This window comes from Arvicola amphibius, chromosome 10, assembly GCF_903992535.2.
Source record: "Arvicola amphibius chromosome 10, mArvAmp1.2, whole genome shotgun sequence".
NCBI classification, from domain to species: domain Eukaryota; kingdom Metazoa; phylum Chordata; class Mammalia; order Rodentia; family Cricetidae; genus Arvicola; species Arvicola amphibius.
Genome location: NC_052056.1, coordinates 75,377,950 through 75,503,534, shown reverse-complemented (window position 1 = coordinate 75,503,534; position 125,585 = coordinate 75,377,950). Strand labels below are relative to the sequence as shown.

The window sequence follows — 125,585 nt, the reverse complement described above, 5'->3', positions numbered from 1 at the left end:
CTGTCTGTTGTTTCTATGTGTCTGTCCCTAACAAAGGGTTTTGCTGTTACTGAACCACACAGAAACCATCACATGGGGAAGAAATGAGGGATACTTTACAGAAATATTTAAGAGTTTTACAAGGGATTAAGTGACTGACTCCATCTGAACAAGATACCAACACTACAAAAGTCACCACCACCCGGATATTCATTTTGTAAGATTGTTCTCAACTTCTATTTACTGGCTTCAGCAAAGGACACACAAGCACTACTCTGGCCAAGGGCATGGAAGAGTTGCTAATTTAAGATAACAGAAGTGACAGGTGTAGGTACACGCCTTTAATCCCAGCACTTGGGAGGTGGAGGCAGGCAGCTCTCAGTGAGTTCAAGGCCAGCCTGGTCTACAAGGCCAGTTTCAGGACAGCCAGGACTGTGACAAACCCTGTCTCAGCCGGGCGGGTGGCGCACGCCTTTAATCCCAGCACTCGGAAGGCAGAGGCAGGAGGATCTCTGTGAGTTCGAGTCCAGCTCTGGTCTATAAGAGCTAGTTCTAGGACAGGCTCCAAAGCCACAGAGAACCCTGTCTCGAAAAACAAAACAAAAAACCAACAAAGGTTACAGCTGGGCATTAGTTTAGGTTGTAAAAGTTGATTACTTGGGAAATGTAAGGCAAGTAAAGTTGTTACCTTGTTCTCTTAAAGGCAGGTTACCCCATTAGGTTAAGCACACAGTCGGACCGCAGTCTTAAATCTTAGTAATCTCGGGGTGAATTAACTCTGGATGCGAAGTCCAGAAAAAGTTCCAGTCTCTGAGGAAGTAAGAGTCTTGGCATCACGGCCGTCTCTCTTTCTCATTTTATTGAAGAAGCATGACCACGGAAGCGGTCACTGATGAAGGTGGAAGTCACACACAACCGAGCTGTGGTGTCCTGTGGGGCAGCCTCCTGACAAGGGCACGATAGAACTTTGAGGAGGAGGCAGACAAACAGAATGGCTAGTCCTGTAAAAGACCACGTATTGAGATTTAATCCTGAAAACCAACTCCCAGTGTTTAGCCATTAGTTATCAAACATTATTTTATGTTTATTTGAAGATGGGAATAACAGTTGCTATGGTTTGGGTTAAGGCTCCTGCTGCCATAGCTGTGATAACCGTGGCAACTATCATAGCTGCCAGAACCATCCAATTAATCTTTTTTTAAGAATATACGTTCCAAGGCATAACTAAGTTATCTAAAAACAGAGATTGCCCGTGCCGTGGATGAGTCAGGGTAACAAGAGTCCAGGCAGGAATCAGTCCAAGAATTAAGGCCAGGAGACAAAATTGCAGTGTAGTGAGAGGAAGCGCAGTACATGGAGAAGAATTGGCAGTGACTGGCAACTTGCATGGGGTTGGAATTATGGACAGTTTATGGGATGGCTTTGCCAATCCTGCTGGAATCCAGAGGAAGCCTGTGTGAGGAAGCATAGTGTAGAGCCTCAACTCCAAGTGAGGAAGGAAATGAGAGCCGAATGTTAGCAGTCCTTGAGGGAATTTAGATAAAACCTTAGTTTTGGATAAAATTTGTTTTTTTTCTTTGTTTTGTTTTTTGGGCTTTTTATTTATTTGTTTCTTGGGTTTTTTGTTTGTTTGTTTTTGTTGTTTTGCTTTTTTGAGGCAGATTTTCTTTTCTTTCTTTTCTTTCTTTCTTTGTTCCTTCCTTCCTTCCTTCCTTTTTTTTTTTTTTTTTTTTTTTTTTTTTTTTTTTTTTTTTTTTATAAACCTGGCTGTCCTGGAACTCACTATGCATACCAGGCTGCCCCTGTCTCCTGAGTACCGGGATTAAAAGCATGTGCCACTACCACCTGGCTATTTTTAACTAAAGTGTAGCTGAGTCTGATGGCACACACCTTTAATACCAGCACTGAAGAGGGAGAGGCAGGTGGATCTCTGAGTTCAAGGCCAGTCTGGTCTACAGAGTGAGTTCCAGAACAGTCAGGGCTACATAGAAAAACCCTGTCTCAAAACAATGACAGCAAAATTAAAATGTAACTTGGTCCTGGGAAGTTACTACCTAGTCCCTCTTTTTTTGTTTATGTATTTAAGTAATGAATGAATTTTTTCAATTATGATTTGTCCTTGGCGGTTAAAGGATAGTTGAGACATGAATCATGTGTGCTGAAATCCTTGTTATAGAGAAAGCAGTCAGTGTCTCCAAACAGCCCAGGACACTCGTGTGTGAGTTGTAGCAAAAATAAAGCCTGAAACGGCATCAATATAAACATAAAGAAGTTTCAAATGCCCAAGGGAGATTTAATTTTGAGGCTGTGTCTGATCATTGTAATTGTTTTTGTAAAACTTTGGTGGCTGGTCAGTTCTTACAGTGGTTACTAAGTGCAGGTTGATTTCTGAGAACTCTACTAATTTAAGTAGAGGTTTAACACTGATATGTGAGATTTTGAATTTAACATTGTGTGTAGCATCTTCCAAGTGTCTTCTTTCACATACCTTCAGCCACTTCTAACCTTCACAAGCTATAAAACCCTCCTTTTCCTTTCCATTCTGGAAGCATCCAGTCAGCTTACCTGGTTTCACAAAGTGCATACATTTTTTACCTTTCTTTTATCTGGACATATCCATTCATGCCTACATCTTTCTTTACTAGAATTTTTCCATCTTTCTATCCACTTAAACTTTGAAAGACTTACTGTTTTCCCTTCTTATTACCATGAGGCATAGGTGCTTAATTTTGAGATTAGTCATTGAAAGACAAGTCCCCCCCTTTAAAAATCATTAGAGCATAAAAAATAATAAATAAAAGTCATTTTTAAAAATCAGCAGCAGCAGCCTGTAATCTCACCTTTAATTTCAGCACCCAACAGGGAATCTCTGAGTTCAAGGTCAGCCTGGTCTGCAAAGCCAGTTCCAGTTCAGCTAGTGCTATAAAGAGAAACCTTGTCTCAAAAAAAAAAAAAAAAAAAAAACAGTAACAACAAAAAAGAAAGGAAGGAAGAAAGAAAAGAAAGTCAGTAGCAACTGTATGGTGGTTGAGTTTGTTTGTCTGCACCAAAGCTTCTCCATGAGCTTTCCAGTCTCAGGAGGAAGACTGTTAGAAGAAAGGCAAGGCCTGATTGTTATATAAACATGAGATGCCTAGTCAGGACTGTCTTTTTAAAAGTCAGTAAAAGAAACAGGATGGAAGCAATCTCTTTACTGTCTGTCATTTTGTAGCTTGTGGCAGAACATTTAAGAAGTTTGTAAAGGTGGCTGGAGAGATGGCTCAGAGGTTAAGAACACTGACTACTCTTCTAGAGGACCTGAGTTCAATTCCCAGCAACCACATGGTGGCTCACAACCTCTTCTGGTGTACAAGCATACACCCAGACAAAACACTGTATACATAATAAATAAATTAATTAATTTTAAAAAAGTTTGTAAAGGTCTTGACAAGTGTTTGTTAATGGAAGAATATTCTGAGTATGTCTTAAGATCGGGGATATTTATTTATTTATTTGCTTATTTATTTACTTTAAGCCCTTGTGGCAGAGTCTGAGCCTGCTGGGAGGCTCCATTGATTGTCTATTATTAACCAACTGAGGGATGGCAGGTAACTGAAGCTCAGGTTTGAAATTTTCTTGTTTAAGAGACCCAGGTATTAAACTTTCCTTGACAGCTCTCAGATTTGTATCATCAAGTAATCTGTCCCTACTTTGCATCCAAAGCCAGAATGTTTTTAAGGTGAAAGGAGACGTTTTGCTGAGGATGGACTGGCCAGGCATCCTCAGTTGAGAAGCGTCTGCTGTCGCAGCGGGGTGGCAGGGCTGCTGAAGTGTCTGATGAAGATGTGGCCTGGAACAAGGAGGCTCCACAGGAACATTCATGGTGTGCCCAGAAATGAAAGTCTTTTCTTTCTTCCTTTTTTTTTTTTTTTTTTTTTTTGGTTTTCAAGACAGGGTTTCTCTGTGTAGCTTGGTGCCCGTCCTGAGCGCTTAGCTCTTGTAGATCAGGCTGGCCTCGAACTCACAGAGATCTAACTGCCTTTGCCTCCCGAGTGCTGGAATTCAAGGTATGTGCCACCACCACCCGGCATACAAGCTTGTTTCAATGATGTCTTAGTTCCAACTGGTTTAGGTAAGGTGCTTATTAATAGTCCTGCATGCTGATGAGATATAGGAGAGAAAGAATTCCGCATGGTGATAGAGAAGGCAAATAAATGGAAAACTGTACCCTTTCCTTGTGACAGAAGTTGAAGTAAAAATCAAACTGGACTTGATGAAAAGATTCCTACTCACCTTTCTGTGGTGGTTTGAATAAGAATGGACCCACAGGCTCATATATTTGAATGCTTAGTCATCAGAAGGTGGTACTACTTGGAAGAGATTTGGAGGTGTGGCCTTGGAGGAAATGCATCACTGAGGGTGGGTTTTGAGGTTTCAAAAGGTCAAGCCAGGCCCAGGATCTTTCTCTGCTGCTACCTTCGGATTCATATGGAGAACTCTCTCATATGTAGAATTCATATGTAGCTGCTGTCCAGCATCATGTCTGTCTGTGTGCTACCATGCTCCCACCATGACAGTAATGGACTAAACTTCTGAAACTGTAAGCCAGTCCTAAATAAACATTTTCTTTTATAAGAGTTGCAGTGGTCATAGTCTCCTTAGAACAACAGAACACTAACAAGACAAGGGTGTAGACTTCTCTGTTTCCGAGCTGGCAGAAGATAATGTACATGGGGCAGCAGTGAGTCCTTAGAGGAGGGTCCATGTAGCTAATGGACCATGATAAAAAACAGATGGCAAAGATCCAGAATGTGAGACGCCATATGAGGACAGCAGGCACCTGTGGAGTGTGTTATGTGAGGTAGCATCTGTGACATCGAAAAAGACTTTTAGTACTGTTACAATTCTTACTGAGATTGCAGTTAAGAAAACAATTTGGGAAATTTTGCCCTTATTAGAAGAAGATAATAGACAAGAGAATAATTTTAAAAATAGCAGCAGGTCTGGAGAGATGGCTCAGTGGTTAAAAGCATTGCCTGCTCTTCCAAAGGTCCTGAGTTCAATTCCCGGAAACCACATGGTGGCTCACAACCATCTGTAATGAGGTCTGGTGCCTGCTTTTGGCCTGCAGACATACACACAGACAGAATACTGTATACATAACAAACAAACAAACAAACAAATAAATAAATAATAAATATTAAAAAAATAGCAGCAGGTTTTGTCATAGGTGATGATTTTACCATCATCCATTACCATAAAGCCAATCGTTTGGTGAAGGAGAATTTGGCATTTCTCTTTGACCAGCATAAATTCAGAGTTGGTCATTGGATCTCCTCTATTACAACTTTGTGGGAAATGCTGAGACAAAGTTAATGAGGAAAGTCTTAACATCATGGTTAACGTCAGTTTTGTTTAGTAAGGTGAAATGTAATAGAACAGCTGGCTGGACCATGTACTGTAGTTCTGTAGAAGGATAAGGTAACCGTGTAGCCAGCTGTTTGTTGCATCAGAAGGAGAAAGGTGTGTACTTCTAAGTCCTTCTGCTGAAGAGGGGGTCCTCTGGTCACTTAGCTGACAGAGAGGTCTACCTTGATTGGATCATGCTATTGACGCATGAATTCCTAGAGAGACTTTTGAAACATAGAGGGCTGTAAGCAGATTGTCTTGGTTAGGTTACCATTGCTGTGATAAAGCACTAGGCCAAAAACAAGTTGGATAGGAAAGGGTTTATTTGGCTTACACTTCCATATGGCTGTTCATCATTGAAGGAAGTCAGGACAGGAACTCAAACAAGGCTGGAACCTGGAAGCAGGAGCTGACGCAGAGGCCACACAGGAAAACTACTTATTGACTTACTCCCGTGACTTGCTCAACCTGCTTTCTTAAAGAGCCCAGGACTGGTCCAGGACTGCACCTCCCATAATGGGAGTTAAGAAAATGCCCTAGAGGCTTGTCTACATTACAGTCTTATACAGGCACTTTTTAAATTGAAGGTCCTCTCTGTCTAATGACTTTAGTTGGTGTCAAGCTGACAGAAGCTATCCAGCACAGGGATGATCTGGTCAGAGTAAATCAGAGGTTGCTGAGGCAGGTGGAGGTAAGGGGAGGAGAAGAGAGAAGTGAGTATAGAGTTGATTGTGGTGATGGTGACTAGTCCCACTGTCAAAGAGAACTGGAAGAAGCAGCAGGGAGGTACAGAGCATCGAAGGGAGGGAGCAGCAGAACATATAGGACTAGTGTAAAGAATTGTATCTAGCCTGGGTGAAAGGAATGCAGGTCCCTTGCTGGTGGAGTTTCTCCCCAGCATAAAAAAGTCCCTTTGTAGGTATATCAGGAGCAAATGGAGTTGTGGAGTTGGAGCTATTGGGAGAACTTACGTGGAACATTTTGTTTGGGTATAGGGGAAGTTCAGTAAATAAACATAAGTATGGGAATAATAAGGAAGAAAGAAATGATGAAGGGGAGGAGCCAGAGCATGAGGGAACCAGAAGCTCGTACATAGGAGATTTGTGGCTGAGTATTTTCTTGTCCCTGGGTTTTTGGGCCACGTCTCAAACCAGTCAGTTTATTGGTGTGGAAGCAGTATTGTTCCTGGAGGAGCACACAGGTCCAATAATTAGCAGGTTAGAGCTATCTTAGAGTAGCAGGAGTCAGTCGAGTTGGTCCTGAAGGATGTTAAGCTGATCCAAAATTTTGCTAAGGTTTTTTTTTTTTTTTTTTTTGGTTTTTTGAGACAGGGTTTCCCTGTAGTTTCTAGAGCCTGTCCTGGAACTAGCTCTTGTAGACCAGGCTGGCCTCGAACTCAGAGATCTGCCTGCCTCTGCCTCCCGAGTGCTGGGATTAAAGGTGTGCACCACCACCACCCGGCTTTGCTAAGATTTTTGAGCACTAGTGAGACAGGTTAACTGATGCAAAGAAGGCTCCAGTTCAGCTGTTTTGAGTCCTGAAAACAATGCAAGAGAAGGGATGAGTTCAATGGCCTATGGCCTGTTAATCCCCTTTCCAGAGGTCAGCCAAACTGCTTTCAGGGATTTAAGGGGGCACCAGTCTCTCCTTAATGGTTTTAAGCTGACAAAATGTAGGAGGGGCAACAGTGTGCCTCAGAGGAGGGTCCATCTAATGGGATACAATGAAACTTAACAGATGGCAAAATTCCATAATGTAAGTCAGGAAGTAATAACTGTACAACCTTGTGGGGGACATTAAGCAACACAATTAATGAGGTAAATTCTATACCAAGATTTGCATGAGTTAATAAAGTCTATTGATAAAGTTAACATAAGGTTAAATGCTATTGTACAACTGGCCTTCTCTAATTGGGAACATTGGTGGTTGGGGCACAGGATGCTATTCTTACAAAACTGTGAGAAGTGCTTTTCTAGAACAAATATTGTTACCAGGAAGAGAATCATTAGTGAGAGATAGTTGTTCAAATAATGCCTTATATGGTTGAGTAATGTCTGGGTTTTCTGTCCTGCCGGTTCCCACAGTCGTTAAGTCCCAAAGAAATCACACAGAGGTCACATTAGTTATAAACTGATTGGCCCATTAGCTCAGGCTTCTTATTAACTCTTATAACTTATATAGCCCATTATTCTAGTCTATGCTAGCCACATGGCTCAGTACCTTTTTCAGCGGGGTAGTCACATCTTGCTTCTTCTGTGGTGGGCTTACAGCTGTAGAAAGAGCTTCCTCCTTCCCAGAATTCTCCTCTGTTCTCATTGACCCGCCTCTTCTTCCTATCTGGTTGTCCCACCTATACTTTTCTGCCTGGCTACTGCTATCAGCGTTAATTTAAAATATAATTGACAGCCGGGTGGTAGTGGTGCACGCCTTTAATCCCAGCACTCAGGAGGCAGAGGCAGGCGGATCTCTGTGAGTTTGAGACCAGCCTGGTCTACAAGAGCTAGCTCCAGGACAGGCTCTAAAGCCACAGAGAAACCCTGTTTCGAAAAACCAATATATATATTTGACAGAATGCAGACCATTCTTCCACACCAGTTGAGTAATGTCTGAGGGCTCTTAAAGAAACATACATTGATTCATCTTAATCCTGGGTCATACTTTCCTTCTGTGTGTTTAAGTCCATGTAGGTGGACAAATCAATTACTTTCTTTTCTGTCAGGGCCAGTTGAAGATGGGTCCTTAGAGGTCACATGGATGGATTTGGGAGGAGTCTCTAGGTCTTCTAGTCTCTTCTTTTGCTAGTGAGTCCATCTGTGTGAGGATAAGTCGGGCCTCACTTGGTCAATGTCTCATTTGTAAGTGTGGAGGAATTTTCTTCTTTATTAACTCTTCTCTTTACAGACTGAACACTGGCTAGAGTCCACTCAGTGGTGTCTCTGAGAGAAAATGTGGCTTTCCATAGTGACAGACTTCTGAGAGTGCCTCACAGTTTGCTGGGACTTAGTCGACCTTGGGAGACAAGGAAAATATTCTCTTTTAATTCCTCTGAACGCATCAGGGTATGTATGTGAGCATGTGAGCTGTAAGTATGTATATATGTAAGTATGGTTATTGAACACCCAGTGGGTCACTTGTACCAGTTTGGAAGTGTTTTTTTGAACTGATATACAGCGTTTAGGTAAAGCTCGAGGAGAAGCTGTAACCACTCTTAAACTAAACCTTGATTAGCCACACTTAAGTCTACTACAGCTCACCTCTGTGGGGCACGCATGCTGATTTTCTTTCTATTAAAAGAGGAAGTACTATCTAAATTATGATGTCCTTTTCATGATCATGCTTACACTGGGTTTAAGTTCCTGTAATCTAGAGGGTAGTAAACTTAGAAAACAAAACAGGGGGCTGGAGTGATGACTCAGAGGTTAAGAGCATTGACTGCTTTTCCAGAGGTCCTGAGTAATGGGGTATATATGGGGTTCTGCAAAGCAATTATCAATGCCGTGATGGTATGCCACTTGGGAGCTTGGGAGGTGGAAGGAAGAGGAACAGGAACTCAAGGTCTATGTAGTGTGCTTTTAAAAAAAAGTAAAATGAATAGAATTAACATACAAACAGCCATTCCCTTTCTGGGGGTAAACCCAAAAGAATTAGAGCAAGAGAGCTGGAGGCATAGTTAAGTGGTAGAACACTTTCCTGGCATGCTCATGCTCAAAACTATCCTTCCTTCCTTCCTTCCTTCCTTCCTTGCTTCCTCCCTCCCTCCCCCCCCCCTCCCTCCCTCTCTCTTTCCTTTCTTCCTTCCTTTCTAGCATGCTCAAAGCCATTATCTCCTTCCTTCCTTCATTTCTTTCCTGAGACAGGCTTTGTGTTGTCCTGTCCTGGAATTTGCTTTGTAGGCCAGGCTGGTCTTGAACTCAAAGAGATCTGTCCGGCTGTGCTTCCTGAATGCTGGGACTAAAGGCATGCACTACTACAGCTCCATCAAAGCCATTATTTTCATCTCCAGCACTTTTTCCTCAGAAAGGAATTTAAAGCAAGGTCTTTTTTTTTTGTTTTGTTTTTTTGGTTTTTCGAGACAAGGTTTCTCTGTGGCTTTGGAGCCTGTCCTGGAACTAGCTCTTGTAGACCAGGCTGGTCTCAAACTCACAGAGATCCGCCTGCCTCTGCCTCCCGAGTGCTGGGATTAAAGGCGTGCGCCACCACCGCCCGGCTGTAAAGCAAGGTCTTGAAGAGATCTGTACACCTGTGGTGGGAGCAGCTGCGTTCCTGACAGCTAAACCACGGAAGGGACAAGATGAATGGATGAACAGAATCACCCTACAGAAAAACGAAACAAGTGAAGGATCAAGGCCAGCCTGAGTTACAACAGTGAAACTTGGTCTCAATCACACACTACCCTGAAAAAAATCTAGCAGTGTGTGTGTATGTGGTGGCAAACGTAAAGAGGCAGTTACTTGGAGGCTGAGGCAGGAGGATTAGTTGAACCTACTTTGGGAAGTCTTTTAAAAAGAAACTGAAAAAAATAGAGGCAATATGCTTACAGAAGTGAGGTCAGGCAGAGAGCAACAAGGATTTCACTTAAGTGAAGCGCATGAGTTTGAGGAGTCAGCATCATGACAGGAGGAATGGCAGGGGTTGGGCTGGGAGAATAGAGGAATGGCTAAGTTTCATGATATAGCCCAGGTTAGCCCTAAATTTGAGCTCCCTTTGCCTCACTCTCCCAAGGAGCTGGAACTATTGTCATGTGCCATAGTTGGTTGGAGTTCTTTAATAGGTAGTTTTCCATTTCATAATGAAAGTCCTGGAAGTACACAGATAGCATTATAAATATACTGTCAATAGATTGTAAACTATAAATACACAAATACACACTAAATTAGCTAGAACCAGTCAAGAAAGTAAATTTTGCAAAAAAACTTTTTTTTTTTTTGTATGTGATGCTGGGAGTGAAAGCCAGAGCCTCGCATGTACTGACAAACCACTGCTCGTTATCTCCAGCCCTCACTAATCTAAGCTCATACTCAAACAAAACTTTCCCCTGGCTTATTTGCAATCCAGCACTTAAGCCAAAGCCTTTCTGCAGTTGCACTGAGTCACTAGGAAAAATGGCACTATACTGTCACAGGGCTTGTACAAGGCCAAAACCTTCTCACTAAAATTCACAAGTTGAAGCCCTAGCCCCTGGCACCTCGGGGTGTCATGACCATTAGGTTTGCTGTATGACCACATGAATAGTGCCTTAATAAGATGATAAAACGAGGATTGAAAGACACCTGTGAAGACAAGGAGGCCGCCCGCAAACCAAAGGGGCGGCCTCAGGAGAGACTGCAGTGTGGGGAGCTCCAGAAAACGTTTCCACTGTGGAAGCTGCCCACGCCCTGGTATCGTTATGGCAGCTGGAACAGAAGACTACATTCACTAGTTCTGTGCTTTGGTTTTGTTTAGCAGACAGGGTCTCAGACTATACCTTAGGCTAGCTTCTTAATCTCCTGCAGTCTTCCCAGTGCTGGATTCCAGGAATAATCCGGATGAATTACAGTAACTGCAACAGTCTCGGCCAGGTCTCCTTCTCTTCTGGAGGCCAGAGCAGCTGTCCCTAACATGTTTCTGGAGTGTTCCACTCTTGAAAGTCCACCTCCTCACATTAAAACCCAGAGAAACTCTGTAGCTATCCTATAGCAAGGCCCAGCTTCTGGCACACCTGCCCAACAGGCACAACCCTGTGTAATTTTTACCTCTGGTTCTTTGGGTTATTTTGTGCCTTCTGCAAATAGTTCAGAACACAACCAAAGTTTTTATTTATTTTTAAGCCATATTTTCCCCACTGGAGGGCAATGTTGTCTTTCTGTCATTGTTTTACCACCATTTGAAAACCCCACCCAAACTTAGGCAAATTCATTTAGATTGAAACAAAAGACAGAGGTGCTTTTGATTACATTTTATTTGGTATCATGATGTATCATCTGTGGAAAATAGACTTCAGCTCGGTCACTTTGACTCCCAGGGCCAGCATCTTCTGAAGATAGCAGTTTTCAGTTTTATTTTTTGTTTTTTTTTTTTTTTATATTTATTTATTATGTATACAATATTATGTCTGTGTGTATGCCTGAAGGCCAGAAGAGGGCACCAGACCCCATTACAGATGGTTGTGAGCCACCATGTGGTTGCTGGGAATTGAACTCAGGACCTTTGGAAGAGCGGGCAATGCTCTTAACCTCTGAGCCATCTCTCCAGCCCCCATCAGTTTTATTTTTTGAATTCTACTTGTGTGTATACCTTGGTGATGTCATTGTACCTGCCTTCAGGGGCCTGGTAGTTAGATATTGTGGCGTGTGATGTGGCCCTTCTTTCTCAAAGGGGAATAGGTTGCAGTCCCGCTTCATGGCCTCAGCATAGAGCTCTGGAGACTCAAGCTTCAGTTCCTGAAGCGCTTCCTGCTGGGCTTCCAGCATGGCTCTGATAGCGTCCCTCTCTGCCTCATGCTCCTGCTTCTTGTATAGTGTCCACCTCTTCAGCAGAAGAGCTCTCTGCTCACTCTCCTCAGAAGAATGCTCCTCCTGAAGTCGCTGTCTGTGAAAACACAAGTCCAAAGTCGTGAGGCTGAGCAGTACTGACCCTGCAACAGAGGGACCCTTGTGACCACAACGACTTACTGATTCTGCAGCAGAGGGACCCTTGTGACCACACATGACTTCATTGCCTTACTAGCAGATACTGCCTCGGCACAACCAGGGCTCAGGAAAATAGTAAATTTGGGGGTAAATTAAGAATGTAAAGACTGGAGAGATGACTCAGAAGAGCATTTTCTGTTCTTAGAGACCAGAATTTCTTTCGCAACACCAGAATTAAGTAGCTTACAGCTGCTTTTAACTCCATTTCTAGAGGATCTGCTGCCCTCTTTTGGCTACTAAGGCACCTGCAGTCACATGAACATAAAACATACATAAGTACACATAAATAAAAATATATCTTTTTTTTTTTTTTTTTTTTTTTTTTTTGGTTTTTCGAGACAGAGTTTCTCTGTGGCTTTGGAGCCTGTCCTGGAACTAGCTCTTGTAGACCAGACTGGCCTCGAACTCACAGAGATCCGTCTGCCTCTGCCTCCCAAGTGCTGGGATTAAAGGCGTGCGCCACCACCGCCCAGCAATAAAAATATATCTTAAAAAAAGAAAGAAGAACACAGCGTAGGACATGGAAGCAGCTGTTGTCCACCAGCAGAAAAAGCGCACTCTGAGAGAACTGTGATGCCACTGTTTCTGCCCCCAGGCAAAGCCTCCTTTTGGTGAAACAAAAACCAAAATCCCAGAGACAAGTGCCCATTTGGTCCTAGAAGCCCACAAAGCAGCAGCACTTCCCAACCTTTTCAGGAAAGCGTGAGCTAGCTGCTAAACTTGCAACACACACCAACTGTGAACATTGTAGGTGAGGCTCAAGAGTTTTCTACAGTGCAGGCAGGTTGAGAGTGAGGGAGCCACAACAGCCTATGGTTCATAAGTCACAGTCAACATCATGGACATGAACAACAGGACCACCCTGGAGCAAAGGCTGATCCAAACTCCCGTGAGTGTGTGGTCTCCAAATCCAAAAACACAAGACAGACGAAAAGGACTACCGACCTGGGCCAAGTCAGCCCTACTCACCTGTTCCCAGCAGATCAGAACTCCAGTCAGAACTACTTGAGGGAATTCCTTCGCATTAAGGATGTCAACCCAGGGGCTGGAGAGATGGCTCAGAGGTTAAGAGGAGAGATGGCTCAGAGGCTAAGAGCATTGAATATACTTCCAAAGGTCCTGAGTTCAATTCCCAGCAACCACATGGTGGCTCACAACCATCTGTAATGAGATATTGCCCTCTTCTAGTCTGCAGGGACATATTCAGGCAGACCACTTTATACTTAATAAATAAATAAATCTTTAAAAAAAAAAAAAAAAAAAAAAGAGCATTGCCTGCTCTTCCAAAGGTCCTGAGTTCAATTCCCAGCAACCACATGGTGGCTCACAACCATCTGTAATGAGGTCTGGTGCCCTCTTCTGGCTTGCGGGCATACATACAGACAGAATATTGTATACATAATAAATAAATAAAAAAAAAAAAAAAAAAAAAAGGATGTCAACCCAGATAAGAACCTTTACCTTGATTTATCCAAGAATCTCACAGGGGTGATAAAATCTTCAATGGGAATTAGTTCTTGGGTGGCTTTTTCCAGTTTTCGAATCCTCCTTTTCAAGCGATCCTTTGCTGCTTGGTCCTTTTTAGGGTCTACCTTCTTCTTCTTCCGTAGTGGTTCTGCTCTAGTGGATGAGAAACATTCAGTGCTTCCACTTCAACCTCAGGATGGACATGATGCTGAATAAAGTGCCTCACACGTGTACCAGATGCCACGAGAAGGAGGTGTCCACAGTCCTGATTCCATGAGCCTAGTGATGGGTTTTAGCCCACTAGTTTTGTGAGGACTGTAGGGATCCTATCAACTCTAGGAAGCAGCACAAAACTACAGGTATTTATTAAGGGGAAGTGTTAATTTTTCTTTTAAAGACACATTCCCACATGGCCCTGACTTGCCTTGAACTAGCTATGTCCTCGACTCTGATCCTACTGTCTCTATCTCCTGACTGCCAGGCCCGTCATTTTCTACCACTCCTGATATTATGGTGCTCAAGATTAAACTGAAGGCTTTATGCACGCGAGGCAAGGAACTGGGCTACATTCTTAGCTTGGAAGTGTCAGTCTGTGATTCAGGGATACCTTGAAACCACCTGAGAAGTGAACTTACTGAACTAAAATCTACTTACTGAAATTGATTAAAAGCTCATTCACATTTAAAATTAATTTGTGTTCTAAAATATGCTCTAAGAATTAAAGAGAGCTGGATGGTGGTGGTGCACACCTTTAATCCCAGCACTCAGGCAGAGGCAGGTGGATCTCTGTGAGTTCAAGGACAGCCTGGTCTACTGTTACATAGAGAAACCCTGTCTCGGAAAACCAAAAGGAAAAAAAAAAAAAGAATAAAAGAGGATAGTAAAAGTGACTGGCCATGTTTTTATTCACTTTCAGAATTTGTTACCTATTTCTGGGGTGTTAAGATGACTTAATCACTTAAGTGATTAAGAATACTTGCTGCTCACTCTTGGTTCCTAGCACTCATTTGGTGGCTTATAACCACCATTAGTTCTAGCTCCAAGGGGTCTGGCACCTTCTTCTGGCCTTTGTGGGCATCAGACATGCAATGCACACCCATACATGCAGACATAACACATTAAAAAAATTCCATGCCCTAAAGCTTTGGCGATTATTAGGAACACATCTCTAAGACATAATTTGCCACTAGGAATAAACAAATCTGGGGTTGGAGAGATGGCTCAGCAGTTAAGAGTGCTTGCTGCTTTTGAAGACTGGAGTTTGGTTCCCAGCACCCACATCAGGGGCTCACAGACGCCTGTAACTCTAGGGTATATGTAACCCTGAAAACATGTGTGTATACATATAACTGGTAACACATAAAAGGAAACTTAAAAAAAATCAACAAACCCTTTAGCATTAAAATCAACTAAATCAAGTCCCAAGAAAGCATCCAAAGTACCCAGAAGAACTATTTTTAGTCTTTGAACCTTCCGCCCACTCAGAATCAGAATGAGCAGGAAAAAGCAAGGAAAGAAATACAGACGTTAAGATGTGTCCTTTAACATACACAAGACTCCTCAAAGTTAACTGCTATTATTTAAACTACTTTGCTACACGAAGCAATAAATATATGCTACTACAGTACAGCGTGTTGAAAGGAAACAGGCATCTAACTATATTAACTATAGACAGATCTTCTAACCAAAGATTGGGCAGTCTTACTTACTTTGTTTTGGTCATATGCATACATGTGTTTCTCACACCCCAAGAGTTAAGGGTCATGTTGAATTTTACCTCATGGGGATGAGTTCCCAGAAGGACAGCAAGGAAGCTCTTTGGTGGGTGTGTCTGGTCTGTGTCGGGCAGATTCCAGGGATCCTGAAGGAAAGAAGGCTATCTATAAAGATCTGACGGGGTTCAGAGAAGGCACATACACATAACTACAGGGCTCTCCAAAACCTGGAAGGCATTTGTAAGTATTTTTTTTTCCAGACAAAAGTCTCCGTAATTCTGGCTATCCTGTAACTTGAGACAACTCTCTTGCCTAGGCTAATCCACCATATCTAGCTTACTTGTATTAGGCCAGCAAGATCAATGTGAGGACTTTTCAAAACTCCGTTTCGCCCCTACTTGCTCCAGGAGGATTTTTTTTTTTTAAAAATAGGGTGTAATATAGCCAGAGTTTTACACGTGCTTCGCGGCTGTTGATGACCTTGAATTTCTGATCAAGCTCTACCTTCACAGTCCTGGAATTGCAGGCGTGTGCCGCCACGCCCAAGTTTTTTGTGGCGCTAGGACGGAGCTTTAAGGATCCAGTCTCGGTAGGCAAGTAGTCTGTCTACTGAGCTACATTCCCAGCTCGGATTTTCATTCGCAACAGACGCGATCAGCTCAGCCCTGAAATAATCTGCGAGCGCCAGAGCAGCGCCAGTGCAGAGCCCGCGCACGCGCCCTGGGCGCTTCGCCACCCGTGTTGGCACTCACCAGCTCCGCGGCCGAAGAGCTCGCGCAGCACACAGCATCGCAGCGGTAGCCATAGCTTTTCACGCCACCCGCCGGCGGGCAGCTTCCGGCAGCTCGCCCCTGGGCGGTCCGAACTGTGTACCGAGTAGGGTCAGACAGGCCGCGGCCCGGAACTCGTCGGTCTGCGATTCGGAGAGGCGGGCCCACCTTGGCCCCGCCCCGACGCAGCCCCGCCCCTGGCAAGCGCGCCTCTCTTCGCAGCGCCCTGCGGCTGCCGTTCCGCCTCCTGCTGGTGCTGCTGTACAGCCTGCAGTCTTGCCCAAGAGTCTCTCGTGCCTATGTGGCTGCTTTCTGCTCCGCCTGCCCTATGTGTTCACGTCTATGCAAACGCCCCAATAAACGCGCCCGTCTCGTCCCCTGTATCCCTCCACCAGGCTAGCTCATTTCTGCATCCATTCGAGCCCAGGACCGCTGCTGTCTGCCGCTAGCTGCATGCTGGCGTCGGCCCGGATGCAGCTCATGAGATGCCCAATAGCGCGTGTTGATGGATGACGGAAGCTAGTTACTAAAGTGGACTCGGAGCGGCGGAGGTAGAGTTAGAGACCTGGCACTACCCTGACCCCGCATCGTCGGGCGGCATCTCGAACCTCTGCCCAGCCCGTCCACACCGAGCCTCACCAGCGACCGCGCCCGTGCCAGACCCAAAGCGGAGTAGCCCAGCACTCCCCTGCCTGCCAAGAGCGAGGCGGGCCCGTCCGCGTAGGGAGCGGTTTCCCGCCGGGGCGATTTGGCAGGTGCGCGCCGTGACTTCCGGCGTTGCCCCGGAGCCGCCGGAGGAGGAGCGGCGCAGGGGATGCGGCGCTGTGGCGGCAGCGCGGCGGCCAAGCGCAGGAGGCGGGCTGTGGCGGCGGCTGGGGGCCGCGGGCCGGCAATGGCGCGGCGGCGCTGAGGGCAAGGGTGGGCGGCGGCCGGAGGGCGGGCGGCGCGGGAGGAAGCGGCGGCGGCTCCATGGCCCAGGCGCGCTGAGGGATACGGTTCTGGCCTCAGCCCGGCGGCGGCCGAACAATGAAGCTCTTGAAGCCAACCTGGGTCAACCACAATGGTGAGTGCGCGCAGGAGTCGTGGGCGGCCGAGCCTGCATCGGGGTGGGGTCTGGAGTTGGCTTGCAGCGCGCGCAAGCCCTGCCTGCCTTGCCCGGACGCCGGTGCCGGGTGCTGGAGCTGCAGAGCGGGCAGGAGCAGACTTTGTCCTCGGCTCCGGGATACCGGCGAGCCCGGGCACGTGCTTCGGGCTGGTTGCGGCCAAGTCCGCCTTCGCCCCAGGCATGGCGCTGAGTCCTGCGCCGCCCACCCCTAGTCTGGAGTGCCTGGCGCCTGGCTTCTGTGAGCCAGCCTGGGTACCGGCCTGGTGCTGCCACCCGGTTTCACCGTCCAATATGTGCTCAGATGGTTGTAGTGAGTATGAAACTAGGGCGACATCCCCCTTGTGGCCTTTCGGTGGCTTTTTGGAGATATAGACTCTGCATGAGAGACTGACTGCACTACCGCTTTCTGAGGCCTGGAGCTGGTGACAGTACCCCCACTCGGGCTCTTGTGGTCCTGGGAAGAGCCTCGGTACAGGGTCCTTTGGAGGGCCACGAAGGAACCACATTTAATGCAGGGTCGGGGCTTCAGCGTGACCAAGATCGGGGCCAATAGTGCACAGGTTGTTCTAGGAGACGAGCGACTTTGATGTGTGGTAGTGACTTTAAAGAACGGGCTCACACATCCTGGTCTAGGTGGCTGATGCATCCAGCTTTGTACTTGCCCTGCCTAGCGAAGAAGAGCTAGAGCCCTCCGCCAGCTGTTAGTACTTAGTCTCTGGAAGCACCCGAAGGACGCAGTGGGAAGCGGCCACTCTACCCAAAGCGAGAAGAGTCTCCCCGATACTGTCTTGTTCCTCGTTTCTACTTTGTAGTACATCTAGAGGGAGCTACAGTTTTTTTTTTCTTTTTTCTTTTTGTGAAGCAAGAGGAGTAGATGCATATTTCTTTTTTTAAAATCCACGTGGTCTTTTCATTTTGTATTTGGTTCGGGAAGCTTTTCACTCCTACAGCTAAACATCTGTTTTTTTGGGTCACAAGCAAGCAGAGTGGTGCTCTCTGCACTTCACAGTATCATTGTGAAGTTCAGCTAAGAACAGAGACATTAAAGTTCTCAGCTTAGAAAGCGCATTAGAGATCTAAGTGATGGGGAGTGGAAAGAATATTACCAAAATACAGTGTGATTTTTTTAATTAAAAATATTGAAGCGATAATGTTCATTAATGATACAAAATGTTGAGACTTAAGCAAATTTCTGTTCTTTTAAAATCCCTCTCTCAGTCGCCTCTGTCTTGGAGAAGATGCTGTTGTGAGTCACAACTAAGCCGGCCTTTAAAGATGGCAGTAGTAGTGGAAGCTGCTTGCTAGCCAGACCCTGAATGGTAGTAGATAGTAAAGCCAGTTTCCTTTGAACGAAGGACCCCACTGCATTGGAGGTGATGCATGCTTGTACTTCCTGTCTTTCTTATTCAGCAGTCTAGTTTCCTGCCTCTCTATGCAGCATGAACATACTTTTCTCTGGGATCTGAGAGTTCAGAGAGGGCAGGAAAAGAGAGCTGAGGTTTTCCAAAAGATGGCAGGGTATCCATTTAGACAAGGTAGCTTGAAGAGGTTAAAGGCAGAGAGAGAAGTGTTTGTTGGTCTTCATTTTTGTGGTCCAGTACTAGAGAAACCTCTCACATAGGATTTCTCAGCCCCAGCACGATTGATGTTTTCGTCACACAACTGTCTTAAGGGCTATCCTATGTATTGTGTGATCCTTAGATGTCAGCATCGTCCACCACCATAACTGCCCTTAACCAAAAATATCTGAAATTCCTGATGTCCACTTGTTAGCCCAGATCACGTCCACTTGAGATGTTCTGGCCTATTGTTATTGGCATGTTAGTAAATCTTGACATTGTCCTTTTGCAGTGAAATTTGCCTTGGATATGGATTTAGACACAATTCAAGATAACATCGTTTAGTAGATAAAGATTCTTTAAATTTACTAATTCTAGGCCTTGGTAAAATCATGTAAAAAAGGCATATTTCTTCAGCTTGTACTCAATATAAATGATTACCCCTAAAGTATGATGTAAAATAACAGTATCTGTTGTTTATATTGATGTTATATGCAGTACACTTTCCATGAATACAGTTTTGAGATGTAATCCTATTGACTATATTTTATTTATCTATTTATTTTTGAGACAAGGTAGCCCTGACTATCCTAGAACTCACAGAGATACTCCTGCCTCTGTCTTTCAAGTGCTGAGATTAAAGGCATGCACTATCATATTTGGCCATATAGTTTACTTTAGTCATGGCCAAAATAAGCTTCAATTCTGAGTAAGATTAAGATTACGTATTGGGCTGGGTGGTGGTGGCACACGCCTTTAATCTGGGAGACAGAGGCAGGTAGATCTCTGAGTTCGAGGCCAGCCTCGTCTACAAGAGCTAGTTCCAGTGAAACCTGTCGTGAAAATCCCCCCACCCCCCAAAAAGAATTATGTATTGGTGGCACTTAGCTATAATTATAGTTTTTTGGGGAGGCTGAGACAGACAGAGTGAGTTAAAGAAGGGATTATCTCCTCGTGTGTGTACACTATGTAGATGAGTTGTTCTTGGACAGTCAGGATCAAAGTCCCAAGCATCTAGGAGACACAGAGGCTACTGAAGAAGGTAAACTGAGGAGGGAAAGAAGATGTGCCTGGGGAATGGGTGGAGCTGTGACTTTGTTTTTTGGGTTTGAGGAGGGGAGTGTTGAAGTTTGAGGGATTTGGACATCTAGCCTGTGTCTTATGAAGTCCTTGTAGGACTTAGAAGGTGATCTCCAGATCTTGGTAAGATGTGCTGAGAGAGGGACGAAAGGTCAGGGGTGACGAGATGAGAAAGATGGTGAGGCACTGTAGATACCTCAGTGTAGGAAGAATTATGGGATTTAGCCATTACATGCATGTAATGTAGATTCATATCATCTTTTGAGCTCATTTCCTAAGTGTTCTGGAGAAAGACTCCAGATAAGAGATGGGCAGTGGGCAGTGGTGTCTTTTGTGTGTTTGTGTGGTGCACAGGTGTGTGCAGTGCATGTGCTGGCACACATTTGGAGGCTGGAGGATGTCAAGCTTGCTGCTTTATCACCGCTCTGTTGCGTCCATCCCTGAGCAACTCTGAGTTGCTCTGAGTCTAGAGCTACTTTGTCAGCCAGGAAGTCTCAGTTAGTACCCTTCTTGCCCATCACTCCCAAGCTGGAGTTACAGGTGGATGATTGGACGTTTTGGGTTTTTAAATGGGTGCTGGGGATTTGAACTTAGGTCCTCATGTTTGTGTAGCAAACTCTTTTTACTCACTGAGCCATTTCCTGAGACCCCCCAGTGGAATTCTCTCAGAAATTTATATATTTGTTTATTTGCTTATTATTTGTATGTTTGTGAGCATGTGCTGCTTATTATTTGTATGTTTGAGCGTGTGCATGCACATGTATGTTGGAGGTCAGTGTTGAGTTTCTTCTGCTGCCCTCTCCCTTTTTGAGACAGTGTTTCTTACTGAACTGGAGCTCATCCTTTAGGCTTAGACTGACTGGCCAGTGACTCCCCAAGACACTCCTGTCTTTGCCTCCCAAGTGCTGGGTTTACTGATGTGGTGTGACACCTGACTTTTTATGTAGGTACCAGTGACAGAAGGTATCAGGTATTTAATGTAGGTATCAGGCCCTTGTGCTGTCATGGCAAGTACCTTACTAACTGAGCCCCTGCTTCCACCCTTAAAACATTATTGAAATAACTGTATATATGGTTTTTGACTCTAAACCCAGCACCAAGGAGGCAGGAGGATTGCAATGAGTTTGAGGCCAGCCTTGGTTTAAGATTGAGATCTTTTCTCGTGTGTGTGTGTGTGTGTGTGTGTGGTGTTTATTTTTCATTTTAGAATTCTAATCTAATAAGTGGCTGAAAATATACTTTAAACTTAATAAGGAGATTCATAGTTTACAGCTGGGAGGCACACCTGGGTAGTCAATGACCTGGTGTTATTGTCCCAATCTTGGGTCTTGTGGGTGTCCATAGAAATGATGCATACTGTGTCTGCCTAGACCCTGCAAGTTACCCAAATGTTGCTAGTGTAGCCTAATTACTTTCAGTATTTGCATATAGACTTGGAGTGGCCTAGCAAATGACACAGAGCTGGACTAAGCCCTGGGGACTAAAAATGGATGCATGTACATTTTATGTTTCGATAAGATCAGCAACATCACCCAGAGGACTGGGTGGGGCGTGGGGCTGTTAAATAGTAGGAAGGGGATACTCCTGATCCCCTGGCCTGTTCTCTTCTTTGCTAACAGAACCCCAGGATTCCTTTGTTTTCTGCCCTACTTTTTTTGCAGGGCAATCTCTAGGTAGAGGCATGTGTGCTAATGCTCCTGACCTGGTATACCCGTGAGTGCCAAGGACTTTTAAAATTACTACTATGTAATACTTCTAGCTAGCAAGATATTTGCTGGGGGCTTTTGGATCCAACTTCTTCTGCATGACTTCATTGGGTCTGAATGTGGCAGCTAGATTGTAGCCAAAAGGACAGGCTTAAACTGAGGATGACGAGAGGAAGCTGGAGGGACTTAACTCTTTAAGTTGATAAATTACATTAATAAACTCAGAAGTAGACCTATTCCAGGACTTGTCATGTGAGCTAATGAAACACTCTTAAGATTTGGAGTAACTTGCATCAGACAGAAAACATGTAGCAGGACAAACTGGCTGAGTTCTGCAGCCTTCTCCAAGATGATAGCAGAGATGAAGGAAATGCGTTGGTAATCCTACCTAGACCAGATCAGAATTCTTCTTTCTGCCTTGCCAAGTAATGGTCTTGTGCTGATTCTGACCACCTCTGTCTTCCTGGAGAGCTTGGAAACCATTTTCTTCTTCAGAAGGACAGCTTTCAGACACTAAGTGGCACTTGGTACAAGGAATATTATGCTTGGAGGACATTGTTCGGTGGCTATTTTTGTAGTCGCTTGGTACCTTGGTACTTCCGATCTAGATTTCCATTTGAGTTGCTTGGAGAAACTTCTCTAGCATTTGGTTTTTGAGAATTCTCTAGTCATGGAGAAATCAAAGCTGTTTTCTGGGAGAAGGAGAAGGGAGGACTGTAGTGATATTTCACTTGTATTTTAATAAATAAAGCTTGCCTGAAGATCAGAGAGTAAAACAGCACTGGTCAGCCTTATAGACCAGGCAGTGCTGATACACACCTTTAATTTAATCCCAGGAGCCACACGAGTTTGCCGTGGAAACTGGATGGTAGTGGTACACGCCTTTAATCCCAGCACTAGAGAGGAATATAAGATGGGAGAAGACAGCTCTCACACACAGTCGAATTCTGAGATTCCTGGAGGAAGAATAGCCATTTCGAACTGAGGTAGGGGTAAGAGCCAGTGGCTGGCAGCTTTGCTTTTCTGACCTTCAGGTTGAACCCCAGTTTTTTGTTTCTGGGTTTTTATTAATCATGCTACAGAGAACCTGTGTTCCAGCTTTGGCCCTGAGTCTTCCCTGTTAGTCTGATTGGAACTTCTAGGTTATATGACTTCTTTTGCCTCGGTTACTATTGACTACTGATTTATATGGGTAGAGATAGATACTTGAGTAAAATAAAATTGAAACTCATTGGAGACTGCCTACAGAGAGTTAGCTCCTGGAAGGCAGACACTTTGTTTTGGCTCGTGCTTTATTGCCAAAGCTGAAAGCGGTTCCTGGCATACACTATAGTACTCACCTAATCTATTAGTAAACACTTATGTGTGCTGGATCCTGAAAGAGGGGGATGAAAGGTACCTGGTGAGCGGGTGGCCACTCCCCTTGACTTGCCTCTTGTTTGTTCTAGCTGCGTCTTTTTTTTTTTTTTTTTTTTTTCCGAGACAGGGTTTCTCTGTGTATCTCTGGCTGTCCTGGAACTCGCTTTGTCAACCAGTCTGGCCTCAAATTTACAGAGATCCGCCTGCCTCTGCTTCCCTGAGTGCTGGGATTAAAGGCATGTACCACCACTGCCTGGACTAGCTGTGTTCTTATAGATCAGATTTTATAGATCTTAAAGATCTATAGATCAGTGGAGTCTGCTGGGGCTTCCAGTGATAAGGAAACATTTTGTCTAAGCTTCTACCTAAGGAATTCATTTATGTCAGGACTTCTTAAATTTTGTTTGTTTCTGTATCTGTTTTTGTGTGGGGGAAAGAGAGAAAGCAAGAGCTTACAGGCACATTGTGGGTGTGGAAGTCAAGGAGAACTCTTCAGAGTCAATTCTCTTCTGCCACCTTGTGGGAGCGAAGGATCAAACTCAGGCCTGTGTCTTTGCCCTCTGAGCCGTGGGCCATCTCACCATCCCTGTTAGGGTTTAAACTATTCCACTTTTTTTGGTTTGATTTGATTTTGTTTTTCAAGATAGGGTTTCATAATGAAATCCTGGCTGTTTTGGAACTTGATTTGTAGACCAGACTGGCCCTGAACTCAAATTTGCCTATCTCTGGAGTTAAAGGTGTGCGCCACCACACTTGTCAGCTTTTCCACTCTTGACCACTTCTCACCCAAATTTCTTTTTGGCTATGTAAGTATATAAAAGAGGCATACAAGTCAATCATGATTAAAAATAAATTTTACTTTAAAACAATTTTTTGATATATAATTTTATCATTTATTGGAGATGAGCAAATCTACATGCTGTTGAGATGGGTGTTTGCCTATTTTTAAATGAAGAATTGAATCAGCTCAGCAGTTGATCCTGTGTGATGTAAAGAATCTTTGACCTCTTTCAGAATTGATAGTTTGATTTTATAATTTTCAGTGCTGAAAACCACCTCCTATATACACATAATGCAAAATGGCAGAAGTTTCTTTAGGGACATTTTAGGAATTGTTCTAATTCTAAGCCCAAACTCATTAAATGGTTTCTTATGAAACTGAAATCAGTAATTCAAATAGCAACTTTAAAGTCAAACATTCTAATACAACAGTCCAAACTAGTATTTTTCTATAAGTCAAAAACATTGTCTGTACAGTAAAAGAATGGTTCCTAACAGAATAATCTTGAATCTGAGCTGTTTCAAGGGGTACTGCTTTGTGATTGCATGCGTAGTGGGAAGTGTGCATGTTGTATGTTTAGAACCGAGACTGCAGTGATGTTGTGCAGGGGAACATAGGCAAGAACTGCCGGAAATACTCAGAACCCTACAGGTTTGATCTTGAGTTTTGATCATTGTGCTATTGGAAACCTTTTGTTGCTAAATTTTTTGTGGCTCTCACATATGGGGTTCTGATCTATAGTATAAGAACCCTAAAGCTGGGTCATGTTCTATTTTAAGAAGGGAAATGAGTAAATAGAACAGATAGCAAACGACTGACAGTAGTCACCTCTCCCCTGGCAAAAAGAAGACCCATTTAGGTCAAAACTTGTTCCTAAAACTAACATCTGCTTGATGTATTAACCAACATAAGACAAAGTTTATAGGGATACTGCTCTGGGAAGCAGCACACTTAGTGAAGAATAGACAAAAGGGACAGTAAGTCTCCTTTAAGGACCAAACATAGACATTGTTGGAGCAGACGTCAGGTCTATGGCACTTTCCAAAGATCATCCTGCAGAGAATATAATAAATCTACCCATTTGACAAATACCAAGGGCTAACTGTGTGTCAGGGAGTGGGCTAAGAGGTAGAAACAGTAGGAAACTAAACAGCATCCCAGACTGCTGCCATCCAGAGAGCCTGGGGTGGGTATCTTGTTCACAGGAAAGAGATGGTATAGGTAGAAGACTTCCAGAGTAGTCGCTTAGCAAGTGATGACTACTGTGTACTAAAAGAAGGGTGGAAAACCATCAATGTTTGCCTGAGAAATTTGATGATAACAAGTATGTTGTCTTGTGAAAAATGGCAAGGACAACAGCATGCAGGTAAGGCCAGAGAGCAGAGACATCCTGAGCAAGAGCCATCATCGGGGAGTAGGTAGGTCAGTGTGGAGAGGAACAACAGATAGAGAGATAAAAGCAACACTAGGGAGAGTTGTGCATAGGAGAATTCCACCTTTAAATTCAAGAGATCCTCCTCCTGCCTCCCACATTTCTGGGACTACATATATGTGTTACTGTTACCACCTCGAGTAGGAAGATTATAAATAAAAACATGCTTTGAGAAGAGACTGAGTAAGAAGCCAATATTTGGGCAAATACTTTGCTACAAAAGTTGCCTCCCTGAGAGTTTTGTACATGGGAGAATTATTGGGGAACACTCTTGGGAATCACACAAGTGTGAATTTGAAAGGTGTTACGAATAGATGGTGACTTGGAATGGAGGCAGAGCGAGAGCCACAGGTGGCCTTGTGGGGAGGAAGTAGCTATACCACAACAGGAGGAAGTGGGAGCTGAGAGACTCTTAGGAAGCTCTTCTGGTGATCCAGGCAAGAGATGTTTATGTTTGATTGAGTTGGTAATGATTCTGATAGTCACAGGTTGTTTTATGTGGGTACAAATGGAGCTGAATTCTCCTAAGTCAGACTATGAAGGGTCGGCCTTTGTACTCTTATGTGCACAGTTGCTGAGTGGAGTGGACCTTGCTGAGGACAGCACCTAGCCAAATAAGTATTGCTGGAAGCTATCTTGGTGCTAGCACCATACTTTATCTTGTACCCAGTTCTGTAGTCAGGAGGCTGCCGCCACAACATGCTTGAGAGAGATGTGGCAAGTGCCCTATGAGGGAAGCACAGTTTAGTTTAGATCTACCAGAACTGCCTGGTGTTTTGAAAAGAGCTGATGGCATTGTGGTGTGAGCGATGTCAAGGCTAAGAACCCCAGAGGTGAGGCCAGAAAAGAAATAGTGGGTGCATAGGGGGTGATTTGGAAAGGAGGTACTGAGGGTAAACTGGAAGTGTGTGTGGATTTCTAGGAAGACACTAAGACATCCATCCATCTGTTTACCACAGATAGGGGCACTGATAGACCAGAGAAACAATTTTATACAAGTCCAGGTTGATGAAACAATGCATTTATTGAGGTCGGTTATAGGAGCACAGGGACGAGCATGAGAACTGCACTGTTGTTCGATCCTCAGTCAGCTTGCTACTTCCTGTATGCTCAAGTACCTTCCACACAACTGTGAGACAGGAAGGAATTCAAGGGGAATCTCAGGGTAGGATCCTGTGACTTTACCCTTCTTTTTTTGTGAGAGAATTGTAATAGCTCCATTGCTGTTAACCATAGACCTCATCGCTGACCTTGCCATCACTGACCTGGCCATCACTGCATATTTTTGCTTATTTCTTTGCTGTGACTTTAGGGGCAAGGTATTCTCTAGGTTACCACTGAACTCTCTGCTTCCTGATGGTCACGGTCATGCTATGCCCATAGGGAATAACTATACTACAACAGGAGGAGGAAGGAGCTGGAGACTCTTAGAAAGATGTATGGTGATTTAGGCAAGAGATGATTATATCTGAATGAGTTGATAATCTTGTAGTCACAGAGTAGTTCATGTAGGCATGTGTGCATATATAGAGGTTGAGTGTCCCTAATCCTAAATCCAGGGTGCCTCAAATTCAAAGTTTTTTCAGTGCCACTGTGATGCCACAATGTAGAAATTCCATACCATGGGATATGATTTAAGATACTGTGTATATGAAGTAGAAATGAATCTCCTATTGTGACTTGGATCCAATTCCCCAAAGAACTTATTATACATATAAAGTTAGACTCTAGTGGGGCACGCAGGAGGCAATCAGATAACTATGATTTTGTAGCCAGCCTGGCCTGGATAGTGAGTTCTTAGAATCTGAACAGTCACAAGTGTTTCAGATAAGGAATACTGCATCTGTATTATACATCATTCATTTTATATAATGTGTTTGCATCTGAATAGTATATAGAGTATTATATAACTGAGAGGCAGTATAATAAATCATATATAGTTTATCTGTACTTTTAAGGCAAAACCACAGCTTTCAAGAGACTAAGAGAGTTTATTCTGGAGCCACATGAATGACCACAGCCTGGGAAGTGGATTGAGGTTACCCCAAATACCATGTTCCAATTGGGCAAAAGTTTAAGTTCTCATAGTAACAGCAAAGAAAGTTACAAATCAAGACATTTTTCAAATACATTGGTGGAAACATTAAGGAGGTAGTTATAGCAAAGTGTGGGAAGTCTCTGTTGTAAGCCTCAGATGTTTGAGTTGGTGGAAACTGGGGGACTGTTTGTATAGTTTAAAATTCTTTAAACTGTTAAGGGTAAATATAATACAAGATAACTTTGGCTCCCAACTTGTTATACTCTAGCTCTTTAACAGTCAGTTGGCCTTGTAGAATGCTTAACACAGGTGAGACTTTTCCCTAAGAGTTCTAATTCTCAATACATATGTACATACATACATACATACATACATACATACATACACCTTCCCTCCAATCCTGGCTGTTGAACCAGGACTTCATGCATGCTAGGCAAGTACTTTACCACAGATAATATTCTTTTTGTTTGTCTTTTTAAGAATGTGCATAGTTATATTTTTTGTTTTAAATAAAGTTTTAAAATTATTATATTTTATATGTATGGGTATTTTTGCCTGATTGTATATCTACACCATCTATGTGCCTGATAGTCTCAGAAGCTAGTGGAGGGCATTGGATCCCTTAGGAAGGAATTATAGATGGCTATGAGCCTCCATGTGGGTGATGGGAACTGAACCCAGGAAACCTGGAAGAGCAGCCAGTCCTTCCAACTGTTGAGCCATCTTTCCAGCACTCTCTTTTGTTTGTATTTTGAGCCAGTCTTGCTTTATAATATAACTCACGCTGATTTTTTCTTAAGACACAGATTTAGCTTATTTTGGTAAGTATTTAAAAGTAGAATTGTTGGATCATCATGGTTATTCTGTTTCTAATTAGTTCTCAAACTTTCATGTGGTGATGCCATGTTTAACATTTTTGAAATCCCAACAAAGTTTCCATTTCCTCCACATCCTTGCCAATATTTGTCATTTTATAGCTTGCTGAATAGTAACCTTTGTTATGACTGAAGTGACATGATTTGGATTTCAGGATTGCTGAGAATGAGCATCTTTTCATTCACTGCTTCCTGGCAGTTCATGTTTTCATGAAAAATGTGTATTTAAGTCCCATGTTTATTATTTTTTAAAAGTTGCTTTTATTATTTTTAAATTATGTGTAGGTATTTGTCTGTGCATGAGCGCAGCTATGTATGGATGAAGATCTCCTGCAGTGGATGATTATGAGTTGCCACAGTTGTCATAGATGTTAGGAGTTGCCTGACGGCTGCTGGGAACTGAATTTAGGTCCTCACAAAGAACAGCAAGTGCTCTTAGCCACCAAACCATCTCTTTAGGCCTCTGTTCGGTTTTTGTTTTAAATGTTTAATTTTTATTTTTATGTGTATACGTGTTTTGCCTGCATGTATGTCTGTGCACCACATGTGCCTGCTGCCCACAGAAACTAGAAAGTGTCAGATACCTAAAACTAGAGTTGTAGACAGCTGTGAGCTGCCTTGTGGATGCTGAGAATTGAACCTGGGTCCTCTGGAAGAGCAGCCAGTGCTCTTAACTGCTGAGTTACCTTTCTAACATTCCTATGTCCACATTTTTGAGGTTGTTGTTTGTTTGTTTTCAATCTCTTACCAGATGTCATTTGCAAATGCTTTCTCCCATGCCTTTTCATGCTATTGGTAATAAGTACCCCTTGATGTACATACACTAATTTTTAATGAGGCCCAATTTGTTGTTTTTGTGTATTAGTTTTATTTTTGTTACATTTTTGTGTGTAGGGTGTGTATGTATGTTTACTGCAGAGTGCATTGAAGGCCAGAGAACAGCTTACAAGATTCATTTCTCTTCTACCATGTGCTCTGTGTGGCTATATCCCTGGGGAGATGTGAAGAAATATCTGTCCAACTTAGCTAAGGAATCAACAACAGACCAAAGTGGAGATGCCATCAGAGTTCATCTTGGTAAAGCAATTAATTTATTGGTGCTTTTTAAAAGCCCATGATAAAGGTTTCCTTCCAGAAGCAGAGATGACTGAAAGAGCAAATTTCCAAAAGCCTGTGCTAGTGAGAGCAACAGCTCCTGAAAGCTGGAATCCAGGGTTAACTCACTGTAGGACTGTAGATAGCTCAGTGTAGCTCACTGCAGCCAATGGTCTGAGAGTCTTGTGTTTAATCATCAGTCCTTAGCTGGTCAGTTTCTGGACTTTCTGAAACTTACAAGTTTTTTACTTCCTGAGTTTCAAGGACATACAGTCCTCTCCCCATTAAATGGTCTCCTTGTCAGGACTACAGGTTCACATCATACCTAGCTCTCTTGGCTTTCATGGTCTAACAGCTCACTGGGAAGATTAGCCTAAAACATGCTGTGAATGTCCTGGGAATTGGAGTTTGGGTAAGTTTAAGGCTTTCCTTTCACTCATTGCATTCTGCCTTAGCAAGTGCCCAATAAAGCTTGGCTCAAAAAAATACTGATAAATTCAGAACTAAGCCAGGAGTGGTGGTGCACACCTGTAATTCTAGCACTCTAGATTTATTTATTTGTTGTGTATACAACATTTCATGTATGCCTGCACACCAGAAGAAGACACCAGATCTCATTTTGGATGCTTGCAAGCCTCCATGTGGTTGCTGGGAATTGAACTCAGGACCTCTGGAAGAGCAGTAAGTGCTCTTAACCTCTGAGCCATCTCTTCAGCCCCATCTAAGGATTTCTTAATAAGCAAATAACCTTAAAAGAATGAAGTTGGAGATCTCATACTTTGTGATGGAAATAAAGCGAAGCTATAGCAATGAACACCATATGAGACTGGTGTAAGGACAGACACCAAGAACAATGGAATAAACTAGGGAGCCTAGGAGGAGATGGTTAATTGATTTATTAAAATTTATTTTGTTGTTGACAGTAGAGTCTGAACCCAGAGCATCACAACCTGAGCTACTGACTGCTGACCAGCTGGCCTCAGACTCACTCCATCTTCCTCTGCCTCCCAAGTTCAGGCATTAGAGGCATGTGACTCTCTGCCTGTCTATTTAGTAGGGTCTTGTGTGGGCTGAAGAGGGGTGATCTGGAAGCAAATCCTTGGAGAAGAAATGGCTTGTGATGGGTATGCAGGAGTGTTCTAGTTCAGGTTGACTTGAGAAAAGATAGTGCTGTCTTGGGGTTTCTATTGCAGTGAAGAGACCATGACTATGGCAACTCTTTTTTTGTTAAGGTTTATTTATTTATTTTGTATACAGTATTCTGCTGGCATATGCCTGCTGGCCAGAAGAGGGCACCAGATCTCATTATAGATGGTTGTGAGCCACCATGTGGGTGCTGGGAATTGATCTTGAACTCAGGACCTCTGGGAAGAGCAGCCAGTGCTTTTAACCTCTGAGCCATCTCTTCAGCCTCTCCCCACTCCCTACATGGCAACTCTTACAAAGGAAAAATATTTAATTGGAGTGACTTACATCTTCAGAGGTTTAGTCCATTATCATCATGGTGTGACATGGTGGTATAAAGGCAGACATAGTACTGGAGAAGTAGCTGAGAATTATACATCTTGATTTGTAGGCAACAGGAGTGAACTGACACTGGGCGTGGCTTGAGTTTATATGAGACCTGAAAGCCCACCCCCACAGTGACATACTCCAACAAGGCCACACCTCCTAATAGTGCAACTCCTATGAGTTTATGGGGCCAGTTACATTCAGACTACCTCACTGCCCAACATTGCTAGAGTTAAGGGTTTTTGCTAATTTATCTGTTGTCTCTGCCTTTAGGCAAAGAAAGGCCTGAAGTTGGAGGTAGTTGGGAATTTATCTTTTTTTTTTTTAAGAGGGAACAGATAATAGATTTTATTTTATTTTTTTTATTTTTATTTTTTTTAAATTTTTTTTCTCATTTTTTTATTAAAAATTTCCATCTTCTCCCCTCCTCCTCCCCCTTCCCTCCCCTCCCTTCCACCCATACTCCCACTCCACCCCTCTCCAAGACAAAGAGCCATCAGGGTTCCCTTCACTATGTTAAGTCCAAGGTCCTCCCAGCTCCCATAGCTTCCTGGACTATGTTAAGTCCAGGAAGGTGAGCAACCAAAACTGACAAGGCTCACAGTGAGGGAATTTATCTTTATCTTGCTGTGCCAAAGGAAAAGTTCTTTAGCCCGCCAAACTGATAAGATCCATTCCCATAGCCCAAAGAGCCCTTCATTAAGGTCCTTCCCATTGAGAAGGAGTAGTGGCTGCTTTCCCAGGCCTGAGAAGTCTAGGTTCTGTGGAGTTGGGAGCCAGCACTTCAGGCAATGCTGTGTGGGTCCACCTCTATACTTCCTTTAACCTACAGTGAGGAGGAAAAGAATGGGGTCAGGAAAACCAGTCATACTTTTCACTAAAGTGTACCCTGGTCTGGCAAATGTTAATTACAAAGTAGAATTCATCTTAGAAGCATTGTGATATAGTATCTTGATTTGTCTGTCTACAAAGAGCAAGTGTGTGTAAGCTGAAGCATGTCCTCACCACTTGTACAAGATTAGAAGCTGATGTTGGGAAAAATTAAAACATTAATCAAAGTTGTATAACAGATTAGGAGGCAGAACAAAAGAGTCAGTCAAGAGAGGGCCAACATTAAAGTCTAAACCGGTTCCTAGTTTTATTTCATCGTCCGCTGGAGCGCCTTGAACCTCCCCCCCCCCCCCTGTTTTTCCACATAACATTTGTTTGAGAGCCAGGATGTGACCTTGGCATGGCTTCTTTGAAGGTGAACTTTGGGAAATAATGTGCTAAGTTCCTGAATGTGTACCTCATCCAACTGTTGCTTTCCGCATGAACTCTGCTTCTTGATTCAGCAATGCTATGTGTCCTCTGGCTGATCCCGCCCTTCTGATTGACTTGGCCTTCAACTGTTGGGATTTAATTGATACTTCTGAAGTAAGCCCCAGGTTAAGTGAAGGTGGTTTTTTTGTTTTGTGTGTGTGTGTGGTGTTTGCTTTTTTGGTTTTTGAATTAGTTTTCTGTCATTGTATATCTTTCCACTTAGGTTTGTAGGAATTATCTTTAATTCTGGGAGCTTCCATAGGTAAGGGACTATCATGCTATGTGTGTTTTATATAAGGCACACTGTGGATATTTATAATGATTTGGGTGAGAAAGCATCTAGGTGATGCTTTAATATATGTGTTCTAAAGGACATAGGCTATAACTGGTATCTGTGTCGTCGACTTCTTGGGTAACAAGAATGGTTTGTAGAATGCAAGTATGTGTTCTGACAAGTTTCCTAAGAGGGCTAACTTGTAATATGATATTTCACAGACTTACAGGACAGAAAACCATTCTTCCCTGATGCTGTCACAAGATATAGAGGGTTTTTCCCCTATCTTAAGTTGTACCGAAAGGTAGATTGGCATTTTGGATTATCTATCCCTTGACATACTTCTCTCTAGCCTTACTGACTTAAAACAGCCACTTTTATGATTTGCTTAGGATTTCACAAGTTGACAAGGCTCATTAGGTTTCATTCCCTCACATTTACTGTCTGCTGGAATGGATGCTTCAGCAGCTTGTGGCTAGAATGCCTCAGCTTGTTTGTGCTCAGGGTCTTGATGCTCACTGTTGTGTGGTCCTCATCTATCCACTCTCTTTGGACAATGGAGGGCCTCTTCGAAGCATGGTAGTTGAACTGGGAAACTGAATTTCTCCAGACAGCAAAAGCTGAGATACTAGACCTTTCTAAGGTTCAGCTTAGCACCAGACCAGTCCCAACCCTAGGTGAAGGGGGCACAGAGGAGCAGGAGTCCAGGGAGTTGGTGTTTTACTAGGGACCTGCAGAAGGAGTCAAGGGCCTGAAGGGCTATGTCCAGCACAGCAGGTCTAAAGCTCACATTGTGTCATGAGGACACTTTCATGCTCTGGCTCACTCTTGCATCCTTCTTCTTTTTTTTTTTCTTTTTCTTTTTTTTTGGTTTTTTCGAGACAGGGTTTCTCTGCAGCTTTTTTAGAGCCTGTCCTGGAACTAGCTCTTGTAGACCAGGCTGGCCTCGAACTCACAGAGATTCGCCTGCCTCTGCCTCCCGAGTGCTGGGATTAAAGGCGTGTACCACCACCGCCCGGCTTCTTGCATCTTTCTTTGCTTCCTTCCTGTTCACAGCAGTGGTAGATTATGTTGCTTAGCTAGGTACTATATCACAGTATTTGAAGCATCAGGCTTTAGAGCTGGATACTGTATGGCTTGGGAAAATTATTCCTTTGTAGTGTAAAATGACAGTGTTAGAGTATTTCTTTCTTTTTTTTTAAAACATTTATTTATTATGTACACAGTATTCAGCCTCCATGTATGCCTGCAGGCCAGAAGAGGGCACCAGATCTCATTACAGGTGGTTTTGAGCCACCATATGGTGGCTGGGAATTGAATTCAGGTCCTCTGGAAGAGCAGTCAGTGCTCTTAACCTCTGAGCCATCTCTCCAGCCAGTGTTAGAGTATTTATCCCAGGAAATGGTATAAAATTTAGGAAATGCCTGGACTGAGTCCCCTATAGAATTTTAGGGGCAGATCAGATGTGCAAAAGCATGTTCTGCTAGTGAGGATTGATCCAGCTTTGGAGAGACAGCATTCCCCAGGTGTGTCCAGCATGGCCCTAGCTCTTCATGCCCAGGAAGCACCCAGTAGTTGCTGTCCTTATCATACTTGGAGAAGTCGTCTGTCCTGAATGCCTCAGGACTTCTTGGTGCTGATTTGCTACTCTACCTTGACATTTGGCAGGACTCACTGCCTTGGCTTAGTGGCTGAGTGCCACAGCCCCTGGACAAAAGTACCTGGCATGACTTGAGGTTAGGCCCACAGCTCCAGATGTCTTTCTGGTTTCTTAAGCCTTGAGGGTCTCTTCTTAAGAAGATTAGGTAAGCAAGAAAACCACTGACTTGGAGTCCCTTCCTTCCTGTCCTTTAGCCTTTGGGTAAGTGTGATGCCAAAGAAGAGCATGGGCATGCCAGTGTGGCCCTGGGTGGAGTGCATTGACAAGGCACCCAGTGTAGCCCTTCTGTTCTTCCTCACCTTGTTTCAGGATGTACCTCCTTTGTGCCACTGTGTAGTTTTCTGCATCCTTTTCTTTTTCTTATTTTTTTAAAACTTGTGTGTATGTGTATTTGTGTATATATTATGTATGATTGTATGTATGTATATATCTATGTTCTGTGCTCTTATGTACCACAGTGTGTGTGTGAAGGTCAGAGGACAGCTTTCCCATGTTGGTTCTCCCACTATGTGAGTTCTAGGGATTGAACTCAGGTTGTCAGGCTTGGTGGAAAACACTTTTACCTGAGCTATCTTGCCTGTCCATGGGTTCATTTCTTGAAGAATAAGACAAAACTAATTAAGATCTGCCGTGTATGGAATCTGGGGGAAGACTGACTTGCAAGTCCTCTCACCTCGGACCTCTAAGTGCACCCACTGTCAGGTCTGCTCCTTCAGAGTTATTGAGAGTGTGAGCTGTTGGGGCTTATCTCATGAAGTCCAGAAATAAAAGGATAACCCATGTCAGAGAAAACAAGGACCAAGGCTGCTGTGTACCCAGTTTCCAAGATAATTTTAACATTTTATGTGTGTGTATGTGTGTACATGTGCGTGTGCGTGTGCATGTGTGCTCCAGAAAGGCATCAAGCAGTCTAGACTTGGCCAATTTGGGTAGAGTTCTGGCTCTCAATTAGCCTGGAGATCACTGAAGGTACTTGGGGGCCAGGCAAGGGCTGTCAGTATGATGGTGAGGGGTCTGTTGTGTTAGCTTTTGTTGATTTGGAATTCAGCATTGAAGACCATGGAGCACGTAGTGTGATTTCCAAACTCTCCAAAGGTTTCTGTTCATATTTGGTACACCTGTTCTGTAGTGGTCTTGCACAGCTGTTTCTTCCACTACCACTTAGTAACCAGTAAAAATAAAAATGTATTTCACTGTGTTGGGGGACTTCATGCTAGATTTGATGGCATGGATAAGACTCTGGAAGATGATGCCAAAGGGCATGACCAAGGTCCCATATTGGTTACTGCCTTTGGGTACCACATTGTATTTTCCACACTGGCATGGGGTCCCTGACAGGGTTTACAGCTCTCCCTCAGGTGAACACCATGGACTCCCACTTTACTTGAGAAGTCGTATAGAGTTGATGACTTTCATCCCTTGTCTATAACAGCAATTACTGATGCAGAGTTGACTGTCACACTTCTAACCTGTCATTCACAGGCTGAGTATGTAGTATGAACTCAGTAGCAACTACTATGTCTCATGCAGCTTTTGTACTTTTGACCTTGGAAGCAGACCAGGGAGATGGACAAATACCCACTAGGCACAAGGTCCTTAGATTACCTTTCACAGACTACCTGGTTTTGATTTCTTTGCCTGACTTGGTCCACCCTGCAAGCCATAAACTTCCTCAGTCAGGCTTGAGTTCAGAGGGGCCCTTTGTGGTCTCTGAGGACCTGCTTTAACTCTTTACCCTCAGGAGCTGAACATCCAGTTTAACAGAGTATACACTTTTTAACAGAGGTCTAGATGGAAATGCTGAGAAGGTGGACTCTCTGTGTTGTAGGACACTACTTCTGGTGGGATGTGAGCAAATGTCTACTTACCCATATGACCATCCAAAGTAAGGATACCATCAAAGTCCAACTTGGTGAACCAGTGAGTTTTTTTGGGTTATGTACAGGAGTATGGATGAGGGGTTGTGTACAAGATCATGGAAGACTCAAAGACAGCTGCATCTCCAAAAGCCCACCCCTGCATGGATGACAGCTATTGAAAGCTGGAAACCTGGAGTGCACCACACAGCCTGCAGGCAGCTCGACATGGGGGCGGGGAGTCTTTCTTCCAGCTTCCTCAGTTGGTCTGAGCCTCCTCTAGGCAGTTCAGCTAGTCTGAAAGTCTTAGTAGGCCTTACTGCTTATAAAAAGTTGGGGAGGAAGGAAGACATTGTGTCTGTTAGGAGTTTCCTAAAGCTTTTGTTATTTACTTTCTAAGTTTTAAGAAACTTCACTGCAGTATAGAATGTTTCATCTCTCTTCAGAATATTCTGAGTCTTTAGAGCTTCCTTCTAAGATTGAGTGCTCTATCTCAGAGGGAATTGCTACGCACCATGTGTAGTATAGACTTAGAGGACCACTTTGAGGAACCAAAAGGGAAGGGAGGGCCCTAGGCTGTAATGAGCCTTTTGGAAGGGATGGAGAGTGCCCTTCTTTCCAAGCTGTTGCCAAGTAGAGACCCACATTACAGGGAGATGTCCTTAGGTCATAGAAACTTGTGACTTGAGCTCTTACTGCAGACAGTTTGTAGCCATTATATATTTAGGTCCCTCAGTGATGGCGTGCTTAGTCTCTGTTGGGTTTCAGCTGCCTAATGTTGCTTAGTGAGTCCTTAGCAGTTTGACTAACTAAAGCTGTTAGATCTCTTTATTCTTACTCGTAGGTAGTTTTGTCTGTAGCCTGTAGTCTTGTCCTAGGTGTAAAAGTTAGACATGTCATTTGAGAAATCAATATTTAAAAAATTGCGTTGTTGTTTTCCAGTGGACAAAAACCAAGCTAGATGTGCTTCTCTTTGTTTCCAGGCAAGCCGATATTTTCAGTTGATATTCACCCTGATGGGACCAAGTTTGCAACTGGAGGACAAGGTATGTTTGTAGTGTGAACATCACTTCCTTGTTATCATGCTCTTCTCCTGGTGATCCATGGTTAACTGTAAAGAGACAACTTGTTGCCTTGCAGTATGGCTGTGACTTAGTTTAAAATGCACAATTTGAACAGGTTAAATCACAGACTTTTTTTTTTGAGCTGGATATAGTGGCACAGGTCTGTGATTTCAGCACTGGGAAAACAGGAAGATATGAATTCTAGGCCAGCCTAGACTACAAAGTGAAGTACTATTTTTTGGGTCTATAAGATGATTTTTTGTTTTGTTTTGTTTTGTTTCGGGTTTTTTTTTTCTTTTTTTCTTCGAGAGAGGGTTTCTCTGTAGCTTTGGAGCCTGTCCTGGAACTAGCTCTTGTAGACCAGGCTGGCCTCTAACTCACAGAGATCCACCTGCCTCTGCATCTTGAGTGCTGGGATTAAAGGCATGTGCTACCACCTCCAGCCTGTAAGATGATCTTATAAATATTGCGAAGCTCGCTTATCGTTCTAATTATTATTATTTTTTATTAAGTTAAAGCTAGAATGAATTTGTGTCCCTACACCCAGGGTTATTCAGTATAAATTGGCAAGTGCCCCCTAGATACAGATTAGCTATAGAGGCAAGGATTCTGTTGGTGTTCTGTTCAGTTGAAAAGAGGAGTGGGTAGCTAACTGTGCCTTTTCTGGACAAAGGGATTTGACTGTGTTACTGAGAAAGAAAGAAGGAATGCCCAGAGCATTTAAAAACATCATTCATAGTATTAGCAGCATGCTTTATTCAGCATCTGTTGTAATCTTGAGGTAAGATGGCTCCGTTTGGAGAGACAACAAATACTATTTTTGTGCCAGAAAACCGAGCTTTTATTTATAGTGGTAAGAAGTAGCATTGACTTAGGACTCCTGACTCCGCACCTCCACAGGGTGCTACAGGATGAGTTCACAGTGGCCATTTTGCCCAGAGATAGGTGCAAGGAGGTTATGGTTGAGGCAGCTTTTTTCTCAGGTCTAGGAGAAATATTTAAGCAATATTTTTACATGATTGTCTGAGAGGAGGTTTCAAGAATTTCATAATCACTTTGGAACATCCATTCCAGACATTTTTTTTTTTTTGTGACTTGTGTTATGGAGATGGAAAACAAATAATTAGTAAAATGTATAGAGAGATTTTTCAGCACAGCTGGCATCAACTTATGACCCTCCTGAATTCCCTCTTTTGGTTGATCTCCATCTATAGGTGACTACAAAGGGCAGATAAGAAGGTAATGAGCCCTTTTTCCTATGTTCAGGGCGTATTTCAAATTTGGGTCTCAAAGCGTCCAGTCAATTCTAGAAACAGCCACTGGATCCAGGCAGCACCTTGAAGGGGAGGGAGACCCTGGTAGGGACTGCGCTTTTCTCCTTTTCCCCAGTGCTCATGCACAGACGTGAAAGGGGCCTGGATAGGGACTTTTCTTCCTCTTTATTTTGTAGATGAGGACTCTGCATTCTGGATAGGAGTGAGAACCTCAGAGGCCAGACGGGCTCTGTCCCCTCCTAATTTCTAGTTCAGTCAGTATTCATTTCTGGCTGGCTTCAGCTACTATTGAATCCCCTCACTTTTGGGTCCCTGTAGGTCCTTGTGTTTTTTCCCTCACCTTTTGTATCATTTATTTTAATAATTCAAGTTAAGTCTGCTTATATCTAGTCAACTATGATTTATAGAAACTAAATGAGCATTTTCTATAGTTAATGTAATCAATATCAAATTTCCACTCCTTGCATATTGAGCTTGTTTTTGCTCCTTCATTCCAGGGCAGGATTCTGGGAAGGTTGTGATCTGGAATATGTCTCCAGTCCTCCAGGAGGATGACGAGAAGGATGAAAGTATTCCCAAGATGCTTTGCCAGATGGACAATCACTTAGGTATTACAAAGTGGCCCTTTGCAGGCTTTGCGTGTTGGCAGAGTGCCCAAGGTTAGCACATGTGTTTGTAATTAGAAAGATAAGGCCCCGTGCGGCGTTAACTCCCCTCGGCCTGCTGTCTGAAGGCACAGATGTTGGCTGCACACCTGGGTGAGTTATTCAGCAGAAGACTCGGCCCGCCCACAGAACCATCTTTGGACAGTCTGCAGGTACCTCTGGTGATTTCCTGCTCATGAGTCGTTACTGCCTGATTCCATGGGGCTTTGGGGCCAGCGACCTGGACACAGTAGAGTCGTTCTGGGGAAGGGACACACAAGACAACTCACCAGATGTCTCAGATTGGTGCTGTGTCAATAAGAGTCTCTCTGCCAGGACCCTTTAGTTGGACAATTTTATGTTTTCCTTCCCTGTTGTATGCAACACCGTAGTCCCATTGACAGTTACTAGTGTTTGGTTCTTAGTCCCTTCCTCTGCTTGTGTGTTCTTACCCTCCGAGCAAGCCTCTCAGAGTCACTGGGTCTAGAGCATAGGTTACCCACAGGCCATGCCTAGGGTCCACATCGTAGTCTATGTCTCCTGAAGATTGAGCTGTGTGTGCTCCTGGGGGCTCTAATCCAGCAGAAGCCTAGGGACTTCTGCTGGACTCAGTTTAACCACACAGAGTCGCCAGTCAGTCTCCTGTACTGACAAGTCTGGAAAATCCAAATTTAAAAGGTCTGGCTCTGGATAATTGAGGTTTTTCAGAGCTATATGGTCTACTCACCAGCTTCTTGGAAAGTTCTGGGAAAGGCATCTTAGCCTTCCTAGTACGTGTTTCATTTTGTGAATAATCCCTGTTGAAATTCATCTCATCCATAGATAACCCTTTGGGCATAGTGAAGTTTATTGCTGCTCATAGAAATAAGCCTCCAGCTGTCTGTTTCATTCAGCACAATTCTCAGATTATGCATATTTCCCCTCCAGACTGTTCTGCTTATTTGTTATAACACAAGATTAATGTTAAATAAATTGTTTCTCTGAGACTCTTTCATAGTAGATGCCATAAATAGATTAGGTAGTTTTATAAACTTCTTACGTCTTGCAGACTGACTCTGTGTAATACAAATGGACATGCCTATTGGATTTTCATCACCTTATTTTTTTTTTCTTCCCAGCATGTGTGAACTGTGTACGGTGGTCAAACAGTGGGATGTATTTAGCTTCTGGGGGAGATGACAAACTGATTATGGTGTGGAAGCGGGCTACGTAAGCATCATTTTCCTTTTTCACATTTAATTTTTAGAAGCTTTTTTTGCTGGTCTTTATCAAAGTCACCTTTTCCATCCTGGCATAGAAGTTACAACATTATGAGTTGCAAGGAATCCCCATAGGTCAGAAGCAGATGCAGCCTGATGAGTGAGTCGGGAAGCTTCTGCCTGCTGGCCTGGTCAGCTACCTTCTTGTAGGAACACAAGATTTAGCTGAGAAGGAAAGGTTGATATTTACAAAGCTGTTGACATTGTGGCTTCCTTTGTTCAGTTATTCAAATAAAATTTCACATAGAATCGTCACATACAAGCATGGCCAAAATCTGATGGAATCGAGGCTGGGAATCCAGAGCCCACATTCTTTGCCTCATTTTGTGGTAGCCTTGCCTTCTGGTACCTCCTGCTCTGCACTCAAAATGAACCAAGGATAATCTGAGGAAATTTTTTCTTTATTCCCGAGCAGAGTGAGTCCTGGTACTGTGTCCGACAGTAAACTTTCCATGTGACCTTGGGCCACTCAGCTGTGCCCCAGACCTGGCGTCATTGTTCCGCCAGAGTCATGACCACGGCTTTGAGAGCAGAGTCATCCTGTCTTCTTGTGCCCACTTGACTGTCTCATGAGCTGTCTGGGTAAGCGCAGCTTTATAAGGGCAAAGGACATTCACAGAGGCTCTGAACATGGGTGCCCTATTTCATACTTCAGCTGAAAGCAGTCAGTGTCTGTGATGCTTGTGATTTTTCTTCCTTACTTGTTAAGTCAGGGCCTTAAAACATTATAAAGTGACTTAGAGATATTATTCTTTTTTTGAGTTGGGCATAGTTTCTCCTACCTGTGGACCCAGCTACTCAGGAGGGATAGGCTTTAACTTAGGAGTTTGAGATTATTCTGGGTGACATAGTGAGTCAGACCTTGTCTTCAAATAAAAATGCAGTTTCTTCCTCTTTCTCTCGATCTCCTCCTCTCTCTCTCTCTCTCTCTCTCTCGTCTCTCTCTTTACTTTCTTCCTTCCTCCTTCCCTCCCTCCCTCCCTTCCTTCCTTCTTTCTTTTTTTCTCTTTTTCTCTTTTTGAGACAGACTTTCTCTGTGTAGCCCTGGCTGTTCTGCCCTTGAACTCAGAGATCTGCCTGCCTCTGCCTCCCGAGTGCTGAGAGTATTATAGTTATTACTATTTTTTAAAGACAGGGTTTCATGTCGCCCAGGTCCTTGGATGACCTTGAATTTTTTATACTACTGTTTCTACATCCTTAGTGCTGAGATTGCTGGTATGCATCACCATGCCAGGGGTATTTATTTATTTATTTACTATTTATTTGTGATACCCTATCTTAAATAACCAACATAAATAACATTTAGTATGCAATTTTGAAATGTAAAAGATAGAAATCTCTCATAGTCCTTCCTCCTAAAGAAAGCCATAGTTAAGATTTTATTTTATTCTGGTATATATTCCTTTTCTCTATTTCATGTGTAGAATGTATGTTACATGTATTTTTTACTCTGTTTAATGGTATCATATTGTAGATGATGTCCTGTAGTCTGCTTGAAAAATTTCCTGTTCAAGATTTACAGTGATTGAGCAGCATTTTACAAGTGCATGATTGGTTATGTTATCATACCTTTTGTTGTACCTTTTGTTTAACAACCTGGTGCCTTTAGCTACTATCTGATTTTGATTTTTCTGTTTGCTATGAAAAGCTGTGCTACAGGGAACATCCCTGAAAAGCACCTGGAATGCTCCATGAGCACGTGTCTCATACCTCTTTCACACAGGTACATTGGGCCCAGCACTGTGTTTGGCTCCAGTGGTAAGCTTGCCAATGTGGAGCAATGGCGGTGTGTCTCCATCCTTCGGAGTCATTCAGGTGGTAAGTGGGCTACTTGTTTGGGTGAGTGAGTTCCTAGTAGTTGCCTTATATAATCATTAGCACCTTTCTGTCCCTTTGCTACTGTTTGGTCCTTAATGTATTATCTGGGATTTCTCTATCACCACTTGTCCCTTAATTGTCCCTTAAGGTTTATGCAGTCACTGGCTCTACCTCCTGCCTATATCTACATTTGATTACCAATACACACTCTCATAGGATGTAAGTGGATGTGCTTAACATAAAGCCCTCAGCCTCTTTTGTTTATTCTGCAGGAGTACCTTCATTCTTGGATCACTAAGTCCATAAGAACATTTTATTTATTCTTGAGAAATAAACCTGTAGGTGCCCATTGGAAAGTTTCTTTCTTTTTACGTACATACATACATACATGCATGCATGCATACCTACATTAATTTGTGTGTGTGAGCTCATATACCACTGTAAACATGTAGAGGTGAGAGGACAATTTGTCTGAGTTGGTTCTTTTGTTCTACCATGTGAGTTCTGGAGATTAAAGGTTAGGTTGTCATACTTGATAGCAAATAGCTTTACCCAGTGAGCCATCTTACTGGTCCTATTGGATACTTTCTTAACTTGACTTTGAATACGTTTACAAAATGGTTTAAATAGGCTTAGTTTGGAAAGAGTCACATTTTGTGGATTTATGTTGAAGAGGAGGAAGATTGGTCTCCAATCAGCAGATTGGTAACAGTATGAAGCCTGTGCACATTAGGTACTAAATAGCATGATCCACATGTTAACAATTTAGATTTCTTTGAAGAAGGCTATGGTCCAGGCAAGCAGGGACTGTGGGCAGCACAAAGGGCAAGGCTAGGTTGGGTGTGAGTATCAAGGTGGAGGCCTTTTATTTTATTTTTAGTTTTTAAAACCATAGCTGGTCTTTGCAGGTACAACAGGGAGCAGTGCAAGTGAGTTGTGAAACTTGAGAGAGGTGTATCTGACAGCTCTGGGGAAAGAGATTGTTTCAGCAGTTCATGTTGAAGCTTCAAGGGCCTATGTCATTGGGAGGGAGAGCAAAGAATGGAAAACCAGTTTGCAAAAACTGTAGGAGGGTGGTCTAGATCCTTGCACAGTCCACAGTGTTCTCTCCTGAGACCAGAAAAGAACAGACTTATGAAAGTGGACATCAGTTCAGTGTGCATGGATGGGTTTGAGGGCTTGGAGAAGAAACACCAAACCAAAACAAACAGCATTGAGTCTTCACTAGCAATATATGCACAGCAAATCCTTGTAACTTTAACTATGAATAAAATTATATTTATTTTTTTATTTTGTGTATGGATGTTTTGTCACATGTTTACCTGTGCACTACATGTGTTCAGTGCCCCGGGAAACCAGAAGAGGAATGTTGGATCCTCTGGAACTAGAGGTAGAGATGATTGTTAGCCACAGTGTGGGTACTGGGAATTGAACTTGGGTCCTTTGGAGTTGCAGCCAGTGTTCTTAACTGCTGACCCATCTCTGTAGCCTGCCCTTCTCCCTCTCTAAAAGATATTACTTTATTTTAAATTATGTATTCAGATCAGGCATGGCGGTACATGCCTTTAATCTTAGTACTCAGGAGGCAGAGGCAGGCAGATCTCTATGAGTTCAAGGCCAGCTTAATCTACATAATGAATTCCAGGCTAGTGAAGGCTACACAGGGAGACCCTGTCTCAGAAAAACCAAACCAACCAACCAAACAAACAAAAAACCCATCCATCAACCAACCAACCAACCAACCAATCAACCAACCAACCAAACAAACATAATAAATAAAAATAAAAAGTGTCCATGTGTGGTATGCACATGTGAGTGCAGGTGCACTTGAAGTTAGAAGAAGGCATCAGATTCCCTGGATCTGGACTTACAGGCAGTTGTGAGCTGCCCAAGTATGGTTCTGGGAGCTGAACTTGGTCCTCAGAAGAGCTGTATAGTCTCCTAACCATTAAGCCATCTTATTAGCATCTGAAAGGAGAAATGAATCTTTTTGTTTTATTTTGTTTCATTTTCTTTTGAGAAAGGCCTCCCTATATAGCCCTGGCTGTCCTAGAACTTACTGTGTAGACTGCTGGGCCTCAGACTCAGAGATCTTTTGGCCTCTGCCTCCTGGGTGCTGGCGTGTGCCATCAACATGCTGGCTAAATTCATCTCTTAACAGCCAAAGGTTGAACATTAGTACAGCACATCTGTGAGAGCTAAAGCAGTCACCTTGGATTATAGTTTGATAACAACAACAATGTGTAATCTGTCCTTACCACTTCATAGCATCTTACAGGGAATCTAGTTGGGCCGCACTGGGGCTTGACACAATTACCTAAACGAGTGTTTAAGATTAGGGAGGATGTCAAGTGATGATTGTCATGGGTCCGTAACCTGAGACTCAGGCTGAGCTATAATGTGAGCATCTCTCCTGTGCCAGGTCAGTTGGTTGTTTGCCTTCAAGTGTCAGACTTGATACTTTTGTTCACTGGTTCTTAGTAGATGTGGGCAGAAGTACCCAAGAAGGGATGTTAGTGAAAAGCAAAGATAAATGAGTAAGAAGGCACTGGGTCTTTGAAAAGCAAAAGGTGAAAATAATATACTTGACAGGTCTAATGAAGTGAGAAAAAAAACAGGACAGAATTAAACCGGGTATGGTGGTGCTCGCCTTTAATCCCAGCACTCAGGAGGAAGAGGCAGGCAGATCTCTCTGACTTTGAGACCAGCTTGAACTATAGAATATAAATATTCATTCTTCAAAGCAAGATAGAACCCTTGATTTCCAAAATGTAATAGAAAATAACAGTGAAACAAAAATAACCCAAATAAAAATAAAAACATTGATAGCAATACTAGAGAATACAATATTCAAAAATTACTCATAGTAATTAAATTTGATCCCATATAGAAGAATTTTGAGTAGATGGAAATCTGTTATAACCTATTAGGAGATTAAATTTGACTTACGCTACATAGTCTCCTAAGGTAGTCTAACAGGAATACTAGATAATTAGTCACTAGTCTCTAATAATTATGTCTTTTAAAAGGTGCTTACAGAGTGCTTTTTTTTTTATTAACATGGCAAAATCCCATGTCTTCAAAACTAACAGCAAACTGAATTTGGCGACACATCCCTGTGATTTCCAGCATTCAGGAAGCTGCAGCAGGAGGATTTTGAGTTTGAGGCCAGCTGGGAGTGCATAGCCAAACTGTTTAAGAAATCAAGCAGAAGCCAGATGGCAGTGGCGTATGCCTTTAATCCCAGCACTCGGGAGGCAGAAGCAGGCAGATCTTTGTGAGTTTGAGGACAGCCTGGTCTACAGAGCTAGTCCCTGGACAGGCTTCAAAGCTACAGAGAAACCTTGTCTCAAACAAAGCAAAAAACCAAAAACAAAATAAAAAAACCCAAAACAACAACAACAACAACAACAACAACAACAACAACAACAAAAGAACCCAAGTGTAAAGCCAGGTGTGATATAGCAGGCCTTTAACCCCAGCACTCTAGAGTCAGAGGCAGATGTGTATATCTCTGGGAGTTGGAGGCTAGCCTGGCCTATGTAGTGAGTTCCAGGAACAGCCAAAGCTACATAGTGAGATCCCATTTTTTTTTTAAAGAGAAGGAATAGGCAAATATTACAGTTCATAGTTAAGTCTAATTTTCTTTTATATTGAGAATAGATAGGATAAGTTTGGCTGTGTGTTTTGTTCTGGAGGCTAGCAGTATAAGTAGATAGAAATCTGGAAAGGCAGAAGGAAGTGAAGCATTGTGCTGTATCAGCACACGCAATGCAGTAAGACAACAAAGCACTGAAAACTCTTAGAGATACAAAGTCAGTCATTCAGTTTCCTCATGTGAAAACACGTGCCTCCTATTAGTAACAGTCAAGTAGAAAAGTCTCATGATCCAAAAAACCCTCACGCCAATAAGATACAAAAATGTATACCCAGGAATATTGAACTATATGATACCTCTGACTTAAACTACAGACCTATTTTAAAACGTTTTACCATGCTGAGCATTGACTCAGGGTCTTGTATATTAGACATGCACCCTGCCCTAAGCTACAACTCCAGGTGTCCCTCTTTCTTTCTTTCTTTCTTTCTTTCTTTCTTTCTTTCTTTCTTTCTTTCTTTCTTTCTTTCTTTCTTTTTCTCTTCTTTTTAAAAAGAAATTGAGTCTTGCCTTGATCTCTTGACTCAAGTAGTCCTACTTCAGCTTTCTAAATAATTGAGTAGTATAACATGTGTATACTATCATCACAAACTTTCTTTTAAGCATGAGACAAACTCACCAATGTTATCTGGAACTTGCTGTATCTCCAAGGCTGGCCTCAAGTACTTAATCATCCTGCCTCAGTTTTACGAATATTGGGATTATAGATTTGAACCACCATGCTTGGCTTCATAATCTTTTCTGAGAGATGGGTAATTCATAAATAAAATACATTGTTTATTTTCAGTGTAATTGCTTATCCATATAACAGTTATTGATCACCTGTTGTATTCTAGGTCCTGTGCTTCCCTCAAGGGGTGCTTGTTAAAAGGACAATCTAAGTAGACCTAGCAGCAAGGACCTGTAATCAGCTCCTTCCTTATAAGGCCAAGGCAGGAGGATCAAATTTCAAGTTTAGCCTAGGTAATTTAATGAGATCCTGTCTCAAAAAGAGTGCTAGTATGCACAAGGCTTAATTGTCATGGAGACAGAAGACTTAAAGGGACAGACAGTAAGCTAGTGATCTAGTAGAGATGTGATGAACACCAGGGAAAGAACCATGGGAATTGTTGACAAGTCCTAGGAACCAGTGAGGAGGGGAAGATGCTTTAGTGAAGCATTCCCCCAGTTATACTTTATTGAGTTTGACGATCTCTTACTAGATCACTAGCCTCTCCTACAGAGTGAGTTCAAGACAGCCAGGGCTACACAGGGAAACCCTGTCTCAAAAAACTAACCAAGCAACTAACAAACAAAAAGAATGACACTGGAATTTTGATGCAGGCAACACTGAATCTGTAGGCTGCTCTTGGTGATGTTCTCCACAAGCAGGAGAAGTCTGTCCATCCTCCGGTATCCTCTCGGACATCTTTCTTCAGAGATTTAAATTATTTATTGTAGAGGTTCTTCCTAGCCTTAGGTTTATTCTCAGGGTTTTGTTTGTGTGTTTGTGGCACTGGGAATGGGATTGTTTTTCAGATTTCTTACCATGTTTGCTATTGTTATATAAGAAGACTCCTGATGTGGGATGTTTAGTTTTGTATACCCTGCCATTTTGCTGAAAGTGATCAGATCTAAGAATTTACTGGTAAAGAATTTAAAATCTCATATATAGAATAATCTGCAAATAAACATGGTTTGACCTATTTAAAAAAAAGTGTGGGGAGAGAGAGAGAGGGAGAGAGAGAGACAGAGAGACAGAGAGAGAGAGAAAAATAGTTAAGCAAATGGTTTACTGAGATAAAGTGAGGATTGATTTGGGCTTAACAACAGGGAAGCCATTGTGGTTTTGGCAGTTTTGTTGGTGGCATTAGGTTAAAGCCTGTTGGAAGTGCTCAAGAAAGACAAAGAAGAGAGCTGGATTGAACTAGGCTGACTTGTTGGGAACCAATGAAAACAGGTAAAGGCAGGGTAAACTGGTAGAGGGAATGTTTTCTTGGGCGGCAACCTGGAGTGCTGTTAAGAGTTGAGAATGAGATGGTATTGCTGACTGGGCTTGGAAGCTTGGAATCAAAATCAAGAGTATTTGAGTAATCTGTCTTGGAAGGGTTCTTGGCATGATGTGGGTGTGACTGGTAGAAACCAAGGGGTTGGAGGAGTTTAAACAAGCTAGCGCCTTGTGTGTGGGAAGAATCGTCCTCTTGAAATTAGTAGAACAATAGTGGGAATAGTGACTAGACATTCCATCATAAGGACTTCAGAGAAAATTATTACAGATGTAGATTCTCTGAGAATCTAGGCACAGTGTCAGACTGGCCAGTGGATAAATATGTTACAGCTGAGAACATTTACAGTATCAGCAGCTGACACATTTAGCGCTGAAGAGGCTACACTGTATTGAAGAACTTTGTGTATCACAGGGACTCATCACTTTTCAAAAGGGAATGGATTCTCTTCACATGTCCTATAGGAACCGTTGAGCAGTTTATGAAGTTAATGTAGAGCCTCAATAAATACAACATATATCCAAATAGATAGGAGATAAACACTAGATAATTAAGCCAGGAGAAGATATAAGTAAGTATTCATCAGCTCTCTAGCCGAGGGGATTTTTTTCAAGATTAGTAAAAATAGAAGAAAGTATGATGGATAGTGACAGACTACTTTATTAAGGTCCTACAGTATGGGAACTGAATAAATGTTGCTGGTGGATAATATATGTGACATGTCTAGAAGTTGCTAAGGAAATCGTATCTATTTTCTGGGTTCCATTTGACCACATCAAATATGTATATAGACCAGACTGTCTTTGAACTTGGAAATCTGCCAGCCTCTGCCTCCTGAATACTGGGGCTAAGGGGGTATACTACCATGCGTGGCTCCTGACAACATCTTTTCTGCTGTAGACTTGGCATTGTAGAGAAACACTGGAGCTTATGTGTCTACTCCTGTAGAACTCTAAGATCTTGTTTTCTTCATCAAGTAGACACTGAATTCAGTTATGTTAACATCTACTTCTCAGAATGATTTCCCAGTTGACAATCATAAAACAGTAATCTAATTAAGGCTTATATTTAAAAACGGTACCTAATAAGTTAGAAGGAAAAATGGTCACACACTTCATTGCTAATAAGAGATTTTGAAATAGACGTGTATAGACATGTAAAGGTATTGACGGAAGCTGCTTGTTTGTTCCCAGCTGCCCAGACCATGAAATAATCACACATTATTATTTAAATCACTGCTTGGCCAATAACTTAAGCGTATTGCTAGCTAGCTCTTATATCTAGAATCAACCCATTTCCATTATTTTATATTTTACCACAAGGTTTGTGGCCTACTGACAAGGTTCCAACTGGCAGCTTGCGCCTTTCCCCTCTGACGGCTTCATGGCATCTCGCAACTCTGCCTCTTTCTCCCAGCATTCAGTTTAGTTTTCCCTGCTGAGCTCTACTCTGCCCTATCACAGGCCAAGACAGTTTCTTCATTAACCAATAAAAGCAACACATATAGAGAAGTACTTCCCACACCATTTCCCCTTTTCTGTTTAAATAAAAAAAGGAAGGTTTTAACTTTAACATAGTAAACTACATATAACAAAACAGTGTTCAGTATTGATTTAGTTCTAGTAAAGAAGACTATGTACTATACTTTATACATTATTATAGTAATGAAGACTATATATGTACTATAGTATGTATGTAGACTATAGAGTAAAACAAAGGCAGCTGTGAAGATGTCCTAGGTAGAGTATGAAATGAAGCATGCTGGTATATATGAATTGTGGTCTGTCAAATACAGTGCAATAAGGGAAGTCCCTCATGCTGTCACTGAAGATTAAAAAGGCTAGAAAAAATTGCAATAGAAACTTTTGAATATTTTTCTACTATCTTAAAACAGTTTCTGCATGGAAAGGATTAAGTGGCAATTAACTATACTGGGCATTGGTGTTAGAAAACTATGTGAGACCACATTCTTTATAGCAGGACAAGATAAGAATTTCATTGGCACTGACACTGCGGACCGTTGTCAGTGTCTTGAAGTACCTGGTACTGTTAAACTGCAGCTTTTCACATCCTCACAATATTCTTAGGAAGGTAGGATTAAAAACAATCATTATCTTGCAGGTTAAGAGAACTGAGTCACAAAGAGATAAGTAGTACTAACTAAGCTGAACATGAAGTTCTGCTCATAATCCAGCCTTGGGAGGCAGATGCAGAGTGATGAGGAGGAAGTCAAGGGCATTCATCTTTGCCTGTGTATCTAGGCCAGCCTGAGCTATGTGAGACCTTATCTCAGCAAACCAGAAGGGAAGGAACAAAAGGAAAGTGAGAACCAATTGTCACTTGGTTCTGTTGGGGCTCAGTAGGAAAAGGGTATTCCCTTTAGATTAGTAGTGGGATAGGCCTCCATGACATTCACATAGTCACATGCTCTTGAGTTGATTGTGTTGTACAGCATGCTGTCACATCTTGTGCTGAGAAGGTCCTGGAGAAGGCCAGCTATGACTCTAGAAGCATGTTAGCAAGCAAAGAGCAGCTTTGAGGCCACAGGAGCAGGAAATGTCAGGTTCCACATGGACTTGAAGCCACATGACCTAGAAGTTCTCCTCAGAGCTGTGTCCTCAGTTGCTCTGTAAACAACATAGAGCACTGTGGTCAATTTAGTGCATGAAATTCAATGCCCACTGAAAAATGTTAAGTAGGATTTTTTTCCAGATTGGCGCCAAAAAAAAAAAAAAAAAAAAAAAAGTGTTAAGTGTCCCCGTGCATGAAAATCCCAGAGTCAGTTGACCTGACCTACAGAAAAGACTGCTGGTTTTTCGTGGAAGTGCCCACCATCACCCAAGTGCACACCAGGTAATAGATCTTACCATAGCACTCTGTCTTCTTCCAGATGTGATGGATGTAGCATGGTCTCCCCATGATGCCTGGCTAGCCTCATGCAGCGTGGATAACACCGTCGTCATTTGGAATGCCGTGAAGTTCCCAGGTCTGTCTGTGGTTCCTCTCTACTGGTTAACAGCAGAAAATGGCTGTAGCCAACAGCAATGCCTGTCTGTTTGTGGAGCAGGGTGGGGAATGGATTGTTTGTCTTTTTAATCTTGATTACAGAAAGTTAAATGGTCAAGGATTTGTGTATCTTGTCAGCCAGTTTTGCTTTTCCTTATCAACTATATTTGTTTAATGTTTAAAAAGAGATTGGTGCTAAAGAAAAACTAGCTGAGTAGTAGCTTGAGTGTTTCAGAGTTCACTAAGGTAGCATGTAGACAGTTGGCACTGAGAGATTGCTGACACTCCACACATGCTGTGTGTAATTTCTACCTCAGCTCAGTGAAACCATCTCTGTGAAACCATCCAGCAGATAGGGGCTACCACAAACTCAGTTTTGCAAGAGGGTAGCTTTCCTTGTTTCTTGTATTTCAAATTGTGAGACATTGTGTAATTTATAACTAGTAAAATATTTGTCACAGCTGGGCATGTGGCGCATGTCTTTAATTCCAGCATTTAGGTGGCTCTCTGAGTTCGAGGCCAACCTGGTCTACAAAGGGAGATCCAGGCAGCTAGAATTACAAATCATGGTTCTAGAGCTCATTTTTGTTTTTGTTTTTTTTTTTTTTTTTTTTTTTTTTCGAGACAGGGTTTCTCTGTAGCTTTGGAGCCTGTCCTGGAACTAGCTCTTGTAGACCAGGCTGGTCTCGAACTCACAGAGATCCGCCTGCCTCTGCCTCCCGAGTGCTGGGATTAAAGGCGTGCGCCACCACCGCCCGGCCTCTAGAGCTCATTTTTATCACATGATAAATACATCATCTTGAGTAGATTGAAATAATTTTAATTCCTTCTGAAAGCTACTACCAGTATGTATGGGTATACTTGTTTTGGCTTTAAGAGGAGCAGTTGTAGAGTGGTCTAGCATTGACTACAGATCTGAATGAGGTACTCTTGGGCACATTGTGTCTTTAGCACTGGCTTCCAGATAACTCACTTAAAAGATGTCCCTTGAACTGTTAGGCCTGCTGCTTCTGGGGGCTGTCGAGGAGGCTCACATCAAAATTGCCTGAGGAACTTCCAGGTTATAAATATCTATGCCTGCTGCAGATAAGATATGGAGTCAGAATTGGCAACTATGGCTCCAGCCTGTACCCTCATTGCTGTTCCTTTGGGGCATGTGTGACCCCCCCCCCCCCCACATGTGTTATCTCACGCTGGCCTTCAGTTTGCTTTTGCTTTTGTGGAGGTAAAATATGGGGCTATTCTGCTTGCATTTAGGGGTGGGAATTGGTCAAGATAGACTATTCAAGTCCCTTCAAGTCCATTCCATGGGCCATCACAACTAATGTTTTCTATATACTGTTGTTTTTCTTATAGATAACACCTCATATTTTATCTTCTTTCTTTCTTTCTTTCTTTTTTTTTTTTGCTTCACAGAAATTCTTGCAACTCTGAGAGGTCATTCTGGCTTGGTGAAAGGGTTGACTTGGGACCCTGTTGGTAAATACATTGCCTCTCAAGCCGATGATCGAAGCTTGAAGGTGTGGAGAACGCTAGACTGGCAGCTAGAGACCAGCATCACCAAGCCCTTTGATGAGGTGACTGGGGATAGTCTAGAGCTTGGCCTCAGCCTCTGCTATACTTCATGAGCCATGGTTTAGGCTAAATGGGTGCATACAGTCTAGGAATCTGACCTTCAGTTTTATGCGTTTGGTTATAAAAATCTTTCCTTTTTAAAAAAATGCTCAGTGGCCAGCTTTGAAATTAAAAAAATATTTTATTTTTAATTAATATACAATCTTTTAGGTTTCATTATGGCATTTTCAAACACAATTTATTGTTGATCTTTCTCTTGTCTCTTTCCTGATTTCCATACCCTATTTTGTGTCCTTTACTTCTGGTAGCCTCCTTTCTGCTCCATGTTTTGTGTTTTGTTGAATGTTCCACTTTTATAACTGCTCTTTTTCCCATCTTGTCCCCTTTCTAGTTTCATAATCTATAGTCACACACATGCACGCACTCAAACACACTCTCCTCCCGAGCTAGGATCCATGTCTAAGAGAGAACATGCAATATTTGTCTGAGTCTAGATTACCTTGCTTACTATAATAATTTCCAGAATCTGACTTTTCTGAACAGCTGAATAAGGTTTCTGTTTGTAAGCATACCATATTTTCATTATCCAGTCCCTTGTTCATGGACATCTGGTTAGCACGTAACGCAGCAATAAGCATGGATGTGCAGGCATCTCTGCCGTTGGGGTTATGTCCAGGAGTGATAAAGCTGGACCATTCAGTGCTAAAGTTTTTAACTTTGGAGACAGCACTGTACTGGTCTCTATAATAGCTGCCCTACTTGCACCCCTACCAGCACTAAACAAAGGTTCCTTCCCCACAACTTATCAGCATTCGTTACTGCCTCTGTCATTGATGATAGACATTCTGAATAGGGTGAGGTGGGATCTCAAAGTAGTTTTAATTTGCATTTCCCACATGGCTAAAGATAGCAAACAGTTTTAAATGTATATATAAAAGTGTTCTTTTGAGATATTTCATTGGTTGGCAGTTTAAGCTTATTTTTTGTATTTAGGTTTTTTTTGTTCCTTTAAAAAATATATATTTTTTTATTTTTTTAAAGTTATCTTTCTACTCATGTATGTTTTGATCATACTCACTTTACTCACTTGTCTCCCATCTGCTCCCTCTGGAACCCTTCTTTCTAACTTCCTTTTCCTTTATTTTCATGTCCTTTTTTTAAAAAAAATAGAACTTTGAGTTTAATTTGGGTTGTTTGTATAAACATGGCTGTTGGGTTATTTACTGGCTCCTGGACAACTTACCAGTGACTATACTCCTGAAGGAAAATGGCCATTTTCACATGTTTAGCTCCCTCTGAACCAACATCAGCTGGTGGACTAGGTCTAGGAGTAAAATCGTATTTCACCTTCCTTGCCCTATCTTCCTTGTTCACAGCTGCCTGGTATAGTGCATGTGGCTCTCACACCTAGAATTTCTAGATGTCTTGACTGCCAGCCATGGGTATCTGTGAGCTGGAATCCTAGACTGGCTGGTTGTAGGAGGTCTGGTAGTGCTATGTGGCCTCTGCTGCAGACGTCCTGCACAGAGGGGTAAGGATGTACTTCCATTGCACTGGGTTCTGCTCTGCTACTCTGGGACCCTGGTCTTGAAGGCTGATCCAGGCTGATCTTGACTTTGACTTTGGACCTAGTTTATGTCTTTTGTGGGAGTGTTCTTGTCTTTCCCATGGGCAATAAGTATCAAGGCAGAAGTTAGGTGTGTATCCCATGAACATACATTTGTAAATCACACACTTTATCCTTGAGGCCAGTTTTTTTTTGAGCTTCTTTTAAGCTCAGATTTTTTTTTACAGTGTGGAGGAACAACCCATGTACTCCGGCTTAGTTGGTCACCTGATGGCCATTACCTGGTATCTGCCCATGCCATGAATAACTCTGGCCCCACTGCTCAGATCATCGAACGAGAGGGCTGGAAGACCAACATGGACTTCGTGGGACACCGGAAAGCTGTGACTGTTGTGGTGAGTGTCCCTCACCTCAGAAATCCTAGTACCATCCTGAGCTGTCTACCGTAGTGACCTGCATGTGCCTTCTGAGCTCAGGGAGTGCCAGCTTCCCCAAGGAGTTTCTCTAGTACTATCTCGTAGATTGAGTGATGGGCCCTAGGAGGCAGTGCATTATGGGTGCATTTTTCATTTTAATCATGTTTGAATATTTATGACTATTTTTATAAAATGGGAGATGTATGTAGGATTGTTTTATATTTTCCAAAGTCTAAAATGACAGATTTTTTTCTGGATCAATCTTAGGAATATTGTAGTTCAGCACTAGCCTTTTTTAGGTCTGCCCATAGGTGCTCTCTTACCCAGTTCCTGCGAACAAAGTGCTTTTTGGGCACTCTTGAAATGGTGTGCTTCTTCTTATGCTCAGCAGTAGTAGATATGTAGTTGACTGCCTATGCTGATAGTACTGGTGTGTGCATCCAGTCTTTGTTGTTTTATGGTGTTGGAGCACAGGTCTTGTGCAGGCTAGGCAAGTGCTCTATCACTGAGTTATAGTTAAACCTATATATGCAGAGAGCCATTGCTCATCTTTATGCTTGAGAGAATATCTTCCACACTGGGTGACTCTAATTAGAATGTCTTGAGAGTGCCCAAGACAGGCTATTAAGGAGTTACAACAAATAACAAATAACCTTTTAGAACCTGGATTCTTTTTTTGTTGTTTGTTTGTTTTAATGTACAGTAACCAAATAAAAGAGATTGTTGAAGGATCATCCAGAACTTGATCACATGGGCTCTTGATTACATGGATTCTGTTTTTGTTGTTGTTGCTGCCCCCCCCCCCCCCCCCCCCCCCCGCACACACACACACACACACACACACACACACAATTTTCTATGTATGACTGTTCTGGAATTCACTTTGTAGACCAGTCTGTCCTTGAATTCACAGATATCCACCTGCCTCTCCTTCTTGAGAGCTGGGACTAAAGGTGTGCACCAGTACTTCTTCCTTGATTAAATGTTTTTTAAATTGATTATAAGTAAGTATAATATATTGTACCTTAAATTTTTTTTTTTTTTTTTTTTTTTTTGGTTTTTCGAGACAGGGTTTCTCTGCAGCTTTTTTTTTTTTAGAGCCTGTCCTGGAACTAGCTCTTGTAGACCAGGCTGGCCTCGAACTCACAGAGATCCGCCTGCCTCTGCCTCCCGAGTGCTGGGATTAAAGGCGTGCGCCACCACCGCCCGGCTGTACCTTAAATTTTTTTGAGAATAAAATAAAATACAGCTTTTTAGATTTGTTTTGTGTTGGGAGTCCATGTAGTATTTTGTTTGAGACTAGGTCCTTCTTGCTAAATATTTAAAATTACTGATTCATATTTAGTCCAATGGTTTTGTGTTACTCTCTTATGTGGTCCTCAACAGCTCTGTAAGAACATGGTACTTGCCTTACCAGTACCCACAAAACTTTACAAGACCATATAGTCTAATCAGTGGTTAAGAAAGTCAAAACCCAGAGCACACACATTCCATCTTGTCCAGTATCTTTCCTTCTAGTCATTCCTGCTGCCCGCAGGAGGGAAAACCTCTTTATGCCATATGATACCAGACTCCCAGGAGCCATCCTTTACAATTCTAAGAGCTCTACTCTCTTAATCCATGAAGTGGCACAACACTCATTTTGTGTTCCCAGTCTTTCTTAAGGCATCAGCTCTCCAGGCCAACAAGCAGCTAAGGAGGTCATTGTCTGTTAGTCAGATAAATACAGCTGGGGAAGAAGGAATTAAGAGAACCTCCTGCCAGTCCTCCCTTAAAATATATAGTGAGAGGCTAGAGACATGGCTCTAGCCATGAACGAGTTCAGTTCCTAGTATCTATGTGGTAGCTCACAGTCATCTGTAACTCTAGTTCCAGTGGTCTGACATCCTCTCCTGGCCTCCACAGGCATTGCAAGTTGTGGTGCACCAGCATACATGCCAAACACTCATACAAAAAAATAAAAAAAGAAAGAAAGAAAAAAGGTGGGGGTGGGTGGGATGCAGTGAGCAGGCCATGGTGTCTCAAGTCTCCTAGCTTCTCAGGTCCAAGGCTGACTCTGCCAGGTGAAGATGAATTGAGGTCGGTTCTAGTCGTTCTTATTCCCTTGACCTATCTGCAGGCTTCATAAATAGAGTGTTTGGTAGTCCTAACTTCAAATATTCATTTTACCATTTTACCATTCTGTGCGTTTATTTTCTGACCTTGAGCTTTCATTTGCATCATTAGCAAAATACCTTGTTGTAGTTTTCAAGATCAAATTATACATGCTCAGTGACAAACTTGGAGGGTCTCTGTGAGGTACTCCTATCTGTGAGCTGGGGATTTGGTGTGTATTATGTTTGGTGTTCTAGTTAGCTTTCTGCTGCTCTAATAATACCACAACCTAAAACAGCTTGGGTAGGACAGGATTTATTTGGATTGCATATCCTGATTATAGTCCATCATTGGGGGAGGTCAGGGCAGGAACCACAGAGGAATTCTGCTTCCTGGGTTGCTTTATCTGGCTTGCTCAATTTGTTTTTTTTTATACAACCCAGGACCACCTGCCCAGAGGTGGCACTGCCCACAGAGGGTTGGGTCCTCCCACATCAATCATTAATCAAGAAAATGCCCCACAGACACACCCAAAGGTCAGTCTAATGGAGGCAATTCCTCAATAAAGATTCCTTCCCAGAAGAGTTTAGTTTGTGTCAAGTTGACAAAAACTACCCCGTACCTTAAGTGTAGGGATATCTTTGTACTTGATTATTTATTTTAGCCTTGGTTGTTTGACTTTAGAAATTCAACCCAAAAATTTTCAAAAAGAAGCAGAAGAATGGGAGTTCTACAAAGCCCAGCTGCCCATACTGCTGCTGTGCTGTTGGCAGCAAGGACCGCTCACTCTCTGTCTGGGTAAGTGCCGGTTGCAGGGCAAGGTTGTGGACTGAGAAGATGGTTAGTCTGGAGGACTTCAAGGAAAGAGAGACTCACTGTTTTTGATGTTGCTCAGTGTATTCCTCACCTGTACCTGGGTCAGCTCCTTTTCAGAAACATGCATGCTCTCCTTCTGTTTAGAAAGAAGCACTGAGACTGGGTCTGGGCCTGGCCAGGAGTGGTCACCCTTCCTCTGTCTAGATTTCCTTCTGCTGTCAGTGTCATAACTGGCATGTGGTATTTGCTTTCTGCTACAATAACAGGAAGTGTCTGCACCTGAAAGATACGGTTAATGAATTTTTATGTATTCTGGTATCACTACCACCTTGAATACTTCCTGTCCCTGCCTTTAGTAAGGCACTAATAGACTCTCAAATGAATGAGTTTGGCCTGTTCTTGGACTTAATGGAAATGCAGTTGCTCAGTGTATACTTTGCTTGTTTGTTTGGTTCCTTCTTTCATTTAGTATAGTAGGTTTTGAAATTCATATGTGTTATGTTTAATAATAGTTTTTCTTATTATTATTGTATAGGATTTAGTTGTATGATCATAGCATGAACTGTTCATGTGTTTTCCTGTGGACAGATATTAAGGTTGTTTTAGTTGAGATGAGGTCTTTTTGTGAGGCCCAGGTTGGCCTTGAGCTCTTCCTGCCATCCTGGCCTGCCAGTCATGACTTCTTTATGTAATTAGTTGGTACCTCTATTTACTTGTCCATTTGGTTGAGACTGTATGTCTTGTTCTCCTTGCTAGACAGTAGCAAATAGCAGTAGCGCTTGGAGGAAGGTGCTCTCTTAAGCCTCTTTGGACCTAACTCAGTGTGGTCCATTGTGCAGATTCTTAGCATATATTCAGTGATGGGTTGAGACTGAACCGTGTCAGTTTTCCAAGTTAGGGCTTTGAAAGGTTAAATTCCTTATCACCAGAGGCTGATACTCTGTGTCCTGAGACGATTCCACATTCACTGTGGACTGTGGTCATAACCACTAGGTGTATGCCAGCACACTGAAGGCTCCCCCCCACATATACAAATTCAAAAAAATTAAATTAAAACTGTTTCTTCAAAAGAAGAAGTTATGTATTTGGAAGTTACTGTCTGGCTACATGCATTACAATTTGTTCAGAGAAATATGCTGCTGAAGAGACCCAGGTAGCATTCACTTTACACGCACGCTGGATCTTTGCTCACAGTGAGCAGTTCTTGGCATGCTCTTCTGGTGTCCCTTCTCTCTCAGACCGTGTCCCTTCTCTCTCAGACCATAAAGGGAACGGCTTAAGTCTGATAGGCTTCTACAGTCAGGTACGTATACGTGCTCCAGATTTTCATGGGAAATGGAAATAGTTGTTTTCTGGAAGTAGAATTATGGTGGATCCAGGTAGCTCAGATTCAGTTTTCCCTTCCACTCTCAGGTGGCTGTATCTCCTCCTTGCCCACACAACAGGCTGCAGGTGCGAGGCTGAGTAGGTCAGCCTCTCCCAACCTGCCATGGCACAGGAGAGTCCATCCATTCTCAGATGAACAAATGTATTCTTTTTTTTTTTTTTTTTGAAGATTTTATTTACTTATTATGTACATAGTATTCTGCTTACATGTCTGCCTGCAGACCAGAAGAGGGCACCAGATGTCATTATGGATGATTGTGAGTCCCCATGTGGTTGCTGGGAAATGAACTCAGGACCTCTGGGAAGAGCAGCCAGTGCTCTTAACCACTGAGCCATCTCTCCAGCCCGAACTAATGTATTCTTATCAGATCCTTGGGATTTGGGTGTGGGCCTGTGTTCAGAGTAGTCAGGCACTGGTATGAGAGATGGTGCTGGTTATAATGTTAGAATGGCTAACTACTGAGCCCACCTACCGAATATTATATAACCACCTGCAAAAGATTTCACAGGATATTCACTTACATATTCATGGTATGGAATATAAAAATATCCACAGACATAGGCTTTATTTTGAATTCTAAAATATTTACAGGTTCATCAGTTTTTTAAAAAAGAGATTTATTTATTTTTATTTTATATGTATGAGTTTTTTGAATAATGTATGTATGTATACCATGTGTGTGCTTGGTTGCCTATGAAGGCCAGAAGAAGGTGTCCATCTCCTGGAACTGAACTGAAATTATACTTGTTAGTTCCTGTGTGGGTGATGAGAAATGAGCTGTATGCGCTGTAAGACATTAATTTGCTTAAACTACTGAGCCATTTCTCCAGATCCCTTCCCCCATTTTTCCTGTGTATTTGTGTACACACACACACACACACACACACACACACACACACTTGCTTATATGTGTACATGTTTGAATACACATGCACATGTGTACTGTGGCCAGAAGCTGTTGGATCTCCTGCAGCTGGAGTTAAAGGTGGTCGTAAACCTTTACGATGTGGGTGCTAGAACTGAACTCAGGTTCTTTGGAGGGGCAGAAAGCTCTTGACTCTTACTAAGCCATCTCTCAAGCCCCTAATTAAGTTCTATGTTTGTACTAATAACAATTTATATTGGTGTGTTTGTGAGCTATCTGACACACAACCTGGATGATTTATGTAACTGTTTATGGGAACCTTGGGAGATGTGGACCAGAGCTTAGTGCCCAGAGAAGGTGAGCTGGGTCCTTTCTGAGATCATCTCATCCTGCTCTGTAGATCCTCTGCTTTTGCTGTTGCCGAATGAATGTACAGAGCTGTCCCCTTGACAGACTGTAGCATCTCTAGTGTGTAAATTTCTGGTAGGCCTTGGTTTCCCCAGCTTGGGGTTTTGGCAGTGGTGTTTGGATTGAGTTGAGTATGCCATGTATGTTAGTGGGAGTGATTGAAGCTCCTAACACATAAAGATGGCTTAGCTGAGTGTGTGAGCTGGTTCTCAGTGATTTCATTAATTTTGACTTTTTCTCCTCATAGCTTACGTGTTTGAAACGGCCTCTGGTTGTCATCCATGAGCTGTTTGACAAATCCATCATGGATATTTCCTGGTAAGATGGATTATTACTACATGCCCTGGATACTATAGCATGAGACCTCTTGGGTGATTAGTGCCAGGTGGCTTGTTCACCTTCGCTTGGCAGTGCAGACCCCAAGGTTCTGTTTGCACTGTTCTCAGGCAGCAGCAGCTCTGTCCTGCTGCTGGGAGAGGGTCACCACCCGTAGGGTTTGTCATGGGGAAGTGCTGCTTGGACAAACTAGGATTCCTGCAGGTTTATAGCAAATATGCTTCTCAAGAGTTATAAAACAGGAATTGAAATGTTTGGAAAACTTGGTAAGCATTTCTTTGCTGGTTCCTAGCCCTAAAGGGCACCAAAAGCTGTGATTGTTGCCCTTTTTGCCAGCCCTTAAGCTCAGGTGCAGAAGGGAGCCTTAGGGTTCTAACGTTCATTAGCGTATTCTCTGAGCATCCTGATGGTCCAGTCATGTGGTGTGGATGGCCCTCTCAGGCTCATTGTCCCACTTTGGGTGCTGACAGCTGTTTCTTTCAGGACTCTGAACGGGTTGGGTATCCTGGTATGTTCCATGGACGGCTCTGTGGCATTCCTTGATTTCTCCCAGGATGAACTTGGAGACCCCCTGAGTGAGGAGGAGAAGGTAGGCTTGTGGCCTGGGAGCTGCCACAGTCACTCTGAGGCCTTTTTAATTGTGTTCTCTTCTTATGGAGGACAGATGCATTAAGTGTTCTAACATGTTTGCTTTTTATGCACTATGTAATTTTTTTTTGAAAAAATTGGATTAATAGTAAGTCAGAAACAAGTATTAGAACAAAGAATAAACTGGGTATCTCTGCCTAAGCTGAGATAGGCAGTATCCATAAAGAGGCTTTCACTCTGGGAGAGAGTTTAAGTCACTCCGTGGGGTTCTTGTTTATGTCATCCTATTATTTTATGTTGGCATAGCAGCAGTTATGTGACCAGTTAGCACTGGTCATTCTTAACATCTATACCAGGCTCTGGGCCAAATATGGGCTTTGCATCTCCTTTAAACCACATACAATTGCTGGGTGAAATGGCATGCATCTTTAATTCCAAAGAGACTGAAGAGAGTTCAGGGCCAGCCTGGGCTATACAATGAGGCTGGTTTAAAATGAATAAATTAATAAGCAGAAGAAACATCTGCAAAATGAGGCTTATAGATAGTAGGGATCGAACCCAGGGCCTTACACATGAACAAACACTTTACCCGCTGAACCCTATGCTTATTGATTTATGTTTTAAAACTTTTTTTCCCACTCCACAAGAGGGCGTGGGAAATCTCACACACACAGCAGACTTGATTTATGTTTTAAGGTATTCTTGAGGCCTACCAATGGAGAACCACTTTTTTTTTAATGTTTAAAAAAGGAGATAAAGTTGAAAACTTGCTAGAAAAATTGCAAAGACATTCTTTGCACCTAGAGACCAAATCTAGTTATTGAAAAGTAGGAACTGGAATAAGCCAGTGATTCCACAGATCTGTTTGTTATTGCTTTTTAACACTGTGTTTGACTTATGCCCTCTTTTTTCCTAGTTTGTATTTTTTTTACTTCTTTCTTCTTTCAATTTCTTCTCTGCAACCATTTTCTTCCTATATACCATAATAAAGGACTAGTTATTTAAAAAAAATAATGTTTATAAAGCAGGTCTATCTGTTTCATCAGTGAGGTAACCAAGCCTAAGAAGATAGCATGGCTCCTTGTCAGTACCGTTCTGTCCTTAGTATAAGAGTGGATGGATGTGTGAACTAGGCCTGCTGCCTGTGAGTTAGGCTCCTTCAGCTATGTTTCTCCTCAGAGCATGGGGCCTCCCTGTACTTCTGTATGGGCTTTGGGAAAGGCTCTGCTTTACCTGCTGTAGACACAGAAACTGTTCTTTCTACCGACAGACTTTTGCCAACCGTTAATGGGGTATTATATCCATTTGTCTGAATGGAGCTCTGTGGAAGCCCAGAGCAGGTCAGCAGCTATCCTCTTAGTGATGCTGTTGCTGGGGGTAAGCTACTCTTAATCTACTGTGCGACACCACCACCCTCAACTGAGATCTAAATCCCTTGGGGTGGAGCTCTACCTTATGCGCTATGCCTGGAATGGGGGGCAGCCTGTCAGTTGTTGTTGTTGTTGTTGTTGGTTTTTTTTTTTTTTTTTTTTTTTTTTTTATAGAAGAAATAAGTTTCTGAGTGATCTTGAATCTTCATTTTGCTTTGTCCCTGTCATCAAGGACTCTTGGATCCTTCAGTGGCCTCTTGGAGAGTCACTTGAGAACATATGGAAGAATCCCGTGTATCTTTTCATTTCCCAGGTCATTGGCAGTGACCCTGTGTTTAAGGAACTCTAGAAAAACCTTGGCCTAATTTTGGCTTGAGATTACAGAGGTTGGATTTGGGAGAGTGGACAAGAGACAGGATGGTAGAGGGGGAAGCTTCCTGGGACTACCCAGGGCCTACTGGAATTAATCTCAAAGTCCTTATTGTAGAAAGCTGCCTACTAACTAGACACTATCTGGTATGGGCCAGATACCCAATAACTCTAGTCTCTATTTTCTAGGGACTAGACAGGCAAGATACAGCACTGTCATTTGCACATCTTTTTTTCTTTGCATGTTTTTATGAAAACTGTTTACTATGATGTTCTGGGATGCTGCCCCTCCTCTCCTGAGGTTCCTGTCTGGCTCCTTATGGCATAGGATTAACAAGGGCCTAGGGCTGGGAGGAGATCCTGCTCAGAAGGACTATGGTGTGGGAGTTCAGAAGCTTCCGGTGCTCTTGAGATACAGTGTTAGTTGCATGGGGACCTCCTGCCATGGTGGCTGATCGACAAGAGCAGAGGGAGCAGGCTGGTTTTGTGAGTATACTTAGGATTCTTGGTGTGATGTAACAATCTCAGTTACCAATTTGGGCATCTGCATTTCAGTTGAGACAGTATCATTGCCATTTGTTTTACACTAGTCAATGTAAAAGGTGATTTCTTGTCAGTATCTCACTATCTTTCCAACTGTAGATGCATAGGTGGCTATAAACATCTTGTGAGAGATGAGAGGTTTTGACAGATATATCTAGTCAGTGACAGGCAGTTGAGTGGGAACTGATGGTGAACTGGCCTCCTGGGCCATTCTTCTCTAAGAACCAGGAGAGTCAGCACTGTAGTGCACCTGCTGGTGGGCAACTGTGGCCATGGCAATACTCACACCCATGTGTTAAATCTCTCCCTGCTTCCTACAGAGCCGCATTCACCAGTCCACCTATGGCAAGAGCCTGGCAATCATGACTGAGGCCCAGCTTTCCACGGCTGTTATTGAGAACCCTGAAATGCTCAAGTACCAGCGGAGACAGCAACAGCAGCAGCTGGACCAGAAGAATGCCATGGCTAGGGAGACAAGCTCAGCATCCTCAGTCACGGGTGTGGTCAATGGGGAAAGTCTGGAAGATATCAGGAAGGTGAGGGTATGGCCTAGTGACATTAAAGACATTAGCACATACACAGACATGGTAAAGGGAATGAACAGATGGAATATGGCACGTGAGGTCTGGACAGGGCACATAGATAGGACTGGGGCATGAGTGGTAGTGAAGAGGGTATGTGGTGAGTCTGGGACTGGACCCATAGCATGCTGGGATCCACATTAATAATGGCTTGAAATACCTTCATCAGAGGTCTCTACCCCAGGGAGTCGTAGAAGAGGTTTTTCTTTGCAGGAACTGCAAAACATCTCTCTAGGAAAGTAGATGCTGAGAAATTAAATTACTTGCCCTCAGAGTTGTGTGGGTACCCTTCTTCTGGAAGCCTGTATTTCACTGGCGAACAGGGATAATAGGGCAGAGCAGTGTAAGAGACATGGAGCTTACTGAAAAATTAATGTCCAGGAGCTTGTGGAGGTCAATCAACCGCTGCCAGGGGATTCTGATGGACTGTGTTGTTGGGAACCACAGTCACAAACCTTTCATGAAGGAAGGCGGCTGTGATAAAAGTCGACATGGAAGCCTGGCATGGTGGGCAAGAGATCACTGCAAATTTGAACCCAGCCTGGGCTATATAATGTGTTCTAGTTCACAGAGTGGTACAGAGTGACATATTTATTTATTTTTATCCTGAGTAAATAAAGTTGGTTTGCAAGACACCACTTTGTGATAAGAGCGTGGCTCACAGGTTCAAACCTCTAATATCTAATGGCTGTTGGATGTCATGTACTTAACAACCCAAGTTTGGTCACGTCTGGTACTGATGGCAGGGAAGGAGGCTCTTTAGAAGAAGGAGTTTTCTGTTCTTGCTTCTTCACTGTGTTGAAAATCAAGCATGTGCCTTGCTAAACATGCCTGTGCTTGAGAGCTGCTCGACTTTGTATCAAGGCTCTAGAAAGGAGAATTAGAATATATTTCCCTAGAAGCCCTTATTCTTTCATCTGATAATGAAGTATACATGATATATGCATGAAGCACAAATACTGCTCAATTACAATATAAATAGTCAAATTCAGGAGCAGAGAGAAGAGTGGGTACCAGGGCCTTATAGCACAGCATGCACACCATGTCTCAGTCCTAGAGTTCTGTTGTGTAACATAGATTCTGCAGCTGCCAATACTATATAGTTCATATTTATTTCATCATAAAGAGAAAAGAGAAAACAGCTTTATTTTTTGATATTTAATATTTTTTGATATGATAGACATGGTTAGTTGAATTTTTTGTATTGACTTATTTGACTCTACTTTGCCAGAATCTTTTGAAGAAACAAGTGGAAACACGGACAGCAGATGGTCGGAGGAGAATCACACCTCTCTGCATAGCACAGCTGGACACTGGGTACTCATTCATTCACCAAGCTTTCTGTGACCTTGTATGGGGAGGTCTTCTCTTCTTTTGTCAATTAGCCAGTTAGGGTCTTGGAAAACTCTGGGGCCAATATGGAAGTGGGGGAGAGTCAGGTCCAGCTGCCACAGGCTCAAAGCCCTGTGATCCCCAGAGAGCTCCCCATATACTCTGGACACACGCGGAAGGGTAGAGACTGAGTGGTCCAAGGCCAGGATGTCTCCATTTGCTGTCTACTCTGCCTTGCTGCTGACAAGGCACTACAGGACAAGAAAGGAAGTTATGCTTTCTTCCTTTTATAATTGTTCTTCCCATATTATGAAAGACATATAGTTGGAAAATTAGAAAGATAGTAAAAAGTTCAAAGAAGAGGATATCATTCATTCTCCAGCTTCTGTTATCATCTTGATATCTGTATTTCCAGTCTTTCCCCACTTGTTACTGTATCTTGACCTCTCATCCACTGAATAAATAGTCCTCTGAAGCATTGCTTGCTGATTATCCAGATTCCTGTTGTCTGAATGCACCACGAGTTAACGAACCAGCTCCTTTATTGTGGACTTGTGTGTCCAGTTTTTGTGACTGTTAATCTTTGAACACACATGTCACTGTCCTCTTGGGTAATTCCTGAAGTTGAACTGGTGGATAGAGGGCAGGACTCTGAGATACATCGATTGCTCTGGGGAGGCAGGGACGATATGTGCAGTCAGGCTTGTGTTTGTACTGATTGGTCTCTAAAAATGACATGCTGAATCAAAGGATGCTAAGTCCTGTGATGAAAGTGGTAGACGCATGCCAGCTGTCTGTCTGGTTCTGCTCAGGGCATCAGGAAGTCTTTCACAGAGACTATGTAATCGTTTCTTTTACACTTTAAAATTTTATATGCATTGGTGTTTTGTCCGCATTCATGTATACATGAGGGTGTTAGCTTTCCTGGAACTGGAATTATAGACAGTTGTGAGCTGCCATGTGGGTGGTGGGAATTGGACCTGGGTCCTCTGGAAGAACAGCCAGTTTTTAACCATTGAGCCATTTCCCTTGATGCTAGAGCCTTCATTTGTTGTGCTAACCCTAACTCTCAGGCTAGGTGTACCAGCTACCTGTTCAGAACCTGCTCTCTTGACTCCTCTCAGAGTGGTGATTTAATCTTCACTACCTCCACACCCCTTTATAGGGGTGAGGCCATCTGCTCAACGTTCATTAGAATCAAGTGTGGAAATGTGCTGTGAATGCTGCAGGCCTGTGGTGGGGAAAGAGATGATGGCGGTGCACTTTGATTCATAGCTTACACGAAAGGTCTGCAACAATGAAGAGGCAAAGGAAATCCTTGGGTCAGCTTTCTATTACTAGGCACTTAGTTCTGGTATCAGAACTTGATTATTTTTGTTAGGACTTACTACCTTTCTGATTCCTATGTCAAAACAAATAGAAATACAGCAAGTTATTGGTGCTGGTGGCACACACCTTTAATCCAGCACTTGGGAGGCAGAGGCAGGTGGATCTCTGAGTTTGAGGCCAGCCTGATCTATAAAGGGAGTTCCAGAACAGCTAGGCCTGTTACACAGAGAAACTCTGCCTAGAAAAACAAAACAAGAAAACAAACAAACAAAAACCCACAAAGTCAAAAGGATGAGAGAATAAACTCTGAAAAATAAGTTTATATATGTATATATAAGTATAAATAAAATCCCCAAATTTGAAATATTTCTAGAAAAGAAGTTGCGTTCACCCTCCTTAAAGCCACCAGATTAGGAAGACTTTACAGGAGAATTGTAATGTATATTCTAGTACATAGATAAATGGAAACTTAGATCCAAATGTAGCACAAATAGCAATTTACCATAGTATATAACATAGTCCCAACTATTCAGGAGACTGAGGCAGGGGAGCACTTGATCTCAGGCTTGGGCAGCATAGACTTGGTCACCACAAAGAACTTAATTTCAGGCACTGTAGTTTCTGGATATCAGTGCCAAATTTTAAATAACACAGTAATGAGGAGAACCTTATAGAGTCTTGAGATGCTAACTATTATCAGGGCTGGGCGTGGTGGTGCGTGCCTTTGATTCCAGCACTTGAGAGGCAGAGGAAGGCAGAAATCTCTGAGTTTTATACTTGTCTTATTCACTTAGGGAGTTCCGGGCCATCCAGGTCAGCTTACCAATCTCAGAAAAACAAAAACAAATCTAATAATACAATCAAATAAGACTTATTTTAGGTAAGTAAGAATGTTCAAAATTGTCGGAAATAGTTAAGTCTCAGCATCAACTGACTGAAACAAACAGATGGAATAATCACTTCCATAGCTGTTTTAAGGGACATTTTGATAAAATTCATCATTGTTCTGACTTCAGATTTGATGAAATTAAAGTAGATAGCAGCTTCATAAACTGGTAAGCAGTCTGCTTTCCTATCACATCTAGAAATGAATGCCTTTTTACTCCCCTGATTATAATTTAACATTCATCTTGAGGCTTTTTGTAGTTGCTCAACACTGAGTTCCAAAGGAGAACATGAAACGTGTTGTTATTCAAGGATGATATGATCTAGAGAAATATCCCTGGGAATGCTGTGGGTAGCAAAAGAAAACAATAAAGCACATTGTCTTCTGCTTGTCATTTATTGCGGTGTTTAGGAAGTAGAGGCAGGATGATTATGTGTTTGGCAATCTGGACTGCATAGTAGGACCCAGCCCTGAAGAAACTCCATGAGTGAGAGCGTGTGTGTTTGAGAGTGCGCCCCATGGGTACAGCTGAGACGAGGTCAAGTACTGCCTTTAGAAGCAGTGCCTGTCGAAGGTATAAAGGAAGCAACTGCATTCACAAATGACACCCCTATCCCCCTTTCTTTAAAGACAGCATCTTATTGTGTTGCCCAAGCCAGTCTTGAACTTGGAGGTACAAATAACCTTTTAACCTTACCCTCCTGAATATCAGGGCTTATAGATGTACACTACCAGGTCCAGCTAAGAATGTAAATCTGGAAAAAATTTAAGGATTTTACTTAGTGGGCTGGGGAGATGCTCAGTGGATAAAGTACTTGCTGCATAAGCATGGGGACCTGAGTTCCTATTCCCAGCATCCAAGTAACATCCAGGTATGTGTGTGTGTGTGTGTGTCCGTGGGGGGGGGGGGGGGGGGCTTACTGGCTGGCCATTCTAGCTAAATTGGTGAGCTCCTGGTATAGTGAGAAAGATGGTGTCTAAAAATGAAAAAGATGGAGAGTGATGGACAAGATATCTGACATGGACCCTTTGCCCTGCATGTGTGCAGACACATGCTCTTCTCTCAGAATTCTGAGAGACCTAAAGAAAACTCAAAGTAAAACTGGAAAGATTGCTACTGGTTAGCTAAGATGACTCAACATCAAGACTGCCAGTTATTCCTAAACAAGTTTAATATGAATCAGGAGAAATAGCCTTAGTTTTCAGAATTATAAAGGTTATTCTGAAGTTATATGGAGAAATAGTAATGTTAGAGATATTTCAGAAGGAAAAAAAGGGGTTGATTAGGGAAAACTAACTCTACCAGGAATTTTAAATCAGGGAGGTACTGACATGTGAGTAGGCAGACCAATGGAATATAATATAATTTCTAGAAAAAGCCCAAATATTCAAGGAAGTTTGCGTGTGGCTGTTGGTGTGCATGTGCAAGTATTTGTACATGCGTGTGGAGGCAGAAGCTGTCATAGGGTGTCTTCCTCAGTTGTTCCCTACTGTATTTTTTGAGACAGGATTTCTCCCTGAACGTGGAGCTTACTGATGCAGCTAGACTGGCAGCAGACATCAAATGTTCTGTCTTTGCCTCCCCAGCACTGGGATTGCAGGTGCATGGCATGGTGCTTGGCTTTTTATGTGGTTGTTGGAGATCTCAACTCAGGTCCCCTTGGTTTTTGTGGGAAGTAGTTTACCAACTGAGTTATCTCACTACACACTTCAAGGGAATTAAAAAAACAAAACAAAACAAAACAACAACAACAACAACAACAACAAAACAGGGTCTCACTATGTAGCCCTGGTTGGCCTGGAACTCATCATGTAGACCAGGCTGTTTTGAACTCACTGAGATACCCCTGCTTCTGCCTCGTGAGTGTTGGGATTAAAGGTGTGCATCACCATGCCTACCTTGAAAGGAGTGTTAAAGCCAGTGTCTCAATTAGTGATGAAGCATTGGCCAATTATGTAAATGAAGCCAGGATGGCTTGTCACCATAGAAACCACATTGAATCTCACCCCTTTAGCAATCTAAGAGTAGAAATGTCTACAGCTTAGCAGTTTTTTTTTTTTTACTTGTTTTAGTGTTTCTTTTCTTCTTTTCTCACTTAAAACATTTGTTTTGAAAGACAAGGTCTAACTATGCAGCCTTGACTGGCCTGGAATTTGATACGTAGACCAGGCTGTCTTCAGACTTAAAGAGATCCACCTTTCTTTGCCTCAAGATTGGTGATGTTAAAGGTGTGTGCTACCATGCCTGGCCTTAAAACTTTATAATTTTATAAGAGTCCATAAAGAAACACTTTTATAATATTAGAGGTTAAAGTTGTTTTCCATGAATTACATTAGGTTTAAAACAACCAAAATGACATTGTTTTAGCCAGGCTAAAATCTTAAACTAACAAAAAAACTTACTCTCATTTGTTTCCTTCTTCTAAGTCAGGTGTTTCTGTATGAAAAATTTTAACGTTATATCAAGATAACTGTAGTAAAATGCTAATTATTCATCAATTGACAGATAGCAAGAAATTGATAAAACTGTTAAGTGGGGGGTCTTGGAGGGCAGGCCTGTAATTCTGGCTACTCAAGAGGCCTGTCTAGGCTACAGAGTTCATTGCTAGTCTGGGTAACTTACTAACACTTTTTATCAAAATAAAAACATCATGGCTCAGTGTTATTGCAGTTGCTTTGCATGTGTAAGGCTCTGGATTCTATCCCAGTGTCACGAAACCAACTAACAAATAAGCATAACCACTACACTAGCATGCCAACCAAAAGAAAACCTGTTAGGTTGTGGGGAAACAGGTACTCTCCTAAGTGGTTTGTGACTTAACCACTAAAGAGAGAGCTTTAGAAATGCTTCTCAAGACCACGTGTAAACATTACATTTGCTAATCTCACTATGTTTTTCTGATTATATCCCACATTACACAGCTCCATATCTTTGGGCAGCTACTATGAGCTCTATATATGTACTACACAGTATTTTTTAGTCATGATCCTAATCCATTGGAGAGAGTCCAGGCACTTGGCAGATGAGCACTTGAGGCACAGTGGAAGTGACCGAGTGCACAAGTTGCAATTAGCCAGAGTTACCCTGGATAGTCTACTCCAAGTTCCTTAGTCTCAACACTTATATCTCCTGTTGGGGCAGTATGTCTCAGAAGCAGAAAGGCAAACCTGCTTCTCAGTAGAGGCTATGTTAAGTAAATTACATGCCCATTCAGTAGGGAAGCCTATAGCCCCTCAAACAAAAGGGAGGCTGCTGTAGGTACTATAGGTGCAGTGTAGGCTCAGTACCATCTAAAAGTTGTACTGAGGAGCCTGGTTGTCTTTTTTTGCAGTCTTATGTGTATTACTACTTTACTTTAGAGTCAATTAAACAGTATATTAAGGGTTTCATTTTTTTAAACTCTTCTTTTTGGAAACAGGGTTTCTCTCTGTATAGAGCTGCCTGTCTTAGAACTCACTCTGTAGATCAGGCCTCTTTGTAGACCAGGCTTGCCTTGAACTCACTGAGATCCACCTGCCTCTGCCTTCATTTTTAAAACTTAACTTTCCATGTTACCCATGCCTCAAGACCCAGACAAATGTTACTTAGAAGTTATAAAATGCAAGATGTGACATTTCTGTGCTGATTGACTTTTCCTTGTTAATGGCAGGGACTTCTCCACGGCATTCTTTAACAGCATCCCACTCTCCAGCTCCCTAGCAGGCACCATGCTCTCCTCTCCTAGCAGTCAGCAGCTACTGCCACTGGACTCCAGTACCCCCTCCTTCGGCACCTCAAAGCCTTGCACAGAGCCCGTGGCAGCCACTTGTGCCAGGCCTACAGGCGAGTCTGTCAGTAAGGACAGGTTAGTAGATACCAGTGATCAGTCATCTCCTTGGGGAAAGTTCGGGTTTGGGACATGGTTCCAGGAATAAAAATTATGTTTTATTCTTAGTTCATGGCTTCACTAGAAAAGGGAAGAAATACTTGGTTTCAAATGAGTATCTTGGATGGGAGGATTTGTTTTTTAGTCCTTGAGGCTATGTGGACTTGACAGAGAAGCTGGCTGAAGGTAAAGCTACAAAGGTTTGGGGACATGCCAGTGCATATTGCCAATGACAGGATCCTACTTTTTGGAAATCTAGACTGGAGATAGCCTGACATTTCTGGCTTTGATCTACGTTGTGCTGTGAGTTCCACAGTTCACCACTGCCAAGGTGATCCTATGAGCATGTAGATTTCCCATCATACTTAGAATCAGATTTATCCACTGTCCATTTCTTCACTGCTCACTATATCTAGTCAGAACTGGAGGAACATAGGTAAGAACCGAGAGTGAATATTGGCCACATTCCCACTCTGGGCTATACACTGTAAGGACCAGGTATATACAGAACATTGATTGGCAGGTGCTTGCCCTCCAGAGAGAACTCAGGGTCATTTTGCAGAAAGGGCTGCTTGTTCATTGGGAGGTTTAGCAAACAGCTTTCATTGAGATTTTTCAGAAAGTGTTTTTCACAGATCCATACAAGACAATCAGAGAAGGCTGGTAGCCAGGACAATGACACAAACAGTACTTAGTCCCTTAGATGGGTTAGAAAAGATGGGTGGCGGGGGGGGGGAGAAAGAAGGCTGGGTTCCTATTCTGAACTAGTTAGACTGGACTTTTCTCAGAGGGGAGACAGAAGACTTTGTGACTTACATTTAAGAAGATATTTCCAATAGGTAGTGGGGCCCGAAATTAAACACCACTTACTACTTATATCTGATAAAGGAGAATGCTTCTCTGTCAGTGGAGCAAATTTTGGGTTACTGCTTTCTGGGCTCTAGGAAGATGGCACCAAGTAACAATTGTCACTGCCCATAAGAAATGATGAGTATACATCAGAGAGGAGATAGTACGGCACAGCACGGTATTTAGGAAGCAAAGCAAAGGGTGTCTGGGAAGGATAGGTGCCACCAGGGCTGAGCAGTGTTTTGTGGGTTGGAACTAGAGATCATGGAGTAGGAAAACAGTACCATCGGGGATGGCTGCCGGCATCTGGTATGAGAATGGGGTGTAGGCAGATGGAAGTAGAGTAACCTTCTTAAGGTAAGCCAAAGCCCAGTAGCTTTGCTCAGGAATTGGGAATTGGAGCAGGAAGAAGGCTGGACAAGCTGTTCCACAGTGAGCAATGGGTGGGGCCACTTAGGATATAGGGGACTAGACTGAAGGTGAAAGGAAGGATTAGGCCAGGACTTCAAGACCCCAATGAGGGCTTTGCTCCCTCGAGATCCTGTGGAAGTGGCAAAGCTAGTGGTTGAGTCACTTGGGGTGGACATGCTGTACTCAGGTTGTGGAGACCCAGTATTTAGTCCAACTCCAAAAACTGTCAGTATGACACAAAAGGGAAAATGTGAATGTGTTTGCCCTTGAACTTAAAAAAAAGTAGATTATATTTTGAGGCTTCTTGTAGAAAGAAGTTTGATGCTTATGCTTCTTTAGATAGGCTCCTTTGTCACATGTGTTTGATGACCCTCCCATCTTTATTTCCCAGTATGAATGCTACCTCTACTCCTGCTGCATTGTCACCCTCCGTGTTAACAACCCCATCCAAGATTGAACCCATGAAAGCATTTGACTCCCGATTCACAGAGCGGTCCAAAGCCACACCAGGTGCTCCTTCCTTGACCAGTGTGATTCCACCAGCTGTTGAGAGGTACGTGGTAGATGTTGTCCTTCCCCCAGATCTTCTGTGTGTCCTGGCTCGGGTAGGAGAGCAAGACTCCAGAGACCTCTGTGAGTGAAAGAAGTGAGTGACTGCTAAAAGTGGGGAGGTGGCTGGAAGGGGCTACTGGGAGGAGGCTGTGGCCTAAGGATAGCAAAGGGAGGAGGCATAAGAACCAGGCATTCTAGCCTGATGAATGGATCCCAGAGTTTGCTGAGAAGGAGAACATAAATATGCTTGGAGAAATAGAAGGGTTGGATATTGGATACAGTTACACTGAGCAGGTCAAGGGCTTCTGCTCAGAAGGTGAAATGTAAGACACAAGGGATTTAAATGAAGTCTTTGTAGGACATATGGCCTTTTAAGTTCTGCAGACTTGGTATGGCGTGTCTATTCCTTCTATCTTCCTAACATACATCAGCCAAAATACATAGGCTGTGATTTTTTTTTTTGTTTGTTTGCTTTTTAATTTCTTGGAGTTGTGGAAGTGTGTCCTGAGGTAGCTAGAGCAAGCCTCTGTCATTGGCACTGAATTTGACTGCCTACAGAGAAGAACTCACTGCATGTCCTGTGAGTGGGAATAAAAGAAGTAGTCATGGGCTAGGCTACCTTCTTTCAGTGAGTCGTAAGAGTTGTCCACTTGTGGATATGTTACCTACAGTTAAGTGCAGGGATGTTGGCCAGATGTATTGTGATGTTCACATAGCCAATAGATGTCCAGTAAGATCAACATTTGTATGAGATCTGTTCTTGAAGTTGGTGTGTCTGAAACTACAGTGGGCTGTTCCTGAGATATTCCTGTCTAATAACTGCTTGTGTGATTCTGGTTTGCTCTTGGAGTATAATCCCAAGAGGTCAGCACAGGTTTGCTGCTTTGTTAAGTTGTTGAATCTAGTATTCCAATCTGATGTAATCATTTTTATATTCACATGTAAACATTTTCATGTCATCTTTTTATTTACTAATTTCTCTATCTAGCCATAAAGAGAAACCTTGCAACTAATCACTTTGAGATGCTAGATCAGCACTTATAAGGCAGAGGCAGGAGAACTGCTGAAAGTTTGAGGCCAGCCTGGTCTACATAGCAAATACTAGGCCACCCAGGGCCCTATAGGACCCCTGTCTCAAAACAAACAAACAAACCCAAATCTCTAAAATATGTGGTTATTCACAGCACCCAGGACCTAAAATCTGTTGAGTGATCAAAAATCTAGAGCAGTGGACTATACCACACTGTGAATGCTTGGTGACAGACTACCAAAGGACCTTGAGTTTTGATGGCCACATCAGTTCAAGATAAATAGGTGTTGCAACTGAGTCACTATTATAAAGTCAAGTTGCTTAGAAAAGTGCAGATCTGACTGGGCAGTGGTGGTGCATGCCTTTAATCCCAGCACTCAGGAGGCAGAGGCAGTCCCGGTCTATAGATCTAGTTCCAAGACAGCCAGGACTGTTACACAGAGAAATCCTGTCTAGAAACGTGCCCCCCCCGCACCAAGAAAAAAGCAGTGCCACTTTGAGTTGAGTCCTAGAAAAAAACCCAACTGGTGTTTCAGGAACATGCAGAGAAGTTGGATTGTCTGAACTAGTCCCAGGTTTAGGTATCTAGGAATCACCAACCCAGGAAATGAACACAAAAGAGGATTTTGCTCTGTTAACATCTAGAGGCACTTGGCAAAGGTGTAAATATGGAGTTACTTTTCTGTTTTGCCACCAATAAACTATTACCTGGATGGACTTGGATCTGAAGTAATAAAACATGCGAGGAAGCCGTGCAGCTTGGCATGGTACACGCCTGTCATCCCCGCACTCTGGAAGCAGAGACAGAGGGGTCATGGCAGTAGGAGAGAGAAGAGGGACACGAGGGAAGGAGGGAGAGAGAATCTATCATCTAGAAATGCAAAGAACACAAAGTTTAGGATTTGACAGATCTGATCATGGAATTGTTAGGAGGGGGTTATAAAATAAATACACTTAAAGTCTTTAAAATATGTTAATATTTTATATATAATACTGGGTCAATATGGATCAAAGAACTATATGTAAGAACTAAAATTAGAAAACTCTTTAAAAGAAAACAAATATATGTATAGCTAGACAACTATTTCTTAGATTTGCTGCTAAAAACAGACAACTAAAAACAGATCACTAAAAAGTCCTTGAAATTTAAAGCCTATGGTTCCTAGAGGACACACAGGCCTCACAGGAAATCCCTCAAGGAATATTTGGTGGGGCAGTTGTTGAGGAGGAGGTCACAGGCCTATGGAGGTCCTGAAATCTGTTTGGAAAATGGAGAGGATTCTGAACTGAATGAATTGAATACTGACTAGAGAGAAGAGCAGAGCTCTATAGGCGCCAAGGCCTTGTGCTCCTTGTGAGGTCTGTCAAGATGGCCTTCCTGGTTCTAATGGACAGTCACCATTTCCTTCAGCAGAGGATCACCTTGAGTTGGCAATTTTACTGAAGACCAGGTCTCTTCTCAGTAGCTGTGTCCCAAGTTCTTAGGAGACTTTCCAGCTGTTTAGATACAGTGTGATCTACCTCCCCATTTGTGGATGACTTTCAGCATCCACTTTTTCTCAGTACTTTGACCAATTGTCTCTTACTGCCCACTACAGAAAGAAGCATCTTTGATCAATGCTGGCAACAGCACTAATCTATGAACATAAACATAAGGATTTGAAGAAAGTTTGATAGGCACATCATCCATTTAGCAAAACAGCCCTGTAATGTCTTGAGTAAGGTCTGTGCTCTCTAGCCACAGGCTTTTGTTGAAAGTTATAGCATGTCCTGTAGAGTGGGCCTCAGTTCTACTGTTTGGTACCACCATAACAGATTTGCCACTTTGTGCCCATGGGCAGATCTTCTTAAGTAGTTAGTATGCACGTAGGGCCCACAGCTGAGTAAGGTTGTTGATGACAGTTCTGTCCCATCAGCTATGGTAGCACCTCCTGGCTTTTGAGGACTAGCCAGCAAGGAAGAAGGACCCATTACTGTTCAGCTCAATTTTTCCATGTCTTCAGAGCAAGTTGCCTGCCTGCCTGCCTGCCTGCCTGCCTGCCTGCCTGCCTGCCTGCCTGCCTCCCTGCCTGCCTGCCTCCCTCCCTCCCTCCCTCCCTCCCTCCCTCCCTCCCTCCCTCCCTCCCTCCCTCCCTCCCTCCCTCCCTCCCTCCCTCCCTCCCTTTCTTTCTCCCCCAGACAGGGTTTCTTTGTGTAATAGTCATAGCTGTTCTGGAAGTCACTCTGTAGACCAGGCTGGCCCTGAACTCAAAGATCCTCCTGCCTCTGCCTCCTGAGTGCTGGGATCAAAGATGTGCGCCATCACGGCCCAGCCTTTCACTAATTTTCAGAGTGTTTGTACCAGTTTCTACTCATATTAACAGTGAATAAGGGTTTCTTTTTCCCACATTTTCACCACTGTTTTGTTTTATTATTTGTTTTCTTGATATCTGTTCTGACTGGGGTGAGGTAGAGTCTCAAAGTAGTTTAATAAATTATTTTATTATGATGATTTATTTAGTGTAGTATGTATGTATATATGGGCATGCGTATGCCACTTTATGCATGTAAAGTTCAGGGATAATTTTCTCCTACAGTGTGAGTTCCCAGGATTGCACTCAGGACATCAGTTTTGAGGTGCTTTTATTTGTTGAGCCAAATTGTCAGCCTCTTGTCTAGTAGAATTTTGCAGTGCATTTCTCTGTGCCTGGACTTTCATTATTTGGCAGATTTATTTTTATTACTGTTTCAGTCTCATTACTTATTATTGATCTGTTTAAATCATTTATATCATCTTGGCTTATGCATCTACAAATTCATCTATTTCTATTCATTTTCCAATTTAGCAGACGATACGTTTTTAAGGTATGTGCTAGTGCCTTTTGGATGTCATTGTTATCTGTTGTCATGACTCCCTGTTTGTCTCCCTCTCACTAGCTTGGGTTTGTCAATCTTGTTTTTCTCTTCAAAGAACCAACTCTTTTTGCTTTTTGTCTTTTTGTATTTTCTTTTCATTACTTGCTACTCTGATGAGCTTAATTATTTTTTTCTGTCTGCTGATTTGGGGTTTTGCTTATACTCGTTGTTTTTCCCAAGGCCCTGAGTCACATCATTATTTAATTTATGAGGTTTATTTTATTTTATTTTTTTAAATGTAGACACTTGTCACTATAAACTTCTCTCTAAGAAATACTTTAATTTGCATCACATAGGTTTTGTTACATTGTGTTTTCATTTAAATCTATGAATTTTTTAATGGACCCATTTGTCACTTTATAGTGTTTTGTTAATTTTGATGACTGTGTATTTCTATAGTTAATTTCTAGCTGTGTTTGCTTGTGGTCAGATCAGGATAAAAGAGGTTGTTTCTGTTTTCTTATACTTACCAAAGCTTAGTTCTGTCCCACACATGATCTGTTGTTCTCTGGCTGTCCACCTTGTTGCTGTTGCTGTGACAAGTACTACAAGGACAAGTTAGGGGAGCAAGTTCATTTGGCTTACAGTTCTAGGGTGCAGTCCATTAGAGAGGCCAAAGCAGGGATCAAGATAGCTACCCTTGATAGAAAAGCAAAGCGAAACCAAAACACTTTCTCAAAAAGAGAAGAGTGGTTCACAGTGTGGCAGGTAGAAAGCAAGACACTTGGAAGATGGTTCCACACCCTGCCCACCTTCTAGGATTTTTTTTTTTGTCCTGAGTTTTTTGCAGTTTGAATATGTTATGTCTAGGTCTAGATATTTGTTATTTAATGTTCTCTAAACAAACTGGATCTATAGTTGGCTGTCTTTCCTTGGTTTTGGAAAGTTTTACTGATATTATTCTCAGCTGTTGTCATTATCATTCATTACAACATTATCTTTTTGACATTTTCTGCCATTGCATTAGTATGTTAAGGATGCCTCTTTAAAACTTTACAATTTGGTAATTCTAGAAGTTCTGTCATATCTAAATTTGACTCTAATTTTTTGAGACAGGATCTTTCTATATATCAGTGGTAGAACTGGAACTTGCTATATAGCCCAGCCTGGTCTTGAACTTACCAAGATCCATTTGCCTCTGCTTCCCAGGTGCTGGGGTCAAAGGTGTGCCACCATGCCCGGATTATATTTTTTCTTTTTGAAGCTGTCTTTTGTTTTGGGATTTATCTTTGTCTTTTTGGTTTTTGTTTGTTGTTTTTATTGTTAGGTTTCATTTATTTTTTATCATGATTTATAATTTTTTATTGTATAGGCTATGTTTTGTGTTTCTGTAACTAGGTGTTGGAAGCATCATTTTGTATGGCAACTTTGTTCTGTCTATTCAGTTATCTTTGAATGTTCCCCAAAACAGTTCTCTCAGTTGTAATCTTCTATAGCAGCTTGTTGTGGTGGTGCAGTATTGATGCTGTCATGGTGATGTCTGGGTCTTTAAGAAGGCATTCTTTTCTGCTGCTTTAAAGAAGAGAAAGGCAGAAACAGGAAAAGCCAAGTTTTATTGAAAATAAACACACACACACACACACACACACAAATATATATATATATATATATATATATATATATATATATATATATATATATATATATATATATATATATATCAAAGCAAACCAAGAGAAAGATTCCCCAGTTGGAGATCCAGAGCTGGGATCCAAGTTTGTCTGGAAAATCAGACTTTTTATATGTTTAATGGTACGATGAGTTCCTTTTCTTCCCTAGAATTGGCTGGTTTGGGCTCTTCTGTGGGATTGAATAGTCCAGACAAATTAAGGAAAGTTGTTTGCTTCTAGAAATAGGAACTGTACCTCCCACCCCAAGATTCGAAAGTCTTTCCAAAGAGCTCCCTCTGTTGAAGAAAAAGTCCACCAAGATTTTATCTTGGAGAAGGTTCAAGAATTTGATCTTCTGAAATGGTTAAGCAGAAAGTACATGAACCTATCTAAAGCCTCTTGTCCCTGTCTGCTTACTAAGAAGCTTCCTGACTTCTGGTTTTCAAGTGTCAAGAAAGCCATTCTAGAATCTGATGATTGATTTTGTCCCTTTTGTGGATGGACCAGAATCCCTAGGCTTTATCCCATGGGCTTATCTATCGTCTTTTAAAATAATTCCTTAGCAGGACTAGAGGGGCCTGGGAGGCTTTTGTATTTGGTTACTTGCTTGCCCTACCCACAGTGAGCAAGACTCTGGTAGAATAGTTTTCCTGAGGGCAGGTTATTGTTTTGGAGAATGGAAGGGTCATTTTTCAAAATGGTTGCCTTCCCCCAAGCCATTGGGTATTTTCACCTCCTTGACTGGAAATCTAGAAGGGTCCTTGGAAATAAAATAATTAGTGTGTAGCTTCTGTCACTAGTCTCCAACAGTTTTAACTTGAGTTTGCCCACACTCCGTGTCTAGTATGTAACCGGCATCTTCGTCTTTGGATGGGTCTAGGAAGAACTGCTGCTTCTCAGTTTTTCAGCTCTCTTACTGTTATTGAACATCAACTTGTTATACCCATGTCACTAGACCTTCAGTGAGACCACCACTGAGCTGGTTTCTAATACAAACACACAAGGGTCTTTATTGACATGCTTGAGCCTGGTCCGCAACCCAGCACTCCAACACAGTGGATGGAAGGAAGTAGCCCCGAACTCTGGGGAGGGTGAGTTTTTGTAAACAGAAACAGTATTTCTGTTTCCCAGCTGCCCAGACCTGAATAATCACACAGAAACTATGTTAATTACAACACTGTTTGGCTGATGGCTCAGACATATTCCCAACTAGCTCTTACATCTTAAATTAACCCATTTCTTTGAGTCTATATATTGCCATGTGGCCATGGCATTAGCTTATTTTCTACATGTCTTGTTTCCTTGGTGACTGGCTGGTGTCTGACATGACTCTGCCTTTTTTTTCTCTATATCTCTGCTCAGATTTCCCTCCTGGCTTTACTCTGCTAAGCCATTGGCTGAAACAGCTTTATTCATTAGCCAATAAAAGCAACACATATACAGAAGGACAACCCACATCAAGTTTTTAAAGAAAAAAAAAGTAAACATGTCCTGATGTTTCAGGATTGGGTCGGGGGTATAGGACAAGGTGATTTTTTCCTTTTTTAATTTCTTTACTTTTTTTTTTTTTTTTAAAAAAAGAAAACAAACTATCTTTTTTTCATTTTACATACCAATCCCAGTTCCGACTCCCTCCCCTCCTCCCTTTCTCTCCATCTACCACCCACCCCACCCCCACAGTCTACTCCTCAGAGAGGGTAAGGAACATTGTTTTGTGGAAGGTCCAAGGCCCTCCCTACTATATCTAGGCTGAGCAAGGTATCCATTGAAAGAGAATAGGTTCCCCAAAAGCCAGTATAAGCAGTAGGGATACATCTTGGTGCCATTGCTAGTGGCCCTTCAGTATGCCCCAGCCATACAACTGTCACCCACATTCAGAGGGACTAGTTTGGACCTATGCTGATTCCTTCCCTGTCTGACTGGAGTTAGTGAGCTCTGATTAGCTCAGATAAACTGTTTCAGTGGGAGTCCCCATCATGGTCTTGATCTCTTTGCTCATATTCTCATTTTTCCCACTCTTCAACTGGTCTTTGGGAGCTCAGCCCAGTGCTCTGCTGTGGGTCTCTGCATCTGTTTTCATCCGTTGCTGGATGAAAGTTCTATGGTGATATTTAAGATATTCATCAATCTGCCTACAGGGCAAGGCCAATTTGGGCACCCTCTCCTCTATTGCTTAGGATCTTAGTTGGGGTCATCCTTGTGAATTTCTTGGAATTTCTCTAGTGCCAGGTTTCTTGCTAGCCCCCATAATGGCTCCCTCAATCAAAATATCTCTTTTCTTGCTCTCACCTCTGTCTTTCCTCCATCTCAACTATCCTGTTCCTTCAAGTTCTCTTCCTCGCTCCCCTTCTCTTCTCCTCTTCCCCTTTCACCCTCCCTCCTTTCCCCACCCCATGCTCCCAGTTTTGTCAGGTGATCTTGTCTATTTCCCCTTCCCAGGTAGATCTATGTATGTTTTTCTTAGGATTCACCTTGCTACTTAGCTTCTCTAGGATCATGAACTATAGGCTCAATATTCTTTGCTTTACAGCTAGTATCCACTTATGAGTGAGTACATGCCATGTTCATTTTTTTTGGGTCTGGATTACCTCACTCGGTGCTTTATTCTAGTTCCATCCATTTGCATGCAAATTTCAAGATTTTTTTTTTTAACCACTGAGTAGTACTCTAATATGTAAATGTGTCACATTTTCTTTTTCTTTTTTTTTTTTTTTTTTTTTTTTTTTTGGTTTTTCGAGACAGGGTTTCTCTGTGGCTTTGGAGCCTGTCCTGGAACTAGCTCTTGTAGACCAGGCTGGTCTCGAACTCACAGAGATCCGCCTGCCTCTGCCTCCCGAGTGCTGGGATTAAAGGCGTGCGCCACCACCGCCCGGCAATGTGTCACATTTTCTTTATCCATTCTTTGGTTGAGGAACATCTAGGTTTTTTTTTCCAGATTGTGGCTATTACAAATAATGCTGCTATGAATGTAGCTGAATAAATAAATATTGTAATATGATTGAGCATCTTTTGGGTATATGCTCAAGAGTGGTATTGCTGGGTCCTGAAGTAGGTTCATTTCCAATTTTTGAGAAACCACCATACTGATTTCCAGAGTTGTTGTACAAGTTTACATTCCCACCAGGAATGGAGAAATGTTCCCCTTACTCCACATCCTTTCCAGCATAAGCTATCATTGGTGTTTTTGATATTAGCCATTCTGACAGATGTAAGATGGTATCTCAGAGCTGTTTTGATTTGCGTTTCCCTGATAGCTAAGGAAATTGAACATTTCCTTAAGTGTCTTTTGGCCATTTGAGATTCTTCTGTTGAGAATTCTCTGTTTAGTTCTGTACTCAATTTTTAAATTAGATTATTTGGAATTTTGATGTCTGATTTCTTGAGTTCTTTATATATTTTGGATATCAATCCTCTGACTGATGTGGGGTTAGTGAAGATCTTTTCCCATTCAGTAGGCTTCCATTTTGTCTTATTGACTGTGTCCTTTGCTTCTTAATTTCAGGAGGTCCCGTTTATTTATTATTGCTCCCAGTGTCTGTGCTACTGGTGTTACATTTAGGAAGTGGTCTCCTGTGCTCACACATTGGAGGCTACTTCCCACTTTCTTTTCTGTCAGGTTAAGTGTGGTTGAATTATATTGAGGTCTTTATTAATTTGGATTTGAGTTTTCTGCATGGTGATAGATATGGATCTATTTTCATTTTTTACATGTTGATATGCAGTTATGCCAGTACCATTTGTTGAAGTTGCTTTCTTTCTCCCATTGTATAATTTTAGTTTCTTTGTCAAAAATCAGGTGTTCATAGGTGTGTGAATTAATATCCAGGTCTTCAATTTGATTTCATTGGTCAGCGTCTCTGTTTTTATGCCAATACCAAGCTGTTTTCATTACTGTAGCTCTATGATAGAGTGTAATGTCAAGTGATATCTCTGGAAGTCCTTTATTGTGCAGAATTGTTTTGGCTATCCTGGACATTTTTTTTTTCCCATATTGTTTTTCCCATGTGAAGTTGAGTATTGTTCTTTCAAGGTCTGTGAAGAATTGTGTTGGGATTTTGATAGGGATTGCATTGAATCTGTAGATTGCTTTTGGTAGGATTGCCATTTTTATTATATTGATCCTACCTATCCAAGGACATGGGAAATCTTTCTATTTTTTGGTATTCTCTTCAATTTCTTTGTTCAAAGACTTAAAGTTCTTGTCGAACAGATCTTTTACTTCTTTGGTTAGTGTTACCCCAAGATATTTTATGCTATTTGTGGCTATTGTGAAAGGTGATATTTCTCTGATTTCTTTCTCCGCTTCTTTATCATTTGTCATTTATCATTTATCAGGAGGGCTACTGATTGTTTTGTGTTGGTCTTGTATCCTGCCACATTACTGAAGGTATTGATCAGCTGTAGGAGTTTCTTAGTAGAGTTTTTGGTGTCACTTATATATATTATCATATCATCTGCAAATAACAAAAGTTTGACTTCTTCCTTTCCAATTTGAATCCCCTTAATCTCCTTTTGTTGTCTAGTTGCTCTAGCCAGAACTTCAAGAACTATGTTGAAGAGATATATAGAGAGAGTAGACAGCCTTATCTTGTTCCTGATTTTAGTTGAGTCGGTTTGAGTTTCTCTCCATTTAATTTGATGTTGACTGTCGGCTTGCTGTATATTGCTTTTATTATGCTTTGTATCCCTGATCTCTCTAAGACTTTTATCATGAAGGAGTGTTAGATTTTTTTCAAAATCTAATGAGATGATTATATGTTTTTTTTTCTTTCAGTTTATTTATATGATGATTACATTGATAGATTTTCGTATTTTGACATCCCTGCATCTCTTGGTTGAAGCTGACTTGATCATGGTGGATTTTTTTTAATGTGTTCTTGGATTTAGTACATGGTATCTATCCAGAAAATTGTCCATTTCTTTTACGTTTTCCAATTTTGTGGAATACAGGTTTTTGTAGTGTGACCTAGTGATTCTCTGGATTTCTTCAGTTTCTGTTATGTCTCCCTTTTCATTTCTTATTTTGTTAATTTGGATGTTCTCTCTCTGCCTTTTGATTAGTTTGGATAAGGGTTTATCTTGTTGATTTTTCTCAAACAACCAGCTCTTTCTTTCATTGATTCTTTGTGTTTTTGTTTCCATTTTATTGATTTCAGCCCTTATTTTGATTATTTCCTGTTTTCTACTCCTCCTGGGTGAGTTGGCTTCTTTTAGTTCTAGAGCTTTCAGGTGTGTTGTTAAATCACTAGTGTGAGCTTTCTCCACTTTCTTTATGTAGGCACTTAGGGCTAAGAACTTTCCTCTTAGCACTGCTTTCATAGTATCCCATAGGTTTGAGTACATTGTGCCTTTATTTTCATTGAATTCCAGGCAGTCTTTAATTTCTTTCTTGACCCAGGGGTGATTCAGTTGAGCACTATTCAATTTCCATGAGTTTCTAGGCTTTCTGCATTGGTGCAATGGGTGTGGTTAGCAGGATGACGTATGGTCCCCTCTGTCTGGTTTCCAGTGACTCTTAACATGGGGGTCTCTTAACATAGACCCAATCCCTCAGTCAGAACCTGATGGGTTCAATGAGAACACTGGATTCATAGAGGGCCCTGAGCTTGGGCCAGACTTCCTTGCATGCCCACTGGACCTCTTGCATAGCATCAAGGAGGTTTGGTCATCCAGTTCTGCCAGCAATTATGCCTGGAGATTGGGAATGATGGGAGGTGGTGTGACAAACAGGATGTTGAACGGGGTAAGCTCCCTATGGTGGGAAATTACTGACCCTATACAGGGCAAAGGGTAGGAGAACCACCCAGTCCGTGCCAGTTTCCAAGGTCAATTTAGTTAGGGTCTCATTTAGAGTTCCTTCATGGGGGCTGGAGAGATGGCTCAGTGGTTAAGAGCACTGACTGCTCTTCCAGAGGTTGTGAGTTCAATTCCTAGCAACCACATGATGGCTCACAACCATCTGTTATGAGATCTGGTGCCCTCTTCTGGTGTGTGGGTATACATGGAAGTAGAATGTTGCATACATAATAAATAAATAAATAAATAAATAAATAAATAAATAAATAAATCTTTTAGAAAAAATAGAGTTCTGTTCATCCTTTCTACCTTTCCTGAACTCTGGGGTTTGTATGCACAAATATAACTTCCAGTCACTCCCCAGAAATGTGGCTAAACTCTGACTTACATGGAACACAAACACTGTCTGACTCTATTGTGGTTGGAAAGCCATACCTGGTCAGGATGTCTTCAGGTAACTTCTTCGCCACCACCTGTGCCATTTCATATTTGATGGGGAAAACCTCTGTCCACCATGAAAAAAGTATCTACAAATACTAGCAAATACCTGTAACCATACTTGCCAGGTGAAGAGGACCTGCAAAAGCTGCTGACAATCATCCCAAGAGGTGGTTGGTGGGTGAAAAGAATTGTCTCAAAGAGGCTAATCAGTTCCTTAGGGTTTTCTGAGAAGGGTGCATTTTCGGTTCTTTAACTGTAAAAATTACTAGTAGCAAAGGGCCAATAGTGATGTGGCTGAGTCCTGTCTTGGTCTGGGGGTCCCGCCTCCCTGTGGGGACAGATCATGGTCCCCAGCTCAGGCTGTGGCTGTGGATCCAAAGGGGTGGTCTCCCCTCTAAAGCAGCTGGGACTGGTGGAGGAGGGGCCAGCTGAATTGTCAGCTGTGGAATAAGGTCAGGGGTGTAGGGAGGAGAGGGGAAAATCTCCTCTGGGTGAAGGATTTCCAGACTGGGAGCCAAAGGGGCTTGGCGGGTGGGTCTTCTTCAGCAACAGCCAAGACCTTAACCTGCCTGGGCAAGAATGGTTTAATCCAGGAAGGGGGGGGGGTCTTCTACCAGGTTTCTCCAGGCAACTATGTAGGTCACTTGGTTGGGGTACCCCATCCATGGCCTGAAGACAATTTCCTCTACTGCTCCTATGAGGTTCAGGTCAAGTGTTAATCTTGGAAGACCAGCCAACATTGAAAGGCCATTCTGACCTGCAAAAGTGACAAGTTTAGACTTTTTAATCAGGATTGAGAAGTTGTTAGCATTGTCATCCTTGTAATGAATCAGGAATAAGTCTAGGGGAGAAGAAGTAGTCTATCCCATAGTGTCCATCACAGTCAGGAACACAAGTACAGACAAACTCAGACACATAGGAGACTGAGGGCACAGGAAAAAAGTTTGCCCTAACGAGACTGAAAGCAAAGTGGCAAATAGGAAGATGGCTTGTAGTCACTCCATGGGAGTGACCCACTTCTGCGCCCAAACACTGTCCAAACCTGGGCCTCTCCTTCCTCAGTTAAACAGATGTAGGGCTCTCTGTCCACACTACTGGGGTCGGGAGCATCTTCCAGCCCCCTGTGATCACGGTTTTTCTAGCACATCTGCTCTAGCTGCTGTCCATCACAATTACTAATTTGGTGTGCCACAAGAAGCGAAAGTAAGGAAAGTGAGTGCAGACAGATAAAGAACAAATACTTAGCAGCAGGGTTGTGGGGCTCCTGGACAATGCACCAAACTGTTGCCAAGCTCGTTGTTGGAGTAGAAACTAGAGTTCTCCTCTACAGTGTTTATTAACTTTTGTGAAAAGTAGATTTTTAAGGAGAAGTCTGGGGTTTAGAGAGATGGCTCCAAAAGAGCTCTGTTGCTGTCACACAGAATCTGGGCTCAATTCCTAGCACTCACACAGTGGCTTTTAACTGTTTGTGACTGCAGTTCCAGGGTGTCTGGTGCCCTCTTCTGACCTCTAGAGGGCATCAGTCACACACGGTACATTGATATACGTATATGCAGGCAAAACACTCATACACATAAAACAAAATAAATAAATCAAATCTAAAAAAAGCATTACAGAACAAATGGCCTTGTGGTCAGGATTACAGATGTCTTTGTTTTCAGGTTGAAAGACCCGAGGCCTCGGGACCTCCTGGACAGCAGTAGTGACAGCGACGAGAAGGCCCACCTGGCCAGGCCCTCTTCACTATCCAAGCGGAAACCTGAGCTTGAGGTAGAGACGGTGGAAAAAAAGAAGAAAGGTCGCCCTCGGAAGGATTCTCGTCTCCTGCCCATGTCTCTCTCTGTTCAGGTGAGGCCTATGAACTGTGTTGCCTGCCCCACCCTGCCTCCTTGGGAGGCCCTTGCATGTGGAGGGGTATCTTGTTAGTGTGGGATGCTTAGACATTCATTGTATCTTGTAGGCCATGTTCCTTCAGACCTGCCTGCCACTCTTCTAGACCTTGAGCAGGCCTGTTAAAACTTTTCCTGGGAGACAAAAGAAATGTCTGTTTACTTCAGATAGGTGCCAACAGATCAAAGAAATAATTCCATCCAAGTCCAGCTGGGGTTACTTAAAGAGCATGGACAAGGAGTATAGGTGGTTCAGAAGCACTGATGTGGTTGAGAAGTCCTACCCTAGCATAGGTGACACGTATATAAACTGTATTACTGGAGTCCTGTCTTCAGGCTAGGTTTTGCCTCTTACTCTAACCCATTCCTTAAGATCGTGTGCAGCCTAGTGGTGGGAGGGTGTGGTGTCTGGAACATCAGGTGAGGGTCTAGTAACACCCTTCCCCAACTTCACTGAAGGAATGTTAACAGCTCCATTACTGGTACTGTAGACCCAGCTATCACTGTATTGTTTTGCTTATTTCATTGCCATGACGTGGGGCCAACATATTCTGTAGGTCACCACAGCAGTCTCTGTTCCATGATGGCGAGATGGTACTCAGAGGAAATAGCTACACCACAACTGGTCCCCTGATGTCAGCCCCCTCATCTGTCAGGTGGGGATCCTTGTAGCATTCCCTTGTGCTTTCTGTCTTCCAGAGTAGGTGGACATGCCTTGGGAGCAGGCCCAGCCTCACTTTAGGTCCTTACTTCTGGGAGACTTACTTTCCCTAATGCTACCCCTGTAGTGTTGAGGTGGGGCTCAGGGATATTTCTGGCTCTTTTAGTCTCCAGCTGCCCTGTCTGCAGAGAAGGAGGCCATGTGTCTGTCTGCACCAGCACTTGCACTGAAGCTGCCAATTCCAGGCCCGCAGAGAGCGTTCACCCTCCAGGTGAGGACCTGCCCCACCACTCCTTCACAAGCACACACAGTCTCTGTCCTCTACTATAAGTCCTATCTTGTCACACCTTGGGGACTACTCTAGTAGCTCTCTATCCCCTTCTAGAGGGATACTAGCTGACTAGGGTGGGCTGCTAGTGTCCTATCCCTACCCTCATGCCTCTTCCTCTCTCTAGTTTTGCTTTTAAGTCTCTACTGCCAGGGCTGCCCTTACCATCAAATCTGGACACCAACTCCTTCAAGTCCAGATTAGCATCTCTTCTGAGAAGCCTTTTGCGTCTTTTCCATCACTCTCGACAGCTTCAGGACACATGGGTTTGTGGTTTGTTTAGTCTCACTGTCCTGAACTGCTTCTGAGTACCACATGGAACCCTCCTTGTTTCTGGTGTCAGTAAAGAGAATTCAGTTCCTTGCTTATGAGTACCTCCATTCCAGTTCACCTACTTGTATGGCCGGCCATTCATGTAAACTAGTCAGCTATTTTGCCTTGGTTTCCATATAGAAACCAAGTTTAGATATATATCAGATCTACAGATATGTATAAGGCTGAACCCAGGCATTAATTAAACTAGATCATGATATGTGTTATGTCATATTGTAGTATTGCATAGGGAAGTTAATATGGAGAGCATATTGGGGTTATCAAATATTGCAGTTTTCAGTGATCCTTCAAATTGTAGGCTTACTCCCAAATTCATTTCTGTGTGACTGTAGTCTTTACAGTATGGTCTTGGGCAAGTTATACCCCTGTGAGATAACGTGGTAACTTTCTTTCCCTGTCCCTCCTTACCCTAGTCCCTTGTCCCCTTAGTCCCAGGTTATTCTCTTTGGTGGCCAGTCAGCTAGTTGGATTCTTTGTTGTTTTTGTCCTGCCTCAGAGCTCTGCTTGCCATACAGTCCCCGAGTGCCCCACATGTCCAGGCACTGTTAACTGAAAAGACATGTGTTTGTTTTCCTTCATTTAGGTGAGCTCTGACCCCTCCATGTACATCGAGGTGGAAAATGAAGCGACTGCTGTTGGGGGGATAAGACTGAGTCGCCTGAAGTGCAACCGAGAAGGGAAAGAGTGGGAGACGGTGCTCACCAGCCGTGTCCTCACTGCTGCTGGCAGCTGGTAAGGGCAGTGATGGACAGCACAGGCACAGTTATAGAATATGACCCACGAGAAGAGGATGGCTCCTATAGAGACTTCCACTGGGCCTTCTGAACATATCAATTCTCCATCTCATCCCTATAGAACCTAAAACTGTCAGTGTTAGTGTCCTCCACTTCATACTCTCACAAGGCAGGCTCTGAGCCTGGGGTTTATTACCCTGTCTAGCAAGACCCTCTCTGAGGTCTGCCTGTCTGTCCCTGGCCTGGCCTGGCCTGGACAGGCAGTTTTCCCTGGGCCCTGGATTTTCATCCAAGGTCCTGAGGGTGTGGTAGACTGATGGTGCTGCAAGTCCTGGCTCTGTGGCTGGAACCTGTACTGCACTGGAGGAAAAATTGTCACCCAGTGCCTTTTACAGCAGTATGAGAGTCCCATCCTTCTTGTCTCACTCTGAGAAGATGACCAGCTCTTTCTAAGGTGCATACCAGGTTCTCTTGTTTACAAATGTCTGTTTTCATAAGTTTGAATACAAGAAAACTTTGAACAGTACCCAGTAGCAGGGAGGGAGCTCTCTTTATGATGTGGCTATGTTCTGTCTGATCAGCTCTCATGACGAGGACCCAGTCAAGACCGTAGCAGATGCTTCTCCTAGGACTTTACAACAGTAATCATTCAGAAAACCATTTCAATTAAATCCTTGGTTGTCTGTCTTGAGGTCATGTGTGAATGCTGCCACCTAGCTGAAGGTCTTAAGATTCCCTTGAACAAGTGAGTTTCAAGTATGAGGTTCTGAAGGATCCCAGAGTTCTGTTCTTGGGGTTTTCCTTTAGCATGAACTCACTGAGTTCTACGTCCTGCCTTGTGTGTTTGGTACTGCTGTGGGCACCAGTTGTATGTCTCTGGTCCCAAGGCAAGTGGCATGTCTCAGCAGGGTCCTAAGGATGTCAGCACAGACTTTTCTGTAGCAATAGCTGCAGGAACTGGGCCTTCTGTACAGTCTTAACATGAAGGTTCACAAATATCCCTGCCAGTGCTGCAGCCCGTGTCATAGCTTCATTGCTGGGAGCTGGCTAAAGGACGGCTCCGGTCATGAGAGATGATCACATCAGAAAGAGAACTCCCTCCCTGCTATTGTTCAAAGGTTTCTCATATTCATACTTTGAAAACAGATAGTTGTAAATCAACATGTCTTGCTTGCCTTCCCTCCTTAAAATACAGTAACATCTCATTGTGGAAGAGTTGGGTGTATTCTCACGCTGGGTTGAATTGTCCATACTGATGTCTAACCCATGTGCCCTGGCTCGTTGGGTTAGACATAATGAAGGTAGCTCCAAATATTTTGCTAGGATGTGAGCTATAGTAACCCCTGAACCAATGGCCTAACCTTAGAAGCCATACTTGGGTGGCAGAGGCCTTCTTGAGGACCAAATCTCCATTAGGGCTGCTGCTGTGAAGCACTTCTTGTCATAGAGTGATGCACCTCTCATTCCTTGTCCTGACAGCCCAGACTGGAGCAGCTGGTACACCCTCCTCCCGCCTGTCTCCAGGTCCTTATCTGGACTTCCCTGGCTACTTGTAGCCAGGAGACTGTCACCTGGGTACTCTGGTGACACATTTTTGGGGTGACCATCAGGTACAGTAGCTGTGTGAAGCATCTCACCCCTTGGTCAGTATTAGTAGCTTTTTAGGTGAAGAGGAGCAAACAGAAGTCCCTTTGTAAGAGCCCAGGCAGGCTGCCTGCCCAGTTGTCGTGCCCTCGGTCTCGGTAGAAGGAAGACTCCGCATCATTCACCTGGTCCCGTGGCGTCCTCTCTCCTCTTGCCTGCAGTGATGTGGTGTGTGTTGCCTGTGAAAAGAGGCTGCTGTCGGTGTTCTCTACCTGTGGCCGCCGTCTTCTCCCTCCCATCCTTCTTCCATCGCCAATCTCTACTTTGCACTGCACGGGCCCCTACGTCATGGCACTCACTGCTGCAGCCACACTGTCTGTCTGGTGAGAGGCAGGCACAGTCTGGGGCCTCCAGGCTATGCAGGGGTCTGGTGGGGAAGTAACAGAGAAAGTGGCCAGTGGGCTTGAGAGCAGTTAGCAGTGTTGTCTGGTTGTGGCGCATCTTTTTAGCAGAGGTGGCTCCACTCCTGTTTCTCTCAGGATGGGCATGGGTCTTGGGAGTGGTCCAATGGCTCTATGAAGCTTCTCTTAGATTTGGGCAGAATGGGCTGGGAATCTATGCGGGGATGAGGATGTATTGGGCAGCAAAGACATTCTGATACCTTTGACCCTGTCTCTTTAGGGATGTTCACAGGCAGGTGGTTGTGGTGAAAGAAGAGTCTCTACACTCCATCTTGTCAGGTAATCCCTGTGGTGGGCGTCTCTCTTCCCCTGGGGGCACAGTCCCAGGTCTGATGCAGATGTGGACTGTGGCCTCTTAGTCTATGTAGAGAGCCAGACTTTAGTGAGACAGGCTAAACTTATGTAGTAGGGAGACATGCTTTTGGGGCAGAAGATTAAATGGGTCCCTAAAATGGGTGGGACACAGATCCTGGTGGTTATCAGAATGGCTTGGCTAAAGCATCAAGGAGCAGTATGTAGATTATATATGAGCAGTCCAGAGGCTTAGGGTTGGGATTGTGGGAACCAGGGCTCAGATTTCTCCATTAGTGAATATGCATTCATGCTTACTGATTAGAACTTAATCCTATGGTATCCTCCAGGAAGTGATATGACGGTGTCACAGATTTTGCTGACACAGCATGGAATCCCAGTGATGAACTTGTCTGATGGGAAAGCATACTGCTTTAATCCATCACTCTCCACATGGTAAGAAGCTGCCCCTCTGTCCTATTCCCTGGGAGGGTATCTACACTGGATACCAGGGCATAGGCCCTGGGTCCTAGTAGTTAGTCCTGGTTGGCTTTACTTCTTTTGTATTTCACCAACACCCGTATATGCACTACTATTCCCGTAGGATATTGTGAATCTGGGCTTCCCTCCCTTCAGAGTCTGGGTAAGGGCACACTGGCCTTCTATATTATTTCCTGGAGGCAGTTTTATCAGAATTGATACTGAAAAATGCTTGTGGCTCTTGTTAGACTGGTCTCCTTTACCATCAACAACCTGGGGATATCAACTCCATGGTTGCCTTATTAATAGTTTTGTGGGCTTAACTAGACCAAATGATCTTTGAGACTTACTGAGAAGGTTAGGCTACTGTGATTTCTATATTTCCTTTGACTAGTTTGGAATTTGGAGCCACTTTCTGTATTTGTAAAATCTCTGTATACATTAGAGATTTAAAAAAATGTGTGTATATGTCCATGTGTGCATGTGTGTTATGTGTATTTGCATATGTAGGGGTGGATGTGTTTATAGGTGTATGCACATATGTGCATGTGGAGGCCAGAAAGTTGATGTCTGATGTCTTCCTCTACTGTTCTCCATCATCTTTACTCTCATTGATCCAGAGCTACCTTCTAGATCCTTTTTCTGTTTATTTGTCTGTGTATCTATCTCAATATTTTGTTTGTTTATATATTGAGACAGGGTTTCTCTGTGTAGCTTTGACTGTCTTGGAACTTGCTCTGCAGACCAGGCTGATCTTGAGCTCACAGAGATCTGCCTGCCTCTGCTTCCCGAGTTCTGGGATTAAAGGCGTGCACCACCACCACTAGGCCTACCTCCTTTTCTGTCAAGAGTAGCCACACTGAGATTTCAGTTTTCAGTTAAAAAAAAAACCCAAATCTCTGCTATGTCCTTTCTCAATTTGCAAATACTTGTGTATTATGTGTGATTATTGTCGTGATGCAAAAAAGTTGATCATTTAAGAATAGGCAAGCCAGGCATGGTGGTATATGCATGTAGCAGTGGTATTTGCTTAGGAAGTTGAGACAGAAGGATAATTCAGAAGAAGGAAAAGACATACCAGCTGTTTGTTTTGGTCCCGAGGAAGTGGGAGAACCACCTTATCAGAAGAGTCAGAGGGACAGAAAAGCTGGAGGCCTGGCATTGCCCAGCAGATGGAGCAGGGCCAGATCATACAGGGCCATGGGCAGCTACAGCATTGTGTGAGCCAGGCATTCAGAATACATTTCATACAGGAGTCCATTAGACATCAAGAACCAAGACTGTGTAGTTAAAATGTTAAGTGAGACTCCTCTCATCAGCCTTGCCTTAAAATAAGCATTTATTGGACTCATGACTAGAAACCCTGCCAGTAATGGGCACCTGTCTTGGAGGACTGTGACTCTCAGTCTCCACTGGTGAACTGCCAGTGTGGTGGGCAGGTCTTGCTCCACTCCCCTGTTCTTTTTGTCTTCTTGTTTTCTTGAGATTTGCTCCTTTCTTTGCTTTCTCAGGAACCTGGTTTCTGACAAGCAAGATTCGCTGGCCCAGTGTGCAGACTTCAGGAACAGCCTGCCATCTCAGGATGCCATGCTGTGTTCAGGACCATTAGCCATAATTCAGGGCCGTACCTCCAAGTATGTGAGCTGAGAATCTTGGCCACTTCAACAGTGCTGTACTGGGAGGGAACTGGGTCTGGTCACTGATTTTGTCCTGTGTCCTAATTGCTGTTCATTCAGTGCAGAATGGGTTTTTATTTTTACCTATGTCAGGAATGGCCCCATCACTTTAAAGGGCCAGGTGACAGTCTATAAGGGTCCCAAGGGGCATAGATATCCATCTGGTACAGAGTTTGGGAATGGGTAGACCTGTAATTTTGGGGACCCCAACAGCAGGTACTGGGCAGGTTGCTTCTGGAATTTCATGCTGCCTAACTTGTGATGAGGGGTAGGGAGGTTGGTAGGAATCGGCATCTGTTAATAGATTGGCTAGCTGATGAATGGGAGGCCTTGGATAGTTTATTTGCCCTCTCTCCACCCTTCCATCTTCTCTCTGGTACACCAGGACACATGGGAACAGCCTCCTGATACCCATGTAGTACACCCTGTCTTATTGTGCCTGCCTTGCTGGTCTCTGCAGCTCTGGAAGACAAGCTGCCCGGCTCTTCTCTGTGCCTCATGTGGTACAGCAAGAGACTACATTGGCCTACCTAGAGAACCAGGTTGCTGCGGCACTTACCCTGCAGTCAAGCCATGAGTACCGCCACTGGCTCCTCCTCTATGCTCGGTACCTTGTGAATGAAGGTAAGGTCATTCCAATGAAGGTTGTCTGTTAACAGTTTTTTTCTCCCTTCTCTGAGCCCCTTATGCTAGAAGATCCTACATGCCCCGTAGTGTCTTTCCTGGGCCCTCCAGGCCATACCCACCCCAGCATGGTTCTCAGAGTGCCTGCACCTTCAGCAGCATCCCCCACAGAGAGCAGTGTGTGTTGGAAGAGGACAGTGCAGTGACCTCCAGCCACCTCTCATCCCTTGGTGGGCAATTCCTATCCTGTCTTACCAGCTTTCCTCTCCCTGGCTTCCAGTGTGTGGCACAGACTGACTCCTCCAAAGCTCTCCTGTGACTCACACAGTCCAGCTCTGCTTCCAGAGTTCCTCCACAGTTTTGTGGTCCTTTCCTTTGTCCGTTGTAGGACTCTAGCAGAGTCACTGTATCAAGAGAAAACATTGGAACAGAATAGTTGCTTTTCATTGTATCTAAGGTAGACATCAGGATGAATAGTTCTTTTCTAGAAGTGCTTTAACCTTGAAGAAATCTTGGTGGAAATAAGTGATTGTTTTCTGTGATTTATAGAGTTGTTTTTCTGAAGCAGTTTCACAGCCATTGCATGACTAGTCACAGATGCTTCTGGAACACCTGGAGCTCTTGAATTATTGGGTACTGCAAACAGTATACTTTTAAGTACTAAAGTGGCAGGGTGTGATGCTTTTCTTGAGAAAATCATTTGGATTAGACAGGGACTTTGGTATGAGGAACTTGTTTACCCACACAAACAACAGTGTAACCATCAGTAAATATGTCTTTGAATGACTGTTCAAGGTTCAGTTCATTAAAGGACACAGACCTAAAATCTGTCTTGGAGTGACCTTTTTCTTTGATCATGTCACTCAGCATTTGTCTTTCATCACCTTGTCCATTTTGTTACGATTTAAAGAAAAGAAATCTAATTATCTAAAAGACAGAAAAGTACCAGTTGTCTGCAAATGTAACTCATAGAGTTAGTATCTCATGCTTATCTGATTCAGTTTGAAGGTGTATGTTTGTTAGTAAACCTTATAGTCACAGTAGACATGACTTTTGAGCCTTCCTTTCTCTCTGACTCTTTCTGTGCTTAGTATGTGGTCACTGGCCTTCCTAAACATGTTGACCTCCCAGGTCTTTATACCTGGGTTATGTCAGCCACGTGTTAGGTTGTGTACCCTACTCCTGAGAAATGGTTTGCTCCTTCCAGGGTGTTGAGAGCAGAACTCACTCTTTTATATCATGGAGGCTCTGCTTCCTCTGGGATCTTCACTTCTTGGAGAGTACACTAGGACCCAATCTTTCCTCTTGTTTTCTTGGCTGCGAGAGGAGGAACTGTCTGTAAACCGTGTGAGACACTATTTACTTCTCGAATTTCTCAGATTCTAGCTTCATCCTTTTCATTCTCTCCAGTCCCTATGGCTTCAATTGTCTAAGCTCTGCCGAAGCTCTGCCTCTTTCTGGTAGCACCACCCTCACTGTGGTGCCTATGACCCTTGATGCCATGTTCAGTTGTCATTCTGAAGTCGGCTTCCCAATCCACTCCCTCCCTTTTGAACTTGCTTCCTAATTGTGATCTCTTCACACCATTGCCAAGTGGCTCCTGTTAACTCACTCCCCTTCACCAGTTCCCTTGTTCCCCACAACTTTTCATCACTGAGCTACCCGTGTCTTACTTCTTTGGGCCCAGCAGACAGCAGGGTGTTGCCTGTCTTGTTCAGGGGCTGATGGATGAGTAAGAAACTACTATTCATGGGTCTCTAGGCCCCAAACAGCAAGAGACAAACATGTTTTGCTCATAGTAGGAAATATAATATTTTTTCATTCATTCTGGTATGTATAACAACGTAGCATATTCTTGATTTTCATTTCTTTTAATAATGTGTTCCTGTTTTTGTTGTTTTGTTTTTCTGTGTTTAGGGTTTGAATACCGACTCCGAGAAATATGCAAGGATTTGCTGGGTCCAGTTCACTGCTCCACTGGAAGCCAGTGGGAGTCAACAGTAGTGGTAGGTGCTTCTTTCATTCTTGCCACAGAAGTATACTGCATTTCACGAAGGTAAAATTTTGAAAATAAGACAGAATGCTTTGAGAGTTCTTCCCATGAGGCATCCAGCTGCTCACTTTAGCCACAGTATCAGTAGGATACTGGCATATTAACACTGCATGCCTGGGCGGGAGTTCAGTAGGCGCTAATCACTCCTGTGTTGAGGGAAGTGATCTACCAGCACTCTTGGTGTGGTAATAATGAAGGATCATGTCAGGCCTGGTGGCACATGCCCTTGATCCCAGTTCTTGAGAGACAGAGGCACACAGATCTCTGTGAGTTCAAGGCCAACCTGATTTACATAGAGTTCAGGCCAGAACAGCTATGACTACATAGTGAGACCTACTTTAAAAAAAATTATGTCCTGTCTTCGTGAGGACCAATGTCTCTAGTAAGGGAGCACACATAAGAGAAAAGGTTAACAAGCTACACTGAGACTGAATTGCCCTAGAGGAGTGGCAAGAATGTAGAGAAGGACATGAAACCCATGGATGAGGAGAAGTAGCCTGCAGACCTGGACCAAACATTCTGGTGGAGGTAATGAGGAAGGCAGTAAAGGTTGCTGCCCACATGAGGTACATTGGCAGAAACACAGGAAGCGAGAAGGTGGTGTGGAATGATGGGGAGACCCATGTAGAAAGTAGCCCTTTAGGCTCTCCCAAAGACCCAGGAGTCAGTAAGAAGTTGTATTAGTGTGATGGCCATGGAAGGAGCAAGGAGACAAATTCTGTATGTATTTAGTAGTAGAACCAACAAGGCTTGGTAGTTAGATGAGTTATGTGGAAGGAAAGGGGATAATGAAATTTTCACCTTCATAGTTTTTGGCCTGATAAAGATGGATGGGAATGCCATTGAGTGAGTTGGAAAAGGAACCAATGGTCAAAGATAGGAGAAGCAAAGGATCCAAGAATTAGCTCGCAGCTAGCTCCTGCTCTGACCAGGTACATTCTGGCATGATACAGCCTTAGTGTACAAGGCTGACCTAGTTCCCTTCTTGTAGAGAGGGACAGACTTACACGTACAATATTTTGGGTGTTAGAAACAATGAAAGATAAGTGGATAAATGGATATGGAGCTATTTTGTACTGAGTGATCTAAAAGGCCTAACTTCCTGAGTAGAGGAAACTAAAAAATCATGTACATGTTTGACAGAAAGATGTCCAGGCAGAGGGAAGAGCATGTACAAAGGTCCTAAGATTGTACGGAGTACTTAGAGTGTTAAGGAACAGCTATGCAGAGTGCCAATCAGAAGGCCAAAAGGAAATGAGATGGCAAAGCTTGAAATGTCAGTCATCACAGGCTTTGAAGATGTTGCTGTGTACAGTGACTGATTCTGTATTCTATTTGTTACTTTCATTGCACTACTTTCAGTTGGGTAATGAAATTCTGGGTTCAGAGTCTTCCTCCTTAATGGCCCTGTTGATGTTTCTCCTTAGGGTTTAGCATTGAGTGCTGTTGCTAGAAGATCTCGTATAATCTGATTTACATGGTTTTGCTTTTGGGATCCTGCCTTGAGGGTTTTTTGTTTGTTTGTTTGCTTTTGTACAAAAGTATACATTGTTGTATAAAGATTTATTATTGGTTGGTTTTTATCACCACAGTAGAAAAGTAACTAACACAGTGGCTATTAAGATGGGATTGCTTCTCTGTATGTTATTGGTATGATATCTATGTGTTAATTTTCTATCCGACCACTTTGTTGAAAGAATTTATCAGGTCTAAGATGTTTTGGGTGGAGTCTTTGGAATATTCTTTTGGCTGCCAACCAGCTCCCAAATAAAGACATGGAGACTTACTATTAATTATGAATACTTTACTTTATCTTAGGCTTGTCCCACTAGCTCTTTTAACTTAATTTAACCTGTTTCTACATTTTGCCTTGGGGCTTTTACCTTTCTTTTATTCTGTATGTCCTACTTTGCTGATTTCTCCATGTCTGTCTGGTGCCTGGCATCTCCCTGGCATCTCTTTTCTTTCTTCCCCCTTGAGCTTAAATTTCTCCTCCTCTTTACTTTCCCTGCCCAGAAGTCCCCCCACCCCATACATTCCTCCTCACTATTGGCCAGTCAGCTATTTACATAGTTAAACAAATACAACACATCCTGACATAGTTAAACAAACATTCTGCCACAGTCTGTTGTAGTCAGACTTTCTTTTCTGTTACCAGCCCAAATAATGCCTCGCTGGCGTCTCCCAGGTGCCTAGATTCATCTCTAGTTCCTGTCTTTCCTTGGAAGTCCCTCTTTTCTTTCCTGCCTAGCTATTGTCTGTTCAGCTTTTTATTACACCAATCACAGTAACACATCTTCATACAACGTACAAATAGTTCACAGTAGTCTCTTATGTATAGAATCATGTCATATGCAATAAGGATACTTTGACAGCTTGTCCTATTTGTATCCCTTTTATTTCCTTCTCTTGACTTGTTGGTCTAGATAAGACTTCAGGTACTATGTTGAGTAACAGTGAAGAGAGTAGACACTCTTGTTCTTGATCACGCTAGGAATTTTTTGAGGCAAAAGTCATGTATGGAATTGCACAACATCCTTAGCCATCAGGGAAATGCAAATCAAAACAACTCTGATATACTATCTTACACCTGTAAAAATGGGTAAGATCAAAAACATTAATAACACCTTATTCTGGAGAGGATGTGGAGTAAGGGGAACACTTCTTCATTGCTGGTGGGAATGCAAACTTATTCAGCCACTCTGGAAATCAGTATGGTGGTTTCTCAGACAATTGGGATACAACCTACCTCAAGACCAAGCAAAACTACTCTTGGGCATATACCCAAAGGATGCACACTCATACCACAAGCTTATTTGTTCAACTATGTTTATAGAAGCATTATTCGTAATAGCCAGAACCTGGAAAAAATTAGATAAAGAAAATGTGGTACATTTACACAATAGAGTACTACTCAGCAGTTAAAAAAAATGATGTTGAAAAAATGGTTGGAACTAAATAAAAATCGTTCTGAGGTAACCTAGACCCAGAAATACAAACACGGCATGTACTTACTCATAAGTGGATATCAGACATAAAGCAAAGGATAGCCAGCCTACAGTCCACGACCCCAGAGAATCTAGGTAACAAGGAAGACCCTAAGAGAGACATATATGGACCCCCATGGGAAGGGTAAATAGACAAGATCTCCTGAGTAAATTGGGAGCTGTGGGGGAGGGGGAGTGAAGAAGGGGAGAGGAATAGGGGAACGGGGAGGAAAACATGAGGGAATGGGATGATCAAGTTAGTGGAAGGACAGAATGGGAGAACAAGGAAAGAGTATCGTGATTGAGGGAGCCATTATGAGGCTAACAAGAAACCTGGCACTTGGGAAAGTCTCTGGATAAAACAAGGATGACCTCAGCTAAGACCCTAAGCAATAGTGGAGTGTCTGAACTGTCCTTCTTCTGTAATAAGATTGATGACTACCTTAGTTACCTTAATTGTCATCATAGTACTGATGGAAGCAGATGCAGAGATCCACAGCTAAGAATTAGGCTGAGCTCTCTGGGTTCAGTCAAAGAGAGGGAGGAATGATACTACGAGCAAATGGGTCAAGACCATGATGGGGATACCCACAGAAACAGCTGACCCGAGGTAGTGGGAGCTTACTGAATCTGGACTGACAGTTGGGGAACCTGCATAGGACTGAACTAGGCTCTCTGAATGTGGGTGACAGTTGTGTGGCTTGGGCAGACCTCGAAAGAGCAGTACTCAACTTCATATGGAAAAGCAAAAACAACCCAGGATAGCCAAAACAATCCTGTACAATAAAAGAACTTTTGGAGGCATCACAATCTCTGACTTCAAACTCTACTACAGAGCTACAGTACTGAAAACAGCCTGGTATTGGCATAAGAACAGACAGGAGGACCAATGGAACTGAATTGAAGACCCGGATATTAAGAACTAGTTTAAGCATAGTCCTTTTCTTTTAGATTTTTCAACTTAATGAAATAGATTTTTAAAATATATCTTTATTGTTTTCTGAATTTTATTGCTTTCTGTTGTTTGCCTCTCTTTTGATTTTCAAATTAATTAATTTAGGTCTTTTGAGTTTTTTTCCTGTGGGTCTCTCTCTCTCTCTCTCTCTCTCTCTCTCTCTCTTTCTCTTTCTTCTTTTTTGTCCCATTGTCCTGTGGGGTAGACACCCAGTGACCACTCAGCATGACTAAATCCTGATAGTCTTTATTAAGCTGTCTGACAGCTGGTGACTGCCTGGAGAGAAAAAAAAATCCTCACAGAGAGGCCTTGAATGCATTTTACAGGGAGCATTAAAGGCAAAGAACACAGAAACTGCATCCTGGTTGGCGGTTGCAGGCAGAAGTAAAGCATACCTTGGTATCCAGAGACAGCAATACCCAAGGGCACCGAGAACTATTGAACACGTCTCTTAGCCTTTGGGGTTGGGATCTGAAGGATGGCAGCAATCCTACTCTGAGACAGGCTCCTTTTTCCTCCCCTCAGCTGATAGCTGAGTTAGGTAGCTTCTGATGTACAAAGTTGGGTTTTCTTAGCTGACCACTCCGCAGCCCATGGAGCTAGGAGGAAGTCATCTACATATTAAGAGATGAAACTGGGAAAGCTTATGGGCAGGCAGGAGGTCAGCACTTACTGCCTCATCAAACATGGTTGGAGAATTTTTAAATCCTTAGGGCAACCTGGTCCAGTTAAGTTGCCTGCTCTAACCTCCCTCTGCATCTGTCTATTCAAAGCAAAGATGGGTTGACTCATCTGCCAATGGGAGGCCGAAAAATGCATCTTTAGGTCCAAGACAGTGTACACTTGTTTCTCTGGAGGAATCAGACTCTTGAGAGTGGATAGGTTTTGGGCCTGATGGTCTCAACCCTCTTATTCATGTCCCTCAAATCTGGGATAGGTCTGTCATGAGATCCCAGGTTTCTTCATAGACAAGAGAAGTGTTTTCCAGGGTGACTGGCAGGACAGAAGTTCTGTCTCTCTAAGCCAGTCAATATGGACTACAATGCCCCTTTTGCTTCCTTGGTCATTATTTAATCTAATCTGGATAGTGTTAGCTGGACTGATTAGTTGAACAATTATCGGAATTTGATGTTCGGCCAGTGGGTTGGGGGTCTTGGTTTCTGCCTATTCCCCCAGGAATCTTGTGGTAAATCTGAGAGGTAACCCAATTCAATATTTTGATTGGGGCAGGACTTTCAGCTAGGATATATTTTTCTGACTGAGGTTAAGACCAAAAATTTTCAGTTCCTCCAGGAACTGGGACCTATTCACAACTTAAAATCCCTCTAACTTCTGTAACTTCTTTCTAATATCTGACTAGGTGACTGACTAGGGGCTCACTAGGTGACAGGCAATGTTGAGCACCTGCCCATTCTCCAGTGCACCTGGGTCTGAGAGTGCTTAGGTATGGTAAGGCTCTAGGAGGTGGTTTAGGTATGCAGCAGGATGCTTTGAGGTACCCTGTATGACCTCACTTCCCCTTGACAGGACTATGGCTTCCTTGGTCCATTTGCTCTGTGGAGCCATTTAATTCTATTGTTTTTTTCTTTCTGGTTGACCTGTCAAAAGGTGGGAGTGAGAGTCGCTGGCTGTCACTGCTTTGGGGTTGCTCTGTGACTTTATACTTAGTGTATCTGCTATGAAACTGAGTTAGCCCATGTTTCATGGGTATTTATTTAGAGCTGGAATATTCTTTTGGTAGATTGCTTCTTTGATCAGTATGAATGGATCCCTCTTATCTCTGACTAGATGAAGTCTGTTTTGTGGGATATTAGACTAGCATACTTGCTTCCTTTTGTTGTTTTTATTGTTGGGTTGTTTTGCTACCATTTGCTTGGAAAACCTTAAGGTGGTGGTGCCTGCCATTGTTGGTGAAATATATTTCTCAAAAGAAGCAGAAGGAAAGTTCTTCTTCTCCTCTTCACTCCTTCCCTCCCTCCTTTCTTCCTTTTCTGAGACAGTTTTTCTATGTAGACCAGGCTGGCCTTAAACTCAGAGATCGCCTGCCTTTGCCTTCTGAGTGCTGAGATTAAAGGTGTGTGTCGTTCCCCGTCAGGATCTTGTTTTATAATCCAGGCTTCTAGTCCTTATCTTTTTGTTGGGAAATTCCAGCCATTGATATTCAGGATATTCAGTTATTACTGAAAGATGTATGTTGATGCTTATCATTTGATTGTTTACCTACTCTGTATGTGTGTGTGTGTGCGCGCGCGCACGTGCATGCACGCACACGTTTCTTGGTTTGGTTTCCTTTTAAAATTTAGTTTTGCTTATTTTTTCCTCTGTATCCTCTTGTGTATGTTTATTTTTCTCCTCAGTTAAAAGTATTCCTTTCAGGATCCTCTGTAAGGCTGAATTGGTGGTTATAAAATTGCTTCTGCGTACTTTTTAAAAAAAGATTTATTTTAATATGCGTGTGTGTGTGTGTGCATGTGCTTGCATGCTATATACATGCTGTGCATGTACAGATGCCTGTGGAGGCCAGACCAGGGTGTGGTATCTTCTGGACCTGGAGCTACAGATGCCACCCAGTGTGGGTGCTGAGACCTGAATTTGGTTCCTCTGAAAGAACAGCCACCCAAGCCATCTGTCCAGCCCTCCTTTAACCTGCTTTCACTGTGGAGAGTTTTTCTTTCTTTTTTTAGATTTCACTGTGCCTCCCAACCACAGTTTTCCTCTCACCCCTCCTCTCGCCTCCTTTCTCCTCCCGTGCCCACTCCCCCATACACTCCTCCTAATGGGTAAGGGCTCCCATGGGGAATCAACAAAGTTCTGCACATTAAGCTGGGACAGTACCAAGCTCCTCTCCTCTGTGCTAAGGCTGAGCATGGCTTCCCTATGAACGGGCTCTAACAAGCTAGCTCATGCACCCAGATAGATCCTGGTCTTATGCCAGGGGCCTCTCAGATAGTCCAAGCTTCACCACTGTCTCCCACATATTTAGGGCCTCGTTTGGTCCCATGGAGTCTCCACAGCTGTCAGTCGAGAGCTCATGAGTGTCCACAAGCTTGGTCCAGCTGTCTCTGTAGATTTCTCCATTATGAACTTGACCCGCCCTGCTCATATATTCTATCCTCCCTCTCTCTTCGCTTGGATTCCCAGAGCTTGACCTGGTGCTTGGTTGTGAATTTCTGGATCTGGTTCCATCAGTTAACTGGATGAAGGCTTTATGATGATAGTTGGAATATTCACCAGTTTGGTTACAGGGAAAGGACAGTTCGGGCACCCTGCAGAGTTTTTCTTCCATTTTAACAGATAGTTTTGCTGCTTCTCAATTGTGTTTTTTTAGAACCTGAGAAGCACGTCTTTCTAAGCCTGTTTGGCTTTTGAGGTTTCCATTGAGAAGTGAGTAATTACTGTGGCCTGGTTTTCTGTGTGATTTGGCCCTTCTCTCTTGGAGCTTGAGGTACTCTTTCTTTGTGCCCTGTGCATTTAGCATTTTAACTGTTTACTTGGTGTTCTGTGAGTTAATCTGAATGGTACTTTCCTTAAGTTTGGGAAATATTTCTTCTTTGATTTCATTGCAAATATTTCCTGTTCTTTGGCATGAAATTCTTCTCTTTCTTGTATACTCAAGATTCACAAATTTTGCTTTCTCTTAGTATCCCAAAGATCTTGTCATTATTATTAAATATGCTTTTTAATTTTTTTTTGAGACAGGATCTCATTATGTATTTCAGGCTGTCTTTTAGCTCATTGAAGTCCTCCTGTTTCCACTTCCTGGGGTTAAAGGTGTGAACCACCACACTGCGTAGAGGCAGTGGCGGTAGTGATTGTTGCTGCTGCTTTTTCCTCCTTCTCTCCTCCTCCCCTCCTCTGCTTTCCTCGTTTCCCTCCCTCCCTTCCCCTCTTCCTCCCTTTCACCTTCCCCTTCCCCTTCCTCTTCTCCTTTCCTTTTTTTTTTTTTTTTTTTTTTTTTTTAAAGAAATGGTCTCTCTGTATAGTTCTTGGCTCAGAGCATGCAGTTCTCCTGCCCCCACCTTCCAGATGCTGAGATTATAGACATCACCATGCCAGACTTTAGCTGTTTTCTTTATTATGCTTGTTTGCCAGTATTTTCTTTTTTTTGTTTTTACTGGAAGTGCATTTTATTTATTTATTTTCTTTCTTTTTTTTTTTATTAAAAATTTCCACCTCCTCCCATTTCCCTCCCACTTCCCTCACTCCCCCTCCTCTCCAGTCCTAAGAGAAGTCAGGGTTCCCTGCCCTGTGGGAATCCAAGGCCCTTCCCCCTCCATCCAGGTCTAGGAAGGTGAGTATCCAAACAGACTAGGCTCCCACAAAGCCAGTACATGCAGTAGAATCAAAACCCAGTGCCAATATTGGCTTCTCAGTCAGCCCTCATTGTCAGCCACATTCAGAGAGTCCGATTTGATCACATGCTCCATCAGGCCCAGTCCAGCTGACCTTGGTGAGTTCCCATTAGATCAGTCCCACCGTCTTCGTGGGAGAACACACCCCTCGCAGTCCTGACTTCCTTGCTCATGTTCTCTCTCCTTCTGCTCCTCATTTGGACCTTGGGAGCTCAGTTCAGTGCTCCAATGTGGGTCTCTGTCTCTATCTCCATCCATCGTCAGATGAAGGTTCAATGGTGATATGCAAGATATTCCTCAGTGTCGCTATAGGATAGGGCCAGTTCAGGCACTCTCTCCTCAGCTGCCCAAGGAACAAGCTGGGGACATCCCCTTGGATACCTGGGAACCCCTCTAGAGTCAAGTCTCTTGCCAACCCTGAAATGGCTCCCTTAATTAAGATATCTTTTCTACATGGAACAAGAAATCAAATCATTTTAAAGAAGCATATTCTATTTTTTAGTTCCATGCCTTCCTCACGTATCTTACTGTTTTTGGTACAATTTTGAAATCTTTTAATATAGTAAATTATACATTTTTAAATTATTTAACTCCCCTTTTCTAGATAAACTCAACTTGGTTATAGTTTCATTAGGAAAGATTGTTAATTATTTATAAGGGATTTGTGCATGAAGTTTCATGGTGACATCCATTGGTGTTTGATTTAAGGCTAGCCTAGGTTATTTGCAAAATAGATGAAGTTAGGGTTCTTCATTTTTTTTCCTCTAAGTTTGTATAAGATTGGAAAATGCTGATCTTTGGGTGTTCGTTAGAGGGCATTTTACAAACCTGGTATTTCTGGCGCGTTCTTTGGTAAGAGTTTCTTTTCGAGTGAAGCATGTTATGAACAAGTTGTTACCCCAGCACTGTGTTAACTAGTGACTCTTACCATCTTTAACTCCTGGTGTCCATGGTTCTGTGTTATTTTCCTGGGCAGGCTGCTGTGGATGGAACCTGGACTCTTGTACATTCAAGGCAAATGGTTTTCATTGAACCAGATCCCTGATCGTAAGAATATCATAGAACGCATTCACATTTTAAGTAGAATTTTGAGTGTCTTTGAAATCTAGATTATAGAGTTGAGGATGTAACTCTGGTTGGTGATAAATCCCAGTGCATGGGTGGCAGAGACAAGGTGACAAGATGTTTAAGGTCGTTCTTGGCAACATTCAGAATGTAAGGCTAGCTTGGTTGCATGGACCCTGTTTCAAACATAAAATCTAGCATATGACATGGGATTGTTTTTACATGTACGTCCTGGTGTTTGAACCTGGGACCCCACATACTCTGGTGTGTCCTTCACTTGCCCTCAGCCATTACTCATACACTTTCGTCCCTCTGCCCTGTCAACTGGGGCAGTTACCTCCCTGATCTGACCTGGCCTCTGGCAGCTCCCATTCTTTGCCTATATTCTGGGCCTTCTCTGCCCTTGGCAAATGCCTCCTGCCAGACTGGTTTCCATCTGATACTATTGTTTAGATTACTCTTCGGCCTGTGCAACAGAGAGCCTACTTAGTGATGACGACTGCATATGGCGAGCAGGAGCCAAGGGAGGAGATAGAGAAAGAATATCAGAAGCCTCCACTGTCCCTAAGTGCGTTATTAACCCAGGGTTGCCCTGCAGTACCTGGAGTAGGAGAACATCTGTCTGAGGGCAGCCTAGAAGCCCTCAATCCTGGTATGCCACCTGCCCCACCCTGCAAGGTTAAATTTCAAGACCTCTGCCCAGGAAGCGAAAGTTTAGTGGGAACTGTCAACAAATGTAGGGCAGGTGGGAACAGAGCCTGGTCTTTCCTGCTGCCTGTGCCACCATGTCTCTTCCTGCCCCCTTTTCTCATACACACTCATCTGATCCCACCTTTTAGCTTTCTGGGTTTATCAGGTGTGGAGTCTCTGCCAATTCATAAAGGCACCATGTCTGGACCCCTGACACTTCCCTCAGCTGTTATTCTTGTGTCTACAGGGTCTGCGGAAGAGGGAGCTGCTGAAGGAACTGCTGCCAGTCATTGGGCAGAATCTTCGATTCCAGCGCCTCTTTACTGAGTGCCAGGAACAGCTGGACATCCTGAGAGACAAGTAGCCTGCCCTGGCCGTCCCCAGCTTCATCAGGAGCAGGATCACACTCTTGCTCCTGGCATGTGCCGGGGCTAGCCCCCACCTGTCAGGGCGGTAGTGGAAAGAGAGAACTTGGCGGAAGGTGTATTGTGCTGCACCAGCACAAGCCCAGTTCCTGGGTGGACATACTCTATGTCCCAGGTCTGGGATGACCCCAAAAGAGGGCAGCTTGTCCCTGCAATACAGGCCCAGCTGTGGACCTGGGGTTGGTACTGGGGCACTGCCTTGCTGCCCGGGGTCAGCAGCAGTCTCCTGAGCCTGTGTCCAGCTTGGCCCCAAGGTAGACGTTGGCTCCTGACCAGGCAGATGCTGTGCTGCTTCCATTCTGACGAAGATGTTTGTGAGAGCAGAGCCTCGGAGCGTTAGGGCTATGCAGTCAGCAGATGGACCTGAAGCCTGTGTAAAGCAAAGCTGTTCTGACACACGGACTATTTTTGTACTAGAATTTGCTAACTTGGAATATGAAGTTTCTTTTGGTTGATCAGGATATCCCTATAAGTTACTTGGACATTGGTCACTTGTAGGAAATTTAAACTCTAATTATGACAGCTACACTGAAAAATAATTGTACTGAAATTAACTTGTCTATCTTCATTTGGTTTAATTTTTAAATGTTTGTAAAAAGAGACACTTTGTGTGTTGGGGGGATGGGACAAGGGAGGGCAATTTCTTTTCTAAGTGTAAAATAAATGAACATGCATTGGATACCAAACCATTTGCTCTCCTTGCCCTTTTCTTCTCATGTCCTATCTGCCCTCACCACCCTTCTCCTCTTGTGGCAGTGACAAGGTGGGAGTCCGAAAGGATCTCCCCTAGTCATGTGGTCCCTCTCTACCCCATGTCGAAGTTCATCTTTGGTGTGTGGAAACCAGCTGTCTGGTCATCCAGCACCTCAGGCTAGCTTTGGGCTGACAAACAGGCATTATGACCCTTGGTGCCTCAGCTGTTCGTAATGAAAGATACAAACATGAGGATACGGAATTATCAGAAGCCTGAGTCATGCGGGCAAAGTCCGGGCAAGGAAACTTTAGCAATTATTTCTCTCCCTCCCTCCCTCCCTCCCTCCCTCCCTCCCTCCCTCCCTCCCTCCCTCCCTCCCTCCCTCCCTCCCTCCCCCCCTCTCTCAACATTGACTCATATGCTTGTGGATGTGTACGCCATGGTGCTTCTGGAGGTCAGAAGACAACTTTGGGTGTTCTTTCCACAGTGTGAGCTCTGGGGATTGAACACAGGGCACCAGGCTTGCTGGCAGGTACCTTGCCGAAGTATAGCAAGTCTATTTTAACCACCACTGCTTGCAGTAGGTGGAGGCCAGGGACTGCTGTTTTCAGTCAAGATGGAATAACACAGACCAAATTTACTGTCCTGCCTGAGACAAGCAATGAGCCAGTCAAAATTCATGAGTCAGTGGTTTCAAGACACTGGGTATGAGAAAAGGATGGCGGCTGCAGTGTTCAGCTGATAGTGCAAGGCCCTGAGTTTGATTTTAAGCATCACATACACAAAAGATGGAAAATGCTGAGCCCCAAAGTGCCGAGCTTCCATGGAGAGAGTAAAGAAAGTGGAACACAGGGCTGCCTGAATTGAGGAAATAGAGTGGAGAGAACAGGCAGCTGGTTAATGGAACAGGATACCAGAGATGAAAGGGCTCCACGGAGAGCAGGAGAGTTCAGGGATCCCATGAGCATCCATTCAGCTTAACCCTGCCCAGTACATGCATGATGGAAGCTCCCACATGGGAAGACCACTGGGCCAAGTCTGAGATTTCTGGTTCATTGTTTTGTTGTCAAGGCAGCATAACTATCACAAGCATTTCTTATGGTACCTTTTAAGAAGTGCAAATGGGACTGGAGAGATGGCTTGGTGGCTAGGAACACCTGTTGCTCTTGCAAAGGACCCAAGTTCAGTTTTCAACATCCATATTGGACGGCTCACAACCACTGGTTACTCCAGTTCCAGGGGAACTAATGCCCTCTTCTGGCTTACATAGGCACACCCCTGCCATGTGTATAAGCCTACACTCACATGTATACACATAATTTAAAAATGAAAATAAATCATTTTTCTTTTGTTTTTCGAGACAGGGTTTCTCAGTGTAGCCTTGACTGTCCTGGAACTTGCTCTTTAGTTCAAGGCTGACCTTGAACTCAAGAGATCTGCCTGTCTCTGCCTCCTAAGTGCTAGAATTAAAGGTGTGTGCTGCTACCTTCATGGCTGTTTCTTGTTTTTTTTTTTCTTTTGAAAAATGAAAATAAAACTGAAGATTATATTTAAGATATGTAGTTTGAAGTGGGTAATTTGATGGTCTTTAGTGCCATCATGCCTGTGTGCATACATAATCAGTCATTGTTGGAGCATTTTCATTGCCTCAAAAAGAAAATTGAAAGTTGGACATAGCCATTCACACCTATAATTTTAGCACCTAAGAGGCTGAGGCTGAGGGATTGCCACAGGTTTCAGGACAGTCCTGGCTACACAAATGAGATCCTTTCTAAAAACTGCAGACTGGGATATAACTCACTTGGTAGTAGTGTTTGGATAGGATACACAAAGCCCCGAATTCAATCCCCAGTGCCATTTAAACCAAGTGTGGTGACCCAATCTGTCCCCCCAGTATTCTCAGGAGGTGCAGGCAGAATCAGAGGTTCAAGGACATCTTTAGCCACATAGGAAGTTTCAGGCCAGGCTAGAGTATGAGACACTGTTTAAAAAATTAAATACAGATGGGATGGTAGGAGAAGGAATATTGGGAGGCATAGCTAACACTAAAGAATATTTGAGGAGTCATATGGGAATCTACTATAATAGAAACTTCTTGAATATATGCATACATGAAAGAAATTTAAATGGAATTATCGAGTAATAGAGAAGACAAAGCCCCAACTAGACATCTCTTGTCACCAAGTGAAACCTCCAGTGCCAGGAATGGATTAGGAATAATTAAGTTGTTGGCCAATGGGGCCACATTGAAGCTGCCACACAACCCAGGTTATTGCCAGAGCTATTGGTTGCTCTACAAAGTGATGGTAAGGTTCTATTGCTGAAGAAAACGCCTATATATTTCATTGAATATGGGGAAGCTGAGCTGGTAGCTAACTAGAGCCTTCATCCATTTTTACTAGTGTTCGTAGGTACTCGGCATGCTACAAGAAGAGAAAGGTAAACACTGACTCTGATGCAAAACCTTTGATCTATAATGATGACCTGCTGGCATGATACACTGGTGGTACAAATGTTTTGGGAGTAACCAAACACTATCTGATTTTATTTAAGGCCCCCTCCATGAGATGAAAAACATCCCTGACACTGCTAGGGTGCCAATAACCTGAGACTAGAAAGGCCATGGACCTAGGGGAAAACCAAATGCTATTTTTATCTAAGGAATGTCACAATAAAATGGCTTCTAATGACATTCTGCTATAACCATAGACTCATGTCTCACTCAGCCATCATCAGAGAAGCTTCCTTCTGTAGAAGATGAGAACAAATATAGAGATCCACAATAGAAAATGTGCAGAGAGTGAGAGACCTTGAAATATTCTATCCTAAATGTGGGAACCCATGTTTGACTCAGTTTCCATCTGGAGTCAATTCTGACTTAAAGAAATCATTTGAGTTCAAGCTTGCCAGCTCTGCCTGCATCCTTGGGGGCTGTGAGACAGTTCTGATTAAGCCCATGGGAAAGAGCATTTTGCCCATGAGAAAAAAACCACACTCTCCAGTAGAAAGAATTCTGCTGATGCCAGACCTCAGAAACATTGAGACAGAAATTGAAAGTGCTTACTCAATGGTCTTGTGGCTAGATACTGACTGACTGTGCTGTGCTTTGTTCTACTATTGTATATAAACAGGCTCTGAAATACACTTGGGGCTGGTTGGTATTCACCTCCAGTCTTCCTGGATCTATCCTGTTTTCTGTCTCAGTTTCTTACAATCTGCCATTTCCTCAACTTTATGCCCCCTTCCAGGTACCCTATGTGACATTTTGGAACAGGCTCCAACACGTGCACCCAATGTGGGGCTGGACATGGGGGATTTTCATGATGGACCCCATGGGTTGAAAGAGTACACTCTTTAAAGTGGATCTGCTGTGAGCTTATCTGGGAGCCACGTGTTGTAAATATAAAGGTAAGTAAATGAGCAGAGCAAATACTAAAAGGTCAGATGCACAGTCTAAAAATAAATAAAAAGTAACGAGTTTAAATGTTAATATAATTATGGGCCAAGGAAATAGTAATATATATATATATATATATATATATAATTATATATAATTATATATAATTATGGGCCATATATATAAATATATGGCAGTCAGTGAGAAGCCATGAAGCTGCTGGAGGAGACAGATATGCTGGAACCTTGCTGGTAAGCCACAGCCACATGGTGATACATAGATTAATAGAAATGGGTTAATTTAAGATGTAAGAGCTAGCCAATAAGAAGCTAGAGCTAATAGGTCAAGCAGTGACTTAATTAATACATTTTCTGTGTGATTATTTGCATGTGGGCAGCCAGGAACGAATGAGCAGCCTCCAACAACAATTGGTGAATTGTGGGGGGGGGGAGGCTGTTTGTTTGTTTCCTTGCCACCCAGACTCCCAAAATAATCACAGTGAAACTATATTAATTGCAAGACTGTTTGACCAATAGCTTAAGTGTACTTCTAGCTAGCTCTTACATCTTAAATTAACCCATGTCTATTTATATTTTGCCATGAGGCTCTTGGCCTACTGGTAAGGTTGGCGGCTTGTGTCTTTCTCCTCTGGTGGTTACATGGTGTCTCACTGACTCTGCCTTCTTTCTCTTTATATATCTCTTTCAGCCTTGCTATATTCTGTTAAGCCATTGGCCAAAAGCAGCTTCTTTATCAACCAATAAAAGCAACACATATACAAGAGGATTTCCCACACCATGTCATTATTTTGTTTTTTTTGAGTGGGGTACAGTCTCTTTCTTTCTTTTTTTTTATTTTTCCATTCAATTATTTACACTTCCTTCCCTCCTCCCAATCCCCTCCCACTCCCCCACACCCACTTCTCCCTCTTGTACCCTGCTTGAGAGAGGGCAGGGAACCCTGCCCTGTGGGAAGTCCAAGGCCCTTCCCCCTACATTCAGGCCTAGGGAGCTGTGCATCCATATAGACTAGGGTCCCCAAAAGCCAGAACATGCCATAAAAAAAGTCCCAGTGCTTTTATCAATGGCTTCTCCGTTAGTCCCTATTGTCAGCCACAATCAGAGAGTCCGGTTTGATCACATGTTCATTCAGACCCGGTCCATCTGGATTTGGTGAGCTCCCATTAGAACAGGTTCACTGCCTCAGTTGGTGGACCAACCCCTCATGGTCCTGACTTCTTTGCTCGTCTTCTCCCTCCTTTTGACTTTCAAATGGACCTTGGGAGCTTAGTTCGTTCCTCTGATGAGGGTCTCTGTCTCTATCTCCATCTGTCACTGGACGAAGATTCTTTGGTGATATTCGAGATAATCATCAGCGTGATAGTGGGGCAAGGACCGTTCAGGTACCCTCTCCTCTGCTGTCCAAGGACCTAGCTGGGGACATCCCCGTGGACACCTGGGATCCACTCTAGAGCCAAGTCTCTTGCCAACCCTAACATGGCTCCCTTAATGTAGATATCTTCTTCCCTACTTCTATATCTGCCCTTCCTCCATCTCCACCCTCCCATTCCCCCAAGCTGTTGCCAGTCCTTCCTTTCTCCTTCCCTTTCCCCCTCTTCCCTTTTTCCCAATATCTCCCACCCCTACCCCATCCCCATGCTCACAAATTTTGTCCTGCAATCTTGTTTGCTTCCAATTTCCGGGAAGATCTATAAATGTTTTTCTTTGGGTTCACCTTGTTATTTGGCTTCTCTGGGCTTGTGAACTATAGGCTTAATGATCTTGGTTTATGGCTAGAGTCCACAAATGAGTGAATACATACCATATTCATCTTTTTTGGTCTGGGTTACCTCACTCAGGATAATGTTTTCTATTTCTATACATTTGCATGCAAAATTCAAGATGTCACTTTTTTTTTTAACCACTGAGTAGTACTCTAATACATATATATTCCACAGTTTCTTTATCCATTCTTACATTGAGGGGCATCTAGGTTGTTTCCAGGTTCTGGCTATTACAAATAATGTTGATATGAACAAGACTGACAAACATTTATCCAAACTAATCCAAAGGAAGAGGGAGAGCACGCAAATTAACAAGATCAGAAATGAAAAGGAGGATATAACAACAGACACTGAGGAAATTCAGAGAATCATTAGGTCTTACTACAAAAGCTTATATACCACAAAAAGTTGGAAAATGTAAAAGAAATGGACTTGTTTTTAGATAAATACCATTTACCAAAATTATATCAAGACTAGGTGAACAATTTAAATAGACCTATAAGTCGTGAGGAAATAGAAGCTGTCATAAAAAAACCTCCCAACCAAGAAAAGTCCAGGATCAGATGGTTTTAATGCAGAATTTTATCAGAACTACCAAGAAGAGCTAATACCTATACTCCTTAATGTCTTTCACATAATAGAAACAGAAGAGTCATTGCCCAACTCTTTTTATGAAGCTACAGTCACCCTGATTCCAAAACCACAAAAGACCCAACCAAGAAAGAGAATTACAGACTAATCTCACTCATGAACATTGATGCAAAAATTCTCAATAAAATTCTGGCAAACAGAATCCAAGAACACATCAAAAAATTATTCATTACGATCAAGTAGGCTTCATCCCAGAGATGCAGAGCTGGTTCAGCATACAAAAATCTATCAATGTCATCCATCATATAAATAAACTGAAGAAAAAAACCATATGATCATTTCATTAAATGCTGAAAAAGTGTTTGACAAAATTCAACAACCCTTTATGATAAAGGTTCTGGAGAGGTTAGGAATATAAGGATCATACCTAAATATAATAAAAGCAATATATAGCAAACCAACAGCTAGTATCAAATTAAATGAAGAGAAACTCAAAGCCATTCCACTAAAATTAGGAACAAGACAAGGCTGTCCACTCTCACCATATCTCTTCAACATAGTTCTTGAAGTTCTAGCAATAGCAATAAGGCAACATAAGGAGATCAAGGGGATTCAAATAGGAAAGGTAGGAGTCAAACTTTTGTTATTTGCAGATGATATGATAGTGTACATTAGTGTCCCCCAAATCTCTACCAAAGAACTCCTACAGCTGATAAATACCTTTAGTGATGTGGCAGGTTACAAGATCAACTCAAAAAAAAGTCAGTAGCCCTTCTCCACACAAAAGATAGAGCAGAGAGGGAAATCAGAGAAACTTCACCTTTTACGATAGCCACAAATAGCATAAAATATCTTGGGGTAACTCTAACCAAGGAAGTAAAAGATCTATTTGACAAGAACTTTAAGACATTGAAGAAAGAAATTGAAGAGGATACCAGAAAATGGAAGGATCTCCCATGCTCTTGGATGGATAGGATCAACATAGTAAAAATGGCAATTCTACCAAAGGCAATTTATAAATTCAATGCAATCCCCATTAAAATCCCAACAAAATTCTTCACAGACCTTGAGAGAACAATAATCAACTTTATATGGAAAAACAAAAAAACCCAGCATAGCCAAAACAATCTTATACAATAAAGGAACTTCTGGAGGCATTACCATCCCTGACATTAAACTGTATTACAGAGCTACAGTAATGAAAGCAGCTTGGTATTGGCATAAAAACAGAGAAGTCGACAAATGGAATCGAATAGAAGACCTGGATCTTAACCCACAAACCTATGAACACCTGATTTTTGACAAAGGAGCTAAAAGTATACAATAGAAGAAAGAAAGCATCTTCAACAAATGGTGCTGGCATAACTGGATGTCAACCTGTAGGAGAATGAAAATAGATCCATATCTATCACCATGCACCAAACTCAAGTCCAAATTGATTAAAGACCTCAATATAAATCTGACCACATTGAACCTGATAGAAGAGAAAATGGGAAGTAGACTGCAACACGTGGGCACAGGAGACCACTTCCTACATATAACCCCAGTAGCACAGAGCACAGACAATAAGGGCAACATTGATGAAATGGGACCTCCTAAAACTGAGAAGCTTCTGTAAAGCAAATGACACTGTCATTAAGTCAAAAAGGCATCCTACTGAATGGGAGAAGATGTTCACCAACCCCGCAAGAGACAAAGGTCTGATCTCCAGAATATATAAAGAACTCAAGAAACTAGACTTTAAAATGCTAATTAACCCAATTAAAAAATGGGGCACTGAACTGAGCAGAGAATTCTCAACAGAAGAAGTTCAAATGACCAAGAGACACTTAAGGTCATGTTCAGCTTCATTAGTGATCAGGGAAATGCAAATCAAAACAACTTTGAGATACACCTGTCAGAATGGCCAAAATCAAAAACGCCAATGATAGCCTTTGCTGGAGAGGCTGTGGAGTAAGGGAAACACTCATCCATTGCTGGTGGGAATGCAAACTTTTGCAACCACTTTGGAAATCAATGTGTTGGTTTCTCAGGAAATTTGAGATCAACCTACCCTAGGATCCAGCAATACCACTCTTGGGAATATACCCAAGAGATATCCAATTATACTACAAAAGCATTTGTTCAACTATGTTCATTATTTTCTTTTTTTGGTCCATTGACCTTTGATATCCTAGAGGAGAGGAGGCAGGCAGCCTCTGCATTTACCTCCCTGTGCATTTTTGTTGGATCAGTTACTCAGTTACTTGAGGGGACACACACACACACACACACACACACACACACACACACACATATATGTATATATATGTATATATGTATATGTGTGTATATATATATATATTTGTAAACGTCCAGAGATGCTAATTTTTTACTTCAGAATATTTATATTATAAATAGGGTTATACTCTTTAAAGGTGAAAGTAGGACCAATGACCTAAATACAAGTTAATAATTAATGATATTGCAACCCTCTGGGTTACAGGGTTCTGTGTGATTGGCCTCCTATGAAATGACAAGGCTAAAGCTCTTAGTTATTCATACTTTCATAGAGGAGTTCAAACATGTTTCTTAAAAACTATCAAAAAACCCTGTCAAAATCACATCTGTGGTCTGTAAATGAAAACTGCAGTCTTAACTGCTCCTGTAATAATTATGAATAGGACAAAATGCTCATGAGTATATATAAATTTTTAGGGTCTAAAAAGTATAAAGGCCTGAGGACATCAATACAGGTTGTAAAGATCTAAAGGCATAAAAGCTTGGTTTACATGGGTCTGAGAAGATATTCTAAAAAATATAGATATAATTTATAAGGATAAAAATGGTTTAATAGGTATATAAAAATATTACAGGATTTCTTTCACCTTCCATACATAATATTATTATGTTAGGATTTCAAAAAGTTTAGAGTTTAACATCAATAGAGTTCTGACAAGCTAAAAGAGGAATGGCTGCTTAGTCTTTGGGTCACTGATGTAGGTGTGTCTTCTATCTATCTGATGATTTCATTGGTTAATAAAGAAACTGCCTCGGCCCATTTGATAGGCCAGCCCTTAGGTGGGTGGAGTAGACAGAACAGGAAGAAGGAAGTGAGGCAGATGGCTCAGACAGTTGCTATGCCTCTCCTCTGGACACAGGTTAAGATCTCTCCTGGTAAGCCACCCCTCATGGTGTTACACACATTACTAATATGGGTTAAATCTAGATGTGAGAATTAGTCAATAAGAGGCTAGAACTAATGGGTCAGGCAGTGTTTAAATGAATATAGTTTGTGTGTTGTTATTTTGGGGCATAAGCTAGCTAGGCAGCTGGGAGCCAGGAGGCAGGAATGCAGCCCACTGCTCCCACTACAGAATGGCGCCCAACGTGGATAACTGAATCCACAGAAAGCTTGAGAAAGCTTGGTAAAGAATAGAGTAAAGCATGTTTTCTTGGTAGCAGCAATTTCTTGGGTCTGCTCTGCTTGCTAGAGGCAAGCGAGTGCTCTCATCTAAGAGAGGCTTCCTGACTCAGCTTTAGCTGCAAAACCCTGCAGCTCTTTAAGAGGTCCTGCCACGAAACACTTAAACGGTGTTGATGAAAAGCTGAATGCATGCTTTTCGGTTTTCAGCCATAGCAGGAAAAAAGCTGTGCCATTTTAAAATGCTGGCTTTCTGAGCCATCCTGCCAGGGCAAACTCTGACTCTTTCAAGCAGGTGGTCCTGACTACGGAGCTTTTGAGTGTTGTTTAACACTGTTGCAGCTTGCTTGCGGCAAGGACCTTGAAACGCCACAGAGTTGTGGTGAAAAACATGGCTACAGCGGGTACCTTCAGCCATGAGGCTGGAAAGCTAAGGAATGGGCTGGATCTAGCAGGCATATATCCATATTGCTCAGTAATTTAAAGGCTCATGTGGTTAGAAAAAGAGAGAGATATACAGTAAAGAGAGATTCAAAGACAAAGAAAACCTCTAAATTGTTTACAGTGTGTTAAAAATATATGCAGCTAAAGGTTAAAGTTCTTAAAAGTAAAAAAACCAAACAAACAAAGAAATAAGAAAGAGAAGTTGGGTGTGGTAGTACACAACTTTAATCCCAATGCCTGGGAGGTGGAGACAGACAGATCTTTGTGAGTTCAAGGTGTAGTAGTATATACCTTTAATCCCAGCATTGAGGAAGCAGAGACAGAGGGATCTCTGAGAGTTCAAGGACAGCCTGGTCTACAGAGTTATTTCAGGACAAAGATATACAGAGAACCTGTCTCAAAAAATAAAAGTAAAAATAAACAAAATAGAGGTTAAAATAAAGCTGCACAAAGATGGAAAATACACAGAGAATCTTGATACTGTATGTTATTATGCTCTCTTTGAATTGTTTGAATGCTGAGGAAGAAGCAACAGCTGCTAAAAGATATTTGTTTATAAATGCTGCTGAACTAATGCAACATAGATATTTTGAAAAATACCTTGACTTCAGAATTTGGATCTAAGGATATGATACTTTGGAAAAGAGATTCTTCTTTGGTTTTACAGAAAATGAGACCCTATTGATTGCTTTTTATCCCAATATGGTATGATAGACCATGACCTCCTGAAAGGTTGCTGTGAACAACCTCAAAAATTATTTGCTCACTGCCGACTAATATGAACCTGGCACACCAGGTTATACCATGAAGATCTGATTAACAGCGTCCCCATTCAGGAAGAAGCAGTTGGAGAGAAATAATTGTGCCCATGTTCCCAAATATTGTTTATAAATGTTCTTTTACATTTAAAGGGGGATATGATATAGATATGAATAATTTGCATTGATATGGATTTTGCTTTAATGATTTAAATTTAAGGTCAATTTTGTTATATGTATATGTATTTATGATCTCGATTAAGGTATTGTGATTATGTAGTTCATTTTAAAAATATGTTTAATTAGAAAATATAGGTTGTTAATGGATAATCATCGATAACAGTCATTTGTAGTCATGTTAGTTAGACTTTCTAGATGTGCATAGATAGATTTTAGATAGACATTCTTTTTTTTTTTTCATTTTTTTTCTCATCATGGTTTATTTTTTTTATATTTAAAAAATTTCCATCTCCTTCCCTCCTCCTCCCCCTTCCCTCCCCTCCTTCTCCACCTTCCGTCCCCTCCTCCTCCCCAAACCTCCCTCCCTCCCTCTCAAGGCCAAGGAGCCATCAGGGGTTCCCCACTCTATGCTAAGATCAGGGTCCTCCCAACTCCCCCCTGGACCAGGATGGTGATCGACCAAGCTGAGAAGGCTCCCACAGAGCCCGTCCATGCAGAAGACTCAGAGCCCAGAGCCATTGTCCTTTGCTTCTCAGTCAGCCCCCGCTGTTGGCCACATTCAGAGAGACGGGTTTGGTCGCATGATCCATCAGTCCCATTCCAACTGGAGTTGGTGATCTCCCATTAGTTCTGTCCCACCGTCTCCATGAGTGAACGCACCCCTCTCGTTCCTGACTTTCTCCCTCATGTTCTCGCTCCTTCTGCTCCTCATCAGGACCTTGGGAGCTCAGTCCAGTGCTCCAATGTGGGGCTCAGTCACCTTCCCCATCTGTCGCCAGCTGGAGGTTCCCTCCCGGTCCTGACTTTCTTTCTCATGTTCTCTCTCCTTCTGCTCCTCATCAGGACCTTGGGAGCTCAGTCCGGTGCTCCAATGTGGGGCTCTGTCATTTTCTTCATCTATCGTCAGGTGGAGGTTCTATGGTGATATGCAAGAAATTCATCAGTATGGCTATAGGAACTGGCCTTTCAGGCTCCCTCTCCTCAGCTGCCCAAGGAACTAACTGGGGGCGTCTCCCTGGAAACCTGGGAACCCCTCTAGGGTCAAGTCTCTTGACAACCCTCAGGTAGCTCTTTAAATTAAGATATATGCTTCCCTGCTCCCATAACCACCCTTCCTATATCCCAAGCACCCCATTCCTCCGAGCTCCCCCCGTTCTCCCCTTCACACTTTTCTCTCCCCATCTTCCCTTGGCCCAGTCTTGCCCAACCCTCAAGTTCCCAATTTTGCCTGGCGATCGTGTCTACTTCCAATATCCAGGAGGATTACTATATCTTTTTTTGGGAGTTAACCTTCTTATTATCTTCTCAAGGATCCCAAATTTATAGGCTCGATGTCCTTTAATTATGGCTAGAAACCGATTATGAGTGAGTACATCCCATGTTCATCTTTTGGGTCTGGGTTACCTCACTCAGAATAGTGTTTTCTATTTCCATCCATTTGCCTGCAAAATTCAAGATGTCATTGTTTTTTACCGCTGAGTAGTATTCTAGCATGTATATATTCCACAGTTTCTTCATCCATTCTTCCACTGAAGGGCATCTAGGTTGTTTCCAGGATCTGGCTATTACAAATAATGCTGCTATGAACATAGATGAGCATATGCTTTTGTTGTATGATTGGGCATCTCTTGGGTAGATTCCCAATAGTGGAATTGCTGGGTCCTGGGGTAGGTTGATCCTGAATTTCCTGAGAAACCGCCACACTGCTTTCCAAAGTGGTTGCATAAGTGTGCATTCCCACCAGCAATGGATGAGTGTACCCCTTACCCCACAACCTCTCCAGCAAAGGTTATTATTGGTGTTTTGGATTTTAGCCAATCTGACAGGTGTAAGGTGATATCTCAAAGTTGTTTTGATTTGCATTTCCCTGATAGCTAAGGAGGTTGAGCATGACCTTAAGTGTCTTTTGGCCATTCGAACTTCTTCTGTTGAGAATTCTCTGTTCAGTTCAGCGCCCCATTTTTTAATTGGGTTAATTGGCATTTACCGTCTAGTCTCTTGAGTTCCTTATATATTTTAGAGATCAGACCTTTGTCAGTTGCAGGGTTGGTGAAGATCTTTTCCCAGTCAGTAGGCTGCCTTTGTGTCTTAGTGACAATGTCCTTTGCTTTACAGAAGCTGCTCAACTTCAGGAGGTCCCATTTATTCAATGTTGCCCTTAAAGTCTGTGCAGCTGGGGTTATGCGTAGGAAACGGTTCCCTGTGCCCATTTGTTGTAGAGTACTTCCCACTTTCTCCTCTATCAAGCTCAATGTGTTCAAATTAATATTGAGGTCTTTAATCCATTTGGACTTGAGTTTTGTGCATGGTGATAGATATGGATCTACTTTCATTCTTCTACAGGTTGACATCCAGTTATGCCAGCACCATTTGTTGAAGATGCCCTCTTTCTTCCATTGTGTACTTTTGGCTCCTTTATCAAAAATCAGGTGTTCATAGGTTTGTGGTTTAAGATCCGGGTCTTCTATACGATTCCATTGGTCAACTTCTCTGTTTTTATGCCAATACCAAGCTGTTTTCAATACTGTAGCTTTGTAATAGAGTTTGAAGTCAGGGATGGTAATGCCTCCAGAAGAACCTTTATTGTATAAGATTTTTTTGGCTATCCTGGGTTTCTTGTTTTTCCATATAAAGTTGATTATTGTCCTCTCAATCTCTGTGAAGAATTTTAATGGGACCTTGATTGGGATTGCATTGAATCTATAGATTGCTTTTGGTAGAATTGCCATTTTTACTATGTTGATCCTCCCAATCCACGAGCAGGGGAGATCCTTCCATTTTCTGGTATCCTCTTCAGTTTCTTTCTTCAAAGACTTAAAGTTCTTGTCAAATAGATCCTTCACTTCCTTGGTTAGAGATACTCCCAGATATCTTATGCTATTTGTGGCTATTGTGAAAGGTGATACTTCTTTGATTTCCCTCTCTGCTTCCTTATCCTTTGTGTATAGGAGGGCGACTGATTTTTTGGAGTTAACCTTGTAACCTGCCACGTTACTGAAGGAGTTTATCAGCTGTAGGAGTTCTTTGGTGGAGTTTTTGGGGTCGCTTATGTATACTATCATATCATCTGCAAATAATGAAAGTTTAACTTCTTCCTTTCCAAATTGAATCCCCTTGATTCCCTTATGTTGTCTTATTGCTATTGCTAGAACTTCAAGCACTATATTGAAGAGATAAGGAGAGAGTGGACAGCCTTGTCGTGTTCCTGAATTTAGTGGGATAGCCTTGAGTTTCTCTCCGTTTAATTTGATGTTAGCTGTTGGCTTGCTGTAAATAGCTTTATTATATTAGGAATGACCCTTGTATCCCTAATCTCTCCAAGACCTTTATCATAAAAGGGTGCTGAATTTTGTCAAATGCTTTTTCAGCATCTAATGAGATGACCATATGGTTTTTTTCCTTCAGTTTATTTATATGATGGATTACATTGATAGATTTTCGTATGTTGAACCAGCCCTGCATCTCTGGGATGAAGCCTACTTGATCGTAATGGATAATTTTTCTAATGTGTTCTTGGATTCGGTTTGCCAGTATTTTATTGAGAATTTTTGCGTCAATGTTCATGAGTGAGATTGGCCTGTAATTCTCTTTCTTGGTTGAGTCTTTGTGTGGCTTAGGTATCAGGGTAACTGTGGCTTCATAGAAGGAATTTGGCAGTGACTCTTGTGTTTCTATATTATGAAATACCTTAAGGAGTATAGGTATTAGGTCTTCTCGGAAGTTCTGGTAGAATTCCGCATTGAAACCATCTGGTCCTGGGCTCTTTTTGGTAGGGAGGTTTCTGATAACAGTTTCTAATTCTTCGCGACTAACAGGACGATTTAGAGCATTTACCTGGTCCTGGTTTAACTTTGGTATATGGTATTTATCTAAAAAACTGTCCATTTCTTTACATTTTCCAATTTGTGGCATACAGGCTTTTGTAGTAAGATCTAATGATTCTCTGAATTTGCTCTGTGTCTGTGGTTATGTCCCCCTTTTCATTTCTGATCTTATTAATTTGCGTGTTCTCCCTCTGCCGTTTGATTAGTTGGCTAAGGGTTTGTCAATCTTGTTGATTTTCTCCAAGAACCAGCTTCTTGTTTCATTGATTCTTTGGATTGTTTTCTGTGTTCTATTTTGTTGATTTCTGCCCTCAATTTGATTATTTCCAGTCTTCTACTTCTCCTAGGTGAGTCTGCTTCTTTTTTTTCCAGAGCTTTCAGGTGTGCTGTTAAGTCACCAATGAGTGCTTTCTCCGTTTTCTTTAAGTGGGTCACTTAGTGCTATGAACTTTCCTCTTAGCACTGCTTCATTGTGTCCCATAGGTTTGAGTATGTTGTGTCTTTGTTTTCATTAAATTCAAGAAGACTTTAATTTCTTTCTTTATTTCTTCCTTGACCCAGGTGTGGGTCAGTAGTTGACTGTTCAGTTTCCATGAGTTTGTGGGCTTTCTGGGGGGTAGCATTGTTGTTGAATTCTAATTTTAGTCCATGGTGATCCGATAAGACACAGGTGGTTACTAATATTTTTTTGTAATTGTGGAAGTTTGCTTTGTTACCAAGTATATGGTCAATTTTCGAAAAGGTTCCATGAGCCGCAGAGAAGAAGGTATATTCTTTCCTATTTGGGTGGAATGTTCTATAGATGTCTGTTAAGTCCATTTGGTTCATTACCTCTATTAAGTCTTTCAATTCTCTGTTAGGTTTCTGTCTGATTGACCTGTCCATTGGTGAGAGAGGAGTGTTGAAGTCTCCAACTATTAGTGTGTGTGGTTTGATGGCTGCCTTGAGATCTAGAAGTGTTTCTTTTACATAAGTGGGAGCTCTTATATTAGGGGCATAGATATTCAGGATTGAGACTTCATTCTGATGGATTTTCCCTGTTATGAGTATAAAGTGTCCCTTTCCATCTCTTCTGATTGATTTTAGTTTGAAGTCAACTTTGTTGGAAATTAGTATGGCCACACCCGCTTGTTTCTTAGGGCCATTTGCTTGATAAACCTTTTCCCAACCCTTTACTCTGAGTAGGTGTCTGTCTTGTGGTTGAGGTGTGTTTCTTGTAAACAGCAAAATGTTGGATTCTGTTTTCGTATCCAGTCTCTTAGCCTGTGCCTTTTTATAGGTGAATTGAGTCCATTGATATTAAGTGATATTAATGACCAGTGGTTGTTAACTTCAGTCATTTTTAGTAGTAGAGTTTGTGTGTTTCCCTTCTTCTAGTTGTGCTGGCGAAGGGTCGCTAGATGCCTGCGTTATTGTGGGCGTTGTTGAACTCCTTGGTTTGTGATTTTCCTTCTATTACTTTCTGCAAGGCTGGATTTGTGGCTGCGTATTGTTTAAATCTGTTTTTGTCCTGGAATATCTTGTTTTCTCCATCAATGGTGAATGCAAGCTTTGCTGGGTATAATAGTCTAGGCTTGCATCCATGTTCCCTTAGTGTCTGTAGCACATCTATCCAAGCTCTTCTGGCTTTCATGGTTTCCATTGAGAAATCGGGTGTAATTCTGATAGGTTTCCCTTTATATGTTACTTGACCTTTTTCCTTTGCAGCTCTTAATATCTGTTCTTTATTCTGTATGTTTTGTGTTTTGATTATTATATGGCGTGGGGATGCTTTCTTTTGATCCAGTCTATTTGGTGTTCTGTAGGCTTCTTGTACCTTCATAGGAACATCCTTCTTTAGGTTGGGGAAGTTTTCTTCTATAATTTTGTTGAATATGTTTTCTGGGCCTTTGAGTTGTAATTCTTCTCCTTCTTCTACCCCAATTATTCTTAGGTTTGGTCTTTTCATGGTGTCCCAGATTTCCTGAATATTTTGTGTTAAGAATTTGTTAGATTTGTTTAGTTCTTTAATCTGTGAGTTTATTTCCTCTATTGTATCTTCAGAGTCCGAGATTCTTTCTTCCATCTCTTGTATTCGGTTGGAAATACTTGTCTCTGAAGTTTCTGTTCGTTTACTCAGAGTTTCCATTTCCAGTCGTCCCTCAGATTGTGTTTTCTTCAATACCTCCATTTCATTTATCAGGTCTTGTACTCTTTCCCTTACCTGCTTGATTGCTTTTTCTTGTTTTTCTTGTTTTTCTTGGGTATCTTTGAGAGATTTATTTATTTCCTCTACCTTTTGTTTGTCATCTCCATTTCTTTATGGCAGTTTTTTACCTCCTGTTTAAGGTCCTCTATTATTTTCATAAAGTACTGTTTAAGGTCGGTTTCTTCTATATCTTCTGGGGTAGGGTGTTCAATTCTTGTTGTTTCGGGATGTCTGGCTTGTGGTGATGTCATGTTGCCTTTCATGTTGTTGGAGGAGCTCCTGCATTGGCGCCTGCCCATCTCTTCCTTCAAAAGGAGCGCGGAGGCCTTTGGTGTCCTAGACCAATCTTTGCTGTGACTGAAACTGGTTGGATCTCCCCAGTGGGAGAGGAGGACCTATTCCTTGCGTCACAATCTGGAGAAGCCCGCACTCCCTTGCAGGAATCCTCAGACCTGCCTGGAGGCCAGAGTCTGACTCCTCTGGGTGGATGGCCTTAGAACAGGAGCAGGACACCTGAGAACACTAGAGAAAGCTTGGGAGACACAAGCCTGCAAAGGGAAGTGGGGGTAGGAGGTCTGTGCTCTCTTCCAGGGCAGGTTGCCCCAGGGTCCGCATTCACTCACCAGTTCAGATGGAATGTCAGGGCCCAGGATCAGGGATTCCAGGCAGCCCAGGGTCACAGCCCAGACAAAAGGGCCAAGGTGGGGGCAGGGCGGGATGGAATACCACACAGCGAACCTGGCAGCACAATCTGAAGGAGCCAGCACCCCTCCGCAGGAATCCTCAGACCTGCCTGGTGGCCAGAGTCTGGCAGCACAATCTGAAGAAGCCCGCACTCCCTTGCAGGAATCCTCAGACCTGCCTGGAGGCCAGAGTCTGACTCCTCTGGGTGGATGGCCTTAGAACAGGAGCAGGACACCTGAGAAAACTAGGGAAATCTTGGGAGACACAGGGACGGGAGAAATGGACACAAGCCTGCAGAGGGAAGTGGGGGTAGGGGGTCTGTGCTCTCTTCCAGGGCAGGTTGCCCCCGGGTCCGCATTCACTCACCAGTTCAGATGGAATGTCAGGGCACAGGATCAGGGATTCCAGGCAGCCCAGGGTCGCAGCCCAGACAAAAGGGCCAAGGTGGGGGCAGGGCGGGATGGAATACCACACAGCGAACCTGGCAGCACAATCTGAAGGAGCCAGCACCCCTCCGCAGGAATCCTCAGACCTGCCTGGAGGCCAGAGTCTGACCCCTTTGGGTGGATGGCCTTAGAACAGGAGCAGGACACCTGAGAACACTAGAGAAAGCTTGGGAGACACAAGCCTGCAAAGGGAAGTGGGGGTAGGAGGTCTGTGCTCTCTTCCAGGGCAGGTTGCCCCAGGGTCCGCATTCACTCACCAGTTCAGATGGAATGTCCTAGATAGACATTCTTAATATCTTTCAAAGACTACAGAATATGGCATTTTAAATGCTTTAATAAGTTAAGACTGTTCATGACAATGAGACACGTCTGCTCCTGGAAGTACCAGCGACTTCAAGAGGAAGATGGGCATCGAAGAGGATCCTTATGGAGTTTGATAGCCATTTGGGCAAGAAACTGCTCTTGCCTGGACTTTTGCATAAACTAGACACAGAGAACCCACAGAGAGAGGACTGCTGAACTTGCCTAAAGTTGAGATGGTCTTTCAGGGTTCCTGATTTATAAAAGAGTCTGCAAGACATTCTGCAGGACTCGGCAGATAGTGACTGAACTGTCTTTGAATTTTTCTGCTTCATGGAAATATCTGCTGGATATTATGGGCCTGAAGGCCAAAGATGGATACCCCAATGGTACAAAATAACTTTGGGTGACTGTCCAGGCAGCAAGATGTCTCAGTCATTTCTAGAGTTTTGGAACTAGTTTACTTCTTGTTCACCTAGGTAATATTATATCCTCTGGAGTCTTTGATGGAGTTAAAGAATAGATAGTTATAGTTTTTCTTAGTTATGATAAAAGATAAAGTAGATATAAATATTGTAACTGTAATTTTGCTTGATAACTGTTTTGTTATATGTAATTTTACTATGTTAAAGTGAAAGCCTTTCTTTTTTGTTTAAACAGAAAAAGGGGAAATGATGTAGGTGTGTCTTTTATCTATCTGATGATTTCATTGGTTAATAAAGAAACTGCCTTGGCCCATTTGATAGGCCAGCCCTTAGGTGCGTGGAGTAGACAGAACAGGAAGAAGGAAGTGAGGCAGATGGCTCAGACAGTTGCCATGCCTCTCCTCTCCTCTGGACGCAGGTTAAGATCTCTCCTGGTGAGCCACCCCTCGTGGTGCTACACACATTAACTAAATATGGGTTAAATCTAGATGTGAGAATTAGTCAATAAGAGGCTAAAACTAATGGGCCAGGCAGTGTTTAAATGAATATAGTTTGTGTGTTGTTATTTTGGGGCATAAGCTAGCCAGGCGGTTGGGAGCCAGGAGGGAATGCAGCCTGCTTGCCTCCCCACTACAGGTC

The 125,585-nt window shown here is 42.7% G+C and overlaps 2 protein-coding genes across 3 annotated transcripts; one reads left to right on the top strand and one right to left on the bottom strand.

The window, feature by feature from the left end:
• Nucleotides 1–11,287: 11,287 nt before the first annotated feature.
• Mrpl40 (mitochondrial ribosomal protein L40) lies at nucleotides 11,288–16,675 on the bottom strand. The gene is made up of 5 exons (XM_038345652.1): nucleotides 15,970–16,675; nucleotides 15,280–15,363; nucleotides 13,497–13,655; nucleotides 11,615–11,934; nucleotides 11,288–11,406 (listed from the first exon to the last, which is right to left on the bottom strand). The coding sequence occupies exons 1-4, from the start codon at nucleotides 16,020–16,022 to the stop codon at nucleotides 11,625–11,627; spliced, it is 606 nt and encodes a 201-aa protein (XP_038201580.1). The 5' UTR covers nucleotides 16,023–16,675; the 3' UTR covers nucleotides 11,288–11,406; nucleotides 11,615–11,624.
• Nucleotides 16,676–16,921: 246 nt separating this feature from the next.
• On the top strand, nucleotides 16,922–106,515 carry LOC119824842 (protein HIRA). 2 transcript variants are annotated; one of them, XM_038345365.1, is made up of 25 exons: nucleotides 16,922–17,050; nucleotides 36,605–36,667; nucleotides 38,457–38,567; nucleotides 39,722–39,812; nucleotides 41,586–41,680; nucleotides 50,214–50,309; nucleotides 51,746–51,906; nucleotides 53,699–53,866; nucleotides 56,666–56,779; nucleotides 59,705–59,775; nucleotides 60,277–60,382; nucleotides 62,984–63,199; nucleotides 64,476–64,561; nucleotides 70,442–70,636; nucleotides 72,309–72,470; nucleotides 85,903–86,089; nucleotides 86,958–87,062; nucleotides 88,036–88,184; nucleotides 89,992–90,153; nucleotides 90,452–90,510; nucleotides 90,873–90,978; nucleotides 92,514–92,636; nucleotides 93,139–93,302; nucleotides 95,220–95,308; nucleotides 105,652–106,515. In XM_038345365.1, exons 1-25 carry the CDS (start codon nucleotides 17,014–17,016, stop codon nucleotides 105,766–105,768), a joined length of 3,033 nt encoding a protein of 1,010 aa, XP_038201293.1. In that variant the 5' UTR covers nucleotides 16,922–17,013; the 3' UTR covers nucleotides 105,769–106,515. The 2 variants fall into 2 exon arrangements, with proteins under 2 accessions (XP_038201293.1, XP_038201294.1); XM_038345366.1 differs by lacking the exons at nucleotides 16,922–17,050; nucleotides 36,605–36,667; nucleotides 38,457–38,567 and adding an exon at nucleotides 38,596–38,776.
• Nucleotides 106,516–125,585: the final 19,070 nt, after the last annotated feature.

What these genes read in the sequence shown, in the direction of transcription:
- Mrpl40 (XM_038345652.1), bottom strand. Translation starts at nt 16,022, where the DNA reads ATGGCTACCGCTGCGATGCTGTGTGCTGCGCGAGCTCTTCGGCCGCGG. An exon ending in GCTCTTCGGCCGCGGAGCTG is followed by an intron (nt 15,364 to 15,969) that starts GTGAGTGCCAAC and finishes TCTTTCCTTCAG; the next exon opens with GATCCCTGGAATCTGCCCGA. An exon ending in TGGGAACTCATCCCCATGAG is followed by an intron (nt 13,656 to 15,279) that starts GTAAAATTCAAC and finishes CTCATCCACTAG; the next exon opens with AGCAGAACCACTACGGAAGA.
- LOC119824842 (XM_038345365.1), top strand. Translation starts at nt 17,014, where the DNA reads ATGAAGCTCTTGAAGCCAACCTGGGTCAACCACAATG. An exon ending in CCAGATGGACAATCACTTAG is followed by an intron (nt 38,568 to 39,721) that starts GTATTACAAAGT and finishes TTTTCTTCCCAG; the next exon opens with CATGTGTGAACTGTGTACGG. An exon ending in AATCCATCACTCTCCACATG is followed by an intron (nt 90,979 to 92,513) that starts GTAAGAAGCTGC and finishes TTGCTTTCTCAG; the next exon opens with GAACCTGGTTTCTGACAAGC.